Raw genomic sequence first — 104,494 nt, 5'->3', positions numbered from 1 at the left:
TGGCAACCCGCAAGACAGCGCCAAAAGGTAAAAAACCCAGGACGGGTTTGCGGTCCCAGGGGAAGGTGGTGGCTGGAAAGGATGTTACCTGGGATTCAATGGAATCTACAGAGGATGAAGAGGCAGCTACAAGGCTTCCTGAAGCATCAGCAAAGTCCAGTTCACCACAGACCAAGCCCTTCACAGCTGGTGAAATGTCTGGTGAAGGAATGATGTCTCTGATGCGCAAATTCCTGGATGCACAAGAGGAGAGGGAAGAGAGATATCTGCGAGAGCTCCGTGGTCTACGAGAGTCCATCGTACAGTCAGCACGGCCTGCAGAGACCTCGTATGACATAGATAGTCTGCGGATGGACCTACCAACTCCGGCAGCACAGAGAGGACCTACACGAGACAGGCAAGCACATGTCCTAGACTCCACAAATGTCCCAGCACCAAGTCAGCCAATGCAGCGGTCTGAACCAAAAATGCCAGCCTTCCAGCAGGGGGAAGACATTGAAAACTATCTTCGGCGGTTCGAGCGGTTTGGCCAGGACCTGGGGGTGGCCTGAGCAGGAGTGGAGCTTTCGACTTGTCCCCTTGCTGACAGGGCAGGCACTGGAGGCATACTTAGCGATGGATGAGGATGAAGGCAGAAGTGTATGCTGATCTAAGGGAGGCACTGCTGGAGAAATTTAACATCTCACCAGAAACTTACCGCCAGCGCTTCCGAGTGTCCTCTGTTCCAGCGGGAGAGTCACCAACAGAAACTTACCATCGCTTGAGGAATCTGTATCGACGATGGATACGGCCTGAGGAGCATACTAAAGAGGAGATTGGTGAGGCTATTATCCTGGAGCAGCTTCTTCGTGTACTTCCGTATGATACTCGCACATGGGTACGGGAGCATGAGCCGATGACAGGCCTGGCGGCAGCAAAGCTGGCTCAACAGTACATGAATGCTCACAGGGGAGGCCTGCGCACTCAACCACCAAGAGGTACTGTACGTTCTGTTTCTGATCGTTCTGGGGCTGAAGCTGAGAAAAGTCACGCTGATCGTATAGACCATGCACAAGGACAAAAATCATCTGTGGGCAAGGGACTAATTTGTTTTTATTGCCAACAGCCTGGACACAAAGCATCAGTGTGTCTGTGCGAAAAGCAAAATTGACTGGATTTTGTTATGTTCCCAGAGAGGAAGACAATGCTAGAGACTCTGTAGAGGAGAGTCAAAATAGGTGTAAGGTGACAGTAAATGGACATTCGTTGCAAGCTCTTTTGGACACTGGTAGCACTCTCTCTCTGTTAAAACCATGTTTTGTGCCAAATGTAAATTATGTGAGCACTACCGCTGTTCAATGTGTACATGGAGATGTAAAGCAGTACCCTAGAGCTGAAGTTGTTGTTGAGGTGTATGATCAATTGTACTTGTTAAATGTTGCCATAGTTGATAACTTGCCAGCTGATATGATTTTGGGTCAAGACTTGCCAGTACTAAATGATCTGTTACAAACCACCAAAGACTCTGAAACTGTTACTCCCTCTGCCACTGTTGAAGTGTCATGTCCTGTTGTCACCCGGGCACAAGCCAAGGCAGGTCTGCAGCCACTGCCGGACTTGGACAGTAGTCTGTTGCAGGGCGGCACAAAGGGCCCTAGGAAGTCACGCCGACAGCGGCGTCTAGAGAAGTACATGGGCACCCCAGTTTCTAAAACCTCTGTGGATGGTCTTCAGGTTAGTGGCTGGAGGATTCCGGAGGACATTGCGAAATTACAAAGGGATGATGAGTCTTTAAAATCACTCTTTGAGAAGGCAGGGTGTGAAAATGCAGCTAATCTGTGCAATGAAAAATATGTTGTGTTAAATGGAGTGTTGTATTTGCAGACAAATGATGTGACACGTTTAGTTGTTCCAACATGTTGCCGCCATATTGTCTTACATTTAGCACACACTGTTCCCTGGGCTGGCCACCTAGGACAGCAGAAAACATATGCACGCATTAGTTCACGGTTCCACTGGCCTACACTATACACAGATGTTCAGACATATTGCAATACATGTGCCATCTGTCAAAAGACCAGTGTTGTTTCCCAGCGGGGCAAAGCACCCCTGCATCCTCTCCCTGTGATCTCTTCTCCTTTCAGACGCATCGCCATGGACATCGTAGGCCCAGTTGAACGAAGTAGTGCAGGACATCGGTACATCCTGGTGGTCAGCGACTATGCTACAAGATATCCAGAAGCGTTTCCACTCCGATCCATCACAACGCCGAAAATCATCCATGCCCTCGTCCAAATGTTCTCCAGAGTAGGCATTCCAGAGGAGATCCTAACAGACCAGGGAACTAACTTCACCTCACGGTTAATGGGGCAACTATACCAGCAGCTGGGTATCAACGCCATCAAGACGACCCCATACCACCCTCAGACAGATGGTCTGGTGGAGCGTTTTAATCAAACCCTTAAGAACATGTTACGTAAGTTTGTTGCCGACACAGGACGGGATTGGGAGAAGTGGCTGCCTTTTGTGCTTTTTGCCTACAGAGAAGTACCTCAAGCCTCAACTGGGTTCTCACCATTCGAACTGCTCTATGGATGGCAAGTGCAGGGACCATTGGACCTACTGAGAAGAGGGTGGGAAGACCCTGCATCCAGAACGGAGGAGAAGGGCATAGTGCAGTATGTTCTAGAGATGAGAGATCGACTTGAGCGGTACAGGGAACTGGCCAAAGAGAACCTGCAAGAGGCACAAAAAGCTCAAAACGATGGTATGACCAGCATGCAAGACTTCGACAGTTCCAGCCGGGGCAGAAAGTTCTACTCCTATTGCCAACATCATCGAATAAGCTGTTGGCCAAGTGGCAAGGGCCATATACCGTGGTCCGCAAGATGGGGCCAGTGACCTATGAGATCCACCACCCTGACAAAGGGAAAGCTAAACAAACTTACCACATAAACCTGCTGAAGGAGTGGAGAGAGTCGACTGGTAAGGCAACCGAGACGTCACTTCTTGTACGGAAGGTGGAGGATGTGGAGGATGAAGGTTCAGAGGCAGAAGCTCCGAGACAGACGTCAGTGGTGAGCTTGGATCACCTAGATGACGTGAAAAAGGAAGAGCTAAAGCAGCTGGTGAACCAATTTCCTGCTTTGTTCCGCCAGAGACCTGGTCGGACTGAAATGTGTCAACACACCATACACCTGACAGACCCAGCACCCTCAAGACAGCGGCCTTACCGTGTTCCTGAAAGGTTGGTGGAACCTCTAAAGGAAGAGATCAAGATGATGAAGGAACTAGGAGTAATAGAGCCCTCGGTGAGTGAATGGAGTAGTCCCATGGTCATCGTACCAAAGAAGGATGGGACACTGCGTGTCTGCATCGACTTTCGCAGGCTGAATGCGCAATCAAAGTTTGATGCCTACCCAATGCCACGAGTGGATGATTTGTTGGAGAAAATTGGACAGGCTCAGTTTATCACCACCTTGGATCTGTGCAAGGGCTACTGGCAGGTGCCCCTCGATCCAGCCTCCAGACCATATACAGCGTTCCGGACCCCACTGGGGTTATACCAGTTTACTGTCCTTCCGTTTGGCCTGCATGGGGCACCTGCCACATTCCAGAGGTTAATGGATCGAGTCCTCCAGGGCTGCGAGGAATGGTCTGCTGCTTATTTGGACGATGTGGTGATCCACAGTAACTCCTGGCCTGAGCATCTTCAGCATGTGCGACAAACCTTGGAGAAGATACAAGCAGCTGGGTTGACACTGAATGTAAATAAATGTGAGTGGGCGCGTCAAGAAGCTGGATACCTTGGATACCACCTAGGCAATGGCCAGCTGCGACCACAGGTGGACAAGGTGGAGGCAATTCGGCGGAGCCCAAGACCCAGAACAAAGAAGGAGGTGAGGTCTTTCCTAGGGTTAGTGGGCTGGTACAGAAGATTTGTGCCAAACTTTGCCTCAATTGCAGTACCCTTGACGGACTTACTGAGTAAGTCAGTGAGCAATCCAGTTCCTTGGTCTGAGGATTGTGAGACAGCATTTAACACTCTGAAAGAAAAGATGTGTTCCAGCCCAGTCCTACAGAGTCCAAATTTCTCAAAACGGTTCCTTGTACAAGTGGATGCTTCAGCTACAGGAATTGGTGCAGTGTTGGCACAAGGAAGTTCAGGAGAAGAAAAGCCAGTTGTTTACCTTAGTCGCAAGCTGTTGCCCAGGGAAACCCGATACTCTACGATAGAGAAGGAATGTCTTGCCATCAAGTGGGCCCTTGACAGCTTACAGTACTACCTCCTTGGACGAGAATTCGATCTGGAAACTGACCACAGAGCATTGACCTGGATCCAGTCAATGAAAGACCATAATGCCAGAGTTACAAGATGGTACCTGTCCTTGCAACCGTACAACTTCAAGATACGACATCGACCTGGCAAACAAAATGTGGTCGCCGACTACCTGTCCCGGTTCCCAGTCAGTGCGTCGCTTGGAGAGGGGGAAGGTAATGTGACAAAGCTGACCTAATTGTCACTGCTGGGCAACACTGGCACACACACGCACACACCTACACTTAAGCAGAAATACTTACCTTTGTAATAACTCACGCTCATTTCCCTCCTGGTGTTCCGCCGTCGGCAGCGCGGGTGCACACGCACTCCCGATGGCACATATGTGTTGGACATTATTTCATCTTCCCCTCCACATCCGTCAATATTCATAACCCCGGACATTTCACACACTCACACTGCACGTTGTTTGATGTCGTCTTGTCTAATCGGTGTTTGTGATGTTGAATTGGGCATGCGATGGTCGGTGTTCCGGTGTGAGACGCTGCCAAACAGAGCGATAGAGCGGCGATCACTTATGACGTCACTGACGGCGCCGCGCTGCCGCAGCGCACCGGAAACCAGCCAAACCATTGTTTTATATTAGTAGGGGGTACCTTGTTTTTTGCGTGTATATAAATTAAATAGTTGAATGTAGTATTTTTGTGTTTAATGTTTTATTTGTTGGTTTATGTGTTTTGAGTTTGTGTTTAGTATTAATTAATTGTGTAAAAGTAGAAATGCCTGAAGTAGTGGGGTTTTTACCATCTGTTATTACCTGTTTGAAAAGTCCCATTTGAAGGGGGTGGAGTCTGTCCTATATAAGGGCAGGCCAGAATAAAACTTATCACTTGTTTACCAAGTCGGAACGAGAGAGCAACTGTGGTGCCTCAAGCGATCTTTTTGTAACGCCTGTATATTGTGGATACTTACCTGTATATTGACTTTTTTCATTTGGATTATTCCCTCTTTATTTTTCTGTTTATTGTTTCTTTGGTACTTTGTTCACCTATATATATTTTTCACCGTTGGACTGTGTATATTTTTTGGCACTGTAAATAAATTGCACTTGCACATAAGTGCTATTGCGGGCTGAGCCATCATTTAACATCTTTTACGGACATTCACAACGTCCCCAAGCGAGTGGTGGTTCTCGTTTTATCACAACCTCCGAGATGCAAAGCATCTTAACCCTCACCAAGCTTGATGGGCCTTATTATTCACGAGATTCCATTTCACAATCTCCTATATACCCGGCCATCACAACACGAAAGCTGATGCCCTTTCCCGAGTTCACGCAGCTGAAGAAGGTACAGACCGACCAGAGACTATAATCCCGACCCAAATCATAGCCAGTCCTATTCAATGGACTTCTTCGCTAGTTGCCTCCGAAGTCCCTCCTCCTGCTCTGCTGGGCTGTCCCCCCCAGAATCAGATATGGCCCTCGGCACAACGTACTCTGCTCATTCATTCCTCCCTAGGCACTGGCCACCCAGGGGCTGACGCAACTCTCTCGCTGCTAAAAGATTGCTTCTGGTGGCCCAATATGGCTGGAGAAGTAAGAAGATTTGTCCGGGGTTGTACCGGATGTGCCATCTTCAAAATCCCTGACATCTTCCTGCTGGCAAGATCCACCCATTACCCATTCTAAACCATCCCTGGTCACACCTAGGAGTATACTTCATCACAGATCTACCTCCCTCAGGTGGTAATACCTGTATTCTAGTCATTGTGGATAGGTTCTCTAAATTCTGTCAGCTCATCCCCTTACATGGTCTTCCCACTGCCCTAAAAACAGAGCTTCTATTCAATTGGGTCTTCCATCAATTTGGACTCCCCGAGGACATCGTTTCGGACTGTGGACCACAATTCATATCCCGGGTCTGGAAATCCTTTCACTCCTAGGTGTGACTGTAAGTCTCTCCTCAGGTTATCATCCACAATCCAATGGTCAGACAGAATGGAAGATACAGGAAGTAGGTCACTTCCTCCGGATCTTTTGCCATGGCCACCAGGAGAGTTCCAGTAGCTGAGTACGCCCAAAACTCTCTCCGCCAACCTTCCACAGGTCTTACTCCATTCCAGTGTGTGCTCAGTTACCAGACCCCTCTCTTCCCTTGGTCAGGAGACCCCTCCAATGTTCCAGGGGTCAACTACTGGTTTCAGGAGAGCGAGAGATTCTGGGACGAGGCTCACCATCACCTCCAATGGGCAGTGCGCAGGCAGAAGATGGCAGCTGACCTTCACCAAACGCCTACTCCTACCTATCAACTGGGACAGAAGGTCTGGCTGTCTACCTGTCAACCCAGTCACTTACAGACTCCAACTTCCACCTAAATACAAGATTCACCCTACCTTCCATATCTCACTCCTAAAACCTTTTCATCCTTTTGTCTCCACAGAGCCTGGCTGGACAGAAGAACCCCCTCTCCCTTTAATATTGGAAGAAGGAGCCATTTACAGTGTTAAGGGGATGCAAGTTCTCTCATCCTCCATCCACCTGCTACTCTCCCACAGTTTATTCTTCCCTGTTTCAATAAATCCTGAATATCCTCTGCCTAAGTCCATTTGTTACATCAGGGGTGTCAAATTCAATTCCTGGAGGGCTGGAGCCCTGCATACTGTAGTTTAGATTCAACCATGATTAAACACACCTAATTCAATTATTTAAGTCTGTCAGGCTTATTTGAAAGCTATATGGTATGTGTGTTGAAGCAGGGTTGGAACAAAACTCGAGTTTGATTTCCCTGTCTTACATGGACATGTTTTTATAAAAGCTGTGGTGTTTTTTTTTTTTTTTTTTTGAGCCAAATCTCAAAATTGTCCTATGGTGTGACTGTCCTAAGCAATTTTCAGTAAATTACAGCTTTTATCAACTACCCAGATAAAAAAACAACAACAAAAAAACACAATGTTTGGAAATGTAAAGGAGTCACTTTTATATGTGTACAATCACAATAGAAACAAAACATTGTGATTTTGTAAAATAAAGAAAACATATGGTGGGCTTTCAGTCCTCTCAGTTTTCTTGAACTTAGCGCGGTCACAAAAATTAAAGTTTTTTATTTGGTTTTGTTAATGTAAATTATTTAAGTTAAACATATTTAGTTTAGGACTATTTACTTTATACCTTTTATATAGGTCAATACATAGTTAGCGTTGTAGAGATTGCTGGTGCTTTGAGCAAAATGTCTCTGAATAAGTGATTTGTTCTGCAATATTCATTGACTTTTCATTCTCAATATTTAGTTCAATCGCCTGAGCAGGCCACACACCCTGATCATTCGGGGGTGCAAATCTGTCTTAAAATCAGGATTAAAACCCTCTAGTGTGTGTCCAGTTTAGGTAATTACGTTTGTCAATCTCAGACACTGACAGTGTGAACTTAACCTTTTATTAAAGATTTCAGGACACATGAAAAAAAAAAATAATAAAAAAAGATTTGCACTGATAACTATTTTATAATAAATAATGCAATAATGCAATACAATACAATCTCAAAAATAAAGGTGATTAAAAAGTTTTCTTCACAGCAATGCCATAAAAGAACCATTACTGGTTCCACAAAGAACCATTTAGTCAAAGGGTCATTAAAGAACAATCTCTTTCTTACCTTTCATGACAAAGTACCTTTTGTGAAACAGAAAGTTTCTTCAGATGTTAACAGTTCTTTATGGAATAATTTAGACAAAAGTGCTTTTATGCCATCGTGAACCATGAAAAAAAAAAAGAAAAAAAAAAAAGGATTTGTTCATTCTGATTGCATGCTCAGTTGAGTGTTTTCTGCAGAAAGACTTACTTGGTAGTAGATCTCAGGACATATTTCTGAGTGACATGCAGCAAAGCTGCCATTTGGGTTTGTGAGACGGGAACACCAGTCTTTTGCAAGTTGCTCTATGAGGAAAAACATCAGAGAAGATTTGCTTGCTTACTTTGTTTAGTGCAGCAATAATTTTCTTCTGCTGTCAAGAATAATAAAATGATCAACTGCAACAAGGATATTGTGAGCATGTTAAGCACCTGTTTCTATATTCAAGCTGCAGGGGTTGTCAAATGTGATTTCAAGATCTTGGCAATTTTGTTTCCAAAAGTTGACAAAGGATGTTGGTGTGCCCTCTATGATGCCTGATGTTGTTTTAAAGTCATCTGATTGGATGTCGTTATAGTTCCCACACAGACCTGAGAGAAACAAGGTAAAAAGTGATTCAATTGATACCCATAAAATTGTCTGAATTTGAGTCCATAACAATTAACTTTAACAATGAATATCTATATTCTACAAATAAATATATGTATATTCCAAACATTTAAAGTCTGCAGTCTTTCTTTTCCAAGATTTTTTTTTTTAACTCACCACTCATCTTTCCTTTCTCTTCAGTGCTGGCTACAATATACAACTGCATGACTGGAGCCAACTGGATCTCCAGACGAAGACTATTCATATCAGCAATGATGAAAGAGGACGAGGGCTGGAAGATGCTCACAGGACCTGGGACAATACAATTATTGAAAAAGGAAATTCAATATTTTTTTAGTAATTATAAAAAAAAGTAAATTACTTATATTTGACAACAAACCTGTTGTGAAAGGAGGCATGTGTGGACTGATTTTATTCACTGTCACAGATCCTCCAGAGGAAAAAGTAATCTGTTTAATGAGTAAAACATCAACAAAAAGATACTACTATTAATATAATTATCATAGTAGTAGTAGTAGTAGTAGCAGCCAGCATGCGTATTATTATTAATAAAATTATAAAAGAATAAAATTATTCAAACCCAGTGCTTACAGTGGTCCCTGAGATGACAAGGGTGATTGAATTTAGACATGTGTCTTTTCGGGCCGGATCACACTTTGCCAGATTTCCCACAACTGCAATGTCACTGTCATTAGAGTGCTTTATTTTTTTTTAAAAGAACGAAAAAATGATGGTAAGAACATTTATAATACCCACAGTTTTCTGATTGTAATATAAACCATGTGAATAAACATATAAGTGAAGGCTTTCATTTATCTAGCCCTGACAGAAAACATCTCGATCATCTGCTGTACTAACAGACCTTAGTGAGGATGTAGTCACAGTTGCCACTGAAGGTGAAGGTCTTTCCATCATAAGTGGTGACGTGAGACCCTCCAACAACAGAGCAGATTCCGGGACATTCCAGGTACGTACAAGTCCAGTGTCCAGCGACGCACACACTGACACAGTACAGAAGCAGTATTAGAATGGGGAAGGCTAATTTAAATGTGACTTTAATTTTTTTTTAAAGTTACCATTTTTTGCAAGCTTGTTTGTAAGACTCTCCTGATTGATATAGTGCACCGTTATGCTCACAAGGGCATTTATTCACATTAACACAGCCGCTCTGACCAATGTCATCTTCCACGGTGCCTTTACAAAAAGAAGCCATGATAGCATTTAGTTTAGAAAAAATGCTTTAATTAAACAGATTTAAATATGCAAGCACTTGACTTCGGATATTTTGTAAAAATTACCAATAGGGCAGAAACAGCCATCCACACAGTGTTCTTTACACAGTAGACTTGTGGTTGGACCTGAGCAGGTGTCCTTGCACGGACTCCCACACTCCATGTATTGCAAGTTCAGAGGACACGTCTTTGCTGCTCCACAGAACAAGACATTGCATGCCACAAATTTACAAATACTGTTACATTGTATTTTCTTCTCAGTGGTCATATTAAAATAGAAAGTGATTGTTGTTTGTATATTTTCATTTGGTTTATGGGTGAATTTTTGGGCTAATTGTGTAGTGTTTATTTGTCTTCTTTGGACCTTAACGTATCGCAACAGCTGTGTAGTGATTCTTAAAAACTGAAAAACTGTACAGCATATTGCAACATCATGGGAGTTAGAAAAAGTTGGTTCATTTTTTCTTGCCATCATTACTGATACTCACGACAAAGCTGTTCTGTCCTCCATGTTCCTGGTTTTCCTCCAGCATGAGTGCATTGTCGTGAAATCTCTGTGAGTGTGTTGCAGAGACAGTCATAATTTCCATAACACTGACACAGGTCATCTTCACAGGCTTTTTCAAATGAACTCATGTCCATCACATTGTAACAGTCAGCAAACCCAGGACTGCTGAGATACTGCTGGCAAACGCTTGTCTAGAGTGAAAAAAAATAATTAAATAAAATAGATAATTTGTTTGGAGGATTGTTTCATTGGAACCAATGTTTCAGTCAGAGGTTAAACAATTTAATTTGAATTTCCCAGTGATTTATTTCAAAAGTGCACCCACAATTAGATTTTGTCCCATACTGTACCTGGTCACACTGATCCCTGGGTGGAAGTGTAACTTCCTCACAGGTTTCAGTCATAGGTGTGGAAACCTTCCATTTGGCCGGACCTGAGGAGGAGTCAGATAAACACATTAAACTAAAGTGTTTAAACAAACTAAACATACTGTTTTTAAAACTTAAATCTAATCACTAATGAGTTAAAAACATTATGTTTACCGCTAACACTGATATCGTCATGCTTGTTGCCATTAAAGTTTCCACAGAGTCCGCAGGTCAGACCTTGGTACTTCTCGGGAAGTTCAATCTGGGGAACATTATATAATAAAATAATGTCAGAGGAGAGATAGACACTTTTCAAAATCTCTTTTTTATTTAAGTGACTTTTTACCTTTATTTATAGGTCTATCTATCTATCTATCTATCTATCTATCTATCTATCTATCTATCTATCTATCTATCTATCTATCTATCTATCTATCTATCTATATCTATCTATCTATCTATCTGTCTATTTAACTGATAATACTAACAGAATCAAAAAAAAAAAAAAAAAAAAAAAAAACAGGAAAGAAAGAAAGAAAAGAAAAGGCTCATTTGCAAAACCTGTTGGTTCGCTTTTGCTTATTTTGGTATATTGCATGCTTGTTTTTTAATGTGCAGCACTGATACAGTCAGTTATGATAAAGAAGAGATAAAGAATCATACCGTTAGATAGTTGTCTTCTTCCCAGAAGACAGTCACTCCATGTTTGTTCGAGATCTTTAGACTTGTTGAACTTCCCTCAATTTGAATTCCATGCATATTGGTCGGAACAGACACCCTGATGGATATATATATATATATATATATTAATATTTTTTTTTATGTAAACATGTAAAAATGTGAACAAAAATTGAATTTTCTTGTTTGTCTTGTTATCCAGTAAAAAAAAATTATTTTAATAAACCTAAAATAAATTTGGTTGAAAACATTAATTAGTTAAGATATATAAGATATAAATGTTTTAGAGAGAATATATATTGAATTTGTAAAAAAAATTAAATGATAAACTCTCAAAATCAACTGTTAGATTTGTGTTAAAATTACACACATTTTGAAAAAAAAAAAAAATGTAAATTATATATTTATATTTATATATTTTTAAAATTAATCTTTTAAAGATTCAATCACACACACACACACACACACACACACACACACACCTAACCCTCACAGGAATCTTTGTGCATTTTTACTTTCTCAAAAAAACTCATTCTGTATGATTTATAAGCGATGATTGAAAAATGGGGACATGGGTTATGTCCTCATAAGTCACCCTCTCCCTGTAATACCTGTGTCATACCCATACCCAGCACACACACACACACGCACGCACACACACACAGACACGCACAGACATTTTATTTAAATAAAAAATGTAAATTTTTAAACCTGAAAAATTGCTAATATTAAGAAGATTATTGTTTTTAAGTGTTGTAGTGTAGAAACTCACTTTTCATTCCCCATGGTGATGTCACCATTAGTGATTTTGATGATTGTCCCCTCCAGCTCTACTGTGACTGTGTTGAAAGTGATCGAACCATTCACAGTCTCTCTTTGCATTTGGATGTTAAAATCAGAAATGGGGATGTCACACATCACTGTCAGAACATAGTTGCACGTGTCTGCCACTTGAAAGAATTGACCATCAAAGGTCTTGAAGTGGAAATTTCCCCATGTGCTGCAGACCATGGACTGATGATCAGGATTCGGTTCAACTAAACCAAAAAAGAAAGTTTATAAACGTGATAAGTGCTAAATACTTTCTTTGAGCAAAAATATGCAACTGAATGTATGTAAGGTGTGAAATTTTTGTTCCAAAATTGGTTTCAGATATTGTAACATTAAAGAAGAAGAAGAAGAAGAAACTTCATACCTGTAGTTACCGGTACTTTTGTCATGGAGAACGCTGAGAACAGAAAAAGACGGACTTATTGATAGTTTTTGCCACATACTTTAAAATGCAGAGAAAGTGCCTGTTTACAGATAACTTACAATTATTCTACAATACTCTTTGTAAATCCAATAATAAAATAAAATAAAAAATAAAATAAATTATATATATATATATATTTACATTGTAGTGTTTTGGCTGTTTATTTTTAGGTCCATTTAAAGTTTTTCTTGACATCCATTAATAATCTGTTACTTCATGAGATCCAATCACACTGATTCACAAACAAAATATAAAGTATATTCCATAAACACAAAGACATATTCACCTGTTGTTGTTGGCCACATAACATCCATAGTAACGTCCATTTCTCCATAATCTTTCATAAAGTCTTTAAACATAGGAAAAGAGATGCAGTCATATTGTGTAGCTGATATTTTGAGGGAATTTATTTATTTATTTTTTTGTGCAGTAACATTTTTATTTTTCTAACCTGCTTGCAGTGACTGCAGCCCCGCCAGTAGGACGACCCATCTCAGCATCCACATCTGGGACATCCTCACAGTCCCCACGGAGAAAACAACCATCTTCAAGAGCTAATGTGAGCTACCTCTCAAAGCTTGCTCTTTTATACTAGGTCTTAGTTTGCTTTGGGACCATCTAATCTGTGTTTAGAAGGTGGATCCCAAATTTATGCATTATTATGGCATGCAATTATTTCATTTATTCTAGATGTGCTCGAAGATTAAACACAGTTTATGCAAATATTGGTGCCCAAAATTTTTTTTATAGTGTTTATCTCTGTTATAATCTCAAGGTTAACAAGGATGTGATGGTTGATTTAATCCTAACTTGGAAATATTTCACGACACGCTATAAAATCCACACCCTAAATGTCTATGTTGATTTATATTTATTTTTTTGCATTTAAAGAATTTGAGAGACGTTATAAAATGATCTGCTGGAAAAAAGTTTTTTGAATATTAATATTAAAAGATAATTCAGCAGAAAACATTCACATGTATTACACCAACAAGCAACATATTATATATTTTTAATCTAATATTTAAATCTAATATATATATATATATATATATATATATATATATATATATATATATATATATATATATATATATATATGTTTATAATTGATGGATGGACATCTATGCTCGGTTAAAAGAAGAGAAGAGAAGAGAAAAGAAAGAAAAAAAACAGACATAAAGTTGGCTTGACGTTGGACGTTCAATATTCACAAATTCAGGGACCATCTCTAAAGTGACATGCTGTATTGGTATACACTTTTCTAACGTCCATAGCATTTGATGAAAATGACTTACAGTCATAAAACAACTGTTATTGTTCATCTATGTTTCAACTGTAAAGCACATCTATGTTAAATAAACTGTAAATTATATGTAAATTATGCTTCTTTTTCACAACCGAATGGGCACAAACGCAAATTTGAAGCTCAATCGCATTTAAGGAGATAGACTTAGTCAAAACGAGGTAAAATAAAATTTATTTATTTTGGCTGTTGATGTTAATAACGAGTTTTAATGCTTTGCTGATGTTGTTGTGAAACTAAAAACTTAAAATGCTTTACATAAAAACAATGAGGCAATAATGATTGGTTAATAACACTGTTAAAAAAACATAATGTAGGCTAATACTAAATAAACAATTTATGTACATTACATGTTATTACAAATGCCTGCACAGGGAGCCAAAGGGTAATTGCGGCTGTTACACTTACAGGACAATCGTCCTTGTTTAGGCTATTGGCCAAACAATTAATTCAAATATTACTTAATCTTTCCTTTTTGGCCACCTTTTTGTCATAAATGACACAGCCCCTATCATTTATTCAACAAAAAAACATGTGGACATCACAACCCTTACACATAACCCATGGTTTTATCATAGTAAAACTACTTCATTTTCTTTTGCATGATTTCTGAATGCTTGCGATTATAGAATAAATTAGAGTCATAGTGAAGTCATAGCCATAGGGAAATGCCGAGAGCTACAATTTTAATTTGTAAATAATAATATTTATTCACTTATTTACTTTTTTATTTATCTATTTTATTAAAGTTCTATTTTCCCCCCTATAGTGGGTATTTTCTTTTCATCATATTTGAGGAAGACAATACAACAATACAATCCTGTTTAGAGCACCCATTTGGCCAGCAGCGGCCCTGAACAGAATGTTGATACTTTGTGGGACGTTAAAAATGTTTTTTTTTTTTACAAACATGCTGCTTTTCGATCCACAGGATGTTAATTGATGGGCTGGAGTTGTTTGGATTATTGTGTTGTTTTATCAGCTGTTTGCACTCTCATTTTGATGGCACCCATTCACTGCGAAGGATCCATTGGTGAGCAAGTGATGTATATTTTTTTTCTGTTTTATATAAAGAAACAAACACATCTACATCTCGGATGGTCTGATGGTGAGTAAATCTTCACCAAATATTCCTGTTCCTTTAAGCCTGTTTCACATTGCATCTATCTCTCAAAATTGTATTTTTCTTTTGCAAGTTGTATAAATGCCATTTTAGCAGTGTGAACCGATTTTCTTTTTCTTGTTGTTGTTATAATTGATGTCAAAATTTGATCACTTCAAAATATAAGCTATACAAAAACTTAAACCCAAACATTTATATGACCATTATTTGATCCACTAGCACATCATTGTCTCGGTCTGTTTGACATGTCTGAAACCTATTTCTCTGAAACCCATTAGGATTGACTGAAGGATATGATCTTTGTTTGTCATTGCCTCCGGCTGAGACATTTAAATATTTAAACCTTTCCTTTCCATTACCTTCTTGATTCTCTGACAGTGTGCTACATATATTTAAAGTGATGTAAGGGGATTAAATATTGATACTCAATGAATGCAAATAACCAGTTACATTTGCCTATTTTAAATTACATTTAAAATACTTTGCAGATCTACCTGTACTGTATGTTCAAGCAAATTTTTTTAATTTTATTATTAAGCTACAAAATAGAAAAAAGTACCATGCATGTATGACACAAAAGCCCACAAACATTATGAAAGTGTGACTAGTGACTCCTAGAAAAATGTTTTCTGCCTTCTGAGAAGGTACAGTACTTCCATCAAGAAATGAAAATCTTAAAAATTTGTTATCGAAATTCAATCAATTATAAATAAAGATGTTTAAACACTCAGTTGTTTGATAATCTTTGTTTGCCGTTGCATCCTGAAGATTCTTAATCATGTGCAAATGCACACACACACGCACACACACACACACGTATGTATGCATTAAGAGCAAACTTTTTTTTTTCATCAATCTCTTTATTAAATTTTAACATGAAATAGGAACAAACAAAACTCCCCTTCACACGAATATATATAAAGGAAATACATACATATATATATATATATATATATATATATATATATATATATATATATATATATATATATATATATATATATATATATATATATATATTTATATATATTATAGGTGGGCATAGATTAATTTTTTTAATCTAGATTAATCTCACTGTGATCTCGAAATTAATCTAGATTAAAATGGCTCATTCGAATTCTGCCGACAGCATTCAGAATATGTGTGTTACCCAAATAAAATTGACAAACAGTAAGTCTTTGAGAAGGGGTTTATCAAGCTAGATGGTGCATTAGAATTGTACATCTCCTGTTTCCAAAATTCATCACAAACTGCTTGAAAAAGCTGTAAACTAATTCCACATTGCACAAGGTGCAAACAACCTTACGCCTGTTTCACACATACTCTGTCTGCAGTGCGTATGCGTTGCATATTTATTTACGCCCCATGTTAACAGATTCCAGTTGTGTTCCAGGAGCGTTGCATCTGCAACAGTGCAGCGATCGTTTACGTACCGAGTAGCGAACTGCAAACGCGTCCTGTGTGAAAGCACATCGAGTCTGTGCTGCACCACATACGTAACGCACATGGACTGTATACGCACTGCAGACGGATTATGTGTGAAACAGGCGTGAGCAGGGTGGTAGCTGGGGTCAGCGAGGCCCCGGTGAAGGTTGTACCAGTGGGCCCTATTTGAAATTGTTTAATTTGTATGTTAGTTTATTTTTATTTATTTGTGCTATTTACACAATGTTTAAGTTTTTTTTCAAGTTTGTAGGTGTCAAGGTACAGAAACTACATAATTAAATGTAAAAAAGCACTGGATAGTCTTCAATGTAAAAATGAAATATACAATCAAACCTACATTTATTCAGACACCTTCAACATTTCTCACGTTATTACAGTTTTGCTATATATATCAAAAATTATACCTGGTGTCTGAATAATTTTTGGTTTGACTGTTAAAACTACAAAGTAGTCAAGATCAGTGAGTGATTTTCTTTCATTATCTTGGATTAACATTACAGCAGCCAGTCGCTAAATTAGGCGCGGTCACTTTAAGAGACCATGAACGCATCCAATATAATACACATCCCATTTTTTTCCTCAACTGTTTACTTTCACTTAAGAAATAACTGACAGTTTTTTCGAGCATAATTTCCAAGGTAGATATTTTGACATATTTCGTATGAATTTGTCGGCACTAGAGCAAAAATAAGCAAATTCGATGTTCAAGTGTTTTGATCAAAACACTTGAAAACACTTATTTTTATCGTCTCGAGACGCCTTTCTCTGCGTGAGCCCTGAACACCAGAACACCGCGAGTACTGAATTGGGCTCTTTCATATCTTTTTGTTTGTTCAAACTGCGATTTGTATTTGTTTGTTCAGGTGCAGGAGGGACTTCGAGGAGAACTTTGCAGAAGAGAGCTCGGTTCAGTGTCACTGTCCGTGATACGCTCTCTCTCTCATGCGCACCTAAAACGGCACACGACTAACCAGCTACTCTGTTCAGCTTTTCCGTCTTGTGTTTGGATGCTTTAATGTTTAAATCGACAAGCGGTAATGCTTAAAAACACGTGAAAAAGATAAGCTTTCGTGACGATGCGCAGCAGTGGCCCGTCAACTGTCCTGAACATCTTTTTAGGCTGGCCTCAGCCAGTCGGTTATATAAAATATCAAGGTGAAAGTCATCATAGCTTGCTTAGTATAGACCCAGCTCCCAGCTCAACTTTGAGAATAGATTAACGGCGATATTTTTTTTATCGCCCGATAAGAGTCTCGTGTTAACACAGCACGTTAACGCCGATAACGGCCCAACACTAATATATATATATATATATATATATATATATATATATATATATATATATATATATATATATATATATATATATATACACATACATACATACGGACAACATAATAATTATAAAAAAATAAAATAAATAAAAATAAATAATAATAATGATATATATTTTAACTATTATCTGTGAGTAACGGTCCAAAGAGCTACTGCCCATTCATTTGCAGCAAAAATGCGGGACATTAAGTTTACTGAGGATTATCTGGAAAGGTCAACTTCCCAACATATTTAAAAAAGGGGTCTTTAATTTTTTTGCCTGGGAGCCCCTTAACAAATGTCTAATTTTTTCCAGTTTGGCGAAGTACAGAACATCCCTAATCCAGTGAATATGTGATGTAGGTGTAGGAGACTTCCAATTCAAAAGTATCAAAAGCCTTGCTAACAAACTAACAAAGGCTATGAACATCTTGAGCTCTGCAGACAATGGCGTTGGGACCGGAGTTACCCCGAAAAGTGCAGTGACAGCATCAGGTACTATTCTCTTCCCTGTGACCTCACTAAAAGAATCAAAAATATTTTGCCAATAAGTTGTTAAAATAGGGCAAGACCAAAACATATGTATATGTGTTGCTGCTGCCTGGTGACATCGGTCACAAGTCGGGTCAATGTTACTAAACATCTTAGCTAGTCTGGTTTCAGTCAAATGAGAACAGTGTAACAAACTTTTGAACAGAAGAGCAGATACATACATATTTTCATTTAGTACTGCCCTTCAGAGAGGATACAGAAGATAGTTACGTTTCACAGGAGACAAAATAAGTTCAAACTTACCCTGTTCTTCAAATTCAAAAAGGTTTCACACCCAGGCACTTAATGCATGCATGGTTTTTCCTTCGGGAGCATCAGCGAGCATTTGAACCTTCTATAATAGTTGTGTACCGGTCCCTCAGTTGTCCTCAGTGTGAAAAGATGGATCTCAAAATCATACACTCATTGTTTAAAAGGGTTCAAATACACAAAAATGCTGGAAAACCAAAGCATTTGTAGGACCTGAAGGATTTTTCTGAGGAACAGTGCTCAGTTTAACTGTTCAGCACAAACAAGGGATTCATGAACCACTATCACGAAACAAAAATCACAGCTGTGGATCATTCAGGTAACAACACAGTATTAAGAACTTTTGACCAGGGTCATTTTTATAAACTATTATTTTCTCTTGTGGACTATATGTATACATCTTTTATGTGAAATATCTCATTCAGGTCAGTACTAAATAAACAATAACATGCATTTTATATGTTACTTCATATTTTGGTGAAATAATTAACATTTAGCAGTTTCTGAAAGGGGGCATAAACTTTATTTACACAATTTTCATTGTTGATATAAAATGACTCATCTTCCATATCACCAAAGTACACATTTAGAGTGTAAATTCTGGCTTAGTGCGTCACTTCGTAGTGTGTATCTTCTTCGACACGGTTTTGTCAGAACTCACATCCTTGTTTAGTTACAGATGATATCTGTGATAGATGTGTGTAACTGAAAGGTTTTTTTTCCCTTCAGGGTTTCTGTAAATCCTGTTTATTCTCAAACACCCAGAACATTATGTTGATTAGACTGATAGATAGTAATAGTGTGTAAGCATGGTTTCAACTTCTGATCAGACTACATTGCCTCAAAGACACTATAAAAGAGAAAGTGCTCACAGATCGCTCACAATAGCTCTAGAGGATGGATGGTGTCTGAATGTCCCAGATATGGATACAAGCAGATTAGCTCAACTTTGTTCAAACCATGAATATTTACAACAAGCTACAGTAAATTCTCAATTAATACATAGATGTTGAAATCAACCACATTTTATGATTCTCCATTTCTGAATTCTTCACCTCTTCAAGATGGAAAGTGTATGACCTCTGGGACAAACCAAGTCTTCTTCAAGTAGGCTAATAGAAGAAGCCTCCAGAAATGGAAATTTTGAAGTAAGTCTTACATAATGTCAAGAAAGTTCTGTTTTTATGTATTCAATAGTGAACCAAAACATTACAGTTCTGACTTAAGTATATAGTTTAAAAAATATTACCAGTAAAAGAAAATGTATTTAATTAAGTAATATACAGTTTAAGTGTTTTCCGGGGACAGTCCCGGTTTTTGTTGTCCTGTCCCCGACTGGAGTTGTCCTCAGAAATGTCCCTGTTTTACAGCACATTAAAAACAACCTGCGAATACAATGGAAAAGCCCAAACAATTTAGCCAGCTGGCTATCATATGAATGTGATTATTTTCACCAGCAAAGGGAGCTTCGAGGTTACTACTTGGTCGCAAGCCGCTACTTTAGCCATGGAAAGCATGGTCAAGAGCAGAGCTCTATTATCATCAGTTATCATATTAAAATAAAGTAATACTGTTTGTGTGCAGTGTATAACAAGACATGTAGGCTGCGGGATTGTTTTGCACACAATAGGGCTATTAAACATTCCTGAAACTTTGCCATCACAACTCTGAAGTAAAATACTTGAGTAATTTTACTGGATTACTGTACTTAAGTATTATTTTTATTACTTTAATAAAAATAATATAAATATATTTTATTACTTTATTAATGTAAAATGTAAACTTATTACTTGCTATTTTACTTGATTAGATTTCTGAATTAAAAAACTGTACTTTTTACTCCTTACAATTTCATTTTAACTGAAGAAGTACTCATTAATTTTGCATTAATTTTTGTGTTTGTATTTTATCTCATGCACATTAAATATGATAAACCGAAACTCAAAAGTGCTTATGATGTGCAAGAACTAATGAGGTTTGTTTTCACACATCAAGCACACACATTTCAGCTTCAGTTTTAACTTTAACTAGGTAAATTTCTGGCATCAAAAGTTAGCTATCAAATCTAAGAAAGCATTTTGAGGTATCAAAGTTGTTGTTGTTGTTTTTTCTCTAAAATGATTTATATATATATATATATATATATATATATATATATATATATATATATATATATATATATATGTAACAACAATGAGTTTCACATAATAATTAACTCAAATGATATATAGGGAATTTGAATAATTAATCAGGAATATGATTAATTTATATCTCAGATGACAGTTACATTAAATTTTATTGATTATGAAAAATAGCTCAATTGCCTATACCAATACTAATCACAGGGCACTGTAATTTACTCATTAATATGTCAATATTCCATTCTTCATATCAATTGTTGTGATATCTCTTACTGTAAATTACTGCAAATCAAACAGTGGTTTGTCCAGCAAACCACTGTTGACCTATCAATTTTCAATAAACTTATCACTTATAATTCAAGGAAAAATATTCTCTGGCCATGAAACATCATCCTATCCTTATGATAAATTTAGTTTCTAAATTTAAAGCTTGTAGCTAAAGATCAGACCTCTCAGTGACTCGTAATGTGAGTGGGGTGGAGTCCAAGCCAATCATGTTATATATGGGTTTTTAATAATTCAACTAGTAATACATCAAACTACAAATCACACAGAGTAAATATGCGTACGACAATACAGACAGTAAACTTTACAAGACATAACGGAATCCAAATAAAAGAGAGAGAGAGAGAGAGAGAGAGAGAGAGAGAGAGAGAGAGAATGGAGAAAATGAGAGAGATCACAGAATGAGCTCAGGTATGAAAATCATAGACAGTAACCCTTCTCAGCCAACACAAATCAAATCCTAGCAACACTTTAAAGCAGCATTTAAATCTCCATAGAAAACGATACTTGCATGGCCCAGTGGGCGTGGCGTGAGACTGGCGACACGCGTGTGAGTTGCGCTGGATCTGGGCGTGAGCATGGAGCAGCGTGAGCGGGCCTTTGTTCTGTCTTCGCGCGGTATTTGAAAGGTTCCAACAAACAATGTTCCAGAATTCGTCTTCCTTGTGTGGAGAGGCGAATAGTTGAATAAACTTAGTAAAGAAAAGAAACAAAACAACGAAAATGAAAGTTTCCGAAGGAGCCATGATAATGGCTGTCCTTTCAGTCCCTGTGCTGAGGGGGACCAAGGCCGCGCGGAGCGACGAGGGTCGCAGCGTGTCCGAGAACGAAGAAGAGCAGAAGAGAGCGGATCTTGTCCGGTCGATTCTTATGGCTTGGGATGTTCACGCCTCTTTTCGCGTGAACCACCCAATGAACATCTGCGATCTGAAGCGGGGGAAAAGTTTCTTTGTCTCTGTGGAAACAACCCCCAAGTGATTTAGGGGTTGTCCGATTTCATCAGGGATATTCTAGAAAGTTCGTAATTCCAGATTAAATAAATTTTTCTTTACTTTGCTCTAGATAAATGGATCTGTCAAAGCATGACGATTACACAGATACCAAAAATTCATATATATAAATGATCAAAACACGAAGTTACATTCAAATGCAGAATTACACACATTTAAAGATTAACACACGCTAATAAATTGCAGATAGTCCCAATTTATATGGGAAACATCTCAAAGCACCAACAAAACAATACTATATACTTTTAGACTACGTCGGAGTACATTTGACCATTCTTTTGTAAGGGTTAGAATTCCTGTTCTGTTGCCTAGGGGTCATAAAGCTTTACGACCTGGTCAGGAGTGGGGGTTGCAGAAACATGGCTCTTTAAGAAAGTTAAGATGAGGAGAAACATTCCCAACATATAAGATAGTAACATTATAATCCTCGCATAACAAGGATTAACCATGGTACACACAAAACATATTAAAAATACATATTAATAAAAGACTTACAAAAGTAAGGAACTTTAAGAAAGGTTTCTTTTTGTGTGTGTGTGTGTTAAGGAATTTGGGGGGGTTTTCAGGTCTCCTTTGAGGCTCGCATGGGTATCGTAAAATAATTTAAGTCCAGCCAGGCTGGCGCCAGGCCAGGCATTTAGTACCAACAGGGTTTCATTTGTAAAACAGAATTTAACCCATGAATCAATGATCTGCATATTCGTTACACCTCCCCCTTTCGTCGGATGAAGTCCCTGTGTGGACATCATCGGACGGCAATCATCAGGATGGGCAGATGACAGGTGAATCGTGATGGTCATGTAGCAGGTGGGTCATGATGGCAGGTGGTTCCTGAAGCTGAGGACTCAGCTTGATGAGGTTCGGTGTTGTCTTTGACTTGGCACCCCCTTTCCGGGGATTCCATCGGAGACCTCCAGCCACAGTTGTCGTGAGTTTGGCTGTAGAGGTTTGCATCTCGTTGAGTATCCTGTATAGGATGAAGGTCACGCCCAGAGTCAGGGCGGGACCAATGACGGTGGAGATGCACCGTGCAGTGTCGGCAGCAGTCCAGGCTCGGACCGCAGATGACGGGTTCAGAACGGGCTGTCGAGACAGTGCATGGAGGGCTGTGTCGACGGGAGTAATGTCAATGTGTTGGGTGGTACCCTTCAGTACTTGGTCAAGCAGGTTGGCACGGGTGGCGGTGTCATGCTGGTTGTAGGTCAGTGTAGCTGAGTGCACAGGAGTGTTGACGAGCCATCTGTTACCCACAATCTCTGCTTGCGTTTCTGTGACTTGTGTACGAGGCTTGGCTTCGGCAGGGCAGCGCGTATCGCTGACCCAGGGTTGCAGCTCGCAGATTCCTTCAGAGTTGTGTCTGAGGAAGGGTTTGCTAAGGCAGAGATAATGAATGTCTTTGGACAAAGTACACATGTGCATGTTTGAGGCCAGGTACAGCTGTGTGTCGCGGTGGTGGTGTCCACTTAACTCCATTTGTTTTACCGTCACTTTCTCATGTTGGCTGAACATGTGTTTGACATCGGTCTCAGTGTGAGTGAGGGAGTCCTCTCTCCATCGGATCCCTGTACAGCTGTACAGCTGTTTGGTTACAGTGCTGGGGTAGTGTGCCCTGTCGTCGGTGATCAGGAGTCTCAGCGGTTTTCTCGGTGGCAGCTGTCCTCTCTTTGGCTGACAGCATGGCACGGCAAACCACAGCAGCATCCTTGTACAGATAATAGGGAGAGAGAGAGAGAGAGATTATCGAGTCATTATCGAGGTTTCAGAAGCACGCGTGTCCGCTATGTTGGTCTGTGTAGACAACGGAGCCAGCGTAAGCGATTCTGAGGTAGGCAGTTTAGCTAGTACTTATGCTGTGTGTAATCACTTCGACCTTGAATGTGGGTGGGTGGGCTGGGAGTGACCACAGAATGTTGTTTAGTGTGCCAGTTTTGGCAAGGGTGTCAGTGTGATCTTTAAAATCCTTGTCTAGACTTGGTAGCTTCGAGTGTCCTTTTACCTTCCTCCAGTCACATTGTGTGTTTTTGTGATGTTATCACATTGCTGGAACAGGTGTTGGTGTTTGACATGCTTGTTGTTTGCAAGTGTGAGTCCGAGTTCCACACATTCAGGTGAGGATTGGAAGAAACCCAGCGTGTGGTTTAAGGTTTGACCTCATTGCAGGTTGAGCCGAACAGCGACCCCTTTGGTGTAAGCTGGTACCACCGTACCCTGTTTGTTGACTAAGGTACAGAGGCATGAACTTGAGCTTGTTGTTCGGGTGTTGTACTCATGGCTGGCTGCTGGGGTTCCCGTGACCTCTGTGACCTGACCGTCTGGTTCTGTGGGAGTTCCCGTGACCTCTGTGACCTGACAGTCTGGCTCTAGCAACCTGTGTGGCTGGAGAGAAAAAGGTTCTCGCACTTGAGCAAAGTCTTTTAGCTGTTTGAAGTTCAGAAAAGGGTCAAAGTGTTCTATCAGGTCTTTGTCGATGAGAAATGTATGAGTGTTCATTGGTGGAACATACATTGGATGTATTAGACTCATCAGAACGATTGTCAGGTGAATGGAAACAACCTGTTCAAACTGGATGTCATTCTGTCTGTACGCCTGTACATTCAGTTCATAAGTTTGAGGTGTAAGAGTTCGATCTGGTCTCTTAGCTTCAAATTGGAGTCTTTTGAAAAGGTGAGATGGGATCACCGTCAGGTTTAATCCTGTGTCGATCAGGTCTTCCATGCTGACTCCTTTTCGGCCCACCCCCTTTTTGACAAGGCTGCCCAGGAATGTTGGCATCAGGGCAGGTGTGACGATCGGTGGGTGGTGAGGACCGGTCTTGTGTAGCTCGCTGCGAAGGCAGGTAGTCAAAACAGCATTTTCTGGTACCTTGTGTTTGTGGTACCTGGTGTGAGGACCTGTGCTGTCTCGTTCAGGGTGTGCAGCTGTTGGCTGTGGAGCTTGGGTGTTGTTGTCACTTTGTGCTGTGACAGTTAGCTCTGTGGTCTGTAGATGACGGGCAGTGTTCTGGGTGCTTGGCTCATCTTCCTTGCGAGTTTTCATGTGAAGAAGATCTTTCAGCACCCTCCGGATCTCTGCTGTCTCAGACGTGGCTGCACTGTGTTTTTCTGACGTGAGCCCATGGTCTGAGTTTGGATCAGAGAATTCAAGAATCAAAGTCTGTAGCAGTTGCTGGTAGTACGCTTTGACAGTCTCTGGTTGACGATCCAGAAAACAATGCACATCACGGCTGGACGTGATTTTTAACAGGTACAATGTGTTCACATCTGTCACGTTGGCGACAGTTTGCAAATGAAAGTCAATGGCTTGTAAAGAAGCATGAACGTCATGTCCTCCTGCAGGATCTGGATTGAATGTAGAGATGCTTCTGGCTAGCTTGTGAAGTTCTCTGTGAGCAGTGCAGGGTTTAGTGACATGCGTTCTCTGGAAGGCTTCTCTCCCCTCCGTTGTTGACAGGTGTTCTTGTAAGCTGGCTGGTGATTTCTTTAGTCATGAGCTTACACCCCCTTTTTCAGCTCTGAGTTCTCGGCTGAAAGGGTTGGAGTGGCGGGCCGGGAGAAACTTTGTGGTGTGCGTTTCTCCGATGCAGCCACTCTGTAATCTGTGAGATTGTCTCAGTTCTGTGTGAACAGTGTCAAGTTCATCTTGGAGCTTGTCTCTCTGCAGAATAAGCTTGTTGAATTTAGCTTGGGCTGCTTGCAAGTGTTTTGCAGGCCCAGGTTTTATAGTCTCTTTCTTTCAGTTCACTCTCTGCTCTTTTTAGGAGAGCGTCACCTTGCTGGAGTTTTTTGTTGAGTTCTTTTCTGGCTTCTCTCTCCAGCTGTTCTTTTTGATCTGTGTCGAGGCAGAGATCTTGCAGGACATTGTGAAGTCTTTCAACTCCTTTCTGTAGCTCTGGATCTGTGTCGTCCTCTTTCTCGCGCTGGTTCTGGGTCTCGAGGAGGAGCTGATCAAGATGACTCTGGGTTGGGGCCTGGTCCTTCCAGGCCTCCTCCGCGATGTTGCTCCGTTCACTGAGCCGTGCCTGGGCGACGAGAATGTGAACTAGGCTTCCGAAGATCCTGGCGAGTTCCCTGTAGTAGTCGCTTTGGTTTGGATCGCGTGCCATCAGTTCATCTAGCTCGGTGTCTAGTTGCTCTGGGTGCTGAAGGTTACTGGCGTCCTTGGGCAGGAAGGGGGTCGTCACTGCTTTCAACCATATCGAGAGGTGGCCCCCGTGGACTGCTGGACTGGATGACTGGAACATCCTGACTCTCTGTCGGTGAGAGAAGCACAGCACACACACACAAAAAGACCAATGCAAGTTCGTTCTACGTTTAACGAGCTATATTCATACGGGCTGTGCCGTTTATGAGAATTTTGGGGCTAACTGATGCAAACAGTCAGACAGTTAAGTAGCCAATTAACTTGGGTCAACGAAGGACCTGAAATGGAGATTTGACAGGCAGTAGCCTAGCGGGTCGTGTGATGACACCGGCTGCTGGTGGTCGCTCTACTATTTAGCTTCGTTGGTGGCTCACAGGTTACTGTCTCTATGTGAAATGAAAGAAACAAATCACAACAGAACAGAGGATAGAAAAAGATCAAAGTGAAACAACACTTGAAATGAGATAAAAACAATAGAAACACAATGTGTTAGTGAGAATAAGGAGGCCTAAGCCTAATGCTAGGTTTTAAGATAGGGCCAACAGGTGAGTGGGCTATCTGGGTAGGAAACCTAGAAATATGGTGTGGCTTAAAGAAGCAAAAGGGTCAAACACTTAAAATATATCCGGGGGAATATCTAATATTCTGTGGCTTATAATAAGTGGATGGGTTTTATCACATTTGGTTCACCTGGGTGAACTGAAGTCATTCAGGTGGAAACCAGTGGCTTGGTCAACCTCTCTGGCGCTCCCCAAACACTTAACCGCAGTGTCCCCGGTCCTCCGTTACTCTGGCATTGCGCCGTCTTGAACGGCTTGTGACTTTTAGCACAACCTTTGGAGCGCCAAAATTGCTGATGTCTCCACTGCGTGCCGCTAACGAACAGAGACAAGAGGACCTGAGTTTCACTCGCAGCTAGTGGTCGGGCACCGGTCGGGCAGCCTTGCTCACTGGAAACCTGAGATGACTGTCCAATCACCAAGGGAGTTCTACAATCAAATACACAAAGGATGAACAAAGGAAACTTAAAGTTAATTAAGGTTTGGTTCGTTTAACATCAATTGAGTAACTATATATGTAGAAAGGAAAGGTAACAGCTTTACCTAATAATGATAAAACAAAACAAAGGAATTAATAATGGTAATGGTAATTAATAATGGTAAATAATAATGGTAATTATCAAAATAACCTTAGCCAAAAGAGAGAAGAAAAATAATAAAAATCAAAATAAAAGACAGGAATGAAACAAGGGAGAAGGAGTAGCTGGTTTTCACCACAAGGGGGGGGGGGCGTACTGCTTCTCTGTGCTTAACCTGCTGAGCAGAAAACTTAATTCAAATTAAAAATTCAAAACTGGTTTAAATCAAAATTTAAAATAAGCATGTAAGAATTAAAAGGAAAATCTGAATAATATCCTATAATAACCCATGATAGCTTGTAAGTTATCATTAATAGTTATGAAGTTAATCAAACAGGGTGAGATTAATCAAAAAGGGTAAAAGTGGACATGCAATTCAAAACAGAATGGAAAAGACAGAGGTCTGTTAGTCGATTTAACAGGAGACTGCCACTAGATGGCTTACCTTCTAAGTGGGTCAATCAGTAGTTGACCTGAAACATCTAGATTTCCACTATTAAACAATTACATTTTAATTCAAATCATGTTTGAACCAAACTCAAAGTAAATGTAAACAGTCAAAGGCAGGGAAAATTTTGTTTCCCTGTAATAATATTCACACGAGCAAAGCTGTAAATGCAAATAATTATCGAGAATTTAAACGGCTAATTCAATACATCACAAGGGAAGAAGATTAGCAATTAGAGCGCATTATCTGAAACGGCCACGGGATGGCGGACTTGCACTCATGCAAGCTGGAATCAGAAAGCAGGGCGTAACTTGAAACTTCTAAACTTCCCTCTGGTGTTTAGATAGCGGAATTACACCAAGTTTCACTATGATCTAATCTCTGTGCGCTCCTCAGCGCTGATTTTCTGCATCAAAATCGCAACTCACAAACAGACAAAGGTTTTATGATCTCTGAGGTGCTATATACCTAACAAGAGTGTAAGGACAGGATTCGTTTCACTTCCAAAACACAAATGTAACAAAACAGGAATTTTCCATCTGTTGACTACAATAGACATTTATCACAATAGCACTTATGATTTAAATGTTTTAGGTTTAAAAATCGGGTAGCTAAGCCAATTTTAGACCAGGAGTTTTTACCGTTTTATTTTTTGAATATCACTGTGGTTCACCACAAATTCAATAACGATATTTAATAAGCAAGGCCTTTTTAAACTGAATCAGAGGAACATCGCTCATGTTCAGATTTACATGTTGCAACTAATAAAAGATTTCTTCATCTTTTAATTATTCATATTAAAATGTTCTCACTGTAAAAAGATTTTGGTCTTTCTTAACATGATACTTTTAACATTATACTGCAGTTTACTTTCATTAAAAATAACAGTGACTATACTGTTAAGTTTCTATAAATACCTAACGTGCTGACTGACCAGCTTTTTGCCTCAGTCAGTTAGGAGTGAGTTCGCGTCTTGCGACTTATCTCACAAGTAACGTTACATAATTTCATAGCGCACGTGCAGAAATTATTAAAAACCATAAACACAGATTGATTGCTCACAAAACGACGTTTGAAATGCCCGCGTTCCTCCACCATAATGTAACAACAAAAAGTTTCACATAATAATTAACTCAAATGATATATAGGGAATTTGAATAATTAATCAGGAATATGATTAATTTATATCTCAGATGACAGTTACATTAAATTTTATTGATTATGAAAAATAGCTCAATTGCCTATACCAATACTAATCACAGGGCACTGTAATTTACTCATTAATATGTCAATATTCCATTCTTCATATCAATTGTTGTGATATCTCTTACTGTAAATTACTGCAAATCAAACAGTGGTTTGTCCAGCAAACCACTGTTGACCTATCAATTTTCAATAAAGTTATCACTTATAATTCAAGGAAAAATATTCTCTGGCCATGAAAACATCATCCTATCCTTATGATAAATTTAGTTTCTAAATTTAAAGCTTGTAGCTAAAGATCAGACCTCTCAGTGACTCGTAATGTGAGTGGGGTGGAGTCCAAGCCAATCATGTTATATATGGGTTTTTAATAATTCAACTAGTAATACATCAAACTACAAATCACACAGAGTAAATATGCGTACGACAATACAGACAGTAAACTTTACAAGACATAACGGAATCCAAATAAAAGAGAGAGAGAGAGAGAGAGAGAGAGAGAGAGAATGGAGAAAATGAGAGAGATCACAGAATGAGCTCAGGTATGAAAATCATAGACAGTAACCCTTCTCAGCCAACACAAATCAAATCCTAGCAACACTTTAAAGCAGCATTTAAATCTCCATAGAAAACGATACTTGCATGGCCCAGTGGGCGTAGCGTGAGACTGGCGACGCGCGTGTGAGTTGCGCTGGATCTGGGCGTGAGCATGGAGCAGCGTGAGCGGGCCTTTGTTCTGTCTTCGCGCGGTATTTGAAAGGTTCCAACAAACAATGTTCCAGAATTCGTCTTCCTTGTGTGGAGAGGCGAATAGTTGAATAAACTTAGTAAAGAAAAGAAACAAAACAACGAAAATGAAAGTTTCCGAAGGAGCCATGATAATGGCTGTCCTTTCAGTCCCTGTGCTGAGGGGGACCAAGGCCGCGCGGAGCGACGAGGGTCGCAGCGTGTCCGAGAACGAAGAAGAGCAGAAGAGAGCGGATCTTGTCCGGTCGATTCTTATGGCTTGGGATGTTCACGCCTCTTTTCGCGTGAACCACCCAATGAACATCCGCGATCTGAAGCGGGGGAAAAGTTTCTTTGTCTCTGTGGAAACAACCCCCTAGTGATTTAGGGGTTGTCCGATTTCATCAGGGATATTCTAGCAAGTTCGTAATTCCAGATTAAATAAATTTTTCTTTACTTTGCTCTAGATAAATGGATCTGTCAAAGCATGACGATTACACAGATACCAAAAATTCATATATATAAATGATCAAAACACGAAGTTACATTCAAATGCAGAATTACACACATTTAAAGATTAACACACGCTAATAAATTGCAGATAGTCCCAATTTATATGGGAAACATCTCAAAGCACCAACAAAACAATACTATATACTTTTAGACTACGTCAGAGTACATTTGACCATTCTTTTGTAAGGGTTAGAATTCCTGTTCTGTTGCCTAGGGGTCATAAAGCTTTACGACCTGGTCAGGAGTGGGGGTTGCAGAAACATGGCTCTTTAAGAAAGTTAAGATGAGGAGAAACATTCCCAACATATAAGATAGTAACATTATAATCCTCGCATAACAAGGATTAACCATGGTACACACAAAACATATTAAAAATACATATTAATAAAAGACTTACAAAAGTAAGGAACTTTAAGAAAGGTTTCTTTTTGTGTGTGTGTGTGTTAAGGTGTTTGGGGGGGTTTTCAGGTCTCCTTTGAGGCTCGCATGGGTATCGTAAAATAATTTAAGTCCAGCCAGGCTGGCGCCAGGCCAGGCATTTAGTACCAACAGGGTTTCATTTGTAAAACAGAATTTAACCCATGAATCAATGATCTGCATATCCGTTACATATATATATATATATATATATATATATATATATATATATATATATATTAGGGGTGTAACGATACGCGTATTCGTATTGAACCGTTCGGTACAACGCTTTCGGTTCGGTACGCGGTACGCATTACGTATACCGAACGGTTCGTTGGAGTAATTAATTATATTTGAAAAAAAAAAAAAAAAACAGAGAGAGAGAAATATAATGATATGCGTTCAACAAGGTAGCCCAATAACCCAAACGACGTAACAGGCAACGCCCCTGACACTCCCGAAGAAGAAAAAAACACCAACTTATATGTTTATGTTTGGCTACTCAGTCAGGCGCTCGCTCACTCAGTACGCGCTGAAGGCTCGTTGCAAAATAGCCAATGCGTTTAACAGACTAGAAATGAGAAGATCCTCCAATAACCAACAGGTCTGGTCTTTGGGTGCACTTTGGATTCCCTTTAAGCTATAATGGTGATGGCAAGAGAGTGGTGGATAAAAAAACAACGGTATGTTGCATCTGCAACATGACAGGGTACACCAGCGGGAATAAAAAAAAAAAAAAAAAAAACACCAGCGGGAATATCTGGTATATATGTGTCAGTATCTGGGAAAAGACGAAAAAAAGGAGAAACATGCACGCAACAAACTATCCCTGCAGCATTTAGACACCGGTATTATAGCTTACAGGGAATCCAAAGTGCACCCAAACACCAGACCTGTTGGTTATTTTAGGATCTTATATTTCTGGTCTGTTAAATGCATTAGACATTTTGCAACGAGTCTTCAGCGCGTACTGAGTGAGCGAGCGCCTTAGAGGCCGTTCACATATCGCGCCTAAAAACGCATGGAAAACGCTAAGCACGTCTTTCTCCTCCTTTCCAAAGCGCTCGGGCAGAAGCGCTCATGAGGCGTCTGTCTTTGCTAAGCAACAATGACGTGCTCTCTCCATGAGACGCGGAAATTTCAGCGAAGGATAAATGGATTTGCAGCTCTAAAAATCGCTTGCAGTAGCTCTGCTACTAAATTTATTTCAAAATTGCAATCCATATACAACTATGATCAGCTGTTCCTACATCTTGGCTGAGCTCTCAACGTTGTTACGGGAAAGGATGAAGCTGATTGGTTAGTTCTTGTCACATGACCCGCGGTGCGCTTGCGGCATTCTGAAAAGTTGAGATGTTTTTACATTTTGCTGTATCTAAAACGTACCGAACCGAACCGAACCGTGACATCAGTGTATCGTATCGAACCGAACCGTGAATTTTGTGAACCGTTACACCCCTAATATATATATATATATATATATATATATATATATATATATATATATATATATATATATGTATATATATATATATATTTGTTAGATGTTATATAGTGGCTGAATACACAAAATGGCTGAGTGCAAATACTATCAAGTGACAAGAATTTAGATACATTTCATGTTTTGGTAGGGATGACAGCTTTTTTAAATGAAATGTTACAAATTTCCAAAACGTGTTTGAATGAGCCTTGTATGTTAAATTAATAATAATAATAAAAAAATCATGTTTAGTGATGTTCTTACCAAGGAGTGGACTTTTTACACACCAGGCTATTTGCAATAGTTACTATTTTTCAGCTTGATATTTGGTGAATTGTGTTAAAAAAAAAAAAAGAAAGAAAGAAAAAAAAACACCACTGTATCAATTATGATATAAGTGTATGGAACCCACAAGAATAAAAAAAAATAATAATAAAAAAACACAAAAACATACCGTGCCCATTTTTTAATTCGTAAAGATAATGAGATTTCAGTGATATTTTGACCACTAAACTAGGAAATGTCCCTGGTTTTCATTTCAGAAATCTGGTCTGCTTAGTTTAAATGGATTTACTTTGAAATAATTTACTTTATTACATGGCTATTGGACATGAAAGTTGCATTACTAACCACTCATTTCATAGAATGTCATTATTATTCATAAATATTTAACTGCTTAATCACAATCAAGTCTTCTGTAATAATCTAAACTCAAAACGTGTAGATAATTGAGTCAACAGAACATGCAAAAATGACAGAGGAGAACTGTACCCTTTATTAGGTAGATGACAGTGTCCTCTTATAGTGAGATGTAAGTACTGCAGAGGATGACGCTACTGCTGATGAAGATTACAATTTTCAGTATGCAATACCAAAATGATAAATAAAAACTTAACTTAAATTTTACTTCACCTCAAGTGAAACCAAGCATAGTCAAAATTACTTTTTGCACACAATTTGTACACCAGGGCTTTGCACTCAATGTATGCAGGTTGGCAAAAAAAAAAAAAAAAAAAAACAGGATACTGTAATTGATGCTTTTTATTATGCTTTATTGTGATTTTAATTAATTCTATTGGAAGAAAAAATACATAATTATATCATGCATTACTAAAGAGACTAAGTATTATTATTTTTTAATAACTAAACTGATTATGCCAACTGTAACCTTAGATCAAATCACAAAAAATAAAATAAAAATAATAATAATAGTAATGTAATATTTTCCAAAAAATTAAAAATAAAATAAAATCCATTAATGAACTACAACTTAAATCAACATCACTTTCGGTTATATATTTTAACATTTTTGATTTCTTAGATCAACAGATCTTAATACACAGATGTTCTATGGTGTATTTTTGAAGTAAAAAAATACAAAAATGACATGGTAAAACCTGGTAATTGGTTAATGGCATGTTCCCTTACTACAGTATATATGAAAAAAAAAAAAAACTGTACTGGATCTAACAAGACACCTATAATTAACAGTGAGAAACCATAAACTGACATTCCCGCATCTCCCTATGTGATACTTGAAATTTGATATATACTGTATAAATTGTCTAAATAATAATATTTCTTGTCAGTTTGTTATTAATTTGGGTTTTTTGTTGGGTTTTAACAGATGTGTTGATCATTTTAGTGCCATCCCTTATAACCTTTTTTCTGTAAATAGTAGTCGTCACGATCTCGTCTATGGTCTCTTTCACCTAAACGTGCCATAATTTCTTCCAACTCCTGATTTTTCAAGTAATGTTCCTTAAATTGTTCAGGGGTCTTTTTTTCAGTATATTCTTCACACTTGGTAGGAGTGCATTTGCAGCTCTCAACGTAAATGTAGTCATGAGGGATCTTGCTGCTATTGGCACACTGCAGTATCACCTGCTGAAGGCTGAATTTATCCTCCTGGCAGCAAGAACAGTTGTGCATCATGGTGTTCTTTTCCATCGAATACCTGCACAGATTTCCAAGAAAACACAGATGAGTGTTACAGCTGGATGTGAGATTTTTATTTTTTAATACTGGTGCACACCAAAGGTTTAAATGCTAAGGCAAGGCACGTTTTTCGTACACAATGGTAATTCAAAGTGCTTAACATAAAAGAAAGTAAAATAGTCATGAAGAAAAATAATAAAAATAAAACAAGCAATTTTAAAACTTTGGAAAAGATTTTAAAATGGACTTATTTAAAATAAATTCAATACAGTTAAAAATAGAAAATGATTTTACATAAAATACAGTGAATACGTAAAATACAGTGCAATCGGTTCGGACATTGCACAGTGCTCATTCAATAAATGCACAGCTAAACAGATGGGTTTTGAGTCTAGATTTAAATGTGACTAGTGTTTTAGCACATCTGATCTCTTCTGGAAGCTGATTCCAACTGCGGGCGGCATAGTAATTAAATGAGGTTTTGTGTGAACCCTTGGTATTTCTAACTGACTCGATCCTAATGATCTGAGTGCTATGTTAGGTTTATACTCAGTGAACATATCTGCAATATATTTCGGTCCTAGATCATTGAGTGAATTATAAACGAGTAAAAGTACTTTAAAATCAATCCTAAATGTAACTGGAAGCCAGTGTAAGGACCTGAGGACTGGTGTGATATGCTCAGATGTTCAGCAGCGTTCTGGATAAGCTGCAGATGTCTAATTGTGTTTTTGGGAAGGACGGTAAGGAGCCCATTACAATAGTCCACCCTGCTGGTGATAAAGGCATGAACAAGTTTCTCTAAGTCTTGGCTGGAAACAAAACATTTAATTCTTGCAATGTTTTTTAGATGATAGTGCTTTGACATGACTACTGAAACTAAGGTCTGTCTCCAGAATCACACCAAGTTTCCTGACTTGATTTTTAGTTGTTTGACCCCTAGAGTCAAGGTATGCATTCATCTTGAAAACTTCATCTTTGTTTCCAAATGCATATGTATTCTAAGGCATACTTATGATAAAAATGTAGCTGACTTTACTTTTCTACTTTTCGTTTGAAGTTGATTTGTTTTTGTGGATTTTTTAGCTGCTGTTTTAGGAGCTATGTGTCATTACTCTGTACTTCATGGTTCTTCTGAGAATTAAAAAATAAATAAGTAAGTGTGTCATGAATAGGTGTGCAATGCTCTAACCTTGAACCGTCATCACAGTGGCCAGTGCAGGATGCAACTTCTACATCTTCGATGGAAATGCAGTCCTTGACATGCAGACGGGTGATGTTCTTCACACGAACACAGTTGCTGGTTTCACCTGAGAGATAACAAAGGCATATAAGCCTGTGACTTTCATGAACAATACATGCTCAACATTTATGTAGTGCCTAACATGTTTTTTAATTTACTTAACATTATTTAAATGATCTGCATAAATATAATAGTGTGGAAAAAACAATAACTTACAGATCTGGCAGCATCCATCTTTGTCAAATTGCACTGTTCCCTGTAAGAACACAAATAACAGAAAGAAGAGCATTGCTTTGAATTTTTGGTATTTTCAAATCTCTCAAAACTACGGAAGCCCATTTCCACCACAGAATAAAAAACTAAAAAGGTTATTTTAACTTTATTTAATCTTTTTCTTTCTTTCTTTCTTTCTTTCTTTCTTTCTTTCTTTCTTTCTTTCTTTCTTTCTTTCTTTCACTTTCAATTCTGTGTAAAAATGTCAGAAATGTGATATTCAAACTATTTTTTTATTTTAAATTAAAAATTTGCAATATTGTGTTTACATCTTGTAATTCAGATTTTTGTTTTGTCAGACTTTTTCCCTGAGAGTTTCTTTCTCAAGAAACTCAAAATGTCTATATAAAAGTATGAATTGTGAGATAAAAATTAAGAAGTACCTTTATTTCTTTTTCCTATGGCGGAAACAGGCTTCGATACAAAACAATGAACACAGCCATTTGAACAAAATGACTTTTCCTAACATATTGTACATTTTCATCAATTTACTACATGGTTAATTTTCTTGAAACACTACATGAAATTCTATTTTCCAAGGTTAAAATGGTTAAAGTGCCTTTTTAAGCAAGGTTTTTAATGAATATGAAGGAAGCGGCATTTTGTCCCCTACACAAAGAAAATGTTTTATCCTTTGAGCCCTCATCCTCTTTCATTGCTTGGAAAAGGGGTGTAAGTGCACTACTCGAGTTATAGATATTCTACTTACAGGCACACAGTCATCTGGATTAAATGGCGGGCATTGTTTATAGCTCTCCATTGTCATAAACATGCCATTTCTTTTCAGACAGGTAGCATTCATGCATTTGAAATTGTACTGGTTCCCGTCCTAAACAAAAATAAGAATGAAACATGAAGACTGAAGAACAGACCAGATGATGAACTGAAATGATAAATAATATTTGGAAATGTACCTTGAGAACATGTCTGGTTTTGTCTGGTGCATCATAAATACAGGCCACTTGTCTACATGATCCACAGCACTCTCCCTCTTTTCTCATATATTCAAACCCCTTGAAGTGCAAAAACAAACAAGTTTATATGGTGGTTTTAATACTAATGCACACAATGCTGCATTGGGGCTGTACAAACATCTTCAATAGTTGGAAAAATGTTGAATTAAGCAACAACCAAAAACATCCAGAAGAAGTGTTCGATGCAGAGTTGAAGCTAGAGATTCTACTTACAGGCCCACAGTCAAATGAACTCAAGTAAGGACATTCTGTTTTGGTCTTCTCAGTCACAAACATGCCATTCAATTTACGACAGGTAACAGTTTCACATTTGTAATTGTCAACTGCTCCATCCTAACAAAAGATAGACAAACTCCATTAGGACTGAAGAATAAAGCAAGATTTTTTGTCTGGTGAACAAAGTCTGAATAAAAGTTAAAAAATGTACCTTGAGAATATGTCTGGTTTTGTCTGGTGTATCATAAATACAGGCAACTTGTGTACATGTTCCACAACACTCTCCAACTTTTTCCTCATATTGAAACCCCTTGGATTGAAAAATAATTGTATACAGTGGTTTTAATAATCCAGTGGCACCATTTACTGCATTTTCAAACATTCTAAGTAATGTAGATGTAAAAAAAAATGTTTTAAAATTCCTTTCTGATCTCGTCGCCCTTTCTCTCATACTTTTCTTGTAAATATTGTTCTTAATCTTATCCTAAACATGCTTTAGGGATGTGCAAATTTTTATAATAGATAGAAAAAATAGCAAAAATGTTAAATAAACAACAATCACCATACATCCAGAACTAGTGTTTTGTATATGCATTTCAGGCTAGAGATTCTACTCACAGGCCCACAGTCCTTTGAACTCAGGTAAGGACATTCTGTGATGTTCTTCTCAATTACAAATGATTTATTCATTTGACGGCAGGTAACAGTTTCACATTTGTACGTGTACTGCTCTCCATTCTACAAAAAGACAGCCAGACTGCATGAAGTTTGAGGAACAGAGAAGATTCTTTGCCTGATGAACTGAAAAGATGTTTTCAAATGTACCTTGAGAACATGTCTGGTGTTGTCTGGTGCATCATAAATGCAGGACTCTTTTGTACATGATCCACTTGGGCACATGTCAGTAGAACAATCTACAACAGTAAGATGGGACTTAAAAACAGCACCACAATCTTGAAGAAAAACCTATTAGAAAAAAAGAAACAAGCTAATCTTACGGCAAACTTGTTTGCTGCAGCATGGCTCTGAGGGATCGGTGACATTGACCAGCACAAAGCCGGGCTCAGTGCAGATCTCAGGATTTACATCAGGACACTTCTTGGGCTTACAGAACACTGATTGGCTTGCCCTATCACAGACACAGTCCTCACAGTTGTACGAAAAATGCTCATCATACTGCAACAGAAACAAAAAATAAACAGGCATGAGATTTTTTTTCAACAAGAGGCTATAAAATGAACAGTTTAAACCTTGCTTTACCTCACGCAGTGTGCCAGAAGGATCCAAGCATCCTAAAAGATAAGACCAAAATCAGAAACTTTCAAAAAAATGGTTATGACATGCATGTTGATGTGTTTGATGCACAGTATTAAGACCAAGGCTTCACCTCTAATAGACACACACACAGACACACACACACGCCAACCCTACACCTAACCCTAACCCTCACAGGAAACTTTGTGCGTTTTTATTTTTTCAAAATAAAAATAAAAACTCATACTGTATGGTTTATAACTGTTTCGAAAAATGGGGACATGAGTTATGTCCTCATAAGTCACCCTCTCCTTGTATTACCTGTGTCATACCCATGTCATTATACAGAATTGTGTCCTGATATGTCACAAAAACAAGAGCACAGACACACACACACATACAAACACAAACTGTAATGGCCTCTCACCACATTTTGGCACACATAATCCTGACTCCTTGCTGAAGAGTATTGTGTTCTCATGGCAGAAGCAGCCTTCTGTGGGCACTGTTATGCTTTGCATAGGCCTGAAACAGTTTATTACGCACAATACATTTAGATCACATTAAAATGACATCCTAGGCTATTTTAACACTGCAATCCAAAGAGGGTGTCAGAGTTTTAAGCGCTCATCCAAACTTTTGACTCAACTGCATGTGTAATGTGCAAAATATTTTAGTATGTTCATCAGAAGTGAACAATAAGAGAAGTAGTAAACAATTCCAGCAGATATTGTTTAACTCTTAAACTGTACAGTAATGATATCTGCTATCTCCTACCCATGTTTATTTGTCATTTATCAGCACTGAATTTTGTATTTCCACAACGGTCTAAATTATTTCAGAATAAAGTGAAAAAGGGACATAGCCTACCCATCTCTACATGTTGGTGGTTCAGATTTAGCACAAGGCAAAAAGATTTTATCTTCTGGACATTTAATGTCTGAGGAAGAAATGTTTAAACAATTTCTTAATTCAAATCTCTACAGCACCTATACAATATTCCACTTGAAAGGAAAATTTGTCTTTAATCATAATATATTTGATCAAATTAAATACATTTATACAGATTAAATTAAATCGGTTTAATATATCAATTAACTTACTGCAATGCTTAGTGTAGTTCCTCCAGTGCATGCAGACTCCAACCTGTGAGCAAGCACTTGCATAGCTCTGAAGACTGGCACACACTATGGTGGGGTTTTTCATATTACAGATGTCCGATTGACAAGCTAAAAAGAAGTTTTTAGGAGGCACGTGGGAATGGCATGCTTCGAACAGCCTGGGGAGGTTTAGAATGAAGAATAGATTACTGAAAGGACAAATATTACTTTGGAAGCAATCACGCAGAGTTTGTTGCACTTTTTTTAATTACACCTCATAGAATGTACTCACTTGCTCTCGAGAAGGTTGCATTCAGATTGGGCCAGGCATGGTGCCTTTGGCGTGGGTGGGGATATATTCAAGACTGGGGGTTTTGGAGTTGGTTGGCACATTTTCCCATTCACACCACTGGCTGGCCAGTAATCCGCCATCACTTCACAGTCATTGACCAAGATGCCTCCAGGGATCATGCAGTCATCAGCTTGGTTGTTGTTGCATGTTCCTTAGTGAGAATTATTTGGAATAATTTAGATTCATAATGCATAAAAACAAACCTCTTCATACAACAACGGCTTTCCTTTTTTATTTTACATCGCCATGCACATATTGTTTTATTAAACAAATGTTAACAGCTTTCACAGTTAGTCAAATATTTACAAAACATACTTTTTTATCTGTTCTTTGCTACAACTTATGATTTTATTGTTAATTTACTTTAACCTGATATGACCTGCTTAACCTTTTAAAGTTTTTATTTTTATTTTTATATTTTGATGTGCTGACTTACCACAGTGTCCTTGTGTGTTGTTTCCAAAATGCTGAACTGGCAGATTGATGCTAAAGCCAAGTGCTCTGAATGTTATACCAACATTCAGCTCTGGAATACTCAGAAACAAGTCTAGTCCTGAGCTTATTACTCTCACACCATTGTGAGCATATGGCAGCATTAGCTTAACATTGTCCTTCAGTGCCTTATAGAAAAACAGGCAACCACAAAGAAAACCAACACATTTACAATACAGTGTAGACCAAACACAAAGTCTTTTTGCAATCCTACTGTAGGTCTTACCTCTAGATCCACACCTCCAATGTCATTCCTAAGTGTGATGACTTGATCATTGTAAGACACAGTAATGGATCTGGGACAAGATGCAAGCTCACCATTACCACAATAGTTATTGTCAATGTAGATCTTCAAGTGGTATTGAGGCCTAATTTCCTCCATTAATATGTAAGTGCAGTTTCCTTTATAACTGTAGAAGAGTCCATCAAATGTGATGTAATGTGAACCACCCCAGCCTTGACAAAAGCCTATGATTAGGAGAGGGTGAAAAATAGGAAAATGTTACGGAACATTTATTTAGTTATTAGAAAGTTATTTAGTTATTTTGGTATTCCTCAAACCCATCTGGGGTTTCACATCAAACCTTCTAGCACTAGAATTATCATACAATTTTATTGCTTAGGCTATAATGTTTATAATTTTTTGTGTGTTGTGGTCAATGCCGGATCAGGATCTTTAATTTGGTTGGATTTTGTTGCAATTTTGGTTGTAAAAGTGTATTTACGGTTCCACATCTCATCAGCAGAGTTATTTAGAGTAGGAACTAAATTAGGAATGGTAAACCACAGGACTGAACAGACCCTTTCGAGGAGTGGTGGATACTGTATGCTTTGTGGTATAAATGGCATCCACTTCACCTTATTCAATGTGTACTTAACCTGTTGGCCATTAAGGGACTCACAGCTGAAAGTGCCCTACCTAACTTAAAATTGTAACACTTACTAATATATATATATATATATATATAAATATTACAATAAAGATAGATTTTATATATAAGGAAATGTTATGAGATACTTAATCTGGTTTCCTGTGGGGGATCTTAATTAAATGCATTTTGCTTAAGTAAAATTATATGCCAGTGTGGTAATAAAAATATTCTTAATGCACATTGAAAACAAGATTATTCGGAGTGTCCATTACGAAGTGCAAATCTACTGTAGCTCCGCCCTCCATCGACACATAAGGTTAAATACGACATGTGAATAACGGCTTCAGTGGTGTAGGCAGTAATGTTTTGGGCACCGAAAACTAGCTTGTAACACGATTGATTGGGTTAGAGTCCGGCTTTTGCCGAGCTTGTTTTTCTCACTTTTCCCATCACATGTTACATTAGAATTTATTTTGAATAAAAATGAACAAAATGTTCTAAAAGTGGAAGTAAAGTGCCTAACGAGTGTTTAATAATGATACAACTATTTATAATTTTAATAAATAATAATTTACAAAAAAATAATTTACAATATGTTATTATTGCATCCTGTTAATGTATAACAATACTGAGGTGCACATGGGCCTAGTATGTATCTGCCCGTATAAAGTATAACTAGCATCTAATTATTATTTACACTTAACCTGTTACAAAGAACTGCTACTTTTACATAGTAATTAGAATATATCACGATTTCACTGTACAATTTTTTTTCTGTAAATAGCATCTAGAGCTTCTTGCACTTAGCCTACTGTAAATAGGATCTATTGCTAAGAAAGTATGTTATTTCTATTTAGTGTAAATAGCCACTGCCATATTTTTCTTACTCTATTGGCAGATCATTTGTAAAATATGAAAAATGCACTTAAAATTGTATGATTAATATTGTTATTTTATATATATTTTTTGCCCATGAGATACCATAAAATGATTAGCTATTAGTTAATTAATCTAACGTTCTGCCAGTTTTGACCTGTCATATTATAACACTGAGAATAATTACATTTGTATTGATTCTGAAGTATGCAGACAGCTTTTTGGCGGGAGCTGTTGCCATGGTATATAGTAATATCGGCACTCCATTGCTAATGGCTTTTAATAGTTGTGGTGCACGCGCTTAACTCAGAGTCAGTCAATTTAGAGTTGATTAAACCAACTAATTTCAGCTTTTCTGTAACCGAAAACTCAGACTTTCCCATCTCAGGGTAAGTCAACTGAGAGTTCAAGTTTAAACTCAGAGTTGGTTGAACCTCCTTAGTGAAACGGGTCCCAGGACGCCCACGTTGGGGTGCAGGTTAAGAGGTTAAACAATGTAAAATGCTACATACACAGTGAGCAAGGAAAGATGACTATTTCAGTAACTGATGGCAACCACAAAGTTAGAATTACATTAGGAACAATTTACTTACAATCACAGGCATACTGCTGGCAGCATTGGTGCTTATCATAGATCAGAACTGCCGGCTGATGATTTTCACAGGTAATTTTCTGGAGCAGAGGACATTGCAATGGGACAATCTCAATGATCTCTCCCTTTATGCACTTTGCCATGGTGCATTTAGATATGCTAAAAATCTCGTTAGTCTGGAAATATTAAAGAAAATAGAATTAGAGACTATGAAGAAAGGCAGATTGAATGGTATTAATTTGTTGCTATTTCAAAATAGGCATGGAGAACATTCATAATGAAATATATTCTTGCAAAAACATTGCATTTTGTATCTTTTACATTGAAAACAAAAATGTAAGGGTTAGATCAGACAGGAATAGTTGTTTACTGTAATACATCACAGGTTACCACTTTTTACAGTGTACTATGAAATCACACCATGATTGTGCAATCAAAAACAGTATATATATATATATATATATATATATATATATATATATATATATATATATATATATATATATATATATATATATATATATATATATATATATGTATGCATGTATGTATGTATGTATGTAAGTTAAATGCATATGTATATTTTACAGTTTTGCTCCATCTAGGACAGTCATATTGTGGAGCTGGTGTAGGTGATATAGGTGAAGGACATAGCTCAGTGCTGTTCTGAATTGCACAGGTTATGGAGCAGATCATGGTGAGACAAATCCCTGAGCCAATGTGCTTCTGTTCCAATATTGACTCTCCTAAAAAAAAGTGAAAGTTATCAAAATAGCTTTACAACACTGTTGGAACATTTAATAGAATTGAAAAAATTTTTATGGTTCAATAATTAAATTTACTATTTACAGTTACTAACCAGGCCTATATTTTCTTCCTTGTAGTTCACAAAAACAGAATGTAGTGCTCTGACTTACAGATGTAGGTGAAAACGGTGTAGAGACAGATGTTTTAACAATTTGTGGATAAATCAAAGGGGGGGTTGTGGAATGTCCATGGACAATATTTATTGGTGTGTTAGTAGAGTAGGTAGTAGTAGATGTAAATATTAAAGTAGGTGTTGTGGAACGAGTTGTACTAGTTTTAGATGGTATTTCGGTTGAGGTAGGTGGTGTATGAGTAGATGTTATAGGTGTTGTGCCAGTACTTGTACTAGTTGTAGGTGTTGTTTCTGTTGATATATGTGGTGTTGGAGTAGTAGTAGTGGAAGTGGTTGTTAATGTTGAAGTTGTTGTGCCAGAACTTGTACTAGTTACAGGTGGTGTTTCTGTTGAGGTGGGTGGCAAAGGAGTAGTTGTGGTAGTGGAAGAGGTTGTAAATGTTGAAGGTTTTGTGGCAGTACTTGTACTAGTTACAAATGGTGTTTCTGTTGACAAAGGTGGCATGGGAGTAGTTGTAATAGTGGAAGTTGTAGTAAACGTTGAAGGTGTTGTGCCAGTATTTGGCCTAGTTGAAGATGGGGTTTCTGTTGACACAGATGGCATAGGAGTAGTTGTAGTAGTGGAATTGGTTGTAAATGTGAAAGGGGTTGTGCTAGTACTTGAACTAATTGAAGATGGGGTCTCTGTTGACATCGGTGGCATAGGAGTAGTTCTAGTAGTGGAAGAGGTTGTAAATGTTGAAGGTGTTGTGCCAGTACTTGTGCTAGTTACATGTGGTGTTTCTGTTGACACAGGTTCTGTGGGAGTAGTTGTAGTAGTGGAAGTGGTTGTATATGTTGTGACAGTATTTGGACTAGTTGTCGGTGGTGTTTCTGTTGAGGTAGGTGGCAAAGTTGTGGTTGAGCTAGTGGAAGAGGTTGTAAATGTTGAAGGTGTTGTGCCAGTACTTGTGGTCGTTAGATGTGGTGTTTCTGTTGACACAGGTCCTGTGGGAGTAGTTGAGCTAGTGGAAGTTGTGGTAAATGTTGAAGGTGTTGTGCCAGTACTTGGACCAGTTGAAGGTGGCGTTTTTGTTGACACAGGTGACATAGGAGTACTTGTTGTAGTGAAATTGGTTGTAAATGTTAAAGGTGTTGTCTCTGTACTTGTACTAGTTACATGTGGTGTTTCTGTTGACACAGGTTCTGTAGGAGTAGTTGTTCTAGTGGAAGTTGTGGTAAATGTTGAAGGTGTTGTGCCAGTACTTGTACTAGTTGTAGATGGTGTTTCTGTTGAGGTAGGTGGCAAAGGAGTACTTGTTGTAGTGGAAGTGGTTGTAAATGTTGAAGGTGTTGTTTCTGTACTAGTACTAGTTACATGTGGTGTTTCTGTTGACACAGGTTCTGTGGGAGTAGTTGTTGCAGTGGAAGTTGTGGTAAATGTTGAAGGTGTTGTGCCAGTAGTTGGACTAGTTGAATATGGGGTTTTTGTTGACACAGGTGACATAGGAGTACTTGTTGTAGTGGAAGAGGTTGTAAATGTTGAAGGTGTTGTCTCTGTACTTGTACTAGTTACATGTGGTGTTTCTGTTGACACAGGTTCTGTGGGAGTAGTTGTTGTAGTGGAAGTTGTGGTAAATGTTGAAGGTGTTGTGCCAGTACTTGGACTAGTTGAAGATGGGGTTTTTGTTGACACAGGTGACATAGGAGTACTTGTTGTAGTGGAAGTGGTTGTAAATGGTGAAGGTGTTGTGCCTGTACTTGTACTAGTTACATGTGGTGTTTCTGTTGACACAGGTTCTGTGGGAGTAGTTGTGGTAGTGGAAGAGGTTATAAATGGTGAAGGTGTTGTTCCTGTACTTGTACTAGTTACATGTGGTGTTTCTGTTGACACAGGTTCTGTGGGAATAGTTGTGGTAGTGGAAAAGGTTGTAAATGTTGAAAGTGTTGTGCCTGTACTTGTACTAGTTACATGTGGTGTTTCTGTTGACACAGGTCCTGTGGGAGTAGTTGTTGTAGTGGAAGTTGTGGTAAATGTTGAAGGTGTTGTGCCAGTACTTGGACTAGTTGAAGATGGGGTTTTTGTTGACACAGGTGACATAGGAGTACTTGTTGTAGTGGAAGTGGTTGTAAATGTAAAAGGTGTTGTCTCTGTACTTGTACTAGTTACATGTGGTGTTTCTGTTGACACAGGTTCTGTGGGAGTAGTTGTTGTAGTGGAAGTTGTGGTAAATGTTGAAGGTGTTGTGCCAGTACTTGGACTAGTTGAAGATGGGGTTTTTGTTGACACAGGTGACATAGGAGTACTTGTTGTAGTGGAAGTGGTTGTAAATGGTGAAGGTGTTGTGCCTGTACTTGTACTAGTTACATGTGGTGTTTCTGTTGACACAGGTTCTGTGGGAGTAGTTGTGGTAGTGGAAGAGATTGTAAATGTTGAAGGTGTTGTGCCAGTACTTGTACTAGTTGTAGATTGTGTTTCTGTTGAGGTAGGTAGCAAAGGAGTACTTGTTGTAGTGGAAGTGGTTGTAAATGTTGAAGGTGTTGTCTCTGTACTAGTACTAGTTACATGTGGTGTTTCTGTTGACACGGGTTCTGTGGGAGTAGTTGTTGCAGTGGAAGTTGCGGTAAATGTTGAAGGTGTTGTGCCAGTAGTTGGACTAGTTGAAGATGGGGTTTTTGTTGACACAGGTGACATAGGAGTACTTGTTGTAGTGGAAGTGGTTGTAAATGGTGAAGGTGTTGTGCCTGTACTTGTACTAGTTACGTGTGGTGTTTCTGTTGACAAAGTTTCTGTGGGAGTAGTTGTGGTAGTGGAAGAGGTTATAAATGGTGAAGGTGTTGTTCCTGTACTTGTACTAGTTACATGTGGTGTTTCTGTTGACACAGGTTCTGTGGGAATAGTTGTGGTAGTGGAAAAGGTTGTAAATGTTGAAAGTGTTGTGCCTGTACTTGTACTAGTTACATGTGGTGTTTCTGTTGACACAGGTCCTGTGGGAGTAGTTGTTGTAGTGGAAGTTGTGGTAAATGTTGAAGGTGTTGTGCCAGTACTTGGACTAGTTGAAGATGGGGTTTTTGTTGACACAGGTGACATAGGAGTACTTGTTGTAGTGGAAGTGGTTGTAAATTGTGAAGGTGATGTGCCTGTACTTGTACTAGTTACATGTGGTGTTTCTGTTGACACAGGTTCTGTGGGAGTAGTTGTGGTAGTGGAAGAGGTTGTAAACGGTGAAGGTGTTGTGCCTGTACTTGTACTAGTTACATGTGGTGTTTCTGTTGACACAGGTTCTGTGGGAGTAGTTGTGGTAGTGGAAGAGGTTGTAAATGGTGAAGGTGTTGTGGTTGTACTTGTACTTGTTACATGTGGTGTTTCTGTTGACACAGGTCCTGTGGGAGTAGTTGTTGTAGTGGAAGTTGTGGTAAATGTTGAAGGTGTTGTGCCAGTACTTGGAATAGTTGAAGATGGGGTTTCTGTTGACACAAGTGACAGAGGAGTACTTGTTGTAGTGGAAGTGGTTGTATATGATGTGGCAGTATTTGGACTAGTTGTCAGTGGTATTTCTGTTGAGGTAGGTGGCAAAGGTGTAGTTGTGGTAGTGGAAGAGGTTGTAAATGTTGAAGGTGTTGTGCCAGTACTTTTACTAGTTGTAGATGGTGTTTCTGTTGAGGTAGGTTGCAAAGGTGTAGTTGTGGTAGTGGAAGAGATTGTAAATGTTGAAGGTGTTGTGCCAGTAATTGTACTAGTTGTAGATGGTGTTTCTGTTGAGGTAGGTGGCAAAGGAGTACTTGTTGTAGTGGAAGTGGTTGTAAATGTTGAAGGTGTTGTCTCTGTACTAGTACTAGTTACATGTGGTGTTTCTGTTGACACAGGTTCTGTGGGAGTAGTTGTTGCAGTGGAAGTTGTGGTAAATGTTGAAGGTGTTGTGCCAGTAGTTGGACTAGTTGAAGATGGGGGTTTTGTTGACACAGGTGACATAGGAGTACTTGTTGTAGTGGAAGTGGTTGTAAATGTTAAAGGTGTTGTCTCTGTACTTGTACTAGTTACATGTGGTGTTTCTGTTGACACAGGTTCTGTGGGAGTAGTTGTAGTAGTGGAAGAGGTTGTAAATGTTGTAGGTGTTGTGTCAGTACTTGTACTAGTTTTAGATAGTGTTTCTGTTGAGGTAGGTTGCAAAGGTGTAGTTATGGTAGTGGAAGAGATTGTAAATGTTGAAGGTGTTGTGCCAGTACTTGTACTAGTTGTAGATGGTGTTTCTGTTGAGGTAGGTGGCAAAGGTGTAGTTGTGGTAGTGGAAGAGGTTGTAAATGTTGAAGGTGTTGTGCCAGTACTTGTACTAGTTATAGATGGTGTTTCTGTTGAGGTAGGTGGCAAAGGTGTAGTTGTGGTAGTGGAAGAGGTTGTAAATGTTGAAGGTGTTGTGCCAGTACTTGTACTAGTTGTAGATGGTGTTTCTGTTGAGGTAGGTGGCAAAGGAGTACTTGTTGTAGTGTAAGTGGTTGTAAATGTTGAATGTGTTGTGCCAGTACTTGTACTAGTTGTAGATGGTGTTTCTGTTGAGGTAGGTGCCAAAGGAGTAGTTGTGGTAGTGGAAGAGGTTGTAAATGGTAAAGGTGTAGTGCCAGTACTTGTACTAGTTACATGTGGTGTTTGTGTTGACACAGGTGCCATAGGAGTACTTGTAGTTGTGGTAAATGTTGAAGGTGTTGTGCAGGGTTTCTCTGTTGCAATCACTGTGGCATTTATGCAAACTGCATAATAACACATTCCCATGTCATCCTTAATGTTGTAAATGGTGTCGTTATGGTCATATTGTTTTCCACCATAGTTACAGCACCCTGTAAGATTCAAAACAGTATATTTTTAGAACATTGTGAGTAAAACTTTAACTATTTGTAAGGATTGAAACTACAAAAGTTTTTCCTGTGTTTAGTGTTTCACTTACCAGGAGTTTGAAAACATTGTATATTGCCATGTTCATTACAGATACTGTCAAAGGAATGCCACATTTTAGGTAATTTGAATAAGAGTAACAGGTGGAGGAACCACCCACAGATAAATATGCTTTATATACTTTGTCAGGGTCTATATCATGTTCCATACCACTCATGACAGGACTTATCAGTTGGTATATTCTCTTCAGGCTTGTATTCGATTCCGTTGACATAGCATCTGGGAATACACTCTTTCACACAGACCTGATTTTGCTCATCAAAAATAGGTTCATCCTTTGGACATTTTGGATAACACCCTGCATTAAAAAAAAAAAAAAAAAAATATATATATATATATATATATATATATATTATATGTGTGTACATACATACATACATAAGAAATTGCAGGTTCATGAACATTTCTACCTTGCCCAGTATCTATGGTCCCTAAACTTAGCAATCATTAAAAAAATGTTTAGCACTACATTTAAGTCTCTGTTGTGTTCTATGTATAGTCAGTCTTCAAAAACTCACCTTCCAGGTTGGGTAAAGTGTTATTGCAGATACCAAAAGGGTTGCGACAGGTTTTGTAGCAAGGTATACCACAAGGATTATAATGCCACGTGCATCCTTCTGGTTTATTGTAGTAGTCACAGTACACAGCTGATATGGGAATATGGACATAAGTATGAAAACATACACAAATTAAAATTAAATATAGTTCAATTACAGTAAAACATGAAAATTAATGAGAGCCTGGGGCTCAGTGGTAGAGCATTGCATTAGCAGCACAGAAGGTTGTGGGTTCAATTCCCAGGGAACACACAAACTGGTAAAAAAAAAAGTTGGCTAAAATTGACTGCTATATGCATAAATGTAAATAAATGTAAAATTCATATTTGGATATTACAAATTTAGGATGTGCACAAGAATTGAAAGCTGCTTACGGCAGATCTCAGGGGTTCTCCAGTCCACACAAACACCTGCCTCATTGCAGGCTTGAGCATAAGCTGCCATAGCTGTACAGAAGCACTCACAATCTCCACCTGTGTCACATGCACATGAGTCCTTCACACAGTTTTCATAATATGGGTTTGGATCCACCTATAGGAAAAAGCATTTTCATACTTTCTGCTGAATTCCTGTGTACCACATTATAGGTAACATAATTTATTGATTTAAAATGCATTCAAACTGTACCTTGTTATGGCAGTGTTTGAATGCACCTTCACTGTCTTTTATGATGCTACATTGTAGTTTTGCCCATGGCTCTCGTTCAAGGTTCTTAAAGCATGGGTCAAAGTCTGGTGCAGCATCAGGGCAGGTGCCTAACACTTTCCAGCTGTCAACAAACTCAATTATATCTGTGGTTTGTAAACTGCCTTGAGTAGTAAAGTCATCTTTTCCATTTCCATTGAAATTTCCACATAGTCCACAAACACCTCCCTGTGAAAATATAAAGTCCATATACAGTACAACAATATATAACATTGATATCTTCCGTTTATATTGGTACAGTACTTATTAATTTTTTTTTTAGAAAAATTATAGTTTTTAAATATTTTGAATTAAATCTCATGCTAACAAAGGCTGCATTTATTTGATCAAGATAATGTAGAAAAAAGGGGGAAAAATATTATTACAATGTAAAATAAGTATTTTCTAATTGAATAACAATTTCTGTCATGCAAAGCTGAATTTTCAGCATCATTAAACCAGTCTTTAGTGTCACATGATCGTTTCAGAAATCGTTATAATATCCTGCTATTTTTTTTCATGTGCTTTCCATTTTCAGTATTTCTTGATGAATAGAACGGTCAAAGAACAGCATTTGTTTGAAATAGAATTTACTAGAATACTACTTCACAATAGTATTTTTTTTTTCTTTCTTTTTTTTTTTTTTACAAAAATGTTGAGAATAAGAGACTTCATTAAATACATTTAAATGTTGTAACATTTCCAGACTTTCCAAGAACAACTCACCATGTGTTGAGGTTGCAAAATGATGCGAACAGTTGTCCTGCGGTCCCACAAAACTGTCAGTCCAATATCAGCATCAATAACAAGGTACATCCCAATCATTGTCTTGTTGTAACTGATCTGTGGGCCACTTTCTGTATCAAATGCTGTTACATTCCCACCATAAAGTTCTAACTTAGTTCTCTGTAAGAGTTTGCAAGATTAAAAAAAAATAATAATTATAGTAATTTCAGAATGAATTTATGATAATGTGGAATAGATACAAAATAAATATTTTGTTTTAACAGTGACTGCAATGTGTTGTAATGTGCATGGTATTCGAGTTTGTTCATACAGGGATCATATAGAAACCTAACCTTACCCCCAAAAGGATGACAACAGCCTTTGAGCATGTTGTCCCTGTTGTTCCACAAGGAATATTCTCAGTGATTACATGAAAAGTTCCTGTCTTATTTCCACATTTATCCTTAAAAACAAGAGGACATTACATTACCAACAACAAAAATATACATTATGCCACACATCTTACTGCCTCCTGATTAAAGTGTTTCATTTGTATAAAAAAAAAGGATTATACTAAATGTTAAATGCTTAGGGCCCTATCATACACCCGGCACAATGCGATGCAAGGCGCAGCACAAGTGTTTTTGATAGTTTCAGTCCGGCACCGTTTGCATTTTTCCATCCAGAGCCACGTTGCTTAATTAGCAAATGTATTTGTGCTCCCATGGGCGTGGTGGTCTAAAAAAGAGGTGTGTTCAGGCGCATTGCTATTTTAAAGGTCCCGCTCTTCATGATCCCATGTTTTAAACTTTAGTTACTGTGTAATGTTGTTGTTAGAGTATAAATAATATCTGTAAAATTCTAAAGCTCAAAGCTCAATGCCAAGCGAGATATTTTATTTAACAGAATTCGCCTACAACGAACAACCCGTTTGGACTACATCCCTCTACTTCCTGCATTAATGACATCACTAAAACAGTTTTTTGACTTAACTCTGCATACATGAATACACAAATAAGGGGGCGTGGTCTCATTGCGCTCCAATGGATAAGACGAAGTGTTGCGTTTGTGTTTGTCCCCATGACGTCGAAACGCTGTTATTTTCATCTCGCAGTCCAATCATTTTTGTTTTTGCCTTCCCAGTAGAGATCAATGGTTACAATTTATGTTTAACTCGGTTTCCGAAAATTATAATCCACATGTAAAGCAAAATGTGTGCAGCACATTTTGCTGAGGACATCTTCCTCAATCTCAATCAGTTTAATGCCGGATTAGCACAAAGATTATTCTTGAAAGATGGAGCAGTTCCATTTTTGTCTGGAGAAGGCGTTGTTTATGGACCACAACCGGTAAGTGTATTTTATTATTTAAGTTGGTGCATTTAAAAGTTTCTGTAACTTATCACACAAAGGGCAACGCTGTTTAGCTTTGTTAACTAGATGTTAGGGCTGTGCAAAAAATCTAATGCAATTTTCATGAGCATCTCTTCAGTAAAAATTCTCCTGTGATTATACGTACATCTCCAGCAGTTTTCAAAACAAATCCTACCCACTTGCTTCTCAAAACTACTGCAAAACTAGCCCAATCGCATTTCCAGGAGGGCAGCATGCTCTAAGCTGCTGACGAATCACAACACAGGAACTGCTGGTACAATCAGAACTTGTTACGTATTTCTGAGGGAGGGACTTTATAGAAGACATCAGCCCGTTTTTATGACAGTGAAAACAGCGGAATACAGATATGTGAATTGTGTGAAAATTACTGTTTTTTTTTACATGCGAAACATGAACGCGTTATATTGCACAATGTAAACATAATCAAAGCTTCAAAAAAGCACGAAAAACGGGACCTTTAAGGAGGTGAAAATAGAGTGCACCATAGACCAACTCAAACCTGGTCTAAAGTCAATGTCACAATATTTTTTTGTTATTTAACGAGCGCGTTGTTAGAAAATGTGCCTCTGGGTCGGTCCACAGTGCTTGTTGACTTTGCTTATAACACACAGGGATTTGCATCACACAAGCATGCCAAATATATAAAAAAAAAGGATTACAGTGTAACAGAATATTATTGTGAGGCTACATAAATATAAAAATGTAATGATTTAATCATTAGAAGAATAAGGACAACCAATTGCAAAAATGCACACCTGCGCACATCCCGTTTTGCAGAAGTGGATTTGGATATGCCTTGAGTGCACCTGTGCCATGCACTTCACGTTTAGAACATTAAAATAGGGCCCTTAATGTTTCACTATGATAGCAAGTTGTAAGTCTTAGAGGCATAGTAAAGGTACACAGAAAATAAAAGTACTTGTCTTGTAGTACCTCAGCAGCTATATAACTGCACTCTCCCCTGAATCCGAATCTCTGCTGGTCAAAAGTTTTATAATGTCCGCTTCCATATATTGTGCAGATGCCTGGACAGATATTCTTTGTACATGTCCATGTTCCGTGTTGACAAGTACTGTAACAAAGTAATACAGAAAGTGGACTCAAATCTATGTGAATCCACAGTGTTTTATGTTCACAAACTTTTATAGTTGATGACTTTTTTTTGTGTGTGGATTACGTGCATTGATAGATGCTTTTATCCAAAATGAACTACATTAAATTCAAGGTACATTTTATCATATTTATTTCATCATACATTCCATGGTAATCAAACCTATGACCTGTTACCATCTACTATTTGAGTATCAGGAATGCCCAGAGCCAGACACTAGGAAGGGAGGGAATGCGGCCACAGTAATAATAATAATTATAAAAAAGTGGTGGGGTCTATTTTTGGATAATACACATTTACATTTTAGAAGAATTATCCAGATATGGATTCTGTGTGGGCCTAGTATTTATGGCTATTCAATCTAACTATACAAAAAGTGCTAATTAGTCATGGAAAAGACTGTAGCTTACACACCAGTTATTGCAGTCTACGGTTATCTCAGTCCCTGGTGCATAAAATTGTCCATTGTGAGGACATGGACAGTCATAAGGGTTAACACAGTTTCCTCTGCCATCATCAAGTAGACCTGCAGGACACTGGCAGCCAGATTCACAGTCCTGCGAGAACTGTGGGTGTGGTTGGAAGACAAAGATAACAGAGAAAGAGAGAAAAAAAATTACTGTCAGATCTAGGGGAGTAAATATTAAAAAAAAAAAAACATTTTATAATCAGGATGCAAAAAAGGCTAAGTAGGACTTTCCACAAGTACAGTGGGGAAAATATTTATCTGATCCCTGCTCATCTGGTAAGTTTGCCCACTTACAAAGAAATAAAGGGTCTGTAATTGTGTAATTGGTGCAGAAACCCTTTTTGACAAGCAGAGGAAAACCTTTTTTTTTTTTTTTTTTTTTGCAGTTGATCACCAGGTTTGCACACATCTCAGGAGGGATTTTGATCCACTCCTCTTTATAGATCCTCTCTAAATCCCTAATGTTTCAATTACATGGCTGTCGTTTGGCAACTCAAAGTTTCAGCTCCCACGGATTTTCTACTTCTTAAATTAGCAGGACTAATCTGTGTCCCACATGGGCACATAATCTGTTGGAACCAGAATTCTTGCTGGTTGGTAGGTGATCATTTACTTATTTCACTCACTAAAACGCAAATCAGTTTCTAACCTTTATATTTACATTTACATCAGTCATTTATCAGACGCTTTTATCTAAAGCTGCTTACAGATGAGGACAATGGAAGCAATCAAAATCAGCAAAAGAGCAATACTATACATTATACAGGTGCTATAACAAAGTCTCAGTTAGCTTAATGCTAACTGAAACATTCTTTATAGCTCATTAAAAAATGTATCTTCTTGCCGTGTTCTGGATTAATTGGAAAAGTTTAATAGAACTGGCTGGAAGACCTGCAAAGAGAGCATTGCAATAGTCCAGCCTGCACAGAACAAGAGCTTGAACAAGGAGCAGCATGTTCCAAAGAAAGGGCCTGATCTTCTGGGTGTTGAATAAAGTAAATTTGCAGGATCGGACAGTTTTAGCAACATGGTCTGAGAAAGTAAGCTGATCATCAGTCATAACTCCAAAGTTTCTGGCTGTTTTTGAAGTTGTTATGATTGATGTGCCTAACTGGATGGTGAAATTGTGATGAAACGATGGGTATACTGGAACCAAAAGCAGTTCTGTCTTGTCAAAGTTGAACTGAAGGTGATGATCCTTCATCCAGCAAGAAATGTTTGTTAGACAAGCAGAGATGTGAGCAGCTATTGTTGGATCATCAGGATGGAATGAGAGGTAGAGTTGAGTGTCATCAGCATTGCAGTGGTATGAAAAGCCATGTTTCTGCATGACCTAACGATGCCATGTAGACAGAGAAGAGAAGTGGTCCAAGAACTGACCCCTGAGGCACCACAGTAGTTAGATGCTGTGACTTGGACACCTCAACTCTCCAAGATACTTTGAAGGATCTATCTGATAGGCAATACTCAAACCATTTGGAGTGCGGTTCCTGAGATGCCCTTTGCCAATAGGGTTGATAGGAGGATCTGGTGATTAACCATCTCAAAAGCAGCAGACAGATCAAGCAACATAAGTATTGAAGATTTGGATTCTGCTCTTGCCAGTCTTAGGGTTTCGGCAACTCAGAACAAGGCAGTCTCAGTTGAATGTCCACTTCTGAAGCCAGATTGGTTGCAGTCAAGGAGGTTGTTCTTTGTGAGAAATGCAGAGACTTGGTTGAACACAGCTTGTTCAAGTGTTTTTGCAATGGATGGAAGAAGGGAAACAGGTCTGTAGATGAGGGTTGGTTTCTTAACTTGTGGGTTTATACGAGCCTTTCTAAATGTTGTGGTAAAAACACCAGTGTGGAAGGATATGTTAATGATGTGAACGAGGGCAGGTACAACTGGAGGAGAAATGGCTTAAAGGAGATGATATGGAATAGGATCAAGCGGACAAGTAGTAGGATGATTAGAAAGAATGAGTTTGGAGACTTCTGCCTCAGAGAGTGAAGAGACGGATATGATTGAGTGTATGTTTGCTGGTAAGATGTGCTTTACAGATTGTGGTGAGGAAAATTGTGCACTGATGTTTTTAATTTTATTAATGAAAAACATGGCAAAGTCTTCAGCTATTAGAGTTGATGAAAGAAGGGGGAGGAGGAGGACAAAGGAGGGAGGAAAATGTTTTAAAGAGCATGCAGGAGTTTTTTTTTTTTTTTGGTTGAGATTATGTCTGTTAAAATAAACTTACCATAAACATTATAGACCTTTTAATTCTTTGTAAGTGGGCAAACTTACAAAATCAGAAAGGGATCAAATACATTTTTCCCCACTGTATAATGAATAAATAAATATTATAGGAACATTTACAATGAGGTTCTACATTTTTGCAACCCTGTTTTAAGTTGCAAAACCAATATTTGAGACACATATAATTTTAAAAGAATGAGTCCTGTATTTTTTAATTCTATAAAAACCTAGGTCTAAAACAAGCTTTGTCAGATTAGAAACTGGGCTTACACAATCCATTTCCTTTTGCATACAAGTCTGTGCACACAACAATCCATGTTCATCTGGACGTGCTGTACTGCAGTTGAAGAAAACCTTTGGAGGAGGACACTCTGCAGAATATACCAGACAGTGGAAAAAAAAGACTCATAGGAAAGAGTTTTATATTGGTGACCATATTTGGAGACTGTGCAACCATTTGACAGGATAATTATTTTGTGTGACCACAATTGTAGTTAACTCAATATAAGTAATTCAATACAAGTTAGAATCACTCGTGGCATTATTTTGATCACCACACATTCCCTTAAAGGTGCCATATGCAAAAATTGAGGTAAAAATATCCATAACATGACCTACATGCATCAAAAGAATGAGAAGAAATGAGGGCGATGATGTCATAAAAAAAATGTCAAGTTAAAGTGCTGCAGAGATATCAACCTTAATTAGCATTAGCATTACTAGCCCCGGCCCGACATGTGTCGTAATACCAGTTTCGGCCATGGGTAGGCGGTATGCGGGCAACATAACCACCAGCCAACCTGCAATACACTAATAACTCGCACGGCTTGTGGGCGTGTACTTGAACCTGATGTCAATCGTGTGGAAAGTACAGCCCCCTACTTCATTTCAGTTCAGGGAAGAGAGAGAAATGATGTCTCAAGCCCTTGGCAAGAGATCCCTACCACCACCACTCGCTACAGGGAAACAACCGCGCTCGTAATCACAAATCAAATCCGATAAGAAAAGGAGCCGAATCAGAGTAAACATCGGCACTGCTTTCAATCACTGGAGACAACTGGTGGACCATAAAGGGGGGGTGAAATGCTCGTTTTCACTCAATATCCTGTTAATCTTGAGTACCTATAGAGTAGTACTGCATCCTTCATAACTCCAAAAAGTCTTTAGTTTTATTATATTCATAAGAGAAAGATAGTCTGTACTGATTTTTCCCGGAAAAACACGAGCGCCTAGAGGCGTGACGTGTGGGCGGAGCTAAAGAATCACGAGCGCGAGTAGGATTTTGTGTTGAGCGAGTCTGGAAGCTGTGACACAGATCCAGAGGCTGAAATTTAACAAGAGCAGCATCAGCAAAGGCTTCTCTATGTGGTATGTACTGAAACTGTATATATTTGCTTAGCGGTTTTGGAAAATGACTAAGTTCCACTTTGTCGTCTTTTTTTTTTTTTTTTTTTTAAGCTGTACATGTGGAAAGTGCAGTTTGATAACAACATCGCATGTTGTTTACTTGATGTGCTTAAGCGCTGATAGCTAAGCTAACAACACAGAGATATTTGAAGCAGTTTTACTCGTGCAGTTTGATGACAACATCGCATGTTGTTTACTTGATGTGCTTACGCGCCGATAGCTAAGTTAACAACACAGAGATATTTGAAGCAGTTTTACTCACCGCCTGCGGTTCCAACACACGATCGTGACCCTTTTTCGTTGGGATTGCATTATCCTTAAGAAATAAACGATGTGCAAATCCAGCGTCAACCTGGGCCTTGTTTGTAAAACAAGCATCTTCGAAATGCAGGGGAACAAACACAAACACTTGCACAACTCCGTTGATGCTCTGTAAAAATAAACTCCATCCACTGGTCCCTTAATGCTGTTTCTCTTTTGGTAATCTGTGCAGGGTTGTCTTGCCCTGGCAACCAAAAACACACTCCTTTTGTGACATTTCGCGATGCTCTCGCTCTGATCAGTGATTGTCTGTGCACAGCCTCTCTCTGCTCTGCTATACGGGAGCGCGCGCTCTTCCGGCAGACGCGCCCTTAGCACCCATATAAGGAAATTCCGCTCCATCTAACGTCACACAGAGCCATACTCGGAAAAAAACTTTCCGAAACTTGTGACAAACCGGAAGGAGTATTTTTGGAACTTTTGAAACTTTGTCCATGTTTAGCATGGGAATCCAACTCTTTAACAGTGTAAAAAACTCAGTATGCATGAAATAGCATTTCACCCCCCCTATAAAGAAATGAGGCTCGACTCCGAACTTGCAACATTTCTAACAGTAAGTTAGATGCTGTTAGTATTTCGCTAGAAGTTTGTTTTATATGTTTGTGTATTTGTTTTCGGGAAGTTATAACAGCAATATATCAAAGGCTGTCCGATAAACGTGCTAATGTTAGCGATGGCTAACCGTAGCTGTATTTGATAATTAGCTAGCAATAACTTAACGTTACCCATTTTATTATATCATAACTAACCTGCTCTGTCTAGTATGTTGGTCTCCGTGTCCTCTTTGCTTCGTGGTTTTTCTGTGCGTGAAAAAATTGATGTGTGGCGTGAAAGCGTGTGAATGCTTGAGAGTTGGCACATCAGTTCCCAAGCAGAATAAAGGACAGGTTGATTATTGCTGTTTAGCGTTTGTATTACTCTATGATGTGTCCCTGTTTGCGTACAGGGACATAAAAAATTAATTAAAAGTGATACGTGGACCAAGGTGTCTGAGATTGTTCATTTTAAGTAAAGGATCCTAATATTTCGTCCACAACAATATTTAATGAGGTTAACTTATAACTCCTTGTGGTTAGTCTGCACGAGATCAACAGGCTTGTTTGCTTTACGGCCGCTTTAAATACAAAATAAGAATTCGATCTACGTCACAAATCTTTCTGCAGCGTCGTGAGCAGAGCGGCAAGAGCGACTTTTGATGCTCTTGACGCCGGCGGTGTGAACGCACAGTTAAGCTTCGGCTATGGCTGTAGTGTTGTTGTGAAGGTAGGGGCGGAGCATAGAGACTATGCCGTTTCTCGTTTGTTACTCTAGAGTAGACCAATTCACTTCATTGAGGCATACTGCCCCCATCTGTTATGGAACGTGGAGTATGACTTGATTTTTTTTTGACAAACATTACAGATGGCACCTTTAACACTGACAGCCCTTAACCTGATTAAAGTTTTGGGTGTCAAAGAGAGGTATCCAAAAGTGTTTTGTCTTACCCACAATTGGAGGTTTCCAGGACAGACAGCGGAATGTTCCATTCACACAAACACTGGAGAGGAAGTTTTAAGGTTTTAAGATCATAGTTTGTATATTATTTGTACAGTGTATATTTTAACAATTTTACAACTACTGAATAAAACGAATGTCATGCACTCACCAATGTTCATTCTTAATGTTAATAGATGTGCCAGGTTGGACTGTCACGCCATTGTTGTAACATGGGCATTTTTCCATAGGTACACACAGTCCATTCTGATCCTGGTAAAGTCCCTCTGGACATGCGCATCCGTCAACGGGCACAAAGTCAACGCTGCAGCTTTGGCGCTCAGAGGCAAGAGACAGACAGGTACGCTGACAGCCTTGCAGCTCATAGGAGTAGTTCTGGGAGGCCGGGCAATTCTCTGTGTATTTTTCTGAGGGGATCATTTTGAAAGGGGTTGTGTCTTAAAGATGCATGTTGCCCTCTGCAAAACCCAAATAGCTGAGCTCTTTCAAAATTAGAACTAAAAGAATCTAACCTAAAAAAAAAAACTGTGTCTATGTGGGTGTACTGCCTGTTAATCAGTTATATCCCACTGTCCACACAATGATTGTTTCTCCTCTTTAAATATATATTTAGCTTGTAATATATGTGACCATTACAGAGCATGTAGTTTAAGTTTACCATATATTGTAAATGGTCTGATATAAAGTAAAGGACAACAGCTAACTTTAGTAAATATCTGCTTGACCACTGATCAATCAGAATCAAGTATTCCAGAGCCCTATAATAAGTGAAACGATTATTTATTAAATTTACAGACCCAATGGAAGAGGTATTAGGAAGGCCTGTCAAACATTTTGAACACATTTCATATATCCACATATATTTTTAATTTATCCCATCTTTTACTAGGTTGCTTGCAGCATTAACATTTTATTTGTACCAGAAACAATGTTGAAAATCTGTTTTGAACTTCTATTGAGGATGGCAAAAGCTAGTAAAATGCATTCATTACATTTTTTTCTGAATTCAACATACAGTAGTACAGTGTCACTAGACCTCTTTTGGGGGGATTATAATAGCAATTCTTATAGATGCTTTCATTAACTTTCATTGTCACAAAACACCTTGAAATACAATAGGATGTATTAGTTTTTACCTCAATCTCATTTCCTCAAGTGATATTTGGAATATACGCTAATAGTTTGGCATTCTGTGTTTTGATATGAGAGAAATTGTGAGTTTATTTAAGGGAGGTTTTGACCTAGTTACACCTAAATCCCAAAAAAATTTCAGCTTAGATGATGCAATTACATCTTTCTGACAAAAGAATCTGCTTTCAGCCATCTTACCACACACAATTTCTCTCCAGCCTTGGAGGATTATTCCTTTGGATGCACAGGCCCGTGCATATGAGGAGAACACTGTACACAGACAGTCCTCACTCTTCTCACAGGTACAGCTGGAGTATTTGCATCTCTAAAAGCACATAGACATGTTGTGTCACTGCATGTTGTGGAAAGCAGGGGAAATGTTCATTTCAATTTGGAAAATTAGTCATACTTTGTAGTAGCTGTCTGGATTGACAGTGGTGTGACATTGGGCAAAAAGGCTCCCCTTTTCCTTCATCTGGGAACACCAATACTCAGCATAGTGCTCTAAAGGCATTGTAACATACAAGGTTACAGGTACATGCATATGATAAGCCCTCCTATAAAATTATTACACAAAGTAAATGGTACCCCATCTACAGTATGCAAAAAGTCTCTTACCGATGTCACTGCTGTAGGAACAGGGGTCGTCTAGTCTTTCAGTACGGTCGGGGCAGTTGGACTGTGTCTTCCAGGCATTTGCGAAGGAAACCGCTGTACCCTCTACCACTCCCTGAGGAGTCTCCAGATCATCTGACAGCACTTTGTTAAAATTTCCACAGATACCTGCAGAAACCAATGACATATTCAATTTTAAATATTATTACACTTTGAAAAAAAGACCCCCAGTGTTCAAGGCTATGCATGAAAGGTATATCACTGGTAATGTGATGTATTGACTACTTAATTCAAATTCAAGATTTCATGTGTTGTTGTTTTTTTAAATCTCACCACAAGTCTTGCCCTGGAAGCTTTGGTCCACAGTGATGTAGACCTGCATAAGAGGCACCAGCTGTACCTGCACCTGCAGCCCAAAGGTGGTCTGAAGCATGATGTGAAACGATGATGGCATGAACACTGTGAAGTCAGCTGAGAGAAAACCATTGAAGAGTGTGAAAAAATGCTTCAAAAAAATATCAGCCTTCACAAACAAGTTTCAACACACATTTTAAAACACACAGAGAGAAAAAACACAAAGCGCCCCTCTTTTACCTGTCGTGTAAGGAAGTGAAACTATTGCATTTTGTTGAACTGTGCCATCAGCTTTAATCACTAGACGCTAATGAAGAAAGACATAGTGTCACTGTATGTACATATGTTGAGCAATTTATCAACTACTAAAAACTGGGATATTTCTTCCATTACAGGCAAGAAAAAAGCCAAATCAATAAGATTTGTTTTTTTATGTGAAGGAATGTACTCACATGGTTCTTGTCATTGTTAAACATCACTTCTATAGATTTCAAGCAGGTGTCAGTATTAAGGCTAACACAAGGAACAATCTGACCCAGTATGATGAACTTTGATTCCTCAAAGTCCTGCAAACACACATGGAGTTTACAAAGTGCAGAATTAATTACTAAGAATTGTATTTGTTATTTGCAGTGTTTATTAAAATACCATGACATGACTGAATGCAAACAAATTATAAATTCTAATGTAAATGTCTTAGCAATTAAATAAGGTGTAGCCAGTGACTAAAACACACTTTTGAGAGCACATAGTTGCAATCTCCATGGAAAGTGAATTCTTTCCCGTCAAAGGTTGTAAAGTGAGATCCTTCTTCTACTGCGCACAAGCCAGGGCCAGGAATACTTGTACAGATCCAGTCTCCCTCCTTACATATGCTGAGTTATGCAAAAGAATTACAAACAGACAGTGTAAACAACTAGCTTTAGGACTATACAGATACATTGTATAGTAATGTAACAATGGTGTACAGCAGGGATCCTCAAATCTGGCACACGAAATCCACTTTTCTGCAGAGTTTAGCTCTAACCCTAATCAAACACACCTGAACAAGCCAATCAATGTCTTCAGCATCATTACAAAATCACAGGTAGGTGAGTTTGGTCAGGGTTGGAGCTAAACTCTGGAGCGCATTGGCCCTCCAGGGAAAGATTTGAGGAATCCTTGTATACAGCATGTTTTATTGGTTAATTAAAGACATGTTAAGAGTGAATTGTGTTTTATTACCATTCCGTGTTATGTTTGTAGAGAACCTCTCCTGTGCTGTAGATGCGGTCATGCTTACACTGACACTCTTCCACCGGGATGCAGCCCATGTTTGAGATTTCATCAAACACAGTTCCTATAACAGTTCAAATACAGTTCCTAAACAGTACTTTTAAAACTGAGTTTTGAGAAAAAGGTTATGATCTCACATATAACATATCATTTTATTTAATTCTGTATGCATGATGGAACTAAAAATCATTTCAATATTATGAATTAGGGACTGACCTGGTGGGCAGAAGCAGCCATCAATGTTGTGTTGCTCACACAGTGTGTTTGTGTCTTTGTGCAAGCATGTGTCCATACAAGGGGAGCCGCTTTCAGAATGTACCATATTGTAGGGGCATGCCACAGCTGCATAGGGATACAAGACATACAGTTTTTACAATGGCAATTAATGAATATTTCAAAAGCAAAAGAAGTAAAAGCAAATAAAAAGCTCATGAGAGAAGAATCATGGGACATCCACCAGAGCTCAGTGGTAGTTATTACCGCAGAAGTCAGCTCTTCTCCAGGTCGGCGGAGTTCCCCCAGCGTGGGAACACTGACGTGAATATTCAGACAGAGTCGCACAAAGCGTGGAGTTGTCAGTATCTTCAGGCTGATACAAGCACATGTCATTCATACAGGCCTCGATATACGGCTCAGGGTTCAAAATCTTGTTACAGGAGAACCAGTCTGCATCTTTCAAAAGGTCATCACAATCTTCCCGCTGTAGTGATACAGGTACAGTGTGTTTTTAACCCTTATCCTTAGAGGTCCACTGACCAACACAGATAGCTTTTGCAACTTACATGTTTTTCAGAATGATCTACTAAATTCTGCTCATCGTCTTCTTCAGAGGGATTTTTGCAATCCACATCTGGGTTGGGAACTTTGTGCTTGTTCCCAAACTCAATGTAGCCTACCTCTCGTTCATATCCTAATTCTTTATTAAATAAGATAAGACATGGATTAAACAAAGATAAGAATTACAAAACTATGATGAAATAAGGCAGAAGTCAGTCAATTATAGTCAATCAACTCACCTGATTGAATAAATTCATTATAAACTGGAGCCCGATTGAAATCACCACACAATCCACATGTGCGATTTAAAAATTTGGAGTCCAACTCCACCTACAACAGCACCACATGGAAAGAAAGCTTTTCAACAACCCCAGCACCATGGCATGACTTAATATTAGACTTACTACTTACTTTATTACTTACTATACATATTACTGGCCAATATCCAATATTTACCATTAATCCATCATAAGCTACTGTATGAATTATAAATATCTAAAATTCATTTGACTAGTTTACACTAAATTCTGTATTCATAAATACCGGGTTAACGTTATTGATTTTGGTGTCATATGACTGATTAGACAAACTGATTGTTCAAAAAAAAAGTTTGATGGAAGTGGCCTAAAGGATAGATGTAATGGAGGCCAGAGAGTAGGAGCTGTGCAGGTTAACCTCAAGAGACACTCTAGTGCGTTCACATCCCATGCCGGAGACCCAGGTTCAAGACCTACTTGAAACAAGAAGGAGGTGTGGGGGTATGGACCCCGGTAGAGAAGGTTTAGATTGGTGCCATGACCCGAATGGGAGTGAGGTTTAGGGGGCGAGTGTAACAGAGGCCAGCGAGTATGTGCTGTGCAGGTCAATCTTACTATCCTGATTTCAAGAGACATGCTAATGGCTGCAGTCTTTAGTCTCCTTGCTAGTGTGCCCGCTTCCCATGCCAGAGACCTGGGTTCAAGACCTAATCGGAACAAGAATGAGGTGTGGCAGTGAGGACCCGGGAGAGAGGGGTTGCATTGGTGCTGTGCCTTAGATCGGAGTGAGTTTAACGGAGGCCAGCGAGTATGTGCTGTGCAGGTTAACCTCACTCCCCTAATCTCAAGAGACACAGTAGTGGATGCAATTTTTGGCCTTTTGTTTGTGCGTGTGCTTCCCAAGCCAGAACTGGGATCGAGAACTATTCAGAGCAAGAAAGTGGTGTGTCGGTGAGGACCTGGGAAAGAGGGTTTACATGCAGAGTCGGACTTGTAACCCAAAGGTGGTGAGTTTGAGGCCCTGGCTGGGATTTTAGGTAGGGGGAATGAATATACCTCAATACTACTACACTGAACCCCCAATTGCTTCCCAGGTGCCTTTCCTTTCCTTGTATTCTAAAACTGACAGGCAAAAATGACTCACCATGACTGCATCCTCTTTGTTCCACATGACAGTTATGCCCATTTTTGAATGGAGTCTCATGTAAATTGTGTTCTCTTCCACAAGAATCCCTGCGACATGCACGGGAAGCAATTTACTAAACAAAAGAAAAAATTCAAATGAAAACTAATTTTCAACATTTTTATCTATTTTGTGTTTGCTCTGGGAGGAAGGAAGCAGCACATTAGTTCCCCTCAATCGTACTTTTCTTTATTGACGATGACCTTGTCTACAGTGATTTCGACGGTGATGTCATTGATGGTAACCAGGACTCTGCTGATTTTTGGGCTGCTGATGTGTTCTGTTCTCTTCACGTGAACTGAGAACTGGCGAATGACGCTTTGGCAGTCCGAGACCAGGTTATACTCGCACGTGCCTGGGAACTGATAAAAGTCCCCATCGAATGTTTTGAAGTGGAAGTTTCCCCACATGCTACAGATGTTGTTGACATGGTTACTGGCACGAACTGGAACAAAATAGCCTAAAAGAGAATGTAAAGACTTACTCCTGTGTTCATATATAGTATGTTATGCATTGAGCATGGTTTTGCTTAAACTTTATCATCCTTTGATTGTTATATGAAGTTTATAGAATAAAATCCACTCATGAAAATAACTCTCCACTCTTTTTGTTTATTGTTTTTAGTTTGCTTATTAATTATTTTAGTCCTTACATTACTTCTATTTTATGATTTGTCACAATTATCCCCAGCACCTTTTTTTAAATTAAATGTTGCTCATTAATTTATTGTGTACAGTAGTTCAATGATTCTTCCACAAGAATAAAAAAAAGGTTAATTGCAACTTTTTTATTGCAGAATTTAGAATTTATTTTCTAAAATAAACATTACACAATTCTGAGAAAAAGTGAGAACTGTGAGATATAAACTGACTTTTGTTCTTGCAGTCCTTGCGAGAAATTTTGGCTATGGTGTAAAAGAATGAAAAGGATATTGCAACTCACAATTAAAACATTTTTTATCACTATTTTAAGTTTATTTCTGACCAAATTTCACAATTCATCAGAATTGAAATACAAACTTACAATTGTGTTAAAAACACCTGAATTGTGAGTTGCAATTACCTTTTTCATTCTTTTATACCATGGCCAAAATAACCTTCCATCCCTTAAACATACATAAAGCATCTCATAATCCTTAAACACAATATGTTTACCTGATGGTGTTGTTGGCCACATAGTCAAGTCACTAGAATCTCCCATTACTCCATAATCCTCTATAAAGCCTTTAAAAAAGACAGATACAGTCATATCGTGCACCAAATACTGTGAACTTTTTTTTGCAGTATCTAATCTTATTTTTTTATTATTTTTCTAACCTGCTTGTATCAGCTGTTGCCCCACCAGTAGGACGACCCATCTCAGCATCCACATCTGGGACATCCTCACAGTCCCCATGGAGAAAACAGCCATCCTCAACATCTAATGTGAGCTACCTGTCAAAACCTGCCTTTTTATAGTGAGTGCTAGTTTTCTTTTTAAGGATGTAATTTGTTATCAGAAGGAGGAGCCCAGAATATACATTACCACAGAATTTTAAATAAATGTTTATTGGCTTATAGCTGTTTAAGACTAAACACGTTGTCATTTACAAAACTGCATTTAAATTGACAAAAGTCAAACTAAACAAGGATGTAGGTCTTGATGGTGGGGAGGCAACTTTTTTCTTGAGAAGTTGCACAGTATAATGCAAAGTTATACTAATATATATTTAGCTAATGCTTGTTGTGGGCTAAAGTGAAGTGACATAAAGCCAAGTATGGTGACCCATACTCAGAATTCTTGCTCTGCATTTAACCCATCCAAAGTGCACACAAACATCAGTGAACACACACATCGTAAACACATACCCGGAGCAGTGGATACATTGGTATCCAGCAGTATAGGAGTGGGAGTCAATTTATAATATTATGCGAACTGAAGAAACATGTTTCTAACAAAAGCTGTATTTATTTATTTTTTTATCTTACTTGGATACTCAAGTGTTTGTTCAAACTTGTCCAAATGCTGTCCCATCCTTTTTTTTTTTTTTTTTTTTTCAATTGACTCATCTGAACAAATAATTTTGGGCAAGTTGCCATCATTCATAGCGGCTTATAAAAGTGTCCCTGTAGCTCAGTTGGTAGAGAATTGTGCTGTCAAGCATAAAGTTGGGGGTTCGATTCCCTGGGAACACATGATAGGGAAAAATTGATAGCCTGAATGCGCTGTAAGTTGCTTTGGAAAAAATTGTCTGCTAAGTGCATAAATTAATTTAAATTTAATAATATGTCATAACCAAGATGCTAGCTGACCATCTGAATCTGTCTCTGTACAGACAACCATCTTTATACAGTTTTGTTATCAGTCTTCTTCTTTTTTTAAACACTCTTTAGGCGATCAAAGGTCCGAAAGGCATATACTGTACTGTACATTAATTTTTTAACAAGCTTTCCATGTCAAATACACTTTATTCATTCTCACACCATTTCCTTTTGTTCCATCTCTTCTGCTGTATGATCGCAGTCACCTAGGCCATGTGGCCTACATCGTCATCTAGGCCGCAAGGCTTCCAAAATGCATCTGGCTCTCATATAGCAGAATATCAAAATAACTTTCTCAAATGTTGTATATAGGATAAATAAAAAGTATGATGATGTATTGCATAGATCATTGCAAATGCTGGATTGAATATATTGTTGGGTAATATGTTTGTCTGTAGTTCAAAAAGGAAATAATGTCCATGTTGGGCTTCATAAAAAGGTCTGTATGTCCTTGCGTTACTAAATGCTTACAATCTTGAGAAATTTTAGATTCAATAGACTGCCTTTTACACATTAGAGAAACAGAAAAGAATTTAAGCTGTCAGTTATTATTTGAGATAACTCAACAAATTGATAACAATACTGTAGGTAGCCTTTTCAGACTTTTTTAAAGACCTGTTTGGTATTGTTTTTTTTTTTTTTTTTTTTTTTTTTTTTTACCTTAAGAAATGATCAAATCAAACAACATGTCAAGATATGTGTTAATTATTATTATTTTTAAAATAATTGTAACATTTGAATTAAGGTGCAATTAATACATTTAAACATAATAAATGCTATTTATTAACAAAGTAAAGCAAATGAATTAGGACGAAACGTAGTTTACTAACTTTGAACAATATTTGTGTAATGGTGCCTTTTAAACTCTCTTTAAAATATCTGAAAGTCCCAAATAAGACACATTATTCAAGTGTGGCACAGGCTGGAGATCTTAATTTAAAATGCTTTACCAGACATCATCAGCATCTAACAACATCAGAAATAACAGAGCACATTGAAAATCTCAAATTAATGAAGGCATTTGGACATGACAACATCAGTAATGAAATGCTCAAACATACATAATTCAAGCTCTTATCCTCAAGTAACTTCCCTGAGACTTGGTTTGAAGGACTGATCACACCTATACTATATAAAAAAGGGGATACATTCAATCCCAGTAATTAACGTGGCATTTGTGGGCAGTAACTGAAAGCTTTTTTGCAATATAATAAATAGCCGCATAGTGATATTCCTTACAAGACACAACATCCTAAATAAATCACAAATTGGCTTTTTACCAAAACAACGTATATCTGACCACATCTATTCTCTCCACACTCTAATTAACAAAAATCTAAAGGGCAAACAAAGAACATTTTTTACATGTTTTATTGATTTTAAAAAAAGTTTTCGATTCTATTTGGCATTAAGGTTTACTTGACAAACTATTACAAACTGGCATTGATGGAAAAACATTCAATGTTATACAATCAATGTACAAAAACAATAAATGTGCAGTCACATCAACATCTACATCAACGAGTTTGCAGAAGCTCTGGACCGCTCCAGCAGCATCCCAGGCCTCACTCTGCAGGACTCTGAAATCAAATGCCTGCATGCAGATGTCCTGGTTCTGCTATCCCCCACAGCTGACGGTCTCCAGCATTGCCCTGCTGAAACATTACTGTGAGCAGAGCCATGTACAGGGGGGTGGCCCGGTGGCTAGTTCCACTGCCCCTTTGCCCTCATCAGCTGAGTTGCCCCCTCACCAATCTCACATCAACCCCAGCTGAAAGCACTCTGTTACTGCTCTGCTAAAGATCCTCTGATTCTCCTAATATATTCCAGCATCACTCAAAATCTGTGTGCCGCTCTCTGGAGAGTGGAAACCACAGTTCCAGAAGCTCGTTTGAATGCATTAGAATCCACATTACAGTCAGTTGATGATTGGCTGAATTAGTAATTTGGTAGTTTGTTTTTGTATTTCTGTCAGTAATTATTTGTTCTCTGTATTTAAAAGTGATAACAACAAAATATCCGCGTTCTTAGAATTAGAATGTCAAATTATTGTAGGCTACACAATCACATCTAATATAAATAAAACAAAATTTGTTGTTGTTGGCACACTTTGTAAGGGGGAAAAAAGCCAGAGCCAGAGAGAGAGAGAGAGAGAGAGAAAGTGCGAAAGGAGGCTGCTAAAGGCCGTTCAACATTGCAAACTTGAATACAAAACTCCAGCAAGCCAGCAGGTAAATCATCATATAGAATATTTAGCAGTTTGTCACACTTTAATTCTTGTAATTGAGTATATTTCCCATTATAATCACTTGTCTTGATACTAGTATTCTTAACATCATATTTTATTAAATTCATATTAATAGTAAGCCTATAAATTGTTACAAAAGTAATATAAATGTTCTAAATTAGCTGTTTATTAGTATATAATATAGATTTATTCTGTAGAGTATTAATAAGAAACCATATTTTTAGAACCCTTTGTCATAGTTACATTTTGATCATTTAAAATGATAGGATTACTTTCATTAGGATAGGATAGATAATTTCATTGTACTTCTACATAATTTTAACTTATCTTGAGGACCACATAAGTAAAAAATGGCTACTCTTACCCCACTCTCCCCTATAAGTATTAGACATTTAATTTAAAAAGTGTTCCCATGGCTCAGTTTGCCCTAGGTTAAGGGTAAGTTGACCTGAGTCGAATCAGCGGGTAAGATGACTCATCTGGGTGAAAATGACCATCTGACCAAATCTGATTCAAACCCATGTGAAATAAATAAATAAATAAATAAATAAATAAATAAATAAATAAATAATAATAATAATAATAATAAATGTTTTCAATAATTTCCTTCTACAAATAGTCATATTTATTTTCATGTAGTTTAACTTTAACAACATAAAACCAAGCAAATGAAGTTTAAATTTCAATATTTAATTGTTTGCATTTCTGAAACAATATGTTTGGGAGACTAGAGTTTGTTGGCCATTAGGGACTACGAGTGGAAAGATATATCTGATTATAATGTGATGAAAAGCATTTTCTGGTTCTTATCAGAGGATTTTGGTGCACTTGTACAGTACCCATCAAATAAACTACAAATAGTATGTATAAATGATAAACTAAACAAGTATCACATTAAAATACCAGTTTATAGTTCAGAGATTTAACTTAACTGCAGTGCCTTATGGTGGGGTAAGTTAAAAAGCTGACTTGATATACCCCACAGAATTTGGCTCACTTTGCCCCATAGCTGCCAATTTGCTGCCAAAATTTAGATAAATGATTTGCATGGTTTTACATGCATCACAGTATCTAGTCTGTATTTCCCTGGGTGTCCACTAGTGGTCTCACTTCCCCATAGGCACCCCACTGCAGGCACTACATTTCCCACAAAGCCTTGTCCCTTCATCCCGGTTAATTGCACTCAGCTGTCTCCACTTTCATCGTCTTCACCTATCTATATAACCGGTCTGTTTTGTATGTGTCATGGAGTCCTTTTTCACCCGGCTTTCTTGTGTCCCCAGTGGGTTTTTTTTTGTTTCTTGTTCTTAGACTGCGCTCCTTGTTATTGACCTCTTGCCTGTTTTTGGATTTGGATTTTGGATTACCCCATTAAAACACTCTGCAGTTGGATCTCTCGTTTCCAGTGATAAGTCGTTACAACATGTTGCTAAATCACCTGTAAGTATCATAAATATTTTCATAATGTTATGCTAAAATTGTACTTTGACAAGCCAAAAACAGTTTTTAAAGTAAGTGCGTGCCTTGCAGTCCTCCCTCTTCACAGTCTGGCAGAAATTATTGTTGGTTCCAAAATACATGATCACATGACAGTAAAAGTGAAAGGGGGTGGGTCAACTTTCCCACTGGCTCAACTTACCCTACTCTCCCTTACTTCTATTGAAGATGAGGCAGAAGCAGGCTCAGAAAGTGATGGAGAGCCCATTCTTATCAAATCCTCTACAATAAAGTCTGAAATTACAGAGTGTGCTATCTTCTGTTAATTGTATATATGTAACAATTGGATTAATTTGTATTAACAAGCACCCACCCCCTTTGTGGGGTGTGCCCCTTTCTTGGTTTGGGCCACTGCCCTTCAAAATGTCTGTGCATGACCCTAGACTGACTCCATGACTATGGAGGAATGGGCACTGATTGTAAACCTGGAAGAAAAACTGACTCATGGTGTTCCAGGAGAAAGACTCAGAGAAACGGATACCAGTCGTTCTAGCAGACGTTCTAGGGCACCGCACCAGCTAGATTTTCCTGGCCATCGAGATCTCCGCATCAGGAGGCTTCATTCTGGGTGTTTTATGCCATTAAATCATGGTTTGGCCAACTAAAATGACCTATTAGAATATGGGTAAAATATATCACAGAAGTGATATTTGGGTAGCAGTATTAAAGTTTGAAAACTGGGATAAAAGTTTAATAGAACACATCTGGAATTTGCAAAAAACATTCTAAAGGTAAACCGAGGCACTTCAAGCAATGCCTGCAGGGCTGAACTGGGCTTATACACCTTACACACTGAAAAACAAAAAAGCTGTTAAATTCTGGCTTTACATGAGACGATCTGGCACTCAATCTATTCAATATAAAGCCCTCCTCGCCACTGAATCCCCCACAATGTCTCATCCTCTAAATACACTCATGCTTCAACTAATGAATGAAACTCGAGCGGAGTCTGACTCCAACTGAAGCCCCCACATTCATAATCACATTGACAAAACTCTAAAGTATAATTATGCAAAAATAAAAAATAAAACTAATTTGAAAAAAACATTCCATTCAAAAAGTGAAACTTGTATATTCATTCATTACAAACAGACAGGTCTGTTTCTATTAATTTTGATGATTATAACAACTAGGGATAATCCCAAATTCAGTATCTCAGAAAATTAGAATATTACTTAAGACCAATACAAAGAAAGGATTTTTAGAAATCTTGGCCAACTAGAAACTATGAAAATTAAGTATGACCATGTACAACACTCAATACGGAGTTGGGGCTCCTTTGGCCTGAATTACTGTAGCAATGCGGCGTGACATAGAGTCGATCAGTCTGTGGCTCTGCTCAGGTGCTATGAGATCCCAGGTTGCTCTGATAGTGGCCTTCAGGTCTTCTGCATTCTTGGGTCTGGCATATCACATCTTCCTCTTCACAATACCCCATAGATTTTCTATGCGGTAAAGGTCAGGCAAGTTTGCTGGCCAATTAAGAACAGGGATACCATGGTCCTTAAACTAGGTACTGGAAGCTTTGGCACTGTGTGCAGGGCTTGACACAAGGAATGCGACAGATGAAACCCAAGTCTTGCATTCGTCTGTGCGTAGTGGTTCTTGAAGCACTGATTCCAGCTGAAGTCCACTCTTTGTGAATCTCCCCCACATTTTTGAATGGGTTTTGTTTCACAATCCTCTCCTGGGTGCGGTTATCCCTATTGCTTTAACACTTTTCCTTTCCTTCGGCTCTCTATTAATGTGCTTGGACACAGAGCTCTGTGAACAGCCGGCCTCTTTTGCAATGACCTTTTGTGTCAATGGTCATCTTTTGGACAACTGTCAATTCAGCAGTCTTCCCCATGATTGTGTAGCCTACAGAACTAGACTAAGAGACCATTTAAAGGCTTTTGCAGGTATTTTGAGTTAATTAGCTGATTACAGCGTGGCCCCAGGGGTCTTCAGTATTGAACCTTTTCACAATATTCTAATTTTCTGAGATACTGAATTTGGGATTTTCCTTAGATGTCAGTTATAATATATCAAAAAGAAAATAAATTTAATTTGAAATATATCCGTCTGTTGTAATGAATGAATCTGATATACAAGTTTCACTTTTTGATTGGAATTATTGAAATAAATAAACTTTTTGATGATATTCTAATTACATGACCAGCACCTATGTATATATATCTTCACTGTGTTTGTGTCCCACTGGACGAGCAGGCGTAGGCATGTGCCTGCCAATGTTGAAATCCGGCCCTGTTAGAGACCACAAGTAGGAATCTATTATGCATTACTATGGTATTCTATCTTTTAATCAGATAAATGTATAATATCCTGTAGCTGTAACTGAGTTTAAACAATTCGTATGCAAACCTTGGTGAGGATAATAACTAATTGTGTTATCATTTCACACAAAACATATTTGTACAGTATGAAGCAAAGTAAACTATTCTATATACGTATACCTTTTCAGAGTAACTGTTCCTGGTTCTGGTTTAGCAAGGTATTTCTTTGCATTTACTATATAGAGACCCTGTTATACAATAAGACACAATTTTGGCAGTAATTTTGTCTATATTTCACTCTACAAATGAAAATAATTTCATACAAAGTCAAAGCAGGATCAATCATCACATGTGGCAGAACAACACCGACTGGCATTCTGTCTGGAATGCCACAAACACTAAAAAAAGCGAATTTATATAAAAAGTGAAATGTCACAGTATTGATGGACTTTTGAAATGCTGGTCAGACAATGTTGTATTATTGTACAGTAAATCGAGTCAGCATGCACTGGCATACAATGGTACATGTACACATACTTTTCTATTGGCTTAAAGGGGGGGGGGGGGGGGGTGAAATGCTCGTTTTCACTCAATATCCTGTTAATCTTGAGTACCTATAGAGTAGTACTGCATCATTCATAACTCCAAAAAGTCTTTAGTTTTATTATATTTATAAGAGAAAGATAGTCTGTACCGTTTTTTTCCCGGAAAAACACGAGCGGCTGGAGGCGTGACGTGTGGGCGGAGCTAAAGAATCACGAGCGCGAGTAGTCTTTTGCGTTGAGAGTGTTTGGAAGCTGTGACATTACTGTGAGGAAAAAAACATTATCCAAAACAAACCATGGCTAACAGTCAGATTCAGCCATATATTTATGATCCAGAATCAGATCCAGAGGCTGAAATTTAACAAAAGCAGCAGCAACGACTACAGCAGGACGTCTCTATGTGGTATGTACTGAAACTGTATATATTTGCTTAGCGGTTTTGGAAAATGACTAAATTCCACTTTATGTCGTCTTTTTTTTTTTTTAAGGTATACATGTGGAAAGTGCAGTTTGATGACAACATTGCATGTTGTTTACTTGATGTGCTTACGCGCCGATAGCTAAATTAACAACACAGAGATATTTGAAGCAGTTTTACTCACCGCGTGCGGTTCCAACACACGATCGTGACCCTTTTTCGTTGGGACTGCATTATCCTTAAGAAATTAATGATATGACAATCCGGCGTCAAACTGGGCCTTGATTGTAAAACAAGCATCTTTGAAATGCAGGGAACAAACAAAAACACTTGCACAACTGCGTTGATCCTCTTTAAAAATAAACTCCATCCACTGGTCCCTTAATTCCGTTTTTTTTTTTTTTTTTTTGGTAATCTGTACAGGGTTGTCTTGCCCTGGCAACCAAAAACACACTTCTTTTGTGACATTTCGGTCACTCGCTCTGATCAGTGAATGTCTCTGCTCTGCTCTACGGGAGCGTGCGCTCTTCCGGGAGAAGTGCCCTTAGGACCCATATAAGGAAATTCCGCTCCATCTAATGTCACACAGAGCCATACTCTGAAAAAAAAAAACTTTCCGAAACTTGTAACAAACCGGAAGAGGTATTTTTGGAACAAAAATACTCCTTCAAACTTACAACTTAATTTTTGAAACTTTGTTAAAGAGTTGGATTCCCATGCTAAACATAGACAGTGTAAAAAACTCAGTATGCATGAAATAGCATTTCACCCCCCCTTTAAGCATAAAAATACATAACTTGATGCCTTTATAGTTCCTAATTTTTAACATAGGATCTAATTAATTGACTTTAGGATTGAATCTGATACAATTTGTAATTTATAGATGAGATCCTAGCCCTCATTTCACCGACTGCACCACAGTGAAACCCCATAGTTATAGACCACTTGATAGACTGATAGAAGTGATCTAGATAGAAGAGATTTAATGCAATGCCATGTAAGATGACTAGAATAACAAACTGACCCACTGTTGCTTTTCTAAGTTTTTTTTTTAGTTAAATCCATATACTGTGTCATCCCTAATGTTCCTTTTTTCTGTTGCGTTGCATGTGAAGAAATGTCTGATAAAGAACTTAAATACATTACACGGCCATTACAATTATTACATTAAGTGTATTTACACATTATCTACCACCCAAAAGATAACCTGTTCATGTTTGTTAGAGATTTTGAAACTTGATTAATGCTCTATTTACATGTAGGATGCATTAGACATCCTGTCAGTACAAGTTTTATATATATATATATATATATATATATAATCTATATATATATATATAATCTATATTTTTTTTTTTTCACGATTAATCCATATATTTTTGTGCTTTGCTAAAGTTTAGGAGGGATTCTGACATTCTCATAGTGAAAGCTACTCTTTTAAACACAGGATAAACAAAATCAACATGCTCATGTAACAGTACATGAGATGTGAGTAACTGAAGATGATTATTTTTATTATTGAAAGAACAAACCTGTCATGCGATGACAGTGGCAACTGTCACATGACGGTCCATAAACCAGCAATATAAAAACAAATAGATGCACTAGATAATTTCAGTAAGGACACGCTTGTGTTCTCAAAGTTTTACATGCTTTGATGATCATAACAATTTAAAGCAATTTTTATTTTATCATGCAGTTTCACTGCTAGTAAAACATGATTTGAACATAATAACTACATTATTGGGTTATTCCCTTTTATACTATTTCTGTAGCTCAAAAAGTAGATTGTGTCACTAGTGCCATGATCTGCATGGTGTAAATAATAGTATATATGTATATACAAATATGTGATCATAAACTAAATCTAAAATGTTCTCAGTACAAGAATCAGTATGAATGCGTTTAGGTTTAAGATGCTTTTATTGATTTTAATTTGAAACACAAGCAAAATAGTATGCATTTAAGAAAAGAAAAAGGAGATCTATAGATAAAGTTTTAGAAGCATTAAACAAAGCATGTGCAAATTTCCAAACAAGGTTTTCATAGAATTCATATTTCAGTGACTTCGTAAGGATGATTTACTGCTGCTGCTCATGGAAGTCCTAAGCTGCGTTTTCTTTGACTGTCTTCAATGAGTATGTGGCCCACTCCTGGTCTATGACAGTTAGTTCTTCTACAGGCACACTCCTCAACATGGATGTACATGTAGGCCACTGTGTCTCCGTTTATGCAACCAAGATTCACTGTGCGATTACTTGAGCGAGTGGCCTGGCAACAGGTACAAGCGGACAATCCAGGTTCAGTGTACCTACAAATGTGAGAGAGAGAAAATCACATGTAAACCATTTCAAACTGGTCACTTATGAGTTTCTGTTTAAGTTAGGATGCCAGTTCTGATGCAACAGAGTCTGTGTCTACTCACCTGCTAAAACTAGCACAGTCTCCACCACAAAATGTCAGGTCCATTTTCTTCTCTGACTGACAGTCATTGTGATTTATGTAATCGAGAACGGTCTGTACCTGACATCCCTTAATTTGGTCCGAACCTTCAAACACATACAATTGAATACACAAAGACAATGCAGAAATCATTTCTTTAAATAAAAATAAAAAAAACACTCACAAACTTTGCAGCAGCCATCAGATGACAGCTGGACGGTGCCCTGTAGAGCAATTCACAAAAGCAGAATGTCAACACTTTGTGATTTAATCACCATGATCAGTCAATCTAACATGTAAATGTGTGTTTGTATGATGCACAAAGTACTGACAGGCTGGCAGTTGGTAATGTTGAAAGGAGGACACTGGACTGTGTGTTTGTTGGTGATGAATTGTCCATTAACTTTAGTACATGTGATTCTATCACAGCCCTGATTTGTCGAGGGCAAAGTCTCTCCTTCCTATGAACAAAAAGAGAACAAGGTCAAATTCACTGCAAAAATGTTAGGCTTGCTGGGAGGAATTACTTTTTTTTTTTTTTTTAGGGAATAATGGCTCAAAGTTGGGTCTTTTCCTCACACAAGTACTGTAGTAGGGTAGACTATGTTTTTTAAATTTATAATTAATTTAACTTTTGAACATCTATTCCTTTAAGTTCCATTTAACCTGAATATTCCACACCTCAAAGCAACTGAACCTTTTACATTTGACTTTACCTTCAGTATATGATCGACGCCATTAATACTGACAATGCAGTGAGTTTGCACACACTTTCCACAGCAGTCGTCAGGGTTCGTATCAAGATATTCATAACCCTGTGAAAAATGAACAAATTAAGTCAATGAAATTATACTCAGTCCTGAGACAAGCTGATCAGAAGCTTGTCTTGCGACTTACAGGATCACATTTTTCATTGCACTGCACAAATCCACAATTGATCTTGAAGAACTGCGTTTTAGGATCCACGTCCCATGTACAGCTGCATTCCTGGCAGTCAACAACGGGGATGTCTGTACCAGGCTAGGGGAAGAGATGGGAGAGAAATGAGCATGTAAAGCATAATTATATATATATATATATATATATATATATATATATATAAAACTTTCTGATTTTTTTAAGTAGCCTATTATTACAGTAATTTTATTTACCTGATATTCCACATTTTTGTGGACGCACACTTTTTTTGGCTCTAAGGAGGCAAACAACAAAACATAATACATAATGATATTACAGACACCATCTGAGACAATAATAAGCATACAAATTTCACAAAAATGAACTGAAGTGTGAATAATAGCAATACCGCATCTGATTACTGGACAGCATTTTCCATCAGGCACTTCCAAGACTGGTGCATACCCGACTGCACACTTTGTATCCATAGGTGGGCACATGTTGACATCACAATCTACATCATATAAATCAAAAGGAAGATGTGAACCCAAACCAAAAAAACTGTACTCTTGAAAAATAAAAAACCTACATAAACTTACTGCAAACTTGTTTGCTGCAGCATGGGTCTGAAGGATCAGTGACATTGACCAGCACAAAGCCAGGCTCAGAGCAGCTCGCGGGGTTCACATCAGCACACTTCTTGGGCTTACAGTTTATAGATTTGCTGGCCTTCTCACAGATACACTCCTCACAGTTGTACTCAAAAACTTCATCAAACTGCATCAAAATATCAAGAGAATACAAGTACATTTTTTGGAATTACTTGAAGTTAAAGCTCTTGAATAGAGTAAACAGCTAAATCGAAACTGTTAAATACCACCATACCTCACGTGGTGTTCCAGAGGCATCCAGGCATCCTAAAAACAAAAAAAAGGAAGAAGAAAAAAATAACACAGATATGTTATTGAATAGCAGCTAAGAAAAAGGCAATTTTTTTGTACATCTCAATAAGCATGCACATAAACTTGAATCGAAGGCTTCTCACCGCATTTGTTCACACAGACTCCTGACTCCTTGTTAAAGAGCAATGAGCCATCGGGACAGAAGCAGCCCTCTGTGGGCACTTTAATTGTGTTCTGTCCAGGTCTGCAAAGTATTTACCTTTTTTATTATATACATATCACCTGAGATTCTTTCCAATAAACATCTGCAAAATAATACTGTTTTATTCCCTGTCATATTCCCACCCCTCATTATACAATACTAAAGCACTAAACTTTTATATTCACAAATATTTAAATTATTTAAAAAATGTTGATAAATGTGCATACATATCAGCACAGGTTTGTGGCTCAGCTGGACCACAAGGATTGAAGACTTTATCTTCTGGACATTCAATATCTGGGAAATAAAAGACAAAAACTACACTTACACACAAACTTCCAAAAGTCTGGATCACAAAGAAAATCTGATATATAAAAACAAATTTAAAGTCAGAAATGTCCAACAGAAAGTTAAGGGTTTTGGAAAAACCTAAAGAAACAGTATGATATAAAATTTATAAAATGCAACTTACTGCAAAGGTTAGTGTAGTTCCTCCAGTGTATGCAAATCCCTAATTGAGAGCAAGACCTTGCGTAAGTCTGCAGACTGGTACACACCACGGCAGGGTTGCTCATATGACAACTGTCATATTCACATGCTGTAAAGAAGTTATCGGGGGACATATGGGAATGGCATGCTTCGAACACCCTGAGAAAGCAAAGGTAGTACATATCATTTTGGATGCTCTGTATATTAAAATTTATAATAAAACCACCATACAGAATCCACTCACTCGCTTTTGAGGAGATTGCAGTCAGGATTAACTGGGCATGGCTTAGATGTAGGTTTGTCACCCCCAACAGGAGGTAATGCAGTAGGTGGAGTGCAAATATCACCATTCACACCACTGGCTGGCCAGTAATCTGCCATCACTGCACAGTCGTCCACCAAGATCCCTCCAGGGATCATGCAATCATCAGCCTTGTTGTTGTTGCATGTTCCTTAGTGAGAATTAATTTGTGATTTAGAGTGATTTAGATGGGCAATGCATAAAAACAAATCCCTCATATACTATCCACACTTTGATGTCACCATCCTCACAACATAGGAGCAGTGGCTGACTTACCACAGTGACCTTGTGTGTTGTTTCCAAAAAGCTGGAATGGCAGATTAACGCCAAAACCAGTGGCTCCAAATGTTATATTAACACCCAGCAGTGGAATACTCAGGATCAAGTCTAGACCTGAGCTTACAATTCTCACTCCATTACGTGCATGTGGTAGTGGTATCTTTACGTTGTTTTCAAAAACCTGTTATGACAAGAGAATTTACGGATAATTAGTAAAGCAGACAACACATGTTATTCATTCCAAATCTAGAAAGTCTCACCTCTAGGTCTGCACCTCCTATGAGATTGTGATTTGTGAGTGTTATGACTAGTTTGTTGTAAGACACAATTATAGATCTGGGACAGGATACACGCTCAACAGGGTCACAGTAGACACTGTCGATGTAGATCGCCAAATGAAATTTAGGCCTGATTTCCTCCATTAATACATAAGTGCAGTTTCCTTGATAACTGTAGAAGTGTCCATCAAATGTGATGTAATGCGGGTCACCCCAGCCTTCACAAAAGCCTATGATAAGAAAAGGGTGAACAATAAGAAAAACAGCATTCAGTTTTTTTTAACTGAACAAGTTACTTGACTTTGGTAAACACTACAGCCCAAAGTACTTTCAGCTTGTACAACTTACACTACTTACAGCTTGTTCCAGTACTAAGAGTTAAAATATTGAGCTTGACAGTACATCATTGCTATTAATTTCAATAATTATGGACACAAATATAAGAATTTCAATTCCAGTTTACTCACAGTCACATGCATAATATTGGCAGCAGCCATGCTCATCATAGACAAGCACTGGTTCTTTGCCATTTTCACAGGTGATGTTCTGCAGTGGAGGGCATTCAAATGGGATAATTTCGATGATGTTGTCTTCTATGCACCTCGCCATATAGCAGTCACATAAGTAGAAGGTCTCATTGGTCTGGTGATAATGAGAAAAGGACTAGAATTAGAAAGCCTGATATGTGTAAAATTACAATGTAGTGTATGTTATTCCCTTGGAATATTTAAATGATAACATGGATACTTATGAAAGTACATTCCTCCAGTAGAAAAAAATTACACTACATGAAGGGGTCATGACATGGAGAATCAAAATGTTCTTGATATTAACACATATAAGAGGTTACTCTACAATAATATGTTTCAGAACTCAAAATTAACTGCCCAGTTTAAATTATGAAATATTTTCTGAAATGCTCAGATTTGAAATCGGGAGAATTGTGATGTCCTCAACCCGCCCCTTAACACACATCATATGTAATTGTATGTAATCACGGAGGTGTGTTCTGAATAAGTTATGTCTGTTTATCAGTCACAACAATTGTGGCAGCGTTGTTTAAATTATGACTGGCTTGATATCTGATTTTGGCTCTAACATATATGTCCTTAGCACAGTGTTTGCCATCTTGAGTATCAAAATACATGACCTCTTTGATGTAAAAAAAAAAAAAAAAAAAAAAAAAACTGTATTAACTAACTTTAAAATCTGAAACTGCATTTCATGACCCCTTGAAACAAAAAATTAAATAAAGTATATTAAATACATTTTTGTCCCATTCTGGACAGTCGTAAGGTGGAGTTGGTGTTGTTTCTGAAACTTGTGATCCAGGTGTTATTGTTTCTCCAGTAACAACACTTATTGTTTCAGTTGTTGATCTAGACTGTGTTGTTGTTGGTGTAGGGGTAGATGATGTTGTTGGTTCTGGTGTTGCTGTAGTAGATGCTGTAGAAGTTGTCGGTGTAGGGGTAGATGATGTGGTAGGTTCTGGTGTTGTAGTAGACTTTGTTGTTGTTGTCGGTGTAGGAGTAGATGATGTGGTAGGTTCTGGTGTTGTAGTAGTAGATGTAGTAGTTGTTGGTGTAGGGGTAGATGACGTGGTAGGTTCTGGTGTTGTAGTAGACTTTGTTGTTGTTGTTGTCGGTGTAGGAGTAGATGATGTGGTAGGTTCTGGTGTTGTTGTAGTTGTTGGTGTAGGAGTAGATGATGTGGTAGGTTTTGTGGTTGTTGTTGTAGTAGACTTTGTTGAAATTGTTGGTGTAGGGGTAGATGATGTGGTAGGTTCTGGTGTTGTTGTAGTAGGCTTTGTTGTTGTTGTCGGTGTAGGAGTAGATGAAGTTGTAGGTTCTGGTGTTGTAGTAGTAGATGTAGTAGTTGTTGGTGTAGGTGTAGATGATGTAGTAGGTTCCGGTGTTCTTGTAGTTGACTTTGTGGTAGTTGTTGTTGGAGTAGATGATGTGGTAGGTTCTGGTGTTGTAGTAGTAGATGTTGTAGTAGTTGTCGGTGTATGGGTAGGTGATGTGGTAGGTTCTGTTGTTGTAGTAGATGTTGTAGTAGTTGTTGGTGTAGGTGTAGATGATGTGGTAGGTTCTGGTGTTGTTGTAGTTGTTGTAGTAGATGTTGTAGTAGTTGTCGGTGTAGGGGTAGATGATGTGTCACCTTCTGGTGTTGTAGTAGTAGACGTAGTAGTTGTTGGTGTAGGTGTAGATGATGTGGTAGGTTCTGGTGTTGTTGTAGTTGACTTTGTGGTAGTTGTTGTTGTGGGAATAGATGATGTGGTAGGTTCTGTTGTTGTAGTAGATGTTGTAGTAGTTGTCGGTGTAGGGGTAGATGATGTGTCACCTTCTGGTGTAGTAGTAGTAGATGTAGTAGTTGTTGGTGTAGGTGTAGATGATGTAGTAGGTTCTGGTGTTGTTGTAGTTGTTGTAGTAGATGTTGTAGTAGTTGCCGGTGTAGGGGTAGATGATGTGTCACCTTCTGGTGTTGTAGTAGTAGACGTAGTAGTTGTTGGTGTAGGTGTAGATGATGTGGTAGGTTCTGGTGTTGTTGTAGTTGACTTTGTGGTAGTTGTTGTTGTAGGAATAGATGATGTGGTAGGTTCTGGTGTTGTAGTTGACTTTGTGGTAATTGTCGGTGTAGGGGTGGATGATGTGGTAGGTTCAGGTGTTGTTGTAGTTAGCTTTGTGGTTGTTTGTGTAGGGGTAGATGATGTGTCACCTTCTGGTGTTGTAGTAATAGATGTTGTAGTAGTTGTCGGTGTATGGGTAGGTGATGTGGTAGGTTCTGTTGTTGTAGTAGATGTTGTTGTAGTTGTCGGTGTAGGGGTAGATGATGTGTCACCTTCTGGTGTTGTAGTAGTAGACGTAGTAGTTGTTGGTGTAGGTGTAGATGATGTGGTAGGTTCTGGTGTTGTTGTAGTGGACTTTGTGGTAGTTGTTGTTGGAGTAGATGATGTGGTAGGTTCTGGTGTTGTAGTAGTAGATGTAGTAGTTGTCGGTGTATGGGTAGGTGATGTGGTAGGTTCTGTTGTTGTAGTAGATGTTGTAGTAGTTGTCGGTGTAGGGGTAGATGATGTGTCACCTTCTGGTGTTGTAGTAGTAGTTGTTGGTGTAGGTGTAGATGATGTGGTAGGTTCTGGTGTTGTTGTAGTTGTTGTAGTAGATGTTGTAGTAGTTGTTGGTGTAGGGGTAGATGATGTGTCACCTTCTGGTGTTGTAGTAGTAGACGTAGTAGTTGTTGGTGTAGGAGTAGATGATGTGGTAGGTTCTGGTGTTGTAGTAGTAGATGTAGTAGTTGTTGGTGTAGGGGTAGATGACGTGGTAGGTTCTGGTGTTGTAGTAGACTTTGTTGTTGTTGTTGTCGGTGTAGGAGTAGATGATGTGGTAGGTTCTGGTGTTGTTGTAGTTGTTGGTGTAGGAGTAGATGATGTGGTAGGTTTTGTGGTTGTTGTTGTAGTAGACTTTGTTGAAATTGTTGGTGTAGGGGTAGATGATGTCGTAGGTTCTGGTGTTGTTGTAGTAGACTTTGTTGTTGTTGTCGGTGTAGGAGTAGATGAAGTTGTAGGTTCTGGTGTTGTAGGTGTAGATGATGTAGTAGGTTCCGGTGTTGTTGTAGTTGACTTTGTGGTAGTTGTTGTTGGAGTAGATGATGTGGTAGGTTCTGGTGTTGTAGTAGTAGATGTTGTAGTAGTTGTCGGTGTATGGGTAGGTGATGTGGTAGGTTCTGTTGTTGTAGTAGATGTTGTAGTAGTTGTCGGTGTAGGGGTAGATGATGTGTCACCTTCTGGTGTTGTAGTAGTAGACGTAGTAGTTGTTGGTGTAGGTGTAGATGATGTGGTAGGTTCTGGTGTTGTTGTAGTTGTTGGTGTAGGAGTAGATGATGTGGTAGGTTTTGTGGTTGTTGTTGTAGTAGACTTTGTTGAAATTGTTGGTGTAGGGGTAGATGATGTCGTAGGTTCTGGTGTTGTTGTAGTAGACTTTGTTGTTGTTGTCGGTGTAGGAGTAGATGAAGTTGTAGGTTCTGGTGTTGTAGGTGTAGATGATGTAGTAGGTTCCGGTGTTGTTGTAGTTGACTTTGTGGTAGTTGTTGTTGGAGTAGATGATGTGGTAGGTTCTGGTGTTGTAGTAGTAGATGTTGTAGTAGTTGTCGGTGTATGGGTAGGTGATGTGGTAGGTTCTGTTGTTGTAGTAGTTGTCGGTGTAGGGGTAGATGATGTGTCACCTTCTGGTGTTGTAGTAGTAGACGTAGTAGTTGTTGGTGTAGGTGTAGATAATGTGGTAGGTTCTGGTGTTGTTGTAGTTGTTGTAGTAGATGTTGTAGTAGTTGTCGGTGTAGGGGTAGATGATGTGTCACCTTCTGGTGTTGTAGTAGTAGACGTAGTAGTTGTTGGTGTAGGTGTAGATGATGTGGTAGGTTCTGGTGTTGTTGTAGTTGACTTTGTGGTAGTTGTTGTAGGAATAGATGATGTGGTAGGTTCTGGTGTTGTAGTTGACTTTGTGGTAATTGTCGGTGTAGGGGTGGATGATGTGGTAGGTTCAGGTGTTGTTGTAGTTAGCTTTGTGGTTGTTTGTGTAGGGGTAGATGATGTGTCACCTTCTGGTGTTGTAGTAATAGATGTTGTAGTAGTTGTCGGTGTATGGGTAGGTGATGTGGTAGGTTCTGTTGTTGTTGTAGTAGTTGTCGTCGGTGTAGGGGTAGATGATGTGTCACCTTCTGGTGTTGTAGTAGTAGACGTAGTAGTAGTTGGTGTAGGTGTAGATGATGTGGTAGGTTCTGTTGTTGTAGTAGATGTTGTAGTAGTTGTCGGTGTAGGGGTAGATGATGTGTCACCTTCTGGTGTTGTAGTTGACTTTGTGGTTATTGTCGGTGTAGGGGTGGATGATGTGGTAGGTTCAGGTGTTGTTGTAGTAAGCTTTGTGGTTGTTGTTGGTGTTGGGGTAGATGATGTGGTGGATTCAGGTGTTGTTGTAGTAAACTTTGTGGTAGTTGTCTTTGTAGGGGTAGATGATGTGGTACTTGAACAAGGGATACAGCAGTAAACACGTATTTCATAGTCAACACATTTATACGGCCGGGAATTCTGTTGTTCTTTCTTACACACCAATCCATATGAAACATTGCAATGGGCAACTTGATTTGAATGATTAATATAATCATCAAAGCTCATGTCAGGTTGGCCCACAGCCCTACATTCAATATCTATTGGCTCTTCGCAGATCTCTTTTCCACTTTCTGCAATGTTTTTATAAGTCTCCAAGTCATCACCTCCTACTGCAGGATTATATACGTTAAACCAGTCAGTCCACCAACATATCATACATGATGTTGTAGTGGAGGATTCTGTGGTAGTTGTCGGTGTGGGTGTAGATGATGTTGTAGGTTCAGGTGTTGTAGTAGTAGACATTGTAGTAGTTGTCGTTGTAGGAATAGATGATGTAGTAGGTTCTGGTGTTGTTGTAGTAGTTGCTGTAGTATATGTTGGTGTAGGAGTAGATAATGTGGTAGGTTCTGGTGTTGTTGTAGTAAGCTTTGTGGTTGTTGTTGGTGTTGGGGCAGACGATGTGGTAGGTTCAGGTGTTGTTGTAGTAAGCTTTGTGGTTGTTGTTGTTGTAGGGGTAGGGGTAGATGATGTGGTAGGTTCAGGTGTTGTTGTAGTAAGCTTTGTGGTTGTTTGTGTAGGGGTAGATGATGTGGCACCTTCTGTTGTTGTAGTAATAGATGTTGTAGTAGTTGTCGGTGTATGGGTAGGTGATGTGGTAGGTTCTGTTGTAGTAGAAGATATTGTAGTAGTTGTCGGTGTAGGGGTAGATGTGTCACCTTCTGGTGTTGTAGTAGTAGTCGTAGTAGTTGTTGGTGTAGGTGTAGATGATGTGGTAGGTTCTGGTGTTGTTGTAGTTGTTGTAGTAGATGTTGTAGTAGTTGTCGGTGTAGGGGTAGATGTGTCACCTTCTGGTGTTGTAGTAGTAGACGTAGTAGTTGTTGGTGTAGGTGTTGATGATGTGGTAGGTTCTGTTGTTGTAGTAGATGTTGTAGTAGTTGTTGGTGTAGGTGTAGATGATGTGGTAGGTTCTGGTGTTGTTGTAGTTGACTTTGTGGTAGTTGTTGTTGTAGGAATAGATGATGTGGTAGGTTCTGGTGTTGTAGTTGACTTTGTGGTAATTGTCGGTGTAGGGGTGGATGATGTGGTAGGTTCAGGTGTTGTTGTAGTTAGCTTTGTGGTTGTTTGTGTAGGGGTAGATGATGTGTCACCTTCTGGTGTTGTAGTAATAGATGTTGTAGTAGTTGTCGGTGTATGGGTAGGTGATGTGGTAGGTTCTGTTGTAGTAGTAGATATTGTAGTAGTTGTCGGTGTAGGGGTAGATGATGTGTCACCTTCTGGTGTTGTAGTAGAAGACGTAGTAATTGTTGGTGTAGGTGTAGATGATGTGGTAGGTTCTGGTGTTGTTGTAGTTGACTTTGTGGTAGTTGTTGTTGTAGGAGTAGATGATGTGGTACTTGAACAAGGGATACAGCAGTAAACACGTATTTCATAGTCAACACATTTATACGGCCGGGAATTCTGTTGTTCTTTCTTACACACCAATCCATATGAAACATTGCAATGGGCAACTTGATTTGAATGATTAATATAATCATCAAAGCTCATGTCAGGTTGGCCCACAGCCCTACATTCAATATCTATTGGCTCTTCGCAGATCTCTTTTCCACTTTCTGCAATGTTTTTATAAGTCTCCAAGTCATCACCTCCTCCTACTGCAGGATTATATACGTTAAACCAGTCAGTCCACCAACATATCATACATGATGTTGTAGTGGAGGATTCTGTGGTAGTTGTCGGTGTGGGTGTAGATGATGTTATAGGTTCAGGTGTTGTAGTAGTAGACATTGTAGTAGTTGTCGGTGTAGGGGTGGATGATGTGGTAGGTCCTGTTGTTGTTGTATTAGACATTGTTGTAGCTGTTGGTGTAGGGGTGGATGATGTAGTAGGTTCTGGTGATGATGTGGTTGGTTCTGGCGTTGTTGTAGTAGACTTTGTGGTAGTTGTTGGTGTAGGGGTAGTTGTGGAAGGTATACATTCCATCACACACATCTGTTTTTGCTCATCAAAAATAGGCTTATCCTCTGGACATTTTGGATAACATCCTGCATAAATAAATAAATAATAAATAAATACATAAATATATATATATAGTATAGCACATAAATCATCAGTTTCTAACGGGTGGGTCATGATCACAATGTTTTGTGAATTACTTGCAAGAGACATTACTGTTAGTTGAATTATTATACAAGTGCTATTATTTCATTACTTTTATTATATTTACAGGTGCATCTTAATAAATTAGAATGTCATGGAAAAGTTCATTTATTACAGTAATTCAACTGAAATTGTGAAACTTTTTAATTAAATAAATTCAGTGCACATAGACTGAAGTAGTTTAAGTCTTTGGTTATTTTAATTGTGATGATTTTGGATCACATTTAACAAAAATCTCAACAAATTAGAATAATGGTGACTTGTTAATAGGCATGGGCCGGTATGAGATTCGTTTGAGATATGCATTTGAGTATACTTTTGAAACTGTGCGGACGCTGAATGTAAAGTGTACCCGGGCCTTAAGTTCAGCCACCCTACACACACACACATGTGACTGACTGCTCCCTTGCACTAACAGGAGGAGTAGGGGTCAGTGTTACTCTCTGCATTGCACTCAGCCTGAGGGAAAATATGGTTTTGAAACCATGACATTTTCAAATCGCAGTATACCTTTAAACCGGTAATAGGCCGATGCCTACATGCCAATCAGCTAATCAACTCAACACCTGCAAAGGTTTCCTTCAAAACGGTCTCTCAGTTTGGTTCACTAGGCTATCATGGGGAAGACTGCTGATCTGACAGTTGTCCAGAAGACAATCATTGACACCCTTCACAAGGAGGGTAAGCCACAAATATTCTTTGCTAAAGAAGCTGGCTGTTCACAGAGTGCTGTATCCAAGCATGTTAACAGAAAGTTGAGTGGAAAGAAAAAGCGTGGAAGAAAAAGTTGCACAACCAACCGAGAGAACCACAGCGTTATCAGGATTGTCAAGCAAAATTGATTCAAGAATTTGAGTGAATTTCACAAGGAATGAACTGAGGCTGGAGTCAAGGCATACAGACGTGTCAAGGAATTTGGCTACAGTTATTGTATTCCTCTCGTAAAGCCACTCCTGAAACACAGACAACGTCAGAGGCATCTTACCTGGGCTAAGGAAAAGAAGAACTGAAATGTTGCCCAGTAGACCAAAGCCCTCTTTTCAGATGAGAGCAAGTTTTGTATTTTATTTGGAAACCAAGGTCCTAGAGTCTGGAGGAAGGGTGGAGAAGCTCATAGCCCAAGTTACTTGAAGTCCAGTGTTAAGTTTTCACAGTCTGTGATGATTTGATGTACAATGTCATCAGCTGGTGTTGGTCCATTGTATTTTTTGAAAACCAAAGTCACTGCACCCGTTTACCAAGAAATCTTGGAGCACTTCATGCTTCCTTCTGCTGACCAGCTTTTTGAAGATGCTAATTTAATTTAAATGCAGGATTTGGCACCTGACTACACTGCCAAAAGCACCAAAAGTTGGTGAAATGACCATGGTGTTGGTGTGCTTGACTGGCCAGCAAACTCACCAGACCTGAACCCCATAGAGAATCTACAGGGTATTGTCTAGAGGAAAATGAGAAACAAGAAACCACAAAAATGTAGAATAGCTGAAGGCCACTGTCAAAGAAACCTGGGCTTCCATACCACCTCAGCAGTGCCACAAACTGATCACCTACATGCCACACCAAATAGAGGCAGTAATTAAAGCAAAAGGAGCCCCAATAAAGTATTGAGTGCATGTTTTTTTTATTTTTTTTATGAAGTTATTTCTTATAAAGTATTCTGATTTGTTGAGTGAATTGGTGGATTTTTGTTAAATGTGAGCCAAAATCATCCCAATAAAAAGATCCAAAGACTTAAACTACTTCAGTCTGTGTGTATTGGATTTATTTAATACAGAAGTTTCACAATTTGAGTTGAATTACTGAAATAAATGAACTCGACACGACATTCTAATTTATTGAGATGCACATGTAGTTAAATAATATAACTTAATTGCATACTTTATCAATAACAAAATTACATTTCATTAGATCACTTTACTAGAAATTTTAAAATTTCTAAGCAGCATCTTCACATGCATGCGTTGTAGTACTCTCATGAATGGCAGCGGGCGGTGATGTGGAGGAGAAGAATTGTTGAATAAAGTCATTAGTTCTTTGCGCACAAAAGGTATTCTTGTAGCTTCATAAATTACAGTTGAAGCACTGATGTTGCATGAAATATTTTAACAATGACCTCACTACGTTTCTGGGCCTTGGAATATTTATTTACATTACTGTCCATGGAGGAACAGAAAGCTCTTGGTTTCATCAAAAAAATCTTAATCTGTGTTCCGAACATGAACAAGGGCTTACTGGTTTGGAACGACATGAGGTTGAGTAATTAATGACAGAATTTTCATTTTTGGTGAAATATCCTTTCTTAAAAAGGGTCATCACATCATAAATCAAATTTGCCTTGATCTTTTGATCATTGTATTTGCTCTGTGTACCATTAAATCATTCTGCATTTTTCACAGCTTAAAGCATCCTGTTCAGTATAAAGAAAGCATTAATTTAATCAAAAATGGTCTGTTTGGATATTGGGTGGCATTGCAAGACATTGCAGCCTTTTCGTCCCTTAAATAGGATCATTATATTATATATAATATATATAACATTGAATACTGAAATACATTATCTCAAAGTTGGTAACAAATGTTACAAGGTATAATGGATTGCACTTTATAGATAATTACTGTGCTTTTCTTTTCATTGTAGTTTGCTCTGATGTTAAATGGACAATTATTTTGATATCTCTGATGGTATAGTGCATTGCACTTTATGGATTTTTATTGCACTTTTACATTGTAGGCTGCTCTGATGTTATCTCGTTATTATTTATAACAATGAGTCTCATTCATGAAACACGAGCAGAACTAATTTTTGTGTAAATCGCATGTAAAGTGGTTCTGGCGTAAATTTTCGGATTCATTAAAACGTTCGTATTTTCCAAATGTTAGTTGGTATGAAATAAATCTACACCTGCTCCCAGCCACGCGTAAATAGTGCGTTTAACGTCTGAACGTTTTGCTCATTAAAGAGCCACACAGATGGGAAATCAAAAATTACCTGTATTACAGTGTATGATGTAGCTGTCCAAAATTGTAAACAATGTGCAAAGTAATTAAACCAAAACGTACACGATTTATAAAGTTATTGGCTTCTAAATTGAGGAGTCGACTCTGAATCGCTGAAACGAGTCGTTATAGATTACAAATCTTTTGCCCATCTCTATGTACGTCACTAGGAGCACTTTGCATAATAATCTCCGCCTACCATCTTGGGAGAAACGGAACTCTGACCTGCCCCACCCCCCCACACAGACGCTCTGGTTGGTGTGATAGCATCATGTCGAGGAGACAGTGTGTTTTTAATTGTAAAGGCAGGTTTGTTTTATTTTCACTGCCAAAAAATGAAGATCAGAAGAAGCAATTTTTGCCACAATAACAGAGCAGTACAACAAATCCCTTTTGTTGTGTTCACAACATTTCACTGATGACTGCATTTCTAATCTCGGTGAGTACAAGGCGTGATTTTCAAAGTGTTTTGCCATAAAAGAGGGCTCATTACCAACTTTATTTAGACCAACAAGCATCTCCGAATCACAACGCTAAGTATGATTATGAAGTTATGTGTTTGTTTTCTCCCGAGCGTCTTATAAGTATGTGTGCTGTCTGCAGCCTTTCTCTGATCTGATCTTCATTTACAAACACGTCATTAAAATGAAGTGTAACTCCGTGAATACTCAACGAAGAGACATGAGAGAGATATCTATAGAAAGCTTGACATGTCTTCTTTAAAACTAAATAAGTTCTGCTAACAGATATTCTGTGATGAAGTAATCCATATGAAAACAACGCGATGTCCGTTTTTCACGTCTCCCTTCATTATATCTAATGTGACCACACCCCCGCGTTGAACGCGCTATTCAGATTCAAACTGAAGCGCGCGGCTTGAATACGGAACAACCAATCAAAACTGACTATGTTAGTTGACCAATCAGAACACAGTAAGGAAACTGAATATTTTGAACAGCTTCGCGCGAACCGTTTGGGGATCTCTGAGAATTGAGGTAATTTTAAAATTATATTTTGACAAAATGACAATGTTTTTTAACCCTGGATGGATTTAAACCTATTGTACAGGACTTATAAACAGTGATAGGAAGCTTAGAATTTTCATCTTACTGGCTCTTTAATACGGTTGCATTTTAATTCATAATTGGGTACATATTTACACAGCATTTTGAAAAAATATTATATATAGTAATTACATAAGGTTTTTATTTTCACTTCTGGGACTGTTGGATTAACAGATGAAACTCTATTAACAGCATCTGTAATATGCTGCCAAGCTTCCTTTTTTTCTAGGACCTGATACGCCACTATATACGCTTGAAAATAAAACGTGGCGTTTTGAATGAACTTCTGATAATAAAACTTCAATTTCTGCAGCTGAGAAATTTTAATTTTTCATTCGCTTTTGAGAAGACATGTTGAAATCCTTCGTTTGGTGAAACAATATGATGCTCATAAATAGTTGTCAGTCGGATTTAATGGGCGGGATTTATGGTAATTGAGAATGAGAATGAGCGTGCACGTGCGTCCCATTTACGACTGATTGGAATTCATTAACACACACACAGATTTCACTATCACATCTGACGTTTACGAAGTTTTTCTGAATCAGGAGAAGAGTTTTCGGTAAGTCCTCTTTACGCGCAAATCACTCACATATTTACTCGTATATTTACGAATGTTTCATGAATGAGACCCATTGACTATAAATAAATAATAATAATTTGATGAATTGATACATTTCTTTATATACAAACTGATTAGGTGGTGGGTCCATCATGACACACATGAAATTTTTTTTTTTAGTGCACTTCCCCAAACCCACACTACAAACGAATCAAAGAATCCTATAAAACCCAGTAATGCTTAAAGATTATTTGTGTCAATCTAAATGGTACAACAATCTCTTAAAGCTTTTTTTCTAATTTTGTTAAACATTTTCATTTCATTAACAACATTATTACACATGGACCTTTTCTTTCCTTAAAAAAAAAAAGTTCTGCTATTGTAGGCAAGGCTGTCACAATTTCTCAATTTAATTAGAGTACTTGATTGAAAAAAAAAAAAAACCTTGACTGCATTTTGTCTGTGTTAAAAATACCGGAAGTGGCACATTCCATGGACAAGAATCCATGAAAAGCATTATTAAACATTTATCAAAGGCTGCACAAAATATTAGAACCATTTAAAAATCATAATACAGCAAAATGTGATTGTGAATTCACAAAGGCTGAAATAAATATATGCACTTTATTTATATGCATGTAGGTTATGTGCATCTCAGAGGGGCAGTAAATGCTGCCCTGCACAAACAGTTATCATTTACATGCGTGGACCATCTGCTCTGAGTTTGCATGTTTTGATGTCCACATGTCCTTGTTCGAGAAATTACAGTGGCTGTAGCATTTCTATCATAAAGAAGTGGCCAAATATTAAAGATTAAGTGAGCATTTGAATTAAATGTTTAAACAAGGATTAGACCGCACTCCAAAGTGTAAAAACGATTGTCAGGCTGTTGACGGCCTCTACAGGCATTTGATATATTGTACATAAAGTAATGATTAAAATGCTTTATTACACTATGTATTTTGACTGTTTTGTTAAATAAAACTATGATTACTTGCTCTTGAAATTGTATTTGAAACAATTAATATTGCCTCATTGCTACTGTATATGTATTTTAAGTCTTTTTTATGTCTATTGTTCTCTTAAGTCTATTTTTATTACTACAAAAAAAAGGATCAAATTGCTACATTAATCATCATAATAATCGACAGATAATTACTCAGTTACCAAAATAATCATTAGTGACAGCCCTAATTTTATGCAATTTTTTTAAATAATAGGCTAAACTTTGCTAATAACGCTAAAACTAAAATATAATTCAATTTAACAAAAAAGCCTTGGATAACTTGCCTTAAAATTTTGCATCTTCAGAGGCTGAGCTGTTCAAAAACTAACAAAAAATGTGTGCACAGTGCCAGGCAAAAAGGAGGTCAGAAATATGCAGTGTGCATATCAGTCTTGTGCACTAGCGTGAACCAGATGCCAACTCACCTTCCAGATGGGGTAAACTGTTATCACTGCAGGTACCATTAAGGTTGAGACAGGTTTTGTAGCAAGGTGTATGACAAGGACTGTAATGCCATGTGCAATCTTCCGTTCCGTTATTGTAGTAGTCACAGTACACAGCTGACAGAGAAACATGGACAGAAGTATTAATGTGTACATTTTAACTAAAAGAAATGCAATAAAACTGCAGTACATTATTAAAGGAAAGAAATCGCTTCAATGAATGACCTGGTGATCAATGTATTCACATTATCTTTTTTGTGAAAACACAGTAGCTGAAAATTCAGAATGAATCACATTAAAAGATTACAGATTAAGACGTGCACTAGAGTTAAATATGCTTACGGCAGATCTCAGGTGTTCTCCAGTTCACACAAACATCTGCTTCATTGCAGGCTTGAGCGTAAGCTGCAACAGCTGTACAGAAGCACTCACAATCTCCACCTGTGTCACATGCACATGAGTCCTTCACACAGTTCTCATAATATGGGTTTGGATCCACCTGTAGGAACATGCAATTCCATCCTTAAAAAATATGTCATATTTTTAGATACCACATTATGGAGAATTCCATTTACTGACTCTCAGAAGTCTTTTCAACTGTACCTTTTTATGGCACACTATGAATGGACCCTTGATGTCCTTGATGATGCTACATTGTATTTTTGCCCATGTCTCTCGATTGGGGGTCTCATGACATGGGTTGTAGTCTGGTTTTGAATCCGGGCAAATGCTCGACACTTTCCAGCTGTCTACAAACTCCAGGACATTTGAAGTTGGCAAATTTCCCTGGGTGGTAAAGTCATCTTTTCCATTTCCATTGAAATTTCCACACAGACCACAAACGTCTCCCTGTCAAAAAGCAATAAAGCACAGATGTTGCAATACAAATAACTCAAATTCAGGGACTGTTGAAAACTGTGTGGAAGTGTCAGTTCAAAAAATATAAAAATTAAGCTCATGAGTCATAGCTTCAACTCACCATGTGCTGAGGTTGCAGAATGATGCGGACGGTGGTTTTGCGGTCCCACAAAACTGTCAGTCCAATGTTAGCATCAATGACAAGGTACATCCCAATGTTCCTCTTAGTGTACTCGATGTTTGGACCACTTTCAGTATCAATGGGTGTTACAATTCCATCAGAAAGCAGCAGCAAAGTCCTCTGTGAGAGAGAAGTAAAAGAAATACAAATAAAAACAGTTGCAAACATTGTAAAACAGTTACAGAATCAAGTGACAGACATTGTTTCTATATTTTCTTTAAATGTTGAAAAGGATGGGAGGAAATCCTTCACTGGCCTGTTAAATGATAAAGTTTGTGCACTATTATTATCTTATACCTCATGTAACAATAACTTTAACCTGCTGAACAGCTTAACACATTTTATTATTCTCTGAATGCACCACACAGTATTGAATATAATACTATGTGACCTACATCTGTGGCCTTACCCCCAAAAGAATCTTGACAGCCTTTGAACAAGTGGTTCCTGTTGTTCCACAAGGCATATTCTCAGTGATCACACGAAAGTTGCCAGTTTTATCTCCACACTTGTCCTGCAAAACAAGAGAATGTAGTATGTTGCCTCCTGAGGGAAGAGCTTTATTTATTTTTATTTTTTTTTAAGTAAAGCCTCTGATCAAATGCACATACCTGAGCAGCAATATAACTGCAATCTCCCCTAAAGCCGAATCTTCGCTGATCAAAAGTTCTATAATGTCCACTGCCGTAAATGGTGCATATGCCTGGACACTTATAATGTGTACATTTCCATTTTCCCCGTTTGCAGGTGCTGTAAATATAGAAGGAGACTCAAATCTTGTGTGGTTCTACAGTATTATACTATAGATCATTAAAGGCCAGGTTGTATTTCCTTATTATTTAAGGGTTTTAAGATAATGTTACTTTATTGTGAAAATGGTAATGGCTATTGTTTTACACTTTGTTATTATTGTTTACAAAAATAAAACCGTTCTTTACTTTAAATGAAATAAACTAACTAAAAAAAATATACACACACACACACACACACATATAATTTTTTTTTATTTTATTTAATATTTGTATTTAATTTTCTGATGTGCACAGTTTAATCTGAAGTACTATAAAACAATTAAAACTGAAATAAAAAAAAATAATAAATACTATATTTTTTTAAAAGTAGTTTTAAAAATACTAAAATAACAAACCCAATATTACTTATACTTCTACATTTTAAAATATGAAAAAAAGCAAAATATCATTAAGAACTATAATAGTATATTAATTATACTAAAATAACACCGGTTTTACAGACCATTGATTGCAATCTATGGTTATCTCAGCTCCTGGTGCATAATACTGTCCATCATGTTTACACGGGCAGTTGTCCGGTTTAACACAGTGCCCTCTCCCATCATCCAATAGACCAAAAGGACACTGGCAGCCAGACTGACAGTCCAGTGAGAACTGGAAAGAACGAAATAAAACCTTATTTACAAGCAAAATGCTGATATCCACACAAGTGTTCGACTTTGGGAAAGAAAAAGAGAGAAGAGATGTTAGAATCTATAGACTCACACAGTCAACTTCCTGTTGCAAACATGTCTTTGCACACCCCAGTCCATGTTCATCTGGAGCTGCTGTACTGCAGTTGAAGAAAACCTTCGGAGGGGAACATCCTGCAAAATATATCAGACGCAGACACTGCATCATTCTTATACTTTTTATAGCAGAAGCCATATTCAAAGACTGTTTACAACAGACATCAAGCAATTGTGGAAAAAATAACAATTGTGAAAAAAGTTAACTTGTGCAGCATCATTTATATTTGCATTCTGCCAGCTTGTTGTCTAACATATCAACACTGGGCATTAAAAAAATCCATATTAATTAACTACTATTTATTGTTCTCTGTTTGTTGGTTATTAAAACCTTGGTATGCCAGTTAATTTCAACATCACATTTGACTAGATAACTATGCCTATAATCTACAGATGCCATGGTAGTCCAGTACTAGTGATGGTAGTCTATATAAACCAAAAACAAACTTAACATTTGCAGTAGATGAAAGTAACTTTTCATACCCAGAATTTGGGTTTTCCAGGAACGACAATGAAGTTTTCCATTCATGCAAACACTGGACAGAGAGATAAGATCAAATTGTATATTAAATTCATAGTTTTTTAGATTTCTTGTATAACTACTCCACTAATACCCACAGTATATATGTATTCACTTACCAGTGTTCTTCCCTAATGGTGACAGACTTGCCGGGATGAATTTTCTGTCCGTTGTTGTAACATGGGCATTTTTCCATAGGTACACACAGTCCGTTCTCATCCTGGTAGAGTCCCTCTGGACATGCGCATCCGTCAACGGGCACAAAGTCAACGCTGCAGCTTTGGCGCTCAGAGACGAGAGACAGACAGGTACGCTGACAGTTCTGCAGCTCATAGGAGTAGTTCTGGGAGGCCGGGCAATTCTCTGTATATTTCTCTGTGAGGATCAGTTTGAAAGGGATTGTGTCTTAAAGATGCATGTAGCAAAATTAAATAAGCATTCTTCTAATCTTCTAGCGTAGAGAAGGGATTTACACTTTTTCTGAGACACCCAAATATGATGATCCCACATGTAAAGGATGCCCTTCCTAAAATGTAAAGGCAGCTATATAGATTTATATACTACACAGTGTGTGAAAAATGGTAAGCATTATATTATAATATTAAGTTGGCATCAACTTCATTAACACTGAATTAAAATTAATATTACTTGTAAAATATTTACAACACTAAAACGCATGTTTGAGCTGTCTCAGATGAAAATATCTTGCTCTGACACATCTTAAAATATGTCAGTGTCAAGATGCACATCTGTAATTCTTTTCTTCTACGGCATTTTTGTAAAAGTTGCGTAAATATCTTGATTTAACTAAGGCCTAGTCCTGGCTTAAACTAAGCCCCTTTTGTGAAACTGGGTTTTGAAATTATGTTCAAATCTATTTAATATTACATTTTTATAATACAGAGAATAGTGCAAAGAAAAGAAAAGTATACTGCAAGGAATGTGAGATTATGCATAACACATAATGACAGTAAACTTTTTAAAAAGGCTTTTTGTTTCCCCCTCATCCATCCATCTACAGAATTAATATAATTTTCAGCCATCTTACTGCACACGATGTCTCTCCAGCCTTGGAGCATTATTCCTTTAGCTGCACATGCTCGGGCATACGAGGAGAACACTGTACACAGACAGTCCTCACTCTTCTCACAGGTACAGCTGGAGTATTTGCATCTCTGAAAATACATAGACACATTGTGTCACTGCATGTTGTGGAAGCTGGGATAAATTGAATTACATTTGTGCTAGATTTAAAGCTAAATAGAAATATGCAATTACAGCACATTCAATTAATAAAACTGAACATGTAAGAATATTAATAAATACTATAATACAATATAAATTATATTAAATGAACATTGGGTTGCTTAGTTGCAAAAGGTTAAGAAAATGCTGCTTCTCTGTATATAATCTGCTACTGTTTCAGATCATACTTTGTAGTAGCTGTCTGGATTGACAGTGTTGTGACATTTGGCAAAAAGGCTCTCCTTGTCCTTCATCTTGGAACACCAGTACTCAGCGAAGTGCTCTAAAGGCATCATAAAATACGGCAATTTAATTAAAACTCCTTCTTGAAAAGAAAATGCATAAATGAACAGATATAGCATCAAACATGGGCAACCCGTAATTTTGTGTGGAAATACTGGCCGGTGAATCCGTATTGGAAGAATACTGACACCTGTTGATGTGATTTTTGATCATATGTGACCACCTGCTAGTGCTCTTGATTGCTTCCAAATTAAATTACTATCTAATCCACTTATAAACCCTTTGGTATATGTATAAAACAAGATGAATACAGAATTCGTGACTTTGCCACAATTGACTTTGGGAAGCAAAAAGTCTCTTACCGCTGTCACTGCTGTAGGAGCAGGGGTCGTCCAGTCTCTCAGCACGGTCGGGGCAGTTGGATTGGGCTTTCCAGGCATTTGCGAAGGAAACAGCGGTACCCTCCACCATTCCTTGAGGGGTCGTCAGGTCATCTGACAGCACTTTGTTAAAATTTCCACAGATACCTGCAGAAACAAACAAAAGCCACGACATTGGTTTTCCTGATGAATTCACTTTAAAATGTAGATGTTTTTTCATGCTTTTTAAGACCGAGGTCTCACCGCAAGTCTTGCCCTGGAAGCTTTGGTCCACAGTGATGTAGACCTGCATGAGAGGCACCAGCTGTACCTGCACCTGCAGCCCAAAGGTGGTCTGAAGCATGATGTGAAACGATGATGGCATGAACACCGTGAAGTCAGCTGAGAGAAAAAGAGTTGAAGAGTTTGAAAAGGACTTCATATATATATATATATATATATATATATATATATATATATATATATATATATATATTAGCAAATGTGCTCTAAAACACGGAAAATATGTTAAAAGGTTCTTCTGCCTCACCTGTTATGTAAGGAAGTGAAATTTCTGCATTGTGTTGTACTGTCCCATCAGCTTTAATAATCAGAGGCTGAAGAAGAAAGATCACCACCATAGTTTTATTTTACACAAGCTACAATGCTTTTCAATTTTATTATCATCTTGAAAATGCATCACGTTTTCCAGAAAATGTTTAAGCAGCACAATTGTTTTCAACATTGATGATAAGAAATGTTTTTGCAGCACCAAATCAACATGTCAGAAGGATTTCTGAAGAATCTAATGGCACTGAAGATTGATAGCTCATACATTTTTAATCATAGGAAAATGGTACGTTCAAATATATTACAATAGAAAACAGTTGTTTAACAATATTGCTGTTTTGACTGTATTTGCAATCAAATAAATGCAGCCTTGGTAAGCATAAACATTTGAAACATTTCTCTGACCTTAAACTTTTGAACAGCACCGTAACATGTACGTCTCATTATTCACAAAGCCAAATTTACAAGATGGAAGTAGAGAGGTATACTCACATTTTTCATGTCGTTGTCAAACAGCACCACAACAGACTTTAAACAGGTGTCAGTTTGATGACTAAAACATGGAACAATCAGACCTAATATGATGAACTTGGACTCCTTACAGTCCTACAAAAACAAATGCAGAAGTTGACATTTATTAAGAATTTATTAAAGCATGTATAAGATCAGCCATAAATCCCAGCATGTCTTAGCAATTAAATAAGGTGTTGTTAGTAACTAAAACACATACTTTTGAGAGCACATAGTTGCAATCTCCATGGAAAGTGAATTCTTTCCCGTCAAAGGTGGTGAAGTGAGATCCTTCCTCTACTGTGCACAGGCCAGGGCCGGGAATAGTTGTACAGATCCAGTTTCCCTCCTCACATATACTGAGTTACATAATACAATTACAAACAGATGTGGAAAACCATGAGCTTCAGATGCCAACTTGGTAAATCACATTTCTCTATATTTATATATATTTATAAAACTGCCATTTTTCCTATTCATCCAGTGTCATCATAATTCAGCATTTTGTCTCAGAATGTGCAGTTTACAGTTATATTGATAAATATACATATTTTTATTGTATATGAGTAGTAAAATACATGAAAGGTGTGTGAAAAATGAGTGAAATGTGTTTTCTTACCATTCTTCCTCATCTTTGCGTAGGATCTCTCCTGAGCTGTAGACACGGTCATGCTTGCACTGACACTTTTCTGCTGGGATGCAGCCCGTGTTTGAGATGTCATCGAACACAGTTCCTATAACAAAAACACAATACATCAATATCAACTTTATGTGGTTCTTAAGAACCAAAAAAAAAAAAAAAAAAAAAAAACAATAAGAACAGTAATATTATGAAACACTATTACAACTTAAAATAACTTATATATATATATGTTGAAAACAGTTGTGCTGCTTACTCTTTTCAGGATTCTTCAAAAATAGAATCTTTTGAAACATTCAAAAGCTATCATTAAATTTTTTTTTACTATAACTTTAGATCAATTTAAAACATCCTTGCTGAATAAAAGATTCCTTCTTACTGATCTCAGACTTCAGAACAGTAGTTCATAATAATTTGGATTATATTATAGTGGTACTGACCTGGCGGGCAAAAGCATCCATCAATGTTGTGTTCCTCACACAGTTCATTTGTGTCTTTGTGTGAGCATGTGTCCATACAGGGAGAGCCACTTTCAGAATGTACCATATTGTAGGGGCACTTCATGGCTGCATAGGAATACAAGACACACAGAGTCTTTACAACTGCTATTAATAAGCAATGAAGACAAAGGAACCGCTCAAGAGAGAAAAATCCTACCATTTTCACCAGAATTATCAATGCATTTCTTACCACAGAAGTTTGCTGTCCTCCAGGACGGTGGAGTTCCTCCGGAATGAGAGCACTGACGTGAATATTCAGACAAAGTCGCACAAAGCGCAGAGGTGCTGGTGTCTTCATCTTCAGGTTGGCTCGAGCAAATATCATTCATACAGGCCTTGATATATGGCTCTGGGTTCAAAACCCAGCTACAAGAAGACCACTTTTCATCCTCCAAAAGATCTGCACAATTTGCCCGCTGTTGTGAAAAGGACGTGGAAAATCTTGAAGGTCCATATTATGTAACACTGCTAGAATTCTGAGTTGCTGTTGTGACTATCAATTTAATCTGGAACGATCAGCTCTCTTCAGTAACTTACAAATTTTTCACATTTGTCAACCACATTTTCCTCATCGTCGCTTTCAAAAGGATCTTCACAGACGTGTGTTGGGTTGGGAACTCTGTGCATATTACCGAACTCAGCATAGCCAACCCTCCGTCCTGTTAAGGAATAAGACAGACGCTTGATCTTGGATATTGTTAAAACTCTTGGAGATTCATTAAACTAGGTATCCATGTGGAATAATCATTTATACTGTTCATAATTGGTCAAATAATCACTAATATAGAGAAAAGTAATAAATCAGGCTGTAAAAGTGACTTACCAGATTCAATGAATTCACTATAAACTGGAACTCCATTGAAGTCACCACACAGTCCACAAGTCTGATTGGAATATTTGGAGTCTAGTTCCACCTAACAAAGGACCACACAAAAATGCACTGTTAGATCATTTGATTTGATCAGAGCAAGAGAAACCATGGAGTAAGGAATATATATATATTATCGCAAACTCACAAAGTTCTTTATAAACAATGAACCTCTAAGAGTGAGAGTGTTAGGAAAGTGTGAATTGCATGAATCATATATTTTGATTCTTGAGAGTTGGCAGCCCTGGTTAAAGATGTAGTTTCATAAGAGTTGTTTTGAGCTCATAATGAGCTTATAAACTCACCATAACAGCATCCTCTTTGTTCCACATGACAGTGATGCCCATTTTGGAATAGAGTCTGGTGTAAATTGTGTTCTCTTCCACAAGGATCCCTGCGACATGCACGGGCAGCGTTACTCTGAACAAGAGAAAAGATATCAATGAAAGACTGACCAACCAGAATACCCGTTTAAGTCTTTTACAGCTGGTTGGGTTCCCCAGAATCGTACTTTTCTCCATTGACCACGACCTGTTCCTCTGTGAACTCAACGCCAATGTCATTGATGGAAATGGACACCCTGCTGATCTTTGGGCCAGTGCTGTGTTCTGTTCTCTTCACGTGAACTGAGAACTGGCGGATGAGGCTTTGGCAGTCGGAGACCAGGTTATACTCGCACATCCCTGGGAACTGATACAGGTCTCCATCGAACGTCTTGAAGTGGAAGTTTCCCCACATGCTACAGACGTTGTTGCCATGGTTGCTGGGATAGACTGCACACAAAATGGGCGAAAACAAAGAAATATGAAAGTTTGACATATTTTAGAAAACGTTTGAGAGAACTTGAAGTAACTTTTTGAAACAATTGAAAATATTTAGTAAATTCTAAGGCATCAATGACAGTATCAGATAGTATCAGGTTCAGGTTTCCTTCTTTCCAGATGCTGATATCAGATGCTGATATCAATGCTGTTTTTAACCACAACATCACGCTATTTGACAAGATAGAATCATCTTTATGATCTTTAATTGAAATTCATCTTTGCACCAACACTGCCATGGTCAAAGTTATAATCCTAAGGAAACATATCATGATTAAAAAGAAATTAATTTACAATTATTTGAAAATAAGAGAAAGAGAGAGAGAGAGAGAGAGAGAGAGAGAATTTCAAATATAAAAGCTTCCAAATCTTATACTGATTAATCTAAACTTAAATAATTAAACGAGACAGATGAAACTCCTCGAGAACCATTTCAAGTAGGAAAGTTAACTCTTATATACCTGTCTTTGAATCAACCTGAATGCCGGTAAGGACCAGAAGCAGTGTGCAGACTGTAGATGCTCTCCAGTCCATGGTGGGAGATGAGAGAGGTCTACAGATAGAGCTCCAGTACTGTGGGATTCCTTTTCATACCCTCTTTTATATCATTTCTCATTCACCTTTCACTCCCCACCCTGCAGGGAGGGTCAACCTGCTGCTACTAAAGTCCAGTGATGGCATGAGTGTGTGTCCATGAGGGCGGCAGTTACCTCTCTAAATGATGTTTGATGAGATGTTTAATAAAATTGATGTAATGAACATTATATTTACAGCAGGGTGTGAATAATTTACAACTTCTGTGTATATGTATGATGAGGATTAGTAAAAATAACATTCACCGATAAATCCTGCAAAATAAATATACAATACATGATTAATAATTCATTTAGCAGCTGATAAGGAGAATGAGATGAGGACTAATAGTCTTGTGTAAATAAGTCTTAAGTGTCCGGAGTTACTTTGTAGACATCCATATGAATGTCTCAAGAAGGATATGACCATAAATGTGTCAAATTAATCAAATCAAGCTTGCAGCAAAATGGCAGTACATGTGGAGTGACCACATATATGATTGCGTCTGAGGTTTGAACATCCTGTCTGTGATGCAGATAACTTGACGCTCAGCATCTTTGCAGGTACACAGGTGTGTCTCAATCTCCTGAATGCCACCTGTGCTTTCGTGAATTAAAACAAACTGACCATTCACCATCTGGCAGTGCTCATATCCTGATCCTTTTCTTGATAAAGATTTTAGACTTGTGAGAAATGTGATGTCATGCATAACCATTTATGGCTACTTCTTCAGCTATTTTTTCAAGCAAGGCTGACCCTGTAGACCTTTCCAAATCTGGAAATTAAACATTAGTCATCAAAAAGTTCTACAGTATTTAAATAAAATAAAATAAAAATAAAAAAATATTAAAATTAGATTAAATTAAATTAAATTAAATTAAGAGTCTTTGGGGACATTTCTGATTGTTGTTTAGTTGCTGTAAAAATAACCACATTGATACAGACAGAATTTAGACAAAATTATGTTCATAAAAATAAATTCAAACCTAATAATAAAAAAATGAATAAAAAATAAAATCAATTTATGAATATATGGAAATGTTAGACCCCTTTCAACTTTAGAAAAATAATTAGTTAATCCAAAAATAAAATGTTTATATTTGGTAGCTTACTAATTTTAAGAATTTAAAGTAGAATGTCCAAGCTGCTCATTTATGTATCCTAAATATAAATACATATTTTTTACATTTTAAATTAAATGTTATTATTATTATTAAACATATTTTAAATGTTTTTTTTATTTCATTTATATATATATATATATATATATATATATATATATATATATATATATATATATATATATATATATATATATATATATATATATATTACAAAATATATATTGCTGTTTTAATCTGTTTTCAGGCTCTTTAGTGCTATTGTTGTTGCAAAAATTATGATGAAGTTTCATTTAGAATTAAATATCACAAAATACATCTGATAATGCAATACAACATACACTTTTTAAGATCTACTTTCAGTATATTTTATTCAAATATAATATTTTAATCAAGGAATAGGGAAATATGGGGGGGGGGATAGGGAAATATAGGGGGAATATACAGTTAAACATATTAAAAACATACAATCATTATGCATTTCCAGTTCTGTTTGCAAGCTCAAATGGATTCATGTATCTGTGTAGCTCAATATGATAAATGAAGGAACACTGATATTATGATTATATGTAATTATTTACAGAATGTTTTAATCAATTTAATAATAAATAAGGGTTTGTTGACAGGGCCCTTTATTTCTTTCCACAGTGAATAATCACAAAGCTGGCAAGCCATCAGACAACAAGAATATTCAGGCACTCCTATGTAAATCATTGTTCAGCTGACAGCAAATATAATAATTTTGTGATATTGAGATCTGCCCAAGCCATCAAACAACCTTTAGTAGAGCAAAAGTTCCTCCCAAGACAAACATCAGGTTTTTGATATGCATGTAAAGTGAGCTCCAATCCGAAAGCTCCACCTTTTCGTGACACTGCAAACGCAAGTGTTGACAGTCAAAGACAAGCGTCTTAAGACAGCTGTTCTTCAGAAAATACCCTTATGAAACCGGGCAACTTTGTTGGCAAAGGGAGGGAACAAATATAAAATAATGGATAAACCAACACTGGTTGAGTTTCTATTGACACTGCCAATGTTGTGCATGTAGCCTACAGTGCATACTGCAGTACTTTTCCTCCTTGATCATAATGAGTTCAAGACAGGTCAAAAGTATTTCCAGGGAAAAAGTACAAAATCTTAATTGAAGAAAAAAAAAAGTGCTAAAAATATCAAAGAGTAAAAACAAATGTAAAACTAACTGTAATAGCCTGCACTATCAGAGGTTGAAGACATGCCAATAGAGGAATTATCACAAATATCATGTACATTTAGGTAAACTCCAGCCACAGGTACGGTTTTTCACAGGAACTGAATCGTTGTCATCCCAGATGTTCTGGTAATCTGGTCAAGTTTTCTTCACAGTAAGTAATACTGAAGATGCTACAATCGCAGGCAAAGACATAGCCCTGGACAACGGTTATTATTCACAAATATATAAATCAGAATTAAGTACTCTGTAATAAGTTCAATTAAGAACAAGTACCGTGGGGAAATGTGTAAAACCAACTGAGAAACGCTGTTAGACAGGTGCATGATAAA

At 37.9% G+C, this 104,494-nt stretch overlaps 4 protein-coding genes across 4 annotated transcripts; all 4 read right to left on the bottom strand.

The window, feature by feature from the left end:
- Positions 1-8,655: 8,655 nt before the first annotated feature.
- Positions 8,656-12,501, bottom strand: LOC113042831 (mucin-2-like). The gene is made up of 10 exons (XM_026201826.1): positions 12,477-12,501; positions 12,054-12,318; positions 11,267-11,336; positions 10,778-10,865; positions 10,586-10,668; positions 10,216-10,426; positions 9,794-9,919; positions 9,572-9,689; positions 9,358-9,496; positions 8,656-9,194 (listed from the first exon to the last, which is right to left on the bottom strand). Exons 1-10 carry the CDS (start codon positions 12,499-12,501, stop codon positions 9,066-9,068), a joined length of 1,254 nt encoding a protein of 417 aa, XP_026057611.1. The 3' UTR covers positions 8,656-9,065.
- A 20,798-nt stretch (positions 12,502-33,299) lies between these two features.
- LOC113043737 (intestinal mucin-like protein) lies at positions 33,300-36,319 on the bottom strand. Its single transcript, XM_026203306.1, has 4 exons — positions 36,191-36,319; positions 35,425-35,464; positions 35,158-35,275; positions 33,300-33,984 (listed from the first exon to the last, which is right to left on the bottom strand). The coding sequence occupies exons 1-4, from the start codon at positions 36,281-36,283 to the stop codon at positions 33,669-33,671; spliced, it is 567 nt and encodes a 188-aa protein (XP_026059091.1). The 5' UTR covers positions 36,284-36,319; the 3' UTR covers positions 33,300-33,668.
- Position 36,320: 1 nt separating this feature from the next.
- LOC113042830 (mucin-2-like) lies at positions 36,321-65,426 on the bottom strand (the record flags this gene model as incomplete). The annotated part of the gene is made up of 45 exons (XM_026201825.1): positions 65,320-65,426; positions 65,158-65,226; positions 64,187-64,463; positions 63,965-64,079; positions 62,803-62,893; positions 62,569-62,702; positions 62,267-62,486; positions 62,003-62,128; positions 61,736-61,850; positions 61,248-61,386; positions 60,964-61,077; positions 60,752-60,818; positions 60,491-60,628; positions 60,161-60,325; positions 59,952-60,046; positions 59,741-59,867; positions 58,563-58,818; positions 58,402-58,454; positions 55,460-55,560; positions 52,903-53,054; positions 52,311-52,449; positions 50,342-50,446; positions 49,984-50,163; positions 49,201-49,446; positions 48,948-49,104; positions 48,535-48,663; positions 48,167-48,314; positions 48,009-48,052; positions 43,601-47,901; positions 43,069-43,420; positions 42,798-42,955; positions 42,211-42,385; positions 40,096-40,337; positions 39,814-39,997; positions 39,318-39,528; positions 39,029-39,204; positions 38,796-38,865; positions 38,353-38,459; positions 37,932-37,963; positions 37,670-37,847; positions 37,497-37,585; positions 37,290-37,409; positions 36,883-36,981; positions 36,669-36,788; positions 36,321-36,494 (listed from the first exon to the last, which is right to left on the bottom strand). Coding segments are annotated over exons 1-45 (10,593 nt in total), but the record flags the coding sequence as incomplete, so codon positions are not given.
- A 9,765-nt stretch (positions 65,427-75,191) lies between these two features.
- muc2.1 (mucin 2.1) lies at positions 75,192-101,818 on the bottom strand. Its single transcript, XM_026201824.1, has 45 exons — positions 101,723-101,818; positions 100,952-101,213; positions 100,746-100,860; positions 100,396-100,486; positions 100,110-100,231; positions 99,763-99,988; positions 99,513-99,638; positions 99,052-99,166; positions 98,653-98,791; positions 98,415-98,528; positions 97,903-97,969; positions 97,617-97,754; positions 97,356-97,520; positions 96,939-97,033; positions 96,554-96,680; positions 95,625-95,880; positions 95,469-95,521; positions 94,963-95,063; positions 94,700-94,851; positions 94,057-94,195; positions 93,855-93,959; positions 93,386-93,565; positions 93,010-93,255; positions 92,749-92,905; positions 92,389-92,523; positions 85,533-86,220; positions 82,458-83,513; positions 80,345-81,788; positions 79,545-79,719; positions 79,060-79,307; positions 78,797-78,980; positions 78,464-78,671; positions 78,203-78,378; positions 77,958-78,027; positions 77,672-77,772; positions 77,512-77,543; positions 77,226-77,403; positions 77,036-77,140; positions 76,881-76,921; positions 76,627-76,749; positions 76,446-76,544; positions 76,062-76,190; positions 75,914-75,953; positions 75,713-75,836; positions 75,192-75,598 (listed from the first exon to the last, which is right to left on the bottom strand). Exons 1-45 carry the CDS (start codon positions 101,793-101,795, stop codon positions 75,382-75,384), a joined length of 8,937 nt encoding a protein of 2,978 aa, XP_026057609.1. The 5' UTR covers positions 101,796-101,818; the 3' UTR covers positions 75,192-75,381.
- Positions 101,819-104,494: the final 2,676 nt, after the last annotated feature.

Source organism: Carassius auratus, chromosome 25 (assembly GCF_003368295.1).
Source record: "Carassius auratus strain Wakin chromosome 25, ASM336829v1, whole genome shotgun sequence".
Taxonomy (NCBI): domain Eukaryota; kingdom Metazoa; phylum Chordata; class Actinopteri; order Cypriniformes; family Cyprinidae; genus Carassius; species Carassius auratus.
The sequence above is the reverse complement of the archived record's forward strand: the minus strand, read 5'-3'. Positions and strand labels throughout refer to the sequence as shown.

What these genes read in the sequence shown, in the direction of transcription:
- LOC113042831 (XM_026201826.1), bottom strand. Translation starts at nt 12,501, where the DNA reads ATGACAAAAGTACCGGTAACTACAG. An exon ending in ATCACCATGGGGAATGAAAA is followed by an intron (nt 11,337 to 12,053) that starts GTGAGTTTCTAC and finishes AATTGAGGGAAG; the next exon opens with TTCAACAAGTCTAAAGATCT. An exon ending in TGACGATATCAGTGTTAGCG is followed by an intron (nt 10,669 to 10,777) that starts GTAAACATAATG and finishes ACTCCTCCTCAG; the next exon opens with GTCCGGCCAAATGGAAGGTT.
- LOC113043737 (XM_026203306.1), bottom strand. Translation starts at nt 36,283, where the DNA reads ATGAATGCTACCTGTCTGAAAAGAAATGGCATGTTTATGACAATGGAG. An exon ending in AGATGGATGCTGCCAGATCT is followed by an intron (nt 35,276 to 35,424) that starts GTAAGTTATTGT and finishes GTTATCTCTCAG; the next exon opens with GTGAAACCAGCAACTGTGTT. An exon ending in CACTGTGATGACGGTTCAAG is followed by an intron (nt 33,985 to 35,157) that starts GTTAGAGCATTG and finishes AAATCTGTGCAG; the next exon opens with GTATTCGATGGAAAAGAACA.
- muc2.1 (XM_026201824.1), bottom strand. Translation starts at nt 101,795, where the DNA reads ATGGACTGGAGAGCATCTACAGTCTGCACACTGCTTCTGGTCCTTACC. An exon ending in GCGTCGATCATATACTGAAG is followed by an intron (nt 76,191 to 76,445) that starts GTAAAGTCAAAT and finishes TTTTGTTCATAG; the next exon opens with GAAGGAGAGACTTTGCCCTC. An exon ending in TGATGGCTGCTGCAAAGTTT is followed by an intron (nt 75,837 to 75,913) that starts GTGAGTGTTTTT and finishes ATGTGTTTGAAG; the next exon opens with GTTCGGACCAAATTAAGGGA.